This window comes from Mus musculus, chromosome 6 (assembly GCF_000001635.26).
Source record: "Mus musculus strain C57BL/6J chromosome 6, GRCm38.p6 C57BL/6J".
NCBI classification, from domain to species: domain Eukaryota; kingdom Metazoa; phylum Chordata; class Mammalia; order Rodentia; family Muridae; genus Mus; species Mus musculus.
The window spans coordinates 4,662,184-4,781,909 of record NC_000072.6 but is presented as its reverse complement, the minus strand read 5'-3'; the positions used below and the strand labels follow the sequence as shown (position 1 = coordinate 4,781,909).

The 119,726-nt window shown below is 40.8% G+C and overlaps 2 protein-coding genes across 17 annotated transcripts; one reads left to right on the top strand and one right to left on the bottom strand.

Annotated features, from left to right (window-relative positions):
- Positions 1-21,392: 21,392 nt before the first annotated feature.
- Peg10 (paternally expressed 10) lies at positions 21,393-34,604 on the bottom strand. 2 transcript variants are annotated; one of them, NM_001040611.1, is made up of 2 exons: positions 34,332-34,604; positions 21,393-27,786 (listed from the first exon to the last, which is right to left on the bottom strand). In NM_001040611.1, exon 2 carries the CDS (start codon positions 27,687-27,689, stop codon positions 26,559-26,561), a length of 1,131 nt encoding a protein of 376 aa, NP_001035701.1. In that variant the 5' UTR covers positions 27,690-27,786; positions 34,332-34,604; the 3' UTR covers positions 21,393-26,558.
- Positions 34,605-34,705: 101 nt separating this feature from the next.
- On the top strand, positions 34,706-107,560 carry Sgce (sarcoglycan, epsilon). Of its 15 annotated transcripts, none has more exons than XM_006505019.4 (13): positions 34,728-34,930; positions 51,797-51,904; positions 62,414-62,536; positions 63,832-63,989; positions 70,530-70,602; positions 74,638-74,836; positions 87,726-87,888; positions 90,270-90,481; positions 91,415-91,441; positions 92,143-92,331; positions 103,800-103,843; positions 104,713-104,747; positions 107,278-107,560. In XM_006505019.4, exons 1-13 carry the CDS (start codon positions 34,822-34,824, stop codon positions 107,326-107,328), a joined length of 1,491 nt encoding a protein of 496 aa, XP_006505082.1. In that variant the 5' UTR covers positions 34,728-34,821; the 3' UTR covers positions 107,329-107,560. The 15 variants fall into 15 exon arrangements, with proteins under 15 accessions (NP_001123662.1, NP_001123660.1, NP_001123661.1 ...); XM_030255277.1 differs by having other exon boundaries at positions 104,677-104,747; XM_006505024.4 differs by lacking the exon at positions 51,797-51,904 and adding an exon at positions 44,518-44,612 and having other exon boundaries at positions 34,818-34,930.
- The last annotated feature ends 12,166 nt before the right edge of the window (positions 107,561-119,726 follow it).

The window sequence follows — 119,726 nt, the reverse complement described above, 5'->3', positions numbered from 1 at the left end:
ACCAGTACAATGAAACAATGAAACAAAGAGTTGGTTCTTTGAGAAAAATCAATAAGATGGAAAAATCCTCATCCAAATTAACTAAAAGACAGAAAGAGAAATCCAAATTAACTAAAAGACAGAAAGAGAAATCTAAATTAGAGGTAAAGAAGGGAACATAAAACCAGACAGCAAGAAAATCCATAGAATCCTAAGGGTTAAGCTACATACATATCACTTACCAAGAGGTATGTATCTTTATCTGACCTTGTATGTAATCAAGATCAGATAAGAGTTTAAATAGACCTATAGCCTCAAGTGAAGCTTGAGTAAGTAATTAAAAATCATTAATTAAAATTCTTCCAAGCATAAAATGTCCAAGGCCAGATTTTTTTTAATCTCAGAATTCTATCAAATTTTCAAGGAAGAATTGATCCCAATATTCCTCAAATTATTTCACAAAATAGAAATAGGAGGAGCATTGTCCAATTTGTTTCAAGAAAGAGAACTACAGATCACTAAAACCAGAAAGAAGACAAGAATCTTCACTTTCTCCATACCTACTCAATATATAGTTTTAAAAGTCTTAGCTAGAGCAATAAGGCAATTGAATGTGATAAAGGGGATACAAGTTGGAAAGAAAAAAGTCAAAGTATATTTGTATATGATAGTATATATGAGTGATCTGAAAAATTTTACCAGAAAAACTCCTACCTAGTAAACAATTTCTGTATATAGCTGGATATAAAATTAACTCATAAAATTAGTACTCATCTTATATGTAAATCCTAAGTGTTAAAATAAGAAATAGGAGAAATAACGTCTTTCATGATAGCTTCAAATGGTATAAAATATCTTGGGATACTCTAACCAAGCAAATGAAAGACATGTATGATAAAAATTTGAAGACATAGAGGAAGATGGAAAGATCTTGTATTCTCATGGATCAGTAGGCATATTATAGTAGTATTAGTCATCCCACTTGTGGTGATTTCAGTGAGAATGACTGCCATGGACCCATAGATTTGAATACTTGGTCACTTGGCATTATTTGAAAAGATTAGAAGGCGTGGCTTTGTTGGTGGAAGTGAGCTTTGAGATTAAAAACACACCCATGCCAAGCCCAGAGTTTTCTTCTCCTTCTCTTGCATGCAGACTTGGATCTTGTACTCTTTTGTACAACTAAGAATAGTTTGTGAATAATTTTTTTCATAAAGTAAGTTTATTTCAGAGAACAAATAACTGAAGCGTGATTGCTTAAGTATTGGCTAAAACAGTGTGTATTAATGTATGTTTCTGAATGACATGTGTATGTATTATGTCTCTTGAAAATTCTAGCTGAAAAAGAGAAAAATAGAGATTTTCTTCCCTCAAGAATAACCTTAATAAAATGAAATCAGGAACCATAGATGCAAGCATCAGCAACAGAATACAAGAGATGGAAGAGAGAATCTCAGGTACAGAAGATTCCATAGAGAAAGTGGACACAACAATCAAAGAAAATGCAAAATGCAAAAAGATCCTAACTCAAAACATCCAGGAAATAATAATAGGAGTAGATGAGAATGAAGATTTTCAACTTAAAGTGCCAGCAAATATCTTCAACAAAATTATAGAAGAAAACTTCTAAAACCTAAAGAAAGAGATGCCCATGAGCATACAAGAAGCCTACAGAACTCCAAATAGACTGGACCAGAAAAGAAATTCCTCCTGACACAAAATAATGAGAACAACAAATGCACTAAATAAAGATAGAATATTAAAAGCAGTAAGGAAAAAGATTCAAGTAACATATAAAGGCAGGCCTATTAAAATTACACCAGACTTCTCACCAAAGACTATGAAAGCCAGAGATCCTGGACAGATGTTATGCAGACCCTAAGAGAACACAAGTGCCAGCCCAGGTTACTATACCCAGCAAAACTCTCAATTACCATAGATGGAGAAACCAAAGTATTCTATGATAAAACCAAATTCACACAATATCTTTCCAGGAATCCAGGCCTTCAAAGGATAATAAAGGGAAAACACCAACACAAGGACAGAAACTACACCCTAGAAAAAGCAAGTAATCCTTCAACAAACCTAAGGGAAGACAGCCTCAAGAACAGAATCCCAACTTTAACAACAAAAATAACAGGAAGCAACAATTACTTTTCTTTCATTTCTCTTAACATCAATGGACTCAATTCCCCAATAAAAAGACATAGACTAATAGACTGGCTACACAAACAGGTCCCATCATTTTGCTGCTTACAGGAAACCCACCTCAGGGAAAAGGAAAAACACTACCTCAAAGTGAAAGGCTAAAAAATAAAGTTCCAAGCATCGATATTCATAAGGGAAATTGGTCTGAAGTTCTCTTTCTTTGTTGGATCTTTGTGTGGTTTAGGTATCAGAGTAATTGTGGCTTCATAGAATGAATTGGGTAGAGTACCTTCTTTTTCTATTTTGTGGAATAGTTTGAGGAGATTTGGAATTAGGTCTTCTTTGAAGGTCTGATAGAACTCAGCACTAAATTCATCTGGTCCTGGACCAATTTCCCTTATGAATATCGATGCAAAAATACTCAATAAAAAATCTTTGCAAGCCGAATCCAAGAACACATGAAAATGATCATCCATCATGACCAAGTAGGCTTCATCCCAGGGATGCAGGGATGGTTTAATATACAGAAATCCATCAAGGTAATACACTATATAAACCAACTCAAAGACAAAAAACACATGATCATCTCCTTAGATGCTGAGAAAGTATTTGACAAAATCCAACACCCCTTCATGATAAAAGTCTTGGAAAGATCAGGAATTCAAGGCCCATAACTAAACATAATAAAACAATATACAGCAAACCAGTAGCCAACATCAAACTAAATGGAGAGAAACTCAAAGCAATCCCACTAAAATCAGGGACTAGACAAGGCTGCCTACTCTCTCCCTACCTATTCAACATTGTACTTGAAGTCCTAGCCAGAGCAATTCAACATCAAAAGGGGATCCAAATCAAGGGGATACAAATTGGAAAGGAAGAAGTCAAAATATCACTATTTGCAGACGATATGATAGTACATATAAGTGACCATAAAAATTCCACCAGAGAACTCCTAAACCTGATAAACAGCTTCAGTGCAGTAGCTGAATATAAAATTAACTCAAACAAATCAATGGCCTTTCTCTACACAAAGGATAAACGGACTGAGAAAGAAATTAGGGAAACAACACCCTTCACAATAGTCACAAATAATATAAAATACCTTGGTATGACTCTAACTAAGGAAGTGAAAGATCTGTATGATAAGAACTTCAAGTCTCTGAAGAAAGAAATTGAAGAAGATCTCAGAATATGGAAAGATCTCCCATGCTCATGGATTGGCAGGATTAATATGGTAAAAATGGCTATCCTGCCGAAAGCAATCTACAGATTCAATGCAATCCCCATCAAAATTCCAACTCAATTCTTCACTGAGTTAGAAAGGGCAATTTGCAAATTCATCTGGAATAACAAAAAAACTAGGATCCAGTGGATAAAAGACAGGATTTTCAACAAATGGTGCTGGCACAACTGGCAGTTATCATGTAGAAGAATTCGAGTTGATCCATTCTTATCTTCTTGTACAATGCTCAAGTCTAAGTGGATCAAGGACCTCCACATAAAACTAGATACACTGAAATTTATAGAGGAGAAAGTAGGGAAAAGCCTCAAAGATATGGGCACAGGGAAAAAATTCCTAAACAAAACAGCAGTGGCTTGTGCTGTAAGATCAAGAGTCGACAAATGGGACCTCATAAAATTGCAAAGCTTCTATAAGGCAAAGGACACTGTCAATAAGACAAAAAGGCCACCAACAGATTGGAAAAGGATTTTTACCAATCCTAAATCTGATAGGGGACTAATATCCAATATATACAAAGAGCTCAAGAAGCTGGACTCCAGAAATTCAAATAACCCCATTAAAAATGGGGTACAGAGGTAAACAAAGAATTCTTAACCGAGGAATACCGAATGGCTGAGAAGCACCTGAAAAAATGTTCAATGTCCTTAATCATCAGGGAAATGAAAATCAAAACAACCTTGAGATTCCACCTCACACCAGTCAGAATCACTAAGATCAAAAATTCAGGTGACAGCAGATGCTGGCAAGGATGTAGAGAAAGAGGAACACTCCTTCATTGTTGATGGGATTGCAAGCCCCTTTGTATTGCAAACTTTATATGCCCCAGTACAGGGGAACGCCAGGGTCAAGAAGTGAAAGTGGGTGGGTAGGGAAGTAGGGAGGGGGGAGGGTATAGGGGACTTTTGGGATAGCACTTGAAATGTAAATGAAGAAAATATCTAATAAAATTAAATAAAATTAAAAACAAATGAATGACCTTAATAACAATGTTGTTGAATCATGCATGTATGTTCATAAAATGGGTCAATATATGTAGAGGTCATCAATGCTAATCCTGTGGCAAATAAAAATACATAGCAGCTATTATTAATAGGAATGACAGAATTTTAAAAAAATACATGTTTCTGTTTGGGTATGTTTTGCTTATGTATGGGTATATGTGTATACATATCTGATAATAACAACTTTTGCCTGTTGGTTTATTCATGCTGTCTAGCGGGAAAAATAACCCTATTATACCATAGTAACAAAAGTTACTTCGTTTCATACATAGTATCACTTCAAAAATGGAAGTTACACAAGGAACGAAGCGATCTGAGATCCCTGGACATAAAACCTCAAATCCGAGCCATCTCTGCAAATATACAGTTGATTCCTATGAAAAGGACTGATGGGAACTTCAGAGGAAGTTGGCAACTAGACCTGCCACTCAGTCAGGTGGTGCAGTAACCCACTGGGGAACCATTTGAGAGGTGCAACCATGCCAGGTTGACCATTCTTTAGCACACTGGTTAAATACCATAAAGAGAACTAAATAAAATGGGAGTTCAAGTGCATGGAAACATGGAGATTCAACATGAGCGCTGACCTTTGCAATGGGCATCAGGAGCAATAACGCTGGTTCCAGGTTGAATCACAGGGACCATTCATGTCACTGTTTCAGAGAAGTCCTCTATAGGCCCTTCAGAAAAGTTACCATTTATCCCCAGGTAGGAGGCATCTCCATAAACTCCACTGGTGAAAGTCTTGGTGAGTTCTCCCTTCTAAGGAGTCATTTCCTCTGAGAATGATCTGAACTCAGCCAATGAACTCCTGATCCTTACAATAATAAATCAACTTCGTTTATTTACAAATATGAATTAAAGCCACAGAAGTACCAGATGTTTGGAGACAAGGAAGGACTGGGGTTGTGAGATAGCTCAGAAAGTTAGGGCACTTGTCAAAAGGTGAGCTGAGCTCCATCCCTGGAACACACATAAAGTTGGGAGAAGAGAGATGATAGCCACAAAGCTGTCCTTTGACTGCCACACGTGTACCTTTGCACACACGCATACCTATGAAAATATCACACATCAAACACACACAAACGTTCAAAACCAGTCAATATTGATAAGAGAAAAAAGAAAGATGGCAGACACTAAAATGATTGTCCAAGTATGGAGAAAAAAATAAAAATTTAAAACTTAAATAGATTTCATGTGTTATTGTATGCAAAATGGAATTGTAAACGGTGGATTTTTTTTTTTTTTAGTCAAAGCCTAGCACTATTATAAGCTTTCAAAAAAAGATCTGAATTGTAGTATGCTATTTTTGTAGACAGACACACTAACAAGAAGTTACATGAATGACTTTCTTGGTTTGGGGGTCAAGGAAAGAGATTGAAAATCTAATCAAACAGAATCTAGGGTTAAAAACAATTATCATGTGCTCTGAGAAGACCCTCAGATTCAGATTCTGGCCAAAAGAACTGGCGTTTTAAATGTTTACAGCATTCATTAGGCTCATGGCTGACTCAAGAACAGGGAGGCACAAGTAGATTTTTACAGCTATTATGATTCTAGCAAAGGCTTTAAGAGGGCTAGACTCTTCTCAGAATATAAAATGATTTGTGATTTCTTTAAACTAAGATTCATAGAAAGAAGTTTTGCCTTCACCCTGTGTTCTTAAATTTTAAAACATGAATATGTGGCCAGTAGATATCTTTCTTAATTAATAAGTAATTGACAAATTTTAAAGTGGAAAAGAAAAGTATGGAGTGATTTTTATGTATATATGTCTATAAATATGTGTGAGTTTATGTGTGAGAGAGAGAGAGAGAGAGACAGAAAGGTGGGGGTGGTTTGATGTGATGTCCTCCATAGACTCATGTGTTTGAATGTTTGGCCCGTAGGGAGTGACACTCACTCTTAGGAGGCCTTGTTGGAGTAGGTATGACCTTACTGAAGGAAATATGTCATTGTGAAAGTGGGCTTTAAGGTCTTATATGCTCAAGCTATGCCCAGTGTGACACTCAGTCTTCTGCTGCTGCCTATGGATCAAGATGTAAAACTCTCAGCTCCGTCTCTGCACCATGCTTCATGCCCTGGTGATAATGGACTAAAATTCTGAAACTGTAAGCCAGCCCTAATTATATGTTTTCATTTATAGGAGTTGTTGTGGTAATGGTGTCTCTTCACAGCAATAAAACCCTAAGAAAGACAGAAGTTGGTACCAAGGACTACGGTATTTCTGTGGTAAGTCTGACCATGGTTTTGTTTGGAGAAATGTGGATTTGGGGGTTTTGGATAAGGAAAGCAGTGGGATTTAAGAGGTGCTTAATAGAGCATCCTACTGGGAATATAAATGACAGTGGTGCTGAGGTTGATTTGAACAGTGGGGACCTGGCCCAATAGGTTTCAGAGGAGGATTTTCGTATGTGGCCTAGAGACCACGCTTGAGCTAGTTTGACTAGAAATGTGGTTACTTTTTGCCCTTGTCCAAAACATCTGCCTGGGGCTAAATTAAGGAGTTTTGGATTAATTCAGTTGGCAGAGGGAATCTCAAAACAGTCTAATATTTACTCTGTCCTATTGTTATTAGTGTTTACCCTTATTCAGATTATAATGAAAAGGAGCAAGCTGAGCATAGAAGAATGCAAAATGTATAATTTGAGGAGAAAGGGGGCACCAGAAAGTAGGATGGAGCTATGTTCAAGGAGATCATTCAACTAAGCTTTGAGCTTGTGAAAAGGCATTAAAGAACAGATTAAGCCTAGGTGCACTTGTACATGTCTTTAAGTTCAGCACTCAGGAGACAGAGGCAGGAGGAAATCACTGAGTTCAAGGCCAGCTTGGTCTACAGATAGTTTTGGGACAGCTAATTTTAGACAGTGAAGGAAACCATAGAAAACAGAAAGCTGATGAAGATGTAATGAATGTGGGGGCCATGCTCCAGTCCCAGAAAGCAGCAGAACTTCGCAGCTTCAGCCATGTGATTCTAGCTTAAAGTCAACGGTAGAAGAAAATGGTTATGGAATTTCCCTCCACAACTAGGGAAAGTGGCTGAAGCCGGGTGTGTGGTACAGGAATCCCTGCATGAAGGCCATTTCATACAGTTGTGAAGGTGAAGCTTTGGTTGCCTTGGAGACCTCAAGATGTTGAAGATACTGAAGCTGTGAAATACCTGTCAAGTAGAGCTTCTAACAAGGAGTAGAACCAGCCCAAGAGAAAGCAGTGTGTTGTAGTCAACAAAGTTGAAAGAAGGTGGACATTGGAAAAACACTTTGATATCAGACATGGAGATGCAGAGATGGGAGCTCCTTGGCTGATTTTCAGTCTCTCCTTGGTTCAGTATTTCCTTGCTGTGTTCCCTTTCTTCCATTTCCAATGGTGATATATATCCTGTGCCATTATAGGTTGGAAGTATGTGATTTTTTTAAAAAAATTTATTTTATAAGGGACTTATTCTTTTAGACAGAGTTTTTCACTGAACCTGGATATTAACCAGTGGGTAGTGAGCCCTGGTGATCCTCCTGTCTCAGACTAGAAGTGCTCTTCACATTGGTATCATGGTTTCTACACTCAGCTTATCACACTTGTGTAGCAAATGCTCCTATCTGCTGATCCATTTCTCTACCCTGTAGTAGATATTTGCCATTCTAACTGTTATTCAGTAATGTTTAGATATTTTCTTCAAATCTTAGAAGCTAGAATTTGCTTACTCCATTCTTATATAGTTAGTGGGCAGATTTATTAGCTAAAAAATAATCTTGCAGAGATTTGGGGTTTGGTTCAGTTGTAGAGTATTTGTCTAGCACGCATGAAGTGCTGGATTTAACTCCAATACAGGGAGAAGGAAGGGGTGGAAAAGGAAGGGGAGAGAGATGAGAAGAAATATGTAACATTGCAAACTCTAAACTTCCTACTAATTCTTCGAAGTCTATTTAATTCATACAGAGTGAATATTCCTACATCACCCAAACACATACCACTGAATGGACTTTAGAATTCAAAAGTTTCTGGAATCAATTAAAAGTGGAAACTAAGCATAAGATAATCTGAATGTAGAGACAGCAGTACTAGAAGGCAGCATTTATCAGTAAGTGCCCACATAAAATATAGGACTCTTAAAAATGCATAGCCTAAGGGCATGTCTCAAGCTTTGGAAAAACAAGAACATGCACATCCCAAAGTTAAAAGAAAGAAAGAAATAGCAGAGCATAAATAAATCTGATAAATAAAGGCTAAAATTTGCAAAGTATCAATAAAATAAATGGTTGATTCTTTGAAAAGGTCAACATAATTGGTAAACTTGTAGCTAAGTTTACCAAAAGAAATAAATATAATAAATAAAATTAGAGACAAACAAGGAGGTATGAAAGAACAAACCAGTGAAAGATTATTAGAAAATATTTGAAAAACCATATTTAAAAAAACTACAGACCTTAAAATCAAAGAAAAAAGAAACTTGGAGACACATACAACTTAACAATTTTAACCAAAAACATATAAGCAACATCAAGAAATCAGTAACAAATAGTAACAGTGAGGTGTTAGGGTTACATTGTGTGAAGAAATGTCTCTGGACATTTGATTGTTAATTCTGTACCAGCAGAGAAAAATGCTGGCAGGAGCTTGGTATTGTTATTTCTGTGGCCCAACACCAGTCTCATAGTTTATAAATATCTGTCTTTCCTCACTAGTCTAGATACAACTAGAATTATATTTAGTTGGCTGTAATAAAGATATGATAGCCAATATCTGGCCAGGAAGTGGAAGGTTCAAAAATGATGAGAGAGAGAGGGGGAGAGAGAGAGAGAGAGAGAGAGAGAGAGAGAGAGAGAGATTACCATGCTTCAAGGGAGAAAAGTCAACCAGTCACATGAGATCTCAGACAGAGCAGCCTTAAGCTGTTTCTCCAGGTGGGAGGTTGGGGTGTTGAGCTGTGACTAAAGGTAACTGAGCAACTGAAGCTAGTGAAGGTTGAGAGGTGATGAGCTAATATTGGGAAGGGAACACTAGCCACAGTAGATTAACAGTGCTCAGCCATTGAGCCAATCAGGCAAGTTGAAATTCACTATGTGTGTGTCTGTGTTTTTCATTGATGAATCCAATATTCTCTGGGAAGGAGCTGGTAGCTCGGCTCCATTCCTGGAGCTTAGGTGGGGTAGTGTAAGGGGAGGTTCTGATGAAAAGGTCTTGTTCCCCATTTGGTTCTTGATTTGTCAGTAAAGAAGGCTGTGGCCAATTGCTGGACGGAAGAGACAGGTGGGACTTCCAGGTCCCATGAGGTAAAAAGGAGACACAAAGGAGGAGAAAGTTTTTTCGGCCATTCTTTGGAGGAAGAAGAACGCAGCAATCATGTGAGGGCTTGCAAAGGGCTTGAGGCTGTGGCCTCTGCTACTGGTGGGTGGCCAGAGATGTTTGTCAGGGGCTAGGTGTGACTAGTCACTAAGTTTGGGGTAGGTGGAGAGACAGAGATAATAAATTAGTAAGGACACACTTTTCCAGGTGGGTTTATCTGTGCCCAGCAATTGTGTCTAGAAGGCAAGGTGTAAAGTAATGAGCTCTCTCTCTCTCTCTCTCTCTCTCTCTCTCTCTCTCTCTCTCTCTCTCTCTCTCTCTCTCTCTGTGTGTGTGTGTGTGTGTGTGTGTGTGTGTGTCTTTTATTGGTGAATTCAAGGAAGCCAGGAGGGAGCTGGTAGTGTGGTCACCTTCTGGAGCTAAAGGCAGTAGAACAAAAAGGAAGCCAGGAAGGGCTGGTAGTACAACTGAACCTAGGCAAAGGTAGTGATTTTAAAAACTACTTGCAACAGTAGCAAAAGCTACTTGCAACACCCAGGTTGATTCTAGGACAGAAGGAAGCTCTCTGAAAACTGAGAGCGGGAGCCTCATTGCTGAGGACATCTTCCACACTGCTCACTGAATGTAGAGAGGCTAAGCCTTTACCCCTATTTTCTGGTCTCTTTGCCATGAAAAAGTACTCTACAGGCTATGAGATGCTAAGCCTGGATACCAACCCAGCCACAAAATTCTCTTCCTGCAATCTCCTGCCTGCAAGATGTGCTGGGGCAATGGTGCAGAATGCCCTACACTGCCTGGATGGGCAGGGACAGGAGAGTGGATAACTCAGAGACCAGGGTAGAGTGAAACAAAATTGGCTGGTGGGGGAAAAATCAATGAAATAATCTTTAATGATATCTTCCTATGCTCATAGATAGGTACAGACTATCCTATATGCTAAGAAAGAGAATGTTTCAGTTATTTTTCTATTGCTGTGATATAACACCATGACAAAGACAGTTTCTAGAAGAAAGGGTTTATTTGAGGTTTACAGTTTGCTAGTCCATGATCATTATGGTGGGGACCATGGGAGCATGGCAGCTGGGAGGCATAGCATGGTGCTGGAGTAGTATCATGAAACACAACTGTACTGGCTAGTTTTGTGTCAACTTGACACAGCTGGAGTTATCACAGAGAAAGGAGCTTCAGTTGAGGAAATACCTCCATGAGATCCAACTGTAAGGCATCTTCAGAATTAGTGATCAAGGGGGAAAGGCCCCTTGTGGGTGGGACCATCTCTGGGCTGGTAGTCTTGGTTCTATAAGAGAGCAGGCTGAGCAAGCCAGGGGAAGCAAGCCAGTAAAGAACATCCCTCCATGGCCTCTGCATCAGCTCCTGCTTCCTGACCTGCTTGAGTTCCAGTCCTGACTTCCTTTGGTGATGAACAGCAATGTGGAAGTGTAAGCTGAATAAACCCTTTCCTCCCCAACTGCTTCTTGGTCATGATGTTTGTGCAGGAATAGAAACCCTGACTAAGACAACAACCATGAGGCAGACAGATCTAACTAGAAGTGAAGTAGCCTTTTGAAACTTCAATACCGATCCCCAGCGACACATTTCCTCTAACAAGGCCATACCTTCTAATTCTTTCCAAGTACTTTCACCAGATGGGGACAGGTATTCAAATATAAGGGCCTACGGGGGCATTCTAATGAAATCCATCACAATATACTCCCTGACTCCCAGAAGCTTGTGAACATATCTTTTAGTCCAATTTCAAATGTTCCTAAAGTACTTCCCAGTCTTAAGACAGTTTAAAATTCCAAGTTTCTTCTGAGACTCAAGACAATCTCTTTATTGTAAGCCCCTATAAAATAAAAAAAAGCAATTTCCATACTTCCAACACACATGGTACAGAATATATGTTACCATTTGGCATAAGGAGAAAATACTAGACCAAGGCAAGACCTAAATCCAAAGTAGGGAAGACTGAATTCTTTAGCTCCCTGTCTGATGTCAGGGATTAGATGGTTCAGCCCTTGAAATGCACCTCTAGCTTTTGGGCTGGTTTAACTTCCCATCTATTTGGCAGGTATCCTATGGCTTTGGTACTTTTAATATCTTGGGGATCTCCAACACAATCCAGGCTTCCCTTTCACAGCTTCATGCAATAGCCTCTTAGAGTCTCCATTCAGTAAGTCCTCTGCCACTTGCTGGGCCTCAGCAGCTTTCCTTAACTATGATGGCTTGTATATGCTTGGCTTAGGGAGTGGCACTATTAGAAGGTGTGGCCCTGTTGGAGTAGGTGTAGCCTTGTTAGCATAGGTGTGTCACTGTGGGTGTTGGCTTTAAGACCCTCATCCTAGCTGCCTGGAAGTTAGTATTCTGCTAGCAGTCTTCAGATAAAGATGTAGAACTCTCAGCATCTCCTGTATCATGCCTGCCTGGATGCTGCCATGTTCCCACGTTGATGATTATGGACTGAACCTCTGAACCTGTAAGCCAGCCCCAGTTAAATGTTGTCCTTATAAGAGTTGCCTTGGTCATGGTGTCTGCTCACAGCAGTAAAACCCTAACTAAGACACTTAACTGGGGAAAAAGATTCCACAACCTCTTTACTTGTGATCCCTTCATGACTCTAAAGCAGTGATTCTCACCCTTCCTAACTCTGAGACCCTTTGAAACAACTTCCTCATGTTGTGGTAATCACCCAACCATAAAATTATTTCATTGCTACTTCATAACTGTAACCTTACTACTGTTATGAATCATATTGTAAATATCTGATACACAGGGTATCTGAGAGGTAACCCCAGAGAGGTTGTGACCCATAGGTTGAGAACCATTGCTCTTAATCCAGACCCACATGGACAATGTACCAAGTTTCTGTGCCTGCTTGAGGTGGGGTCTGCCCTGCTCCTTGAATCACATTTGCATAAACTTTTCTTCCTTGCGGCTCTTTAGTAGCATAAAATCTCTTAGGCATTTCCTTTTTACTAGTTAGAAGCTGTGCTGATTTGGGGTCTTGCCTTGAGGCCACCCTTCTTAGTCCATTTCACAACAGGCATCTCTTTATCTCTTTCAGCTCAAGCCTGAGCTTCAACATTAAATTTCCTGGTATTCTTTTCCATGTCTAACTGTAAATTTTGTGTTTCTTTTTGTCCCACTGGACCCTTTTTCTTTGTAGACCTGCACGATAACTAATATTACTAATAACTGTGGGACAGACTCAGCGTAGGATTATATTAAAATCTCCTTTAACCAATAAAATAAGTCTAAAACTTTCAATTTGCCTTCAGTCAGATTCATATCATGAGGGCAAAAAGCAGCCATACACTAGCCAAAGTATCACCAGAATGCTCTCCAGCCCATTTACTAATATCATTCTCAGTGAAACTTCTGAAGCTGGGTTTGGTAGTTTGAAGGAGAATGGCTCCCATATGCTCAATACAGAAATGCTTGGCCTGCAGATGGTGGAACTGTTTGGGAAGGATTAGAAGGTGTGGTCTTGTGGAGGGAGATGCCACTGAGGATGAGCTTTGAGGTTTCCAAAGGCCATGCCAGACCCAGTCTTGCTCTCTGCCTCCTGCTTATGGATCTGATGTAAGGTCTTCTCAACTACTAGTCCAATGTCATGCCCACCTGCCAGCTGCCATGCTCCCCATCATGAGCAAAAATCATGGTGTGAATGACAGTGAAAAGTTGTTTTAAAAGAAAACTCTTAAAGTTATTGACTGGCATAAAAAGTAGTTTCCTTGTTACTCTGCCATACCTCCACTACATTAGTGTACTAGACCTCACTAATTAACTTTTGTTAATAAATTACAAATTTCCAGGTAAAATTGATACCAAAGACAAAAGTTGTAACAGAGAAGTGACTATTAGTTGGTGGCTACTTTCTGTGTTTAAGTGTTACAGCTGCAACTATGTTCATATCAGTGTTATTCATAATAGCCAGAAATTAGAAACAAACCATATGTCCCTCAATGGAAGAAGGAATAAAGACAATGTAGCTGATTCACACAATGCAATACTATTCAGTTGTTAAAAACAAAAAATATCTTGACCTTTTCAGGCAAATGAATGGAACTAGAAAACATCACCCTGAGTGAGGTAACATAGACTCAAAAGAACAGGCATGGAATATACTTCTTCATAAGTGGATATTAGCCATAAAATATAGGATATGCACATTAAACTCTACAGACCCAAAGAAGCTAAATAACAAGGAGGGCTCAAGGGAAGATGCTTGAATCTTTCTCAGAAGGAAATATAGAGTAAATATTGGAGATGGAGGGAGGGAGGAAACTGGGTGGGGGAGGGGATGGGGAGGGGATCAGGACAGGGGTGTCAGGTGTGGGAAGATCGGGGTAGGCAGGGGAAGCATTAATAGGAAGTGCTAGACACCTGGAACAGGAGGAGGCCCCAGGGTGTCTATGGGGGTGACTCTAGCTGAGACTTCTATCAGTGGGGGATATTGTGCCTGAAGTGGCCATTTCCTGTTCCCAGACAGGACTCCCAGTGGAGGGATAAGGACAGCAACCCACTCACAAAATTTTCCACCTAAAATGTGTCCTACCTACAAGATGTACGAGGACAAAGATGGAGCAGAAACAGGGAATAGCCCAAATTGAGACCCATCCCATGGGCAAGAACCAATCCCTGACACTATTAATGATATTCTCTTATGCTTGCAGATAGGAACCTGGCATAACTATCCTCTAAGAGGTTCCACCCAGGAGCCAATAGAAATGGATGCAGAGACCCACAGCTACACTTTAAGTGGAGTTCAGGGGGTCTTGCGGAAGAGTTGGGGGAAAGATTGAGGGACCCAAGAGGATTAGGACTCCAGAGGAAGACCAGCAGAACCACTTAACCCTGGACCCTTGCGGGCTCCCAGAGACTGAACCACCAACCAAAGAACAAGCATGAACTGGATTTAGGCCCCCTGCACATACATAGCAGATGTGCAGCTTGGTCTTCATATGGGTCTCCCAACAACTGGAGTGGGGATGACCCTGTGCATGTTGCTGGCCTGTGGATTCTATACCCCTAACTGGGCCACCTTGTCTGGCCTCAGTGGTAGAGAATGTGCCTAATTTTGCAGTGCCTTGATGTGAGAAAGAACGTACCCGTTCCTCAATGACCTGATGTGCTAGGATGGGGTGACACCCAGGGAGCAGGGCTGCCTCTTTTCAAAGGAGATGGAAATAGGAAATGGGGGGAAGAGGTGTGTGCATGGGGGACTAGGAGGAGAAAGAGGGCTGATACTGGGCAGTAAAGTGAATAAGTAGGTAAACAAACAAACCAATCACTGCAGATGATTTTGGGGGGATGTTTTGGGGGCACACCTCTGGTTTAGTGATGGGTATTTGTGGTGGTTTGAATGAAAATAGCCCCATAGACCCATAAGGAGTGGAACTATTAGGAGGTGTGGCTTTGTTGAACTAGGTGTGGTCATGTTGGAAGAACTGTGTCACTGTGGACAGGCTTTGAGGTTTCAGGCCTAGTAGCTCAGTGCGTCTTCCTGTTGCCTGCAGATTCAGATGTAGAACTCTCAGCATCCTCTCCATCACCATGTCTGCCTGCATGCCACCAGGCATTCCACCATGATAATGAACTAAACCTCTGAACTATAAGCCAGTGCCAATTAAATGTTTTCTTTTATAAGAGTTGCCATGGTCATGGTGTCTCTTCATGGCAATAGAGAACCTAAGACAGAAGTCCTCATTAAAATACCCCACCTATCTTCTCACCCACTGATTCACCCGACATGGAGGGCTACTATCTCCCTGTCTCTCACTTTCTCTTCATTGCCTCACTGTGTTGATTGTAGTTCACAAATTTGAAGTATTCTAAGTAAAATTCATATTAAAAAACACCCATGGAAGGAGTTACAGAAACAAAGTATGGAGCTGAGATGAAAGGATGGATCAGGTAGAGACTGCCATATCCAGGGATCCACCCCATAATCAGCTTCCAAATGCTGACACCATTGCATACACTAGCAAGATTTTACTGAAAGGACCCAGACGTAGCTGTCTCTTATGAGACTATGCCGGGGCCTAGCAAACACAGAAGTGGATGCTCACAGTCAGCTAATGGATGGATCACAGGGCTCCCAATGGAGGAGCTAGAGAAAGTACCCAAGGAGCTAAAGGGATCTTCAACCCTATAGGTGGAACAACATTATGAACTAACCAGTACCCCTGAGCTCTTGACTCTAGCTGCATATGTATCAAAAGATGGCCTAGTCGGCCATCACTGGAAAGAGAGGCCCATTGGACACGCAGACTTTGTGTGCCCCGGTACAGGGGAACGCCAGGGCCAAAGGGGGGGAGTGGGTGGGTAGGGGAGTGGGGGTGGGTGGGTAAGGGGGACTTTTGGTATAGCATTGGAAATGTAAATGAGCTAAATACCTAATAAAAAATGGAAAAAAAAAAAATAAAAAAATAAAAATAAAGCCCTGTATATGGCTAGAATCACTACTCATGGATGATTTACTTTACATGAGGACATTTTGAAGCTTGGATAAATCAGTTTGGGGATGGTATCTATATCAGGTTGTAACTGACCCAGTCACATCTTCAGGATTCCAAGTTCACCTCAATCCCTGACCCTTCTCGCTCTGCCTGTTTCTGTACATCCTTATTCGCCTATGTTTCCGACAGTCCATGAACTTATTGTACCATCTTCTATTAATTAAATCTTTAAAATTTCATCCAAAATTGGCATTGTGAAACGAATTTTGTTTAATTATGTCATTAGAGTCACATGAGACCTTAACATTTATGTTAAAATTCTGACTGCTAGAATAGGCTGTATGATTGGCATATTTATAAATCAACCCCATTTCAAATTCTCCCCACCCACCCACTATCTTTAACCATTCCTTCTTCCCCAAGTTCTTACCCCTCACCTTCTACACTTTCCACTACCCTTCCTTCTCAACTTGTTACTAAACCTCCAAGAAATAGTTATATATTAAATATTTATATTAAAAATTTTATGTCACATCCTGAAGTCAGTGTTAATAAATTTTACGTTAAATTTATTTTTAAAACTCTAGGGTGTGTCTCTGAGAGAAGTGTTTGTGTGTGAGTTTTGGCACAGACATTCTGGGGATCAGAACTTAGGGACTCACGCTTGCAGCACAAGATCTTTACCCTCTACACCATCTCCCTAGTCGCTGTGTTTCTTAGCTTTGGAATATATGAGCCATCATGTGTTATCCTGAGTGTTTTGCTGTGTATGGCTGATGTGCCCTTTGTACATTACCCTACCCCCAATTTACCCCACTACCACTCTCGTGTTTTGTGTTGCCCTCCACTTCTTGTCTCTGTAGTGAAAAGAAGGTGAATAATTCTATGTAATACTTACATTAATTGTTCCCTTTCCTTACATCACTGATGTTTGTTGCTAGGTTAATTATTCTGTGTTTATGTTTTGCAGTTGGACTATGTTAATTGATTTCTGGTGCATTCTGTGTACATAATTGATACTGCCTTGTGTGTGATATCTTCTTTATATGCAGCCCTTCATCTCAGACTCCTCTCCTACTAGAATTCTCATCCCCATACTGTGTGTCTTGACCCTGCCCACCACATTCTCCAATCTCCTGCTTTCCTTTACTCCTATTGAGAAATCTGAAGGATTCAAAGAAAATGGATATTAAAAGTAATTTAATATTTTATTATTTCCTATTATTAATAGATTTATTCATTTTTATTGGATATTTTATTTATTACATTTCAAATGTTATTCCCTTTCCCAGTTTCCCCTCTGCAATCCCTTATCCCATCCCCTCTCCCCCTGCTTCTATGAGGTTGTTCCCCCCACCCACTCCTGCCTCCCCACCCTGGCACTGGGGCATTAAGCCTTCAGAGAACGAAGGGCCTCCCCTCTCACTGATGCCCTACAAGGCTATCCTCTGCTACTTATGCAGCTGTAGCCATGGGTCCCTCCATGTGTACTCTTTGGTTGATGGTTTAGTCCTTATGATTTCTGGGGATGTCTGGATATTGCTGTTCTTCCTATGGGGTTGCAAACCCCTTCAGCTCCTACAGACCTTTCCCTAACTCCTCCATTGTGGTCCCATGCTCAGTCCAACTGTTGGCTGCGAGCATCTGCAGATAAATAGATTTATTATTGTGTGCTGTTTTTCAGATGTAGTATATTGATCCTAGGGGGTTTCTTTTTATATCACTGGTCCTTGGTTGTATGAATGACATTCTTTTATGCATCTCCATCCTCTTGCCATAGCCCACCTTTCTAATTCTCTTTCTTCCTAGCCTACACTCCCTTCTTTCTTTCACTCTTCCACTTACTAATAATTTAAAAGTGTCTTAGTAATATAAAATATAGTAATGAAGTTATCATTAATGGCTTTACCATTAAATATGTTAATATTTTACTAGTACGAAATACTTATTTTCTTGGAGGTTGTGAATACATAACTGATCCTAGACTGTGATTGATGTGTTCTTTATATTCACTCACATTTGAATGCTATATCCACTCCCATCATTTCCAACCAGTCGCATCCCTTATTTTCTCCATTCTCTTTCTTCCCCTCCCCCTTCTCTCCTCCCTTCTCCCAATTATATTAATTATATTGCCTTCTTCACTCTAATCAATAAGCTTCAGTGATTCCAAAAAATAGTTCTAGTAAAAATAAGCCTTTATTATCTCACAGGAGATACTGAGTCTCTGCTATTCATGGCATTGATTGATGTTGGATGTGTGTAATTCTAATCAATTAATACCTTAGTATGTATATGTGTATGTGTGTGTGTGTGTGTGTGTGTGTGTGTGTGTGTGTGTGGAGAGGGGTGGTATAGAAAGAAAGAGGTGGTGTATAAGGAGAGGGGTGGTGTATAAAGGGGAGGAGTGGTGTATAATAATGTACAGTGTAGGGGAATACCAGGGTGGGGAGGCAGGAGTGGGTGGGGGACACCCTCATAGAAACAGGGGGAGGGGGAATGGGATAGGGGGTTACAGAGGGGAAACTGAGAAAGGGAATACCATTTAAAATTATATATATATATATATATATAATCACTCTTCCCTTTTCTCCTTAGTGTCCCTCCATGTGGAATCTAATTAGTCTTGAGTACTCCATGTAATAGTGTAGTATGACTATTGAAGTCACTATTGATTGCTGTGTTTATTTTATTTGCAAATATTTTGCATCTGGAATACAGTTGATCCCCTTGTGTGTTCTGGGCATATGGCTGATGGTGAGTTATGTGATTGAAATCCCTTATGGACCATCCCATTCAAAGCCACACCTAACTACCACCTCTCTTCTTGCCCTTCAATCTCCCTATTAGCTCTGCTTCCTGCCCCTCAAAATGTTCCCTTACTCCCCCCCCCCCACTTATTTTGTGTGTGGGGAGAGGAACGCACTGTGGTACCATTGTGGGTTTATGGTGGTCAAAGGTCAACTTGTAGGCACCGTCTTCACCTCCCACCAGGTGGGTTCCAGAGACCAACTCACATTGTCAGCAAGCACTTATCTGCTGAGCCATCTTGCTGGCCCCAACTCCACTTAAATTAGTAATCCTAATTATCTCAAGTAGTGTTGGTGTTGGGATTTATGATTTTTGTGGGGTTCCTATTATTTGGTAACCTTATTACTAAGGATAGTAATGTTTTCCATCTGAAATGTATTAGTTGATTTCCTGGGATAGCCTGAGCATATTATTGCTACAAGAGTGTATGATTAATTTGTTCCATATACACCACCCCTCCCCTTATACACCACCCCTCTCCTTATACACCACCCCTCTTCTTATACACCACCCCTCTCCTTATACACCACCCCTCCCCTTATATACCACCCCTCTCTTTCTGTACCACCCCTCTCCTTATTCACCACCCTTTCCTTTATACCTTACCACTCCCCTTATACACCACCCCTCTCCTTATACTCCACCCCTCCTCTTATACCCCGCCCCTCTCCTTGTACACCACTCCTCCCCTTATACCCCACCTCTCCGTTTACACACCACCCCTTTCCTTATACACTACCCTTCTCTTTATACACCACCCTGCCACTTATACCTTACCCCTCCCGTTATACACCACCCCTCTCCTTATACTCCACCTCTCCCTTTCTGCACTACCCCTCTCTTTATACAGCACTCCTCCTCTTATACCCCACCCCTCTCCTTGTACACCACTCCTCCCCTTATACCCCACCTCTCCGTTTATACACCACCCCTTTCCTTATACACTACCCTTCTCTTTATACACCACCCTGCCACTTATACTTTACCCCTCTCGTTATACACCACCCCTCTCCTTATACTCCCCCTCTCCCTTTCTGCACTACCCCTCTCTTTATACAGCACTCCTCCTCTTATACCCCACCCCTCTCCTTGTACACCACTCCTCCCCTTATACCCCACCTCTCCGTTTATACACCACCCCTTTCCTTATACACTACCCTTCTCTTTATACACCACCCTGCCACTTATACCTTACCCCTCCCCTTATATACCACCCCTCCTCTTCTACACCACCCCTCTTCTTATATAGCACCCCTCCCCTTACATTCCACCCCTCCCCTTATACACCACCTCTCCCTTTATACAGCACCCCTCTCCTTAGACACTACCCTTCCCTTTATGCTCCTCCCTTCCCCTTATAACCTACACTTCCCCTTATACACCACCCCTCCTCTTCTACACCACCCCTCCTTTTCTACACCACCCCTCCTGTTCTACACATCCTTCCTTTTCTTTACCACCCTCCCTTCATATACCCTTCCTTCCTTTTTTACCACTCCTCCCTTTATATACCACCCTCCCCTTATACACCATCCCTCCATTTATATACCACCCCTTCCCACTAGATTCCTAACCCCACAACTTTACTCTGTCTTCTTCCCCCATCTCAACTCATATCAAGAATCCCAATTGTATTGAATTATACCCAGTGTGATGTCAATGTTTTTGCCATTAGTTGGTGGATTTGAATGTTTGTATTCTGTGGCCAGGATATACTTATGTTCTGGGGTATTGTGTATTGTTATTTGATTGTATGATATAAAACTCCATTCCAAACTTACTCAACTTATACCTTTCTTGCCACTACTTCCCATCTCCCACTCTGCCCTATTGCTAGCCTTCCCCATCGCCCATTCGTCTCAGCATTTCCAAGGAATCCTGATATTAAGATCATTGTGTTAGTAATCACTATTAATTGGTGGCTTTCTTACACATGGGTTTTATAAATTGGCGTCATGGGGTATTCTAGTCTGGGATGTCATTGATAAGAATCTATGTGAGTGGTATGTTTAATACCACCATGCCGACCACACTCCTGATCTCAGCTCAGCCTCCGGCCCCATCTCCCAGGCTTCTACCATTGCTTTTCATTCTCCTATGTCCCTCTCCAATATATTAATGAATTTCAAGTGTTCCAAATAATAATGGGATTAATAATCAATATGTCATTGGATTTGTTGTGAGGTGATGACTTTGTTAACTTCAAAACTTAAATGAGTTAGTCCATTTCCTGGGGTATCCTGGGTATTATCATTGATGATGTACTGTGTGACTGATGTGTTGTTTATACACCACCCCCAGGCCAAACGTGTTCCCATACCCACCCTTCCCCACCATCTTCTTTTCCATTTAGCCCCTCGCCAACCCCTTATCTTCCTAGCTCCCACCCCTTGTCACTCCACACCCATCCCACCTCTCCTCCCTCCATTCTTGATGCCAGCGGGCGCTGAAATGATCAGGACACAATTTGCCTTAACCACTAAGTCTTTATTTATTGAATTTTTATTGTAACATCAATACAGTTTTATTAATACAAAGAAATATAATAAAGAGAATACAGTAATATAGTTTGAAGGGTGGGGTTGGAGGGGGAAAGGAAGAAGGGGTGTGTTAGGGAGGGGGAAGATGGGGGCGGGTTCTGGAGGGAGGGAGGGAAGAAGGGGTGGGTTAGGGAGTGGAAGGGGAGACGTGGTGAGTTAGGAAATGGAGGGGTGTGTTTGGGAGAAGGGGTAGGTTATGGAGGGGGGGAGGAAAGAAAGAGTGGGGTAGGGAGGGGGAGGGGTATGGAAAGAGCTTTTATTCATTTTCGTACAATTTCCATTAACATTTACCATTCAACATTCTAAACTTTATTCCAGCAACAGTTTTATCAAATGATGACTGTCATCTGGCATTCCTAAAATCCCTTGAGTTAATTCCCAGAGCCTGTATTAGATTACTCTAATCGTCCTAACCTTCACTAGAATGTCATCCATGTCCAATTCACTCCTAACACTGATTTCCCTGTAGTTCCCTCTGAGCTCGGCCTTAAAGGTAAAGTTGGTAGGGGTAAGGGACCAATAAGTACACTCGTCCACTTGTTGAGGTATTTGATCTAACTTATCCTATGTGATCTAACTTATCCTATGTGATCTAACTTATCCTATGCTTATCCTATGTGAACTAACTTATCCTATCTTATGGAACTTATCCTATCTTATGGAATTTATCCTAACTTATCTAACTTATCCTAATTTATCTAACTTATCCTAGCTTATCTTATCTTATCCTATCTTATCCTAACTTAATTTCCTAAATTACCCACCCACCTAAGATTACTTAACAATCCCTCCCAGCCCAAAATACTTATGATTATCTACCCCTTATTCTTAATTGACTATAGGGAAAAAAAAAGAAAAAAGAAAAACAATGCAAAGTTTAACAACATCTCAACAGCAAAATTCTGAAACAAGCAAAAACAATCCATTCCCATCAGATGCGTGTTCCCTCTCCAGCTGAATATGTAGCATGGTCCTGCAGAAGAGTCTGCAGGCGGTCCTTCGTGACTGGTCAGGTCTCTCCAACAGGATGCTCTCTGTCGCCAATCTTGGAACTGTGTGGGATGCGGGATGTCGATGATGTGTGACATCGAGATCAATTCAGGAGTCCAAGAGGTACCTGTAAACTTAAACACAAGTCTGGACTGCATCATAGAGATGCCCAACTCAAATCACTCTCAGCTAAATGCCTCTCGGTACAAACTAAACTGACTCTTCGTGGTGAACTTCATGACCAGCAATAGAAACTCTCACACTTCCTTCACTTTGAATTAATAAGGAATTCAAATTTGGGCCCACAGCCAATTAATTAATTTTGCTAGTTTGTGTTCGCCACTCCAATTTCTTCCTAATAAATGAATAAAGGCATTTTTGTTGGAAGTGCTAAAATAAAAGAAAAAACACAATATAAACAATTAATGTAAATCTAATCAACTTAACAAAATTTCAGTAAATTTAAGATCACTTATCCTTAATGCCTAACATCTATAGAGTATATATAGGAGTAGAGCATAGTACACACTGCCAAAGTCAATGTCAACGTTCACCGTCCCCTGTGAGCTGTGAACTCACACCAGCACCACCTCCTTGACTCAGGTGGCCAACTTCTCCAACTGTTTGCTTTCAGTGGTGGCAAATGTCCGTGTGTACATGCCAGGGCTGCAGGTGATGACCCATTGCTAGGCCCTCTGCAGCTTGAAGATCAAATGAGTTAAAAAAAAAATGCATGAAGGATGGAATTGAGATATGAGGTAAACTGATGTGATGCTTCATAAAAAAAAAAAATCAGAAGCAAATGCACCATTTAAAAGTAATTACTGTAAAACACGAAGTGATCCAAAATCAAAATGACGACCACAAAAAACAACAACAAAAGAACACCACCACCAATAGAAAAAAAAAACCCACTAAACTAATTAAAACATGTCAGGATAACAAAGAGATAAATGCTGACGAAAAAGGAAACTTCACCATTAAGATCATGACAGATAGAAATAAAAACCATGTTATGTCCTACTGCTCCTTTAGGCCTGCCTCTTTCATCTCCTTGCATAGCAGCAAAATGGAGTCTCAGCAGTCAGGCAGAATGGTGACAAATCCTGCAGCAGGGTTAATGGTAGTAGTAGAATCAAACAGAAAGAGAGGATAAACAAATGTTTCAAGGTAGTAGCAAGAGACTCCATTCTTAGAAGTTCATATCTTCAAGACGATTCCCGGTGCTCTAATTCCAAATATCTGACATGAGAGGAGTGTGGATCTGGGTGCAAAATCATTTCCCGTCTCTAAACATCTTCATGGTAGATGCCACTGAGTGGGCGGTTGATGGATGTCCAGATGCACAATGGCAGACAAATGGGTGGATGATTGCAAAACTTTGCTGGTATTTCTCCAGCCAATTAACAACATTCATGAAAATTCTTGCTGAAGTTCCTGACAAGTTGGTTACAATGAACTAACTCACAGGCTCTTGTCAAAGTCTGGGTACCAAATTTAGAAGTCTTTTTGATGTACCCTCTTGCATGACTGAGAGGTGGTTACAACTTTCTACAAAACCCTAACACACCTGAAGCCACCAGACGCTTCTGGTTGCCAAGTGTCACACTTTAAGGAAACCAATTCCTGGCATGATGATGGTAAGATGCTATGTCAGAGTTCTTGGGTACACATGATTTGCACCAGAATGTGAAGGCACACTCACAAGTCAGTCTGAGAGAGCACTTCCTTTTCAAGCTGAGGTGTTTCATGTAGCAGAGAACCAGTCGAGTTGCTGCTCCTTGAAAATTAACGGAACCGTGAAAATGGAGTTTGAAGGTGGTGAAGTTTCGTGGGGTGCAGCAAGAGAATCACGGAAGCCTTTCCATACTGCACCGAAAAGTCTGGCTTCCTTTATAAGGTGCCCAGCATATGGGCAAGTCATGTCCTCTTCCTCCTCTTTCTTCTTCTCTTCCTCTTCTCTCCCTCTGTAAGAAATCAGCATGGCCTGTGTTTGTATCAGCTTCTTTGTAAAGACACTTGGCAGCCTGTGATTGAGATGGTGAGAGGTTTTAACAAGTAAAACCCAGGCCTGTCAACTTATAAAGTGGCAGTCAAGACGAAAACTGACTTGAGCTCTGTGCGCCTCTGAAGGTCCAGTACCACACAGTCATAGATTGAGAAGCTGCACAGGATCAAGTTGAGGGCAGAGACTACAAAGGACATGACAGGTTCTACGCAGCACTGCAGGATGATGCTGGTGGAGGTGGTGGTGGCGGTGGAGGTGGTGGTGGTGGTGGAGGTGGCTGCGGAGGAGGATACTGGGGCACCGGAGGCTGGCGGTTCGTATTTTGAGACCAGGTGATTACAACAGGCACAACGATTATTCGTCCATGTACATCTCGTCCTACTGGGTACCACGCAGTCATCATATGCGGGCTTGTATAGTAAACATAGGCTGGATATGGGTAGCCAGGAACTTGGACAAATTCACCATAGCTTGCCAGGTGTGCAGGGTCTCCCATATTTGGAAGAGACATGCGTAGGTACTGATTTTGGATGGTGCCACTCTGTGGAGCTCGGCAATTGTAAGTGACTTGGAGTTTCCACCCTCTTTTCACTTGCAGGACTTGGGCTCCATTGGGCGCCACAGTGGGAGTCATGAGCCCATCTTTAACATTCCTGTCCACGAAATTTCGCAGAGCATTCATTTCAGACTCAGACATTGAGTACAAATGTCCACTGGGCAGGCTGTGCGCTCCAGGAATCATCTCAATGTTAGGGTCAACCACCCGGTGACCCGGATAGACATGCTCATCAACAGGTGTATACACATTCTGAATATAGTAATACCTTACAGGGTGGTAAATTCTGAATCCAGCCATGTGGTAGAAGAATGGTGGCTGCTGAGGATGGTTAGGATGCTGTTGTGGATGCGGCTGCGGCTGCGGATGCTGGTGCTGATGCAGGTGTGGATCCATATGGGGATCCTGATGTGCATCCTGATGTGGATCCTGATGTGCATCCTGATGGGGATCCTGATGCTGATGTGCATCCTGATGTGGATCCTGATGTGGAGGATCCTGATGGGGATCCGGATGCTGATGTGGATCCTGATGTGGAGGATCCTGATGGGGATCCGGATGCTGATGTGGATCCTGATGTGGAGGATCCTGATGGGGATCCGGATGCTGATGTGGATCCTGATGTGGAGGGTGATGTGGATCCTGAGGGGGATCTGGATGAGGATGGTGATGTGGATCCGGATTCATATGGTTATGCAGATACTGATACAGATACTGATGCAGATCCGGATGCAGATGGTGATGCAGAAACTGATGCAGATACTGATGCAGATACTGATGCAGATACTCATGCAGATGCTCATGCTGATCTGGAGGCAGATGGTGGTGCATAACCGGATACAGATGGTAATACAAATACTGATATAGATACTGCTGCAGTTGGTGCTGCATATCCGCCTGCTGATGATGATGATAATGCGGATCCGGATGCGGATACTGATGCGGATCTGGATGCAGAAACTGATGCAGATGCTGATGCAGATGCTGATGCATATGCGGATGGACATGCGGATGCACATGATGAAGTAGATACGGATGCAAATTCGGTTGTGGCACTGTAAACAGTAAGTTAGAAGGTATCTGTGCAAACATCCGGCAGCGAAGTCGGCAGTAATCAGAGTTGAAGACAATGGAGCGGGTACTCCAGGTAATGTGAGGGTCATGCGTGCTCAGCCAACGAATTCCTAGGACAATAGGAAAGAATGGAGACTGAGTCACATCAAATGACAGTATCTCACGGTGGTCTCCCAGATCAACTATCAGGTGGTGGGTTTCCAAAATGATTGGGCCCGAGGCAATTGGATGCCCATCAATAGCTTCCACCATCACTGGCCAGTCTTTGATTCTGAGAGGAATTGCATTTTGTATGACAAAGTCTTGATCAATGAAGTTGCCAGATGCACCAGAATCAATCATAGCTCGGACAAACAGGGTGGGTCTGCCCGGCATATGAATCTGGAGCATCACTTGCAGGTGCTGAGTCGAAGCCTCGGAGGGTGGGGACCTTATTCGTTCTGGCCCTGTCGCTGAAGGTCCCCCTACAGCGGGGCCGGGGAGTTTCCCGGCGGCGAATTCTTGGAGGCTTTCGCTGGACACGTGTCGGCGAAATGGCCTCCATTGCCACAGTAGAGACACAAATTCATTTTGCGGCGTCTCTCCTTTTCTTCCTTGGACAGGCGCATGCGGGCACCTCCCACAGGCTCGGTGGGATCGGTCTGGCTGTTTGGAGGCATCACCAAGGCTCTGGGTGAAGGATCGGGCTTTGCAGCAGCGTCACGAGCCAGCCTTCTCTCGATGTGAATACAGGCAGTAATCAGAGCAGCCAGGGTCTTGGGGGCCTCCTGGCGAGACAGCTCTGCGCGAATGTCTGGGTTGAGACCTTCCTGGAACTGATCCATCAGGGCAGGCTCAGTCCAATCCAGGTCCTGGGCAATCATCTGGAATGCATTGGAGTAGTCCACAACAGGCCCAGGGCCCTGGCGCAGACGTCTGATCTTGCGTTTGGCAGCTTCACGTCTCTGAGGGTCTTCAAAGACATGCTTCAGCTCCATCATAAAGGCAGTGTAGTTGTGCATCAGGTAAGTACATCTTTGCAGCTTGGCAGTAGCCCAGCGGGCGGCACGGCCGATCAGCATGCTTGTCACGAAGCACACACGGATGCGGTCAACTGAGAAATCTCTGGTGCTCTTTTCCATGAAGAGCTGGCACTGATACATGAAAGGACCCAGCATGTCAGGGTTGCCATCGAACTTCTCAGGAAGGTCTTCAAGGCAGTCATCATCGGAGAAAAAGTTTGGGATAGGGGCTGCTGCAGCACCCTGAAGCTCCAGGTCATCATCGTCACTGTACTCAGGGAGCTCATCCTGGTCAGGTTCTGGATCAAAGTCATCGTCTTCATCATCATCATCAAAGTCATCTAAATGATCCAGCAGACTGTAGCTCTGTGCAAGCAACTCCACCTGATCCAGCAGGTTCATATTCTCAAACTGCCTGTTCATGTCTTCGTCAAAGTTGTTGATGTCTTCAGGGAGCTCATCGTGTCTGCGTTCATCATCATCTTCGGCGTCAGGCACGCCTGGGCTCTTTGGGGTGTTGTTGTTGTTGTTGTTGTTGGGAGGAGGGGGAGGGGGAGGGGGCGGGCAGTTGGAGGAACCACCCGCAGCAGCCATGGCTGCGGTGAGAGGGGCTTCACTCCCCTGGGGAGGGAGCCCTGGATCCTGGGACCCTCGTGGTTGGCGTCTTTTGGTTCTTAAAACCCGCCTGTTCCTGTAAATGACAACAGAAGCATACATTCAACATATTCATTCAGAGCAGTCGCTATTAGCAGGGATTTAGGTGTTCAAATAGCCCCTGATAATTAGTCAACAGAATACACACCCTCAAGAGGATGAGGTGATCATTCACAAAATAGTGGAACACATACTCCTTCACTTGCTCTTTATAATTAATAATATAACCCTTCAGCAGCGCCACACCTTTATGCTGCCTTGAAGACCTTCCTGAGAAGTTCGATGGCAACCCTGGCACGCTGGGTCCTTTCATGTATCAGTGCCAGCTCTTCATGGAAAAGAGCACCAGAGATTTCTCAGATTTCATACACCTTTAAGTAAGTTTGGGTTTTATTTGTTTGTTTGGGTATAGAGGTCACACAGCAAGAAACTTCCAAGGCAGATAAGTAGAAAACAAATTATGCAAAATAACTTCAAAATCATGCAAATTGATTCCAACATCATACCTTTTACTAATAAGAACCTTAGGAGAAAATAACACCCTAATCAATAAGAAACCACACACATGAGAGGTAGGTATTAAAACCACAATGCCTGTACTCATCAGCTCCGAAAAATCAAAGCAGTTGGCCAAATGTCACATCAGAGGCACACCCTCAACAATGAAGCCTGAATATTAAGTCACAACAACCACTATCACAAAAACCACAAGATTATCTAATTGCTTTTATGACCACAAATTAACTTCCTCAGGAGAATTCTCTATGGGATAAAAAAGCATTGAACAGCTCATGGGGATGTCAGTTTACTTTATTAGGAAATTATTAAACAAATATTAATTGATGCCTACTAGGAAGAAATGGGCTATACACTAGGACATCTTTTTTAAAAAAATGCCCGATAATAGCACAATTTAAATTCTTCATGTTTTAATTACATAACATAGGTAAGGGGGTGGGAGGGTAGGGAGTGAGAGAAAAGGGTAGGGGGTGGTGGGTGGGAGGGTGGGGGGGAGCACTTTCTCAGAGGCAAAGGGGAAGGGGGATGGGGTGAAGAACTCTGGGGTGGGGGACCAGGAAGGGGGGAAACATTTGAAATGTAAACAAATAAAATATTTAATAAAGAAAAAAAGAACCCTAAAAAAGATAACATAGGTAGAAATCACTCAATCACAACTGTTAACTAATAAGGTTATTACATACATAACAGAAAGCTACTTTCTGTATAAGTGGGGAGGAGCTATAACTATTGCAACTTGGGCATCCTGAATCTAAAGATACTTTAAATTTTTACTTTATCAGTAAAAGAAATACAGAACGTCATCAGCATTAAAGGTTGACAGTATGTAGCCTTTATGGCCCCACCCAAAGGCTTGTAAAATTAAGGTGGACTGAGCATGAACTCTAAGAAGGTAACTGTGTGTGTGTGTGGGGGGGGGGAAGAGTAGTTTAAATGTTTTCATTATGATTATAGTGCAATCACAGCACAGTGACTACCTATGTACTTCCTGAGAAATAGGGTTAGGTGCAATTAAGAGTGATTAATACTTATGTATTTGTAAGGATCGCAAAATAGCAAAATTTAAATAATTATAGTAAAGAACAAAAAATTTAAAATCTTTATAATTAGACAGCCCAGCAAACTTTTTAAAAAGTTTAACAAAGTTTATTAAATTAAAAAAAAAAGCAAGTTCCCACTTAAAGCTTAAAACTTTAAAGTTTTAAAAACTTTGTAATTGGTCGGTCTAGCAAACTTTTTAAAAAGTTTAACAAAGTTTATTGAAGGCTTTTAAAAACTTTTAAGAAGTTTGAACTTACAACTTTTAAGTTTAAAGCTTAAATCTTTAGAAAGTATAAACTTTGTAATTGGACAGTCTAGAAACTTTTTAAAGAATTTAAAAGTTTATTGAACTTACAACTTTTAAGTTTAAAGCTTAAAGCTTTAGAAACTTTTAAAAGTTGTTTTCCTTCAAAAAGTTTAAAACTTTTTAATAGTTACAAACTTTTAATTTAAAAAGCTCAATAAAAGTTTAAGGACATAAAGCTTTAAACTTTTGAACAAACATAAGTTTTAAAATAATTTTTTTCTTTTACCAATCAAGGCAAAATGGGCACTAGTTAAATTCCATGAAACAAAAAGATAAAAAATTGTTAATTAGCAAAGTTAGATAATATTTTAACCTGTTGAATATTTTAAAAAATAGAGGAAAACTGACATCCCACATGACACCTGTTCATCACCTTTGTCCCATCCCCCTGCTTTCTTAATAAGTACAGGCCCCACCCCCACCCCCGCCCCATCCTTTAGGCCCCTCCCCTGCCATAACCATCTGCAGACATTTTCCTTTTGTCCTAAGTTGTTCCTATGGCCTTTCCAATAAGCAGAACACACAGGTGACTAAAGTGTGACTTCTGTCATCTAGAAAAGAATGACAACTTCAAAATAAAAATTAAAACCTTCCTTAAGATGGTCTCAGCATGGCCTGGTACAGCCTGACTCAGGTCAGGAAGGTGCATGCCCTACTGGGGTGAGATTTATTGAAGCCAGGTCTGGTGGACATTATCACCTATAAAAGACCCCTAACTATAGGTCCGAAACTGCGAGGGAAAGCTGCAAACAATCACTATGCTCAGTAAGATCATTTAAGGTGAGCTTGGAGTTAAGGTGATGGGGGGCGGGGGGACTATACTCGGCCTGTGCCCCTCCCACCAAGCTATTCAAGGGGCTTTGCTTTTGGTTTTTAATAATATAATGCTAGTTAAACAAATTAAGTGCCTTATTTAGCTTGTGAGGTCACCAGTTGAAGATCTGTGACCTTCACCACTTCTAGGCCTCAGGCTTAGGCCTGTGGGGGTGGGCTTGAAATTTTGGGGTAGGACTCTACTACCCCAAAGTAGTTTAACCAGTAAGAAGTTATAAGGTATTGGGCAAACTGGTTAACAGTAACCATAAACAAGTAATGACAATGTTTACTGTAGGGAAGGACAGGTTGATGACAGGCAAGGAGCACTTTGCCTTCATTTTAATTTGATTTAAAAATTGGGGCTCCTCAAAACCCCTCTTAAAGGGCTGGACTGGGTGTGGGGATGAGGCTGCTGAGATCTCATTCCTGAGAACTGAAAGTTCACACTGTATAAGCCAGCTGCTTGAGAGAGGACCATCTTCATATATGATCATTAAGTTTTAATCAGTTAAGAATAAATAAATAAATACATCTGATTAATTATTAACCCTTTACAATGACTTCTTCAAAGTATTTTTAATTCCCCCAACACAAAGAGCAACAACAGTAAATCATATGTAAATGTCTCATTATGAAATGAAACACCATTAAGGAACTTTTAGTTGCTTTGAAATTTTATATATCTCATTTTCTTAATATTATGTGAATTATCTGTGAAATGTAATTTGCATATATTTTCCAATGTTTTGAATCTCTTTAATATGCAGATAAAATTCCCAAAGCAAAGCATGCATTTCAAGCTGTAATTATAAGCATATATTTCCCACAGATAGTTATACACTAGGGAGGGGCACTAGGAAGGCAGGAGATTGGGGGAGCAAAAGCCCCCTATTTCTCTCTTTAACAAAACTCTGGCTCATAGTAAATAATATGGAACCAGATTTTTTTTTTTTAATTTCTTCATTAATTTAGAAACATTTCTATTTGGCTTCTCTGTAAATTACACAGATGTTTAATTAAGCCAGTTGTAACCATTTCTGTCCTGCAATGTAACCACCCTGTTATATCACATGAATTTGAAATGTCAATATGTAGCATTAATAACCCACTTGCCCCAAATTTAAATTAGCTTTTTATGAAAAAAGCTAATTACTTGGGACACCAAATAATTAGCTTTTTATGAAAAAAGCTAATTACTTGGGATAACAAATAATTAGCTTTTTATGAAAAAAGCTAGTTATTTGGAATATAATTTAGTTGGTTCATATTATAATTACAGCTTACAATACTGAAGTTCAAAACCATACTTTTTTAAAAAGAAACTTTTAAATGTGTTTTCAAAAGGGCCAGCAACTCAACTCAGGACAGCAAAGCTCCTTAAGAAAAAGGAACAAAATTTCAAAAAACTTGAAGTCCCGCAGCAAGACAATGAATAATTAATTTATTCTGGCCATTTAACACACATTTAATAAATCCTTACTATGTGCCAAGCACACTTTACTATATGTAGGCAGGTCAGCCAGGGCTAATCACCTAGAATGTTTAAGAAATAACAAAAACAACAACAACAACAATGACAAACCTTTTCTATTCTAACAAACATCTCTCTCAGAAGCCAAGCCATGACACTAAAGCCCCTGAAAACTCCTAAGAAACACAGTGCTAGTCACCTCTGGCTTTGTATTTTCCAAAGCATTTAATTCCAGGAAGTCCAATGGTGTCTTGATCAAATAATTAAATATGAAAATATTTTTAAATTTAATTTTTAATTTAAAATAAGTAATTGCCTTCATTGCTTCAAGGCATCAGTTAGGCCTTTTTAAAAGTTCCCATATCCCCCACTATCAGGAGTTTTAATTGTGGGATCTTTTTATTTAATAATGCAATGCACTTATTAAAAGTGCTTATGCATGTTAGGTATACTTATTATTATTGTTGTTAATTATTCTTATTATTCTTCTATTTACTAGACACCTGTGGACAAAAAATAAAACCGCGCAACAGAGAAACCGCAGGGAGGCGGGGCTGTGCAGCCAGGCTCAGACAGGCAGAGGCGCACATGCGCACTGGAGGCAAACCTGAAGGGAGGGGTTGCAGCCCGCATTGCGCAGGCGCAAGCAGGCTGGGGGAAGGCGGGGCTCTGGGCCACCTTGGAGGAGCTCTGGGAGGAGCTGAACAGTAAGAGAGGCGGGGCCTTGGGGGCGGGGGCTAGGCAGGCCACCTCAGAGGAGGCGGGCCTTGGGGGTGGGGACCAGGTAGGCTGGCTCTAAGGCGTCAGCACTTGGGAGGTTGGGCCTGTGGAAGCATGTTCTGGAAAAGCGCGCGACAGGCGAGGCGCGCGGCCTCTCTGCAGATGAGGCAAGGCTAGATGGGCGGGGCAGGTCTGAGACTGGCTACAACAGGGCTGCAGAATGACTGCATGCCTCCCCCCGCCCCCCTACCTCCCCAGACCCCTCCCACCAGCTCCCAACCACCAGATCCCTTCCGTGCAGCAAGAGTGAATCCCCCACCTCCCACCGTCCCATCATCTCCCACCTCCCATCATCTCCCACCTCCCATCATCTCCCACCTCCCACCTTGGCTTCGTGCCCACCCAGAAAACCGGACAGTTTCCACAAACTGTTGCTGGACACCCATTCGTGTCCCCAAGTCCAGTGCACCGTCACCGTCACCTCAATCAATCACCACTAGACAAGGCAGGCCATTCCGCCATCTCCAAAATCCAGCACCCCTCCACTCCACTGCCATAAGCAGGAGTTACGTGGGCAGAATGTTAAAACCAATTTTGGCCTCCCAGGGCTCCATTTTGTTTACCACCAGCACCACCACCATCATGCAGATAGCCGTCCGACAGGAAAACGGAGCCAGTTTTGACCCGAAAGGTGAACTGTGTTGTCCCCTCACCAAGGAGAGATACGTTCTCTCGTCTTCCCAACGCTACTTTCTGTGTCACTTAAGAGGCTGCAGGTCTTATGCCTGTGCCGCAGTTTGTAGCGCATTTTCTAAATTCACTCTTGTTGCGCTTTTGCGTTTGGTTACTCTCCTGCAGCTTTCCAAATTGAATACGTGAAACACGAATCGGTTTTGGGTATCACCGTAGTTCGGGCTGGTTTGTGGCGCATGAAGCGCCCCGTTCGCCCCGTTCACAGGTTCGCCTGTTCGCCCGTTTCATTTGCTCGTTCGTACGCTGAAGCGCATGAAGCGCCCATTAGTACAGTGAAGCGCATGGCGCGCCCATTAGTACAGCGAAGCGCATTAAGCGCTCATTAGTACATCGTAGCACATGAAGCGCCCATTAGTACAGCGAAGCGCATGAAGCGCCCATCAGTTCGTAGCGTGTGAAGTGCCTATGAGTATTTTGTAGCGCATGAAGCGCCTATGAGTATTTTGTAGCGCATGAAGCGCCTATGAGTATTTTGTAGCGCATGAAGCGCCTATGAGTATTTTGTAGCGCATGAAGCGCCTATTAGGATTTTGTAGCGCATGAAGCGCCCGTTAGTTTATCACAGCGCAAGACGCGGCCGTCTGCAGTGCAATCCGTTCGTAGCGCGGCACTTAAGAGTGCAGAGCCAGTCACTTTGCAGCGTATTTGGGGAGCTCATCACAATTCGGTCAGTAGCTCATGTGCGTCTGCAGCTCATCGCTGTCCGCAGCTCATGTGTCTACCGACCATTTCTGGACGCGAGTCGTGGAAACCGAATTCGCGGACCCGAAGCCGTGAAGACTTGCTTTCCACGCTCTCGTCTCAGGATCTGGCCACTGAAGGCTTGACAAAATTTGCGAGGAGATATTTTGGGGGGCGCTACTTTTATCTCCCGCAGCTCCCGATGTAAAACGGGGATTGCGTGTGACCGTTTTCTTGGAGTTAAAAAAAAAAAAAAAATCCTAACCATACTCACCACACGAGGATTCCTCTGCGATGCCACGAAGGATGAGGGGTCCCGCGACGGCCCGGTCCACTGGGTGACCGCGGTCCGGAGAAGGCTCCGGACCGCAGCCCGCGCAGCAGACCTAGGCGAGGCTCGGTGGACCTTCTCGGTTGGCTGCTCTCCCCAGGTCGTAGTTGGTCAGGATTCTTCGACACACACCAACTCAAGTTGGAAACGCGTGTATCGGGAGTCCGGACTGCTTGCCTTATATAGAGAGATCCTAGGAGGGGGGGCGCCAAATCCCAGCGTGCTTCGCGAGCAGCGGGGGCGGAGGGGGGCGCGTGGGCGGGCGCCTTGGGGGATGGGGTGGGGGCGCGGCATGCACTGCTTTGGCCCGCCGCTAGGGGCAGCATGGGCTCAGGAAGGGGGGGTGCGCGATGCTGAACTGGCCAAGCTGGGAGGAAAAAAAGAAAGGGAGGGGAGGGGAGGATCGAGGACGGTTGGCTTAGGCAGGCCAAGAATGCTATTATTCTGGTGGTGGGAGCTGGGAGACCCTTGTGCTTGGACGGGAAAGGGTCGGGGGACACTCAAGATGAGCCCCGCGACCACTGGCACATTCTTACTGACAGGTTAGTGGCCTGCGCGCGACATGGAGGTTCAGGGGCCCACAGGCCGCCGCCTCACACTCCCCCACTCGGGTTCCGGGGTACCAGGGCGTGCCCAAAGGGTGCTAGTCCCGCTCTATGCCCAATGCCTCCCCCTCACAGCACCCCTCTTTCAGGACACCCTGCAGCCCACCTTTTGGGCCAAGTGGGTCCCTCCCCAGGCTTGACCCCTGGCCTTCTCTTTCTCTCTGCACCCCCACGGCCCCTCCCTGTCCAGCAGGGCAGGAATTCAGCTCCAGTTTCCATTAAGAAGGGCGCCCCTCCTCGCCCCCCCAGCCTAGTGGTGGACATCTTCTGATCCCTGAAACAGACTTGGGGGGTCGTTGCCCCTCGGGGTGGGGATGGGGGTTTTATCCCACAATTGAGACTCCCTGGCCTAGATGTGAACCAAAGGACATGTCTGGCCAGCTGCTTTCTCTCTTACACAAAGATGTACATCTTTTCTCATTTTCTGGGATCTGGTTGAGAGAGAAAAAGACCACCAAAATGTGACATTTAAAAGATCGAAGCCCCCCCCCCCCCGCGCGCTTTTTTTTTTTTTTTTTTTTTAAAGCATATTTCCTGGTGGCGCGAACCTGATTTTTCCTTAGGTTTTACCGAACACGGAAGCAGGATCATGAAATTCTGGGAGCCAAACGGCGGTGTGCAGGTCAGGGTCAACCATGGCTGGGGGCCAGAGATGCTGCAAACAGCACCCATTGCCCTACTAAATACGTTACGAAGGGAAAGCAAGAACAATTGAAAACAGCTGTGGATGCTTCCAATGTTCTTGGCGGGCTTTGGAAGCCTTCAGCTACGGACTTTGTGAGGTTTACACGGAGACCTCAGCTTCCCCCCCCACCCCGCGCCGTTTTATGTTTCTAAATCTTGTGGGTGAATGAATGTTTTGGGGAGCAGTAACTGTAGGTTCAAACCTTTGAAACAGGTCACCGAGACTCAGCTCCAAGCATTTCCTTGGCTTGAAACATAAACCTGTAAATTTTTTTTGTTTGTTTGTTTGTTGTTGTTGTTTTGTTAGAGAAATTTGCAAAGGAACAAGGCATTCAAATACTGACTGGGAAAGGATGTTAAATAAAACCTTAATTCGGATTCCCACCTAAGCTGCTCAAAGTCTTAGGTGCTGAGAAAATTAACAATCTGTTGCTAATCTTTGTCAAAAAAGTTAAGGTTAAAAGGAAAATCAAATTGTCTACAACTGAGTTAGATTTATAAATCACAGATGAAACATATTTGTTTTTTAAAGACTAAAACTGAGCATATTTCAGCAATACTTCTGCAGCATTTTTTTTCCTTAAAGGAAAAACAAGACTTTGACCCATTGTGAACGACAGGACCCTGCGCTGTACAAAGCATTAAGCTTTTTAGCACTAAGCAAAACTCATTCATTTCCTGGGAATCTACTTATTAGAAATTAAATGTTGACCTCCAGAAATAAATAAGTGCAGATTTCCAAGAGCAAAGGACATTTATCTAGGAAATTGGGCGAACATAATCATTACTTTTAATTTAAAAGTGTTTATCCTTTTCTGCAAGACAGACTGATTCCAGGATTTTAAAACAATGTTTATTTAACAGTCCCTGTTCCGGTGACTGCGGGACTCTCATATGCTTACGAGCAATTTCTTTCACCCTCAAAGTTAATTCACCAAGCTGTTCACTGAGAGCTTTTTAAGAGTTCACTTTTAAAAAACTGACACTTACAGAAAACATGGATCTAAAAAGTAAGGAAAATTCAAGTTTTAAAAATCACCCATCTTTCAGAGCTTAAATTTATTTGACTTTTTCATTTCAAAATGTTAGCCAGTATTTTTATTTTTTGATTGATTGACGGCCTAAAAAATAGATATGGCTTTGTTGGTACTTGTGTAATAATAGTAATTCTCTCTCATGGTCCAAGTTCCAGAAGGTACCTTACTAAGGCAACCAAGATCACCTGTGACATCCTTGGCTTGCTCTGGTGTCGGCAAAGTGCGGTTTGCCCTTCCAGACTTCCCTCTATGCTTACAGAGGGATCTAAAGAATATGGGTTTTTATAGGGTTGTATATACTTTTTTTTCTCAAAATTAAATATTGAATCAAATTAATTTCTTCCCCTGTTTTCTTTCCAAGTAGTGGATTTTGAGCATCAAATAATACTAATTTTACAATTTTCTTTAAAAATAAGCAACATTAAATTAATATTTCCTGATTGAGGTATATGAACAGCAACAACACCTAAGTATTTCAAACCAACGAGCTGAGCCGTGGCTCCCCGCCTCAGGATTATCACATGGAGATATAATTCTGATCAATATCCTTGATGCTTTTTAATGCTTGATACACCTTTTTTTTTTTTAACTTTATTCAAATTATAGTTCTCCTAGGGAAAAGGCAATAGCAGCTGTTTAGGTAAAACTTTCTTGCTAGCTGAAAGAACAAACAATATTTAAGTGAATAGACAAAATTAATTGACACTTGAGCATTTAACTAACATTAAATACCAATATGTCCTAATACTGATAGATTGATAGATAAGATCTTAAGCACTTATGGTATTTACTATCCAGGTGACTTTTAAGATTTTTTTCCCCCGTGTGGATTATTTTGTGCCGGCTTTTCACAAGGGTGAGTGAAGCTACGCCGTGTTACTATGCATCGTTCACTTCACTAGGTAACTAGCTGCTCTTTGTATTGGAACATTTTATCCATTTTTGAAGAGTGCTCAGGAGCTATCATCTCTTGCTTTACCACCATTTTTAGTTCAGAGTGGAGTGACAGAACTCTGTATTAACACTAAGCAGGATTTTGACATCGCACATCTTCTGTTTATACATTTTACCTATTTTGTGGCAATTTGCCCCGTATCTATGAAGCTGTTGATTTATCTCTTATATTTAGGATAAGTTCTAGAGGAGTAAGAAGGTTTATAGTTCAAAGCTAAGGTAGAGATTTCACAAGACAAATAATAGACTACCTATTTGGGCATTTTATCCTTTTTTAATGAGAAATTGATATTGATATGGATATGAATGTGCTTATTTTCTGCCTGTAGTTGGCTTAGCTTCTAGGGTACTAGGAGTAAATCATTTCTAAACAAGATAAAGATTTCACTTTTGAAAGAGTAACTAAGGTTTGAATTGGGTTTTTTTTTTTTTAATCTGTTATTATAACAGCTTGCCATAAATCTAGCAGCTATTGGTTTATCTTGTGTATATATAGCATAACTTCATTTGTGGAGTAAATTATGTCTCTCAGCCAGCTGGAATTTTCACTTGTCTCACAGACTTTACAGACGGCAATGAACACACCATAAAAACGGGCTAGAGATAACCTGAGTGTGACAGATAGCCCGAGTTCAGCTTCAAACACTAGTTTCCCATGGATGAAAATCACCCTTAAAGAAAAGGCTAAAGCAGCAAAGACATGCTGGGTTTTTAAAAATGTTTCAAGTTAAATACTCAGATTGTTTGTGGATCTGATAAGCACAGTGCTTACACATGATGCTTCTTTCCCTCCACAATTAGTCCACACTCCGTTTCTTTTCTATTTGTCCTGTTTGTCCACACAGTCTATCCTACCTGATCTTTTTTTTTTTTCATCTTTACATTTTCATAGTCTCTATTCTAAACATCTAAATATACATCCTGTTTATTATTTATTTTATTTCAGAGTCTCAGTGTGAAAAAGGACCCCATCTAATCAGATGACACGGGTTGGGTTTGTCTGTTCTGTACTTGGGCTAGAAGGGAACCTTTGTACTTTGCTCTGTTTTTGGTTCCTATCCCCTGTTTTCCATATGTTCCTAACCTGTCAAACAGAGAAAGGCAGACAGATAGAGAGATGAACTGCACACACACACACACACACACACACACACACACACACACATGGGTGCGCGGGCACATCATCCAGACTTCTTTTTCTAAAATGCCGTATCTTGTTTTCTAGTCTACTCTTAACTATGTTATCAGCTTATTAAGTCTAAATAGCAATTTGGCGTTGAAAAAAAGGAAAGAGTGGGGAAAGAGAAAGAAGACAATGCTAATGGAAAGAAAGCAAGGCTGATTCTCCCAGGGATCAACAAGTCCTATCAGAGACTATTTTTCTGCTTAGCGTTTTCTGGTTGGAAAGAGATTCTCAATGGTCTAAAGCCATTTGACATCAACTGTGTCCAAGCCAAATTCTCTGCACATGATTTTCATTGTTAATTTTTTTTAAAGATGTGTAACTGTAGTAAAGATAGCAATGAATTAAACAACGATAACAGCAAAACCCAAACAGTCTCACAGCCTGCCACAGACATTTGCACTGCTGCTCTTGCCTTCCTGGGCTTTGCTCTGTGTATATGTATATTTCCATAGACTTGTACCTCTAAGCCGTGTGGGTCCTTTACGTCTTATTTTGAAAGATAAGTGAGTCTTGCTTTCAGGGAAGCAGTTGGTGGGCTGTAGGCGGATGATGTTCAGAGGGTCTGCAAATTAATTAGCAGGATTGTTGCATAAGCTGGAGACTGGCTGGGACCTGTGCTGGCCAGGTGTGTATAGGTTACTGGGTTTGAAGAAGGGAGAGATCTGGGTAAGGTCACAGATCTTTACAATGGGTCACTTCTTGTTTAATGTTGGCACACATGATTTTTGACAAAGATCTAGAGGGCTTGCTTTACAATTCATGGGTGACTGTTACAAACAGATAACAGAATTTAGGATTAAATACCATTTGAGTTTAGTGCTTAGCTGCAAGTACAAAATATAGCAATCAGGGAACTATAATTCACTGACATGAAGAGAAGCAGAGTGACTTGTGTGTTGTTCTTGTTCTTTAGGAAGATCAGGGAGAAGTTATGGCAAGATGTGCCTTATAAAAATAAACATGCAGGTTAGACTGTGATGTTAACATAAAAATGATAGACCTTGCTCTGTTCAACCCCATCTGTAGCATCATGCTCATTTCTGGTCGTCAGTTTGGAGAGAGTAGTTGACAAATTAGACAACTTGCAAAACAGTCTGTGGGGTTGGTGAGTGTCTAGCAACTCTATCACAGTGGGTATTCTCAAAGGGTCTGGAAATGTTTAGTTTGAAGTAAACTCTCTTTTGTTTGCTTCAGAGGGCAGAATCAGAGTGAGTGGGCAAACGTGCAGATAGACTCAGCTCGAGGAGACCTCTCTACCAGTTCAGGCCAACAGGAAAATCAACTTCAGCTATTCTTCTAGACGAGCAGAAACATTCACCTCTTTTGCAGTGGAGGATTTGAAGACCATAGGAACATATTAGTGTAACCGATATACAAAACATGTCATGCTTTTTTTTTCTCTCTCTCTCCTTTGATAAACTCTCTAAAACGAATGGTCCTATGAATTGTAAGTTTATATTTCTCTCCTCTGCACTGCAAACTTGAAAATCTGAGAAAAAGGCAAGATCATTTCCTCCCTGACATGCCCCTTAGTCTTAACTGTCTTCCCAGAGCCACCTTCTTGTCAAGGGTGTCTTGCAGGTTTCTCCTGCCTAATGGTGGTGAAGGCTGGGGACTCCAGGGTTACCTGGCAGGCAAGATGCCTGTCCCTGGTCCCCAAGATAGCTTGGTGCTTGCCTTCCTCTTCCTCAGAAGAATGTGAGACAGATCTCACTGCAGTAGCCCCTCTTCCCCACCCCACCCCGAATCTATCACTTTATAATACAGTTGAAGACTTTTGTCTTTTCACTAACCCCTAAAACCTTAACCAACAAAGTAGCTTCCAGCCTGTGCACGTTGGCAGCTTGTTAGGATGAGCCTGGTTTCTGCCTGCCTTGGGAACACATTCTTACGATGGCAAACATGACCTGGAAGAGATTTTTCTTCTTTATCTGTGCACCTGCCCATTGATCGTTTATGTTGATAGCCATATCTAACTTGGGAGACGTGTTTGTTCAAAATGGATCCAGGACCTCTTTTTCTGAGCAGCACTTCTGACTTCATAGAATTTGCATCAAATAATTGGGAACCTTGCAAACTATTGAGGGGCTCTGTCAGAGATGTGAAGAAAAGGGAGGCAAGTCTGCTGTCTTTGCTGACCCACTCTGGCCTACTGCTTTCCCTCCTGCCAAAGACCTGGAACTTTCTTCTCTACTCCAGTGGTTAGAAGTCAGCAGGAGAGCCACAGTCATTCTGACTACAAGAAGTGGATTTTTACTCTTAAATAACTTTCTTCTCTCTCTCTCACTCACTGTTTTTATTCGTTTTGTAACAGTGCCATGCACTTCTGTGAGGTTGTAATAATACACACAGCCGCTTGCCGTGGCTCTCTTCCCAGTTGCTGGGGATGCCACAGACATTCTTTGGCTCGGCTCCTATTTTCAGGAGAGAAACTCTCCAAAGTGAGGTTCTGGCTTGTCAAAGCTCACCTGATCCGCAGGCGGCTACTTGCAATTCCTTGAGTGCAGGGCTTACTCATGTCCCTAAACCACAAAGTAATTATCCCAATGTTTAATCTTTAAAACCTGGTTATCTTGGGAAATGACTGTGCAGCTTCTGAATGGATATTTGTTGCTGGCATGACCACTGCTATGCTCTGAGACATTAATGATGTATTAGGAAAGGCTATACCATTTTCTTCTTTGGTCACTCTGGTCAAATTTTTGTCCTTGTTGTTGATTTGTTTTTGTCTTTTAAATCTTCACTTAGGAATTTTAATATAACATTTATGTCAGTGACTTAAATGTATTTCATTATTTAAGAATCATCTTTAACACGGCTCACTTTCTACCTAATTACCTTAGGCTAATCAGACATTTAGAATAGCTCTTTGGCAGCCTATACCTCGGGAATCACCCAGCATCTGTTGTGACAAGGAAGGACAGACTTTCTTTTCAGATAAATGGAACGGCTGGTTTCAAAACTGTTTGGGAGATAGGCAGCTTTGGCGTGAATTCCTTCCCATTCTTTGCCCTTTTACTCATTCATCTGGCCACCACTTTGATTATTATGGAGATTGGGGTTCACTCTGAATTTGAAAGAGATCACAGTTAATTTTCCTAGGGCAGTTATATCGGGGGTGTTTCCCTTCCCTGTCTTTTTCAGCAGTATGCCAAGAAATAAAGCTTCTCTTTTACCTCTGAATGCAAAAGCAAAGGAAACACGGGCTCTAAGGATTTTTGTTTTCTCTCTTTAACAAATCGGTGTTTCTCACTAGGCGGTAAAATGATACCGGCGGCTTTTTTCTCCCATGCAACAGTTAATCAATGTAGCTCCTCTGACATCTTTTATTTTCAGTCGTTACACAGTTGATTCTAATCAAAGGCCTGTGCCACAGTAGGCTGCTGGATAGCTTATCAGAATTTGAATTATACTTTTTTTTTCTTTCTTTCTTCCTTTTTTTTTTTTTTGTCTAGCGGTTTTTCTTCTGAATGTTTAGCCTACGTGTAAGTTGGTGGGAGTGTTCAAAGATACAGACAAGGGTGTTTACTGTGTTGTTGATAATAATAATAATGAAAAACCAGAAGAAAAAAAACCTGGTAACTTTAAGAATGAAGAATTACTTTATACTTTTAGGGGTGTGTTAGGTGTTTTTGAGACACTAACAGATGCTGGGTAATAGGTGGTCTGAGCTATCCCACTTTTTTTTTTCTTTAACCATATTGAGTTGACAAAGATGAATCAAGTTTTTTCTCTTTTCAGGATTATACAGTGTGAAGATTAATCAAATAATTACACATAAGATTGTACTCTCCCGGAACGAAGCTAAATACCGCAAATACTAGTAAAGAATTTATCTAGACTTGAAGAAAGGTGGAGGTTTCTCCCAAGGAAGCACGGAGGAGGGAAGGGGAATAAAGGGCAGGGAGGTGAATCAGGAAAGGTGCTTGTGACCCTGGAGGTCTGCAGAGATCCCAGGGCAGCCAGAGCTTGCTAAATAAAAAGTGCTGAGAGAAGAAAGAGACAGGGAAGGAAGCTGCCAGCAGGGTCAAGGAGCCAATCTTCCCCAACCTAGTAGACCACCTTAAAGAGGTTCATCTTTGTACTAACACCAATGGGAACTCTCAGAGGGGGGTTAAGCAGGACAAGACCAGATTTGCATTTCAAAAAGAGTACTCTAACTGCTGTGTGAAGAAAAGGTCTGAATGGTTTGCTACTGGAGGGGTTTAAATCCAGGTTGGAGATAGTGACCTTGTAGGCTAATGGAACCGAGGAGGTAGGGGAAAGAGAAGAGAAGGAACTTTTTGAGGGGTGAAATCAGACGGAGGCTATTGGATTGAATTTGAGGCTGTTAGCCAGGAGGTTATGTTTGCTATTTTTCTGTCCTCTGCCTCATGGCCTGTGTAACGCTGGAAGGGGATCACATTGGAAAGGGACGATCTCCAGTCTGAGTGTGGTGCGGTTGAATTCACGGAGATGGTCAATAAACTATGACTGAGTCACAGGACTGAAAGCGCTGCAGTTTTAACATGTAATCATGTGCAAGTGTGCCCTAAATGAGAAGTGGAGAGAATCACGTGTAAGGCAGAGCATGGCGCATGTATGTCTGTGTATGTTCCACGTGAATAAAATATGGAAAGATGCCAAGACAATTAAGAGTCCAAGCTGTAGCCAGTGAGTGGCCTTGATAAGGTGACAATAGGGATGTGAGAAGGTACTTTGTAAAATACAGCTTCCTGATTAAAGTGTTAGGGTGCATTCCAGCTAGAAAGCATGACATCTATAACATAGACAATTAATGGCCGTTTAAGGCAAGCATGTGATGTGAGACTCCTTTAGACACTTCCTAATGGGAACGAGTGTAGTGTTACTGAATTTTCAAATTTGCATAGGAATCTTTCCTGCTGCTTCATGCCCCTACCCCAGTGGCTCACAGGGACCCTCTGTTTTTTAATCCCTTTCCACTAGATCGCACTAGCACTCTGGATTTCATTTAGTGCACGGTGTTTTGTGGTCTGCTTTTCACCCACCGTCTTCATTGGGAAACAATCCTCCCTCTTTCAGATGAGGACATTAGACAGTAATGATGTTTATAGCCGCTGTGGATGCCTTTTGTTGGAGGTCCCCGTGTTTCACTTTTTCACCCACAATTTCACCCACAGAAGACAGAACTGTGTAGCAAAAGAACAATTCTCCTTCTAAGTTATTTGAGCAAACAAGAAACCTTAGCTGGAGAAAAAAGTAATCTCTGGTCTCTCTTACTCCTTCAAAAAAAAAAAAATCGCAATTTAATTTTCACCTAGTCTTGAAACAGTGCTTAGTGCAAAATGGAGCCGTATGCACACGGGCAGACTTTGCCCCCTTTGATTGCATTCTTTCCTAAGGATAAATACCTACGAGTTCATGAGATCCCAGGGAAGATGAATCTAAATGGAATTCACATTGCAGCTGGTCTCTTCAAAGAGGTAAAAGGCGACTCTCAGTCGCCAGCAAGTCGCCAGAAGTCCCTGACCCTGAGTCATGCTGGAGGACCTGCCCAGATACCTTCTTAGCCCCAGGAGGCAATGGGGTGGGATTTGACAGGACTGGAGGCACTGGGTTTTAAGTCTGTTTTCGAGATGTCTCCAGAATGTTCTATAGCTCGCCATAGAAATGTGATTTTATTTTGTCCATCATGGTTGTAGGAAAAAAAGAAGAGGCAGAAGCAGAGGCACAGAAACACTTGGGTTCAAATGACGTCCCTTCAGAGGTTCTCACACCGAGCAGCGCCTTTCTTTAGGTCCGTTTTATTTGATTTTATTCTATTTTGTTTCATTATGTCTTATAATCTGCTTTGCTTAAAAATGATACAATTCTGAGTTCGAGGCCAGCCTGCTCTACAAAGTGAGTTCCAGGAAAGCCAGGGCTATATAGAGAAACCCTGTCTCGAAAACCCAAAAAAAAAAAAAAAAAAAAAAAAAAAAAAATCAACTTAAATTATATTAAATATCTGCTCATATTCTGCTAGGTTTTTGTTTGTTTGTTTGTCTGTCTTTAAAGTTTGAAGTTTGAAAGCCCTGCGCCATCAAGCACTTCTCTGAGGAGCGCACCCTCTGGCACCTGTTAGAGCCTTAGGAGACAGTCTCAGAAAAGCCTTTTCACTCCTAGAGTCTCAGGGACATGTGGATTTTCTTCTGGCGATGCATTGTTTTGTGTCATGTATCGATTCTGATGCAAAAGTGCCAGCACGTCTACCACAGAGCTGAGGCGTTACTTGTTGCGGTTTCTCATGCAGGGATCCAGCAATGCATTTCCCCCCAGAAGAAAAAAAAAAAAAAAGTAGTCGCTATGCTAAAAATAAGGGTGTCCGAGAAGAGGCCGTACTGCTCACACATCACATTCTTTTAAAAACTGTTTGGAGTTAGGGCTGTTGGTTGAGTTGGGAACAGTGACTTTGCACACAGAGCCACAGAGCGGGTTCAAAATCCAATCCTGCGACTTCAGAAGCATGTGACTGGTGGCAAGTGACACTGTTTCCTAAGATGTCTTATCCTTGTTGCGAAATCGAGCTACCTATTTAACATCGTTTGTGTAAGGATCGAGCCAGTTAATATGTGTAAGCACATTAACAGTGCAGGGTCTGGCTGGCATGGCTCTGGAGACTTGGGTGCTAATAAGTTAGTGTTTTGTACCAAGGGAGACCAAAATAAATAAATAAATAATAGTAATAATAATAAAAAAAACAGCTTAATGAGTAGTTTTATAAGTAGTAAAGAAAGTGGCATAAGGAAAGGAGAGGGAAGATGGCCCTGTGGATGGCCCAGCGGGTAAAGTTGATTGTTGCCAGATAATGAAAGCCTATGCTCACTCCCTGGACCCCATGCCCAGGTGAGAAGAGAGAAGTGATTCCACAAGATTTTCTGTTGATCTCCAAACATACACTGTGGCATGGGCACGCACCCACAGACATCAGACACACTCACGCCTGCACGCGCGCGCGCGCACACACACACACACACACACACACACACACAGAGGCAAACACAGACACTCACACAAACACACAGACCTACACTCACACAGACACACACACACACACACACACACACACGGAGACACACACACAGGCAAACACAGACACTCACACAAACACACAGACCTACACTCACACAGACACAAACACACACACACACACACACACACGGAGACACACACACTCACACAGACACACACGCAGAGACACACACACAGAGACTCACACACACACACACAGACCTACACTCACACAGACACACACACACACACACTCACACACAGGCAAACACAGACACTCACACAAACACACAGACCTACACTCACATAGACACACACACACAGGCAAACACAGACACTCACACAAACACACCTACACTCACATACACACACATACACACAGACACATACGCACACACAGAGACTCACACACACACACAGACACACACACAGACACACACACAGACACATACACACACACTCACACAGACACACAGACACACACACAGACACATACACACACACTCACACAGACACACACACACACACACACACGGAGACACACACACTCACACAGACACACACACAGTGACACACACACAGAGACTCACACACACACACAGACACATACACACACTCACACAGACACACACACACACACAGAGACACACATTCACACAGACATGATGCTAAATTTTTTTTGATTTTTTAAAAAGGGAAAAGAAAAAGGTTTTGAAGGCTGTCATAGAAGGGAAGAGCTATGGAAGATGTGAACTCTACAGACAACTTCAGCAAAGCCTTAGAGTAGAATAATATGTAAAGAAATAAGGGAAGCAGAACCCAGAGAGAAGTGTGATAAGGTTTGATAGTTCATTTGTAAGGTGAGTGTGCTAATCAGATTAAATTTCATTTGGCATATCCTGCTGTTTACTTGGACAGTGATGTCTGAGCAAGTTATTATTTATTATTTCTGTTTCTTGTCATTCTGATTAGCCCATCAGCAATCAGTCACTATTCATAGCTCTTCAATTGCTTGTATTAAAGAGCAACTCCCTCCTCCCCTAGTCTGCAAATTACCCAGGTTGGGAAAGAGCAATATTCTCTCTTCAGAGACTGCTTGCCCCCGACTAGATGAAAACTCTTTATGCTGCTACAAGCCTCCAAATGATTGAGAACATCTTAAGACAAACTTTTAAGCCTTGTACGGTTTCTCGGGAACGGGAGGACAAGCCAGCCACCTTCAGATTCATTCAGCTTTGACTCTTGGAGGGGACGCATTGAAGACTTGGCTATGCTGTGGACATGGAGGGTCCAGCAAATTATGCGAACAGTTTCTTACTGTACGCGCATAACTGCAGGACTCATGGCGCTCTCTGCCTTTGTGTTTTCCCGTTAGAGAAAGCAGCATTGTAGGTGTAATTGTGACAAATGATCAGGAACCGCTTCCTTTAATGATTTCTGAAGACAGTGCGTTGCCTCTGGAGTTCATCCAATAACCTGTCTATAGAGGTTGACATTATTTTACACATTAGATCTAGTCTTGAAAAGTGGTGTGCAGGAAAGGTATTTGAATGATAGTTTTTTAAAAGAATTTTTTTTTCTCACATTGGTCTTCTAATGAAAATAAAGCTACCAAACGTTAGCTCCCCACATCCCCAGCAGAGAGTAACCTTTTTTTTTTCTTTTTTTTGGTCAGTGTGTGGTTTACAGTGTCTCGCCTTCTATAACTCTTGCCTGGTGAACTGAGCCACGGTACTTATCCTTTTATTTAGAGTCGTCGGGCTTCAGTTTTCTGAGGTCAGTCAGCTATTATATGAATTAATATGAACTTGATTAAAGTGAGTGTGCATGGATCAGTGAAGTAGCCCCACGGAAAGGCGCTGTTCCATGAAATCCAAAGACCTGAGTCATGTCCCTAGGACCGATATAAAGTGGAAGGGACTGACTGACTTAATAAACTTTCCTCTGACCCCTCTGTATGGATAACATGACATGCTCAGTCCCCATGCACATATCACACACACACACACACACACACACACACACACACGCACACTTTAAAAGAAAAGCTGGGTTTCCTCTTACATCCAAAAAAAAAAAAAAAAAAAAAAAAAAAGGTCTCCAAGCACTGAGGCCCCTAAGGTACAGAAGCTCCTCTGAGATGTATGCAAGGGTTCTATCCTACGGTAATCCTTGACAATTAGGACACTGGTTAGATTTTTTTAAAAAATGCTATGAAAGAAGCCGGGTGTGGTGGCACACGCCTTTAATCCCAACACTCGGAAGGCAGAGACAGGCGGATTTCTGAGTTCAAGGCCAGCCTGGTCTACAGAGTGAGTTCTAGGACAGCCAGGGCTACACAGAGAAACCCTGTCTCGGGAAAAAAAAAAAGAATTGCTATGAAAGACATCCAGGCTGTCTCTGTAGAGCACCCGGGAAGTATAGAGCTGAAGCGTTTACCAGCCAAGATCCCAAAGTGACTGGCAACGCTTATGCCAGGTTGGTCACCTTCTGAAAAAGAGAGTGCGTGGACGACAATCTCAGACTTAAAGGTATGCACATAAATCCGTCAGACCACTGACTCCTAAAGTACAACCGTGTGATTTTGTATGAACTCTCAACTGTGATTCCTACGTGCAGTACAGTCTGAAGACTAGTTCACTAATGGGGGAAGGGGTCAAGCCAGTGCTATCTGGTTTCTCAGCCCAGGCTTCCCTTGTGATGACTCATCTCGCAGGCAGCAGAGAAGCTCCTGGGCGGCTGCTTGCTGGATTTACTACCTTGGGCCTTAAGATTAAGCCTCTGTAATCTTCAAACACATTGATAGATTCACCTGGGTTTGTAAGGATTGGGAGAAACAATATGTGAAAGCTCTTTGCTGGAGTCTGCCAGTAAAATCTAAATGCTGCTGCCCATGCTGGAAAGGAAAGTAGCTTTTGTCATCTGCTTCCCGAGCGATTCTGTTAGGGTGGGCTTCTCTATCCCCCGTCAGCCCAGCGGTGACTCACATGTCCTGATTGTTCCATGAGATTACCTGGAAGTAAGAAGGCAGGGGTTTCCAGTGCTGGGTCCCTCCTGTTTTGCTGCATCCTAAGCAATCGGACTACTCTCTCCTACCCCTTTGGATTTGTCAGTCTTGGGGACTTCATAATTATTTATGAGAACCACATGTTGAAGTAGTGTAGCCCATCTGCCTGGACTTTCTTTTATAGAGTCATGGATATGTGTGGTGTGTCTATTTGTTATAAACCTTTTGGCGCCCATGGGCACTTATTCTGAAGGGGCTGCCTAGGTGCGTAAGCAGCCCTGTTGCCTTTCAAATCAATAATGAAGAGTCTCCTGGAGGGGAGCCGTCTGGGACATAAGGCATTCTTAGTGTTTTGGATTTTGTTTTAAATTTAAGTTATTGGGAACACCTACCATTTGTTTCATCTAGTTTTAGAAATTCATAATTTCATAAGGTCATAACACAACTCAACCACTGATTAGGAAAATCACTCGTAAGACTGGTCATTTAGTAGATAAAGCTGGTTTGCTTAAATCCACAGAGTTTAAAACTGATGCCAGCCGAGTAGTTTGTTAGAGGCCTTCACTTGTACTTCCCATAAGACTTTGCTTGTTTCATTGTTGCTTCTTTTTCTTTTTTTAATGGCCTAGGTTTCTGTGGGTTTTGTTTGTTTGTTTTGAAGCAGGGACGCTTCGTTGATCCCCTTCTCCAGCCTCCTTCACCAGCACACGCAGGGATCAAAGGCATGAGCTACCACACCCAGCTAGAACCTAGATTTTGAATCGCTTTTTTTTTTAATATGGGGAACTTAGTATTTTCATAATTTAGTTTGTTAAATATTTTGCTGAAGAGTTAATGTGAAAAGAAAATCCGTACATAATTCCTGGCATGATGGAGACACAAGCGTTGTTAGACTCCACAGGACGCTTCTCTTTCCCTTACTTTCTCATTCAGGACGTATTTTCTTTATTCATATCCTCTATTTCTGGCCCTATATGTTCTACTTTTCTTGGATTTGTGTCTCGTTTTCTTTATCTTTGCTCTCTTGTTCTCTCCCCGTATCTTTCCTAGAACCTGTGGATAGAACCCCCTGTTGGAGGACCCTCCCTTTCCTCACCCTGCCCCCGGCCCCCGGTCGCTGCCTTTGCTTCCTTGTCCTGGCTGATCTCATCTCCCTGGCAGCTTCTGCATCTTGACCTTTGCCATTTGGCTCTTCCCTTCCCCAGTCTCTTAGAACTCTGTTTTCAAGGAGTCTGCACGTAAATTTTCTGCTTTTGAAAGCTAGGAGTCCTTGATCTCGCTCTCATCCTCTGGTCATTTTATAGCAAGGGATCATACCCTCTTCCTTGACATCTCCCTTCATCGGAGGATGTGGCATTTCTGACTCGGTTGTCCAACCTGTGACTGCCCCTGTCTTTTCTTGGTTGAGATGTTCTCTGATTTTGCAATTTAAGTATGTGTATTAATACATTCTATATTTATTATCCCTGCTGATTTATGCATCCTTTCTTATTCCTTATTTTATGGGTATGCACGAACTCTTGGGTTTATGTATGTGCACCATCTATATTTGGGTGCCTGAGGAGACCAGAAGGGATCAGATTCCCTGACCGTATATGTCACAATCTACATGAGTTGGGTACTAAGAGCCAAACCAGTGTCTTTTTAAAGAGCAACGTGTGCTCTTAAGCATGTGTCATGTCTCCCAGCCTCTTATGTGTTCTTTCTTAAATGTGTTTCAGGCTTAGAAGAAAGGACAGATGTATGGGGTAAGCACTAGGGGATTTGGAGCTGTGCTGAACCCAGAGTGGGACTTCTCTGAGGGAGAGTAGAGAACCAATGTCAGAAAAATGGAGGCAAAATCCATGAGCTCTGAAGGGTAAGGGCGGAGAGAGGAGCAGTTTGGATGAAGAGAAACAGATCAAGCAGATGGGGTCCATGCTCCAGACCACCACATATTTTAGGGTCTCTAATGTGTTCCCTGAGGGCACACTGTTGTCAGCACTGGAACTTTGGCTTCTCTTGTCAGTTCTGTAAGAGAAATGACTTCAAATCTGTCCCTGAAACCCCTTTATATTTGTTTATAACTGGACCTGGAACCCTGTCTTCTTAGGTGGGTTCACCTGCATGTCCATTTGGGACCCTAAATTTCACATATCCCAAACTTGAGTCTCCTCTCTCTTCTGAAGTTGACCTGTCTTCTGGGCTTACTATCTCTGGCCAGTATCATTCTAGATCAAACCCTCAAAGCCATCTTGGGCTCTCCTTTATCTCTGCACTCTGAGGTTTGAGAAATAGTCAGCATTATCTCCTTTGTGTCTTGCACCTGGCGCCTCCGTGTCGCCCCTTTACCTTTGAGCTGGCGGTTGTGATAGACTACGTGCGTCTCAGGACCTTCTTACCTAATCCTCATGTTCGTCACTGCCACTTTCAAGTTTCCAGACCCAACTCTGAGTTGAGGTAATGCGAAATTCCTAGCGAGAGATAATTGTCTCCCCTCCAGTCTTCCTGAATATCTCTGGACCCTATCTAAGCCTGTTCACCGCTGCCACTGTAATATTTCCAAACTCAACCCTGAGTTGATGTAATGGAAAATTCCCCAGCGAGAGATAATTGTCTCCCCTCCAGCCGTGCTGTGGCCCTCGTGATTTTGACCATTCTTTGGACACCATTAGAGTCATTTCATAACCAATATCTCTGTACAGAAGCTTCTATTCAATCCTCACAGACTGTAAGCCCCTTGTGGGGCAGGACCGATGAAGTCTTGCTTGTTTGTTACTCCTATCGAGTCCCCATATTGACCATGTACTAAGCATTTGCTAGTTGGAATTCAGCTCCTAGTCTGAGAAGATGTAGTCTGAGCCAAGTTAACAGTAACTGTGATAGTAATTTTTAATTTGACATTAATTTCATGTCTCTGTGTGCATTTGTTTTATTCTGAAAAGCTTTTTTATTAAGCTGTGCCGATGGCATAAATGGAACAGTTAACTGGAAGACCAAACAAGCCAGCAGTTTTAGTATCAGCAGGAAACTGGCTGCTGGGAAGAAAGATGGTGAGTTAGGCTTTAAATGTAAATCCTCAATTGGCTGTCAGTGTTTGCTTCCAGTGCTCTTTTGTTACGTTTTAGTCCTGTGTCAGTGAGTGTTTAATAAATCAGTCTGAAAAAAAAAATTTTTGTTTTCCTAATCTTCTAAAAAGCTTCTGATCCTCTTGTGTTGTTAGTGCATTATTTCTGTTTTTTATAAACTAAAAAAAAAAAATCCTCTCGTTTTTAACCTTCGCCCCTTATCCAGTCTCTATCATGACACTTATAGAACCATTCACGTGTGCTTACTAGTCCAATTTATTTAAAGCATTGAAAAACACTAAGAAGTACAATTAATGATATCGTTTTAAAGCAGTCTTTGTAATCTTAGAGAAAAATGGCCATAAATATTTTGTCTAATTTTGGGTGATTTGATTGTAAGTCAAATTGATGTTTTGCTATTAAATAATTACTGGATACTTGTTTTCTATTAGAAAGGTGGGTCCTTGAATGATGGGTCTGTCTGTCTGCATTTTTCTATCTATAAATGTATCCATTAGCAACATTATATGACCTCTGAAACAGTGCACTTATTCAGGGGGAAAAGCCTACCTTAGGATTAGCTTCTCTCAGAATATCAGTTACCATTGTAAACTTTCACTTATATAATTTTTATTTATTCATCTTTAACATCTTTCTCCTTCCCTATGTATTAGCTATATGTGGTTATAAAGATTAATCAAGTAGTAGCCTGGCTTCTAGAACTTTGAGGCCACCAACATGGTTGCATAATAATGCCAGTGTTAAAATAATTTTTGAAAAGAAAAATTTTATATAATAAAATGTTCTTACTGTGAGATTAAGAACTTTACAGTAAGGAATTTCTTTCCTTCACGTTGGGTCACTAACTTTTTTTGTCTTTTCCTTCCTTCCTTCCTTCCTTCCTTCCTTCCTTCCTTCCTTCCTTCTTTCTTTCTTTTTTCTTTTTTCCTTCCTTCCTTCTTTCTTTTTTCTTTTTTTCCTTCCTTCCTTCCTTCTTTTTTCTTTTTTTCCTTCCTTCCTTCCTTCCTTCCTTCCTTCCTTCCTTCCTTCCTTCCTTCCTTTCTTTTGTTCGAGACAGGGTTTCTCTGTGTAGCCCTGGCTGTCCTGGAACTCACTCTGTAGACCAGGCTGTCCTCGAACTCAGAAATTCGCCTGCCTCTGCCTCCCAGGTCACTAACATTTTTATACCTGGTACCAAATTATTCAGCAGCTGGAGTCTTCATCGTCCACATCTGTTTTATGGTAGGGCAAGTTTTCCTAGTATCATGTCTGTCTTTGCAGCACACATCTGTGTACCTAGGCATTTCATTGCTCATATCTATGTAAAGATAATAGTTTTATAATAGTAGCTTCCCATGAAAAGATGCCAGGCATGTGTTTTACAGAGCACCAGAGCACTCATTCTAGGGCCGCCCCTCATGCTTCCTCCTCCCACACTCTCCTTAGCTATTTCTAGTGGAGTCTCCCACAGGGCCTTCAAAAGACTCAGTTTGGTAATCCTTGTGGTTTTGTTGGTTTGTTTGACACAGCCACTCTTCCTGTTTCTTTCTAGTTATGGGTCTAGTTATGGGTCTGATGTATGTATCCTTTATTGCTCAGCACTGAACTCTCTACTCTATCCCTTCCAAAGGAACGGAGCCATCTCTGGCTCCTCATGCACCCATGGGATTCCCAAAGATTCTCCCTCTAGGCTTCCCAGCATTTGTGCACCAGATTATACTCATCCTTTACTGATTCATGCTGCCTCTTGTTTTAAACTATGGTCCTCAGTGGTTCTGCCTTTCCTAGCATTCCCCCCTGGTCCCTGTTTGATTTACCAAAAGACTGTTGCCTAACTAGTTCATAGATCTAGCTGAGTTATTAAGCTGGAGCTGTCTGTACTCAAGTGCATCACTGACAGACAGACAGACTGACTGACTGACGGACTGACTCCACCAGGATCTCCAAGTGGTAACCATCTCTTTTTGTTTTGAATGCCATGCTTCTGATTGGACCTAATATTCTGTGTATAACTCGACACGCACTATCTCCTGAACTAGAAGTGAAAAAGCCCTCTCAAATCTGTCAAGCCAGTTTGGGAAGTACTGCTCTTATTTCCATGTGTTTCCAAACCTTCTTTTTTCCTGGCTTCCTCGGCCCGTTTAAGGCTTAGCCTTCTCCTGAGGGAGTGGGATGACTTGTAGAGAAAGGTGTCACTTTCATTAGCCACATGAAGATAACGGACCATCACCTTATAACTCACAACAAGTACGAGCAGCCTCTGTAGCGACGATGTTGAAAGTGCTAGGCTTTGCATTCACTGCTTGGCATTTTCAAGGGAGCAACAAGAGCATTTATATAGTAAGATTTTTTTAAATGGTTATTTTGATGCAACTTTTAAAATATTTTAATTATTAACTAAAACAGCAGAATAGTATTTCTCTAAATAAAATTCAGAGGATTTGCTTTATGCCACCATATTTCACATTATTCTTTGATATATATTAAGTGATTATAAAAGTAATAAAAAGCACTCCAAATATGGATTCTCTCCTTGTATCTTGGGATGAGAGTAGAGAAATAGTAGCTATAATGTGTATCCTTAGGGTAATTTATTTGAAAAGAAGTATATTTTCATATTTATATACTTAAAAGTAACTTTTCTTGTTATCTTATCATGTGTTAATTATAGAAAGTACATTTTCTTTACTTGACACTTCTGAATATTCATATAATGAAGTTTGATTATATTCGTGTATTCACTCCCTCTTGTTATCCCTGTTGCACATGCCCCTCTCCCCCCACTTAGAAAAACCACATTCCAAAATTTGTCAGCCTTAGGTTTACTGATTGACACTATAGGTTTTTTCCTAAGAAATTAAGAAAAAAAAAAAGTCAAAATGAGTGTGCTTAGATTCCCTAATCTTCAACTTAAAGGCTATAGTTTAACTGAATATTCATGGGACTAAAATAATATGTACATTAGATAGCTTGAGCTTCAATCTTCAAGGCAGGTACATTATTGATCATCAGATGAGAGCTGGGAATGGAAGGGTGGTGCAGTGGTTAGGGGCACGTGCTGCTTTTGCGGAGGGCCCAGTCTGGTTCCCAGCAACCCCAGTGAGTGGCTCACACTGTAATTCCAGTTCCAGAGCACATATGCACACTAAGGTATTCACCTACATACAAAATAAAAATAAACCAGAGCGGGGTGCATGTAGGGGAGACTTGAAGATACAGGGATGATTCTTGTTGATCTCGTTGCTTCCATGAATGTAGAGGACCAGGAAGTGCCTTAAGGCTGGTAAAGTCAGGAGAGAAAAATCTCAAAATTTTAAGCCTCTAAAGGACCGTGTACAAGAAAGGCAAGGCTTTCCTCCCAAGTCCTAGCTATGAGGCTGAGATGCCTCCTCTTCTAAGCACTAAGGAGGCGCCTTCCTCCTTGAACTTGTGAGTTTGTGCTTATAACCTTGTCTTCTGTAGTTCTGTAGAAAGATAACCCTCTGAAATCAGAAGCTTAGCTTATCTGATCAAGTTCTGATTTTTTTTATATAAATCAATGGGAAATTATTAAGAAAGTTAAGCAGTCACACGACTGCTTGCTGCAATCTTACTGTAGCAGAATGATTAGCTACCAAATGTGTTAACTTGTGTTTTGTATTGTCAAATTGATAAGCTCCGTGGATACTCTGTTAGTCCTATGCTCAGGAAACCATCATCTAGTCCCTCTGGGGTTAATTTTGTCATCTATACAGTAAAGTGAAAGCTTAACTTCTCCAGGAAAAAAAGTGCACGGCCGTCCTGGCTGGACTGGGAAGCTAAGGGCGTATCTTGGCCAGAACCAGTACTTTGGTCTGTCCTTTAATAAAGATATTTGCATGCCTAGCATGACATCTAAAACCCCTTTCAACTTTTCGGCATTCTGAGTCCCGTGTTTTATTGATCACCCATTAACAATAGTTTGCACCCCTTTCCTATCAACATTTAAGACACATAGGCACACAAACATACAAAGGGGAAAACATATTTGATTAGATAATAACCAAGATAATTCCAATTTAGAAAAATTAATAAGTGACTTAGGAGGGAAATTTTTTATGAAGAAATTCTGCTGCCTTTTTGTAGAAAAAGATCCAAGCTTTGATTTCTGCCTCGCATGAACAGAAGTGCTTGTATTCTTAGCAAGGAGGTAATCTTAATGCTGACCTTAGGATGAATCCTGCAGTTTAGGCATGGGCTATCTGTGACTGTAAGAAAAACAATAGCTGCCTACTTCCAAATGAATGACTGGCCAGCCTTTGATGCCCCGAGGTGAAGGGCTGACAGCGGCGAAACACTTTCAATTGAAAGCCAACATTTATTAGGTTGGATCGATCAAATCTCACATAAATGTGAATGAGAGGAGAAAAAAAGAAAAAAAAATCTGAAAACAGGTTGTGTACCTGGTTGGTATTAAGATTTCTTATACACTAACTGTCTGGTTTAATAATTTCATTTCTATTTGAATGTTGTAATAACTTGTTAAAAATGAATTAGGAAGGAATCCATAAATTTATTAAGCTCTGGAAATCCCGAGATGAGTTATCTTGATTCAGAGAGCCAAAGGGATTCATCTCTCAGTCTGTTCCAATACATTGGGTATCGTTCTATTCACACAGGGACTCCGAGTCTCAGAGAGATGGTTAAGCCTGTTAAAGTTGTAATAGGAAGGAAAAAAAAAAAAAGAGGAAATCTCTCCCCACCCCACCCCCGTTAGCACTTAAAGTGCTTGATTTTCAGAATATTTATACCTATTTGCTTAGGTCAAATTTTGTGTTTTAAAGTTGTATTAAGACAGGTGGCAGATCAGCACTCTCTTTATAGCTTGAACATCTTTGAAAAATCCTATTCATAATCTTTATTTAATTTCTCCCAGGTAGTACTTTCCATTAAGATAATGCTGTGCACAGTTGTAAATATCTATCTAGTTATCTAGTCATATCATAGTCTTGTTTAAATAATTTGTCTCCAAAGTACCTTTGTGATATTCCCCATAAAATCAGACATTGATAAAATTGAGATGCTTTTAAAAACAAACTTTTAGGTTGTCATAGAAAGATATTCATTATAGTATCTTGGTATTTTTAAAATTGGTTAGGTTACTCCTGCTAAGAGTAATACTTAATCCACAAATCTGTGTTTAAATTATGCAGTCTGTTTCCCACATAGCAAACATGAAGTTATTTCACATAACACCGTATGTTCATTTTGATTCAAAAACTCATGTATACATAGCATCTGGATTGAATTAAGATTTTCAAATGTGCACTTATTTATTTCTGACTCTGTTATGTTGCACAGAGTTTATACTGCTTTTGCCTCAAGTAATGACCCTATCCTGGGGATATTAAGCGTCTATTCACGGGTGTGCGGCTTCAGCTGGAAACCAGGAAACGCACCACAAAGGGGTCCTTGGGCAGCTAATGCTTCAAATGCTGTCTTCTGCTTTTTTCACATCTGGCAGAGCACGGTACACACAGAAACAGCACGTATCTCCTCTTAATTTATCACGCAGTCCTACCTTATTTGCTAGTCTGGCTTTTAAACCTGCAGCGGGTTAATAATTGCAAGCGTAAAAGGCGAGAGAAGCCACTATAGAAAACATACTGATAGCAATGAGAAATGACAGCTGACAACTTGTCTACTGGGGGGAGAAAACAAAAAATCTATAAAACACACAACCTTAAAATGCATTAGCCTACTGGGACCCACTCATGTGATTTGTAAATGACAGGCAGCCAAACCGTCCATACGGCCCCCTGTATAATAGAGCCACGTGTGGTAACTGGTGTGCGAAATGATGGTCTTACAGCACCACGAAAGAGGACCAACTGCTGCTTCCTTAGGAACATGAGGCTTCTCCATGCTCCATTCTCTGGGTTTATGGTTAACTGAGGTTTTACCCAATCCTCCTAAACCTCAAAAAGCAGAAAAAGACCACATAAGTGGATCTTTTAAAGTCATCAGTTTGTTGGTGAAGAACCTATAAAAGACACATGCACATAATTGCTACCTTGCAAAGGCTAGTTGGACACGCTTATTGACAATAATTCATGACATTCTTTTCAAAGATTGCGAAAGGAGACAGGTTTAAGATTAAACGTAGCTGGAACTTTCCGGCCTGACACTCAGTGTCTGTTTTATCTTTATGGCTGTGTCCTCGTTCTTAATGACGCAGAAAAAGGTCCGAGAAGTGTTCTCTGGCCCCTTTGTAAAGATGGGGTGGCATGTGTGTCTGTTTACATTTCAGCGACAATCTACACAGCAATCGAGAAGCTCTGTCAGAGGTTCTTCAGCAACGCAGAGCTTTCCAAACGTCAGTGTTTGTGAAGTATCACTGTTTGCTTCTGTTTTCAATGTAAATGTGTGTAAAGTGCACACCGATGCAGAAGCTTATCTCTCCCTTCACGCAGAGAAAACATTTCTAACAGATTCTTAGCAGAGGAAGACAGGCACAATTTAGGGAGTGTGAGGTCCCACTTTATTGCCATTGCTGTCAAGATCTATTATTTGATTCTCTGCTCACTACTGTCACATAATACAGAGTTGTTGAAACACCCTGACCTTTCTATATACCCTGTGACTGCAACATGCAATGAATAGTTCTGTGAATAAGATTATGGCCATATGGCGCAGAGAAACATAGGTGCTTAGGGAGGGGAAACATTAAAGTCATTATTTTCCAATACTATTTTCCTTTTGGCTCTTCTTGATTCAGACAGTAGATTTTTATGTTTGTTCGCTCTTTTTTACAAATAAATTCTATTGTTTATGGTAGTGCATTTTCAGAAGTCTTAATCTGTACCACCATATGTACCTTTCCTATTCGAAGGTGATGGTTTTGATGCGAGATGGTTCGAACTCTTGCTTTAATTGTTTTGCCCACTTATGTTGCTAGATTGGAAGGGATTTAGCTACACACAGGCTCCAAGTTTCATTTGTATCCAGTGGTGTGTTTGCCGAGGTAATGGATTTATAGCTGTATAAGATCATAGAACGATGCAAGACACGGAGAGGCCAGCCCCTGTGACCTCGGCTGGATTAGCACAGTGCTGTACACATGTGCGTTGTAGAGAACTGAGGCCTTAGGGCCGTGGCTTCTCAGGGTGTTTACATGTCATTTTCTAGGCTCGTTATTAAGAAAAATCGTGTGTATCAAGTTTACAGTTTGTGGGTCCCACCTAGGCACCTGTGAATGCAGCGTGTGTCAGCGTCAGGTAGTAGTCTCCGTGGGTAGTTTGTGCAAGCCTTATGAGTATTATTGTCATAGCTCATGTTTAGAAGAACAGCAACCCAGGGCTTCAAATTCTCTATGCCATTTCGCTTCTGAAAAGAAGCACAGGTGTAAATACTGCCCCTCTTGAGGAGCTATTTGTTTTGCAAATAACAAAGGGACAGGAAACGGGCTCTTCTCTAAAATGTTGTGTGGGTGCCCATAATTTAAACCTACCATACCAAAAGGAAGTATTATTTTCACAAACAAAACATAGTGGCTTAGTCATTTTCCATTTCTGGATGATGAGTGTGTCATACATCTGTATCATGTTTTTCTCGAGTGAATGGCATATATACTTAAAGTGAAGCAGGCTTTACTGTGGAGTTGCCAAGGTAACTGACCAGCAAGGATGCAGTTCGGCAGATTGCAGAACGGCAATTGAGTACACATGAATAAAAACAATGTGCATGCCATCTTAAAGCCCGAGAGGGCGATGGTGGATTGTGGATTAACTCTGTACATTGAAGAAATGGTTTTTGTTTGTTTGTTTTGTTCTATAAGAATCTGAGGTGTTCTATACTAGTCACGGTGGTGTGGTGTGGAATGATATGTGCCCTTTAATGGGTCATGTTAGGCTTTATGAGGGCTATGTAGAAAATAGAATTATTTCACAGTATTATTTAGTGTGAGAAACATTTCTTTTTGCTTCGCAAGCTGACATATATCACTTTGCCATAGCAAACACTAAAAGAGGCTATTACTTTATGATGGAAATAGAGGAGAGTAATCTACAGAATACTATACCTTAAATTAAGTGTCATATATATTTAGCTCCCTCGCATGAGACCTGTATCTGTCTCTGCACCGTCTTTGTGCTACAATGTATTCATTCATTCCACAGGCGTCAGTAAACCTATTTAAATATGTTCAACACTCCTCAAGGTATTAAAAAAATGACAAGGAAAATGAAGCTCACTGTTGCACCACACAGAGTTTTTTGTCTCTAGGGAGATTAATAAATCCGATACGTTCAGAGGAGAATCATTTACGTTATTCTAAGTATGCCAGTACTTTGGATAAAGCTGCGATCTGAAATTTTAACATTTTTAATATAGAGAAAAATAACTTCTCAGCAGGAGTTTGAAACTCTCCATGGTTTGATTCTTTCCTTCCCAGCTGTTTTCCTCTGACATGACCCGGGATTGTGCACCACTGTATTCCTTTAAAGGGTCGCAACGTTACCCCAGTATGTTTTCATTGCTGAATGACTGAATCCCTAGTGCCTGTCTCTGGGTTGTAAGCACCTACTATTAAGAAAAACATTAAATCTATTAATTTTTTCCAGATCTTTCTAAAGTCAGCCCATCCTTCAAATTATCGCCAGAACGACTAAAGCTCTGGGGTAATACCTAGTTCAGAAGATGTTGGTCTCTTAAACTGGATGGTAATCTTGTAGGAAGTGGAGATCCGGTCTCTTTAAAGGGTCCTCACATTTCTGAAACTATCTGATATTTTAGACACATTGTGATATTGAACTGGGGCAAAAAAAATCATATTACCATCCTTTTTTCATCTTGATGTTTTTTCTTCAATTTGGTGATCATTATTTACAATGTGATCCTCACTCCCCATCGTGAACAAATCGTCCTCGAGTAGAACCTGGCAATAAGAAACAGCTAGGGAAGTCTTTACACAGTTCAGTGCCAAACACTTCAGTCTCTCTCTGCAAACCTTCTTAACTATCTTGCAGCTTTGATTGATTGATTGATTGATTGATTGATTGATTGGTTGATTTGGATGCATGGCATTTTTGTTATGGTTATTTTGTCTTGAGACAGGATCTTGTTCTGTAATCCAGGCTACACTGAACTTGTTCTGTAACCCAGGCTTGTCTTAAACTCAAAGCTATCTTCCTACCAGTCTCCTCCTGAGTGATAGAATTACAGGCGTGAGCCACCACATCTGCCTGGCTATTCCACAGGCTGTGAAATTGTGTTTTCAGTCCTCAAGTTATGAATACATAAAACTGCAAGCCAAATGTTTTAGCTAATTTTCTTTGGTGTATGTGTTGGGGGGGGGTGTAGCTATGCACAGAACACAGGGACAAGTTTTCTCATGGAGAGAAACATTTTGTGGGAGTTTTTTTGTTTGTTTGTTTGGTTGGTTGGTTGCTTGCTTGCTTGCTTTGGTTATTATTTATTTATTTATTTAATACTAAAAACTTTACTGTAAGTGATTTGGCTACCTGGGGCTTTCAGCGAGTGTTTGAGCTTGGTGTGAGTAGTCTTGGGGTTCCTGAGGTTAATTACCACATTTACAAATCCATCAGTGACTAAAGGAAAGAAGTGGGCTGATATGGTTTATCAGTCTAAAAATTACATCTACTGGCCAATCGTGAAGCTGGAATCCCAGAAGACATTGCAGAGGTGGCAAAGGGTTATGACAGTAATGTGTTGGTGGAAATGATGATATCAGAGGAAAAACAAGAGGTAGAAACTAATCAAACCAATTTGGCTATTTCTGTGCACTCACGTCTTATGTCCGAAGTCACAGGGAATCATGAAATGGGTCCCATTTCACCTAAAGAAGTGATCCGTGCAGAACTGTGTTGTGTAGATGTCGCTGCTCATTTAGGGGGTAGCAGAGTGGGATAGATTACACCATTTTAATTATTGGATGCCAAAATTGGGAGACAGGAAATAAAGTTAAAGTGTCTAGGAAAGGTTTTGCTAGTGCACGGAGAAAGAAGCACATTTCCCTAAGTATAACGTGAGTTACTGCATAATCCTGGATGAGAGCTGTATCGGCCGACTCACTGCTGTTTGGAAAGCTGTAGTACTTATTATTTTTAAAGTACTCTATGTATTTGCTTTTTAAAAAGGGAAAAGAGAAAACTGCAGTAATTATGAAAAATTTCAGTTCTTATTCAATGTATATTGTTGGTGATATTTTTGAACAAAAAAAAACATCATCAAAGTGTTATTTATGTCTTTATGCTTAATGGCAATTAAAAATACTAAATGTAATATATGTCATTTTATTTGTGTAGTATCTTAACAGTTTCTAAAACAACAAGTCAGTGAGTTTTCTCATGCTTTGTCCTAAAACTGTGTCCATTTCCAGCAAATATGCACTAACGGTTCTCTGGTGTGTTAGTTTGGTTTTCTCGGCAATTTCTGCACGGCGAGGTGCATCTCTGTAGTCTGTTCTCAGGACAGTTCTCATTATCATCTGTCTCTTTTCTTCCCCCTTGCTTTCAGTGTACACTCTTTTCTCCAAGGTGCACTCTGACCGGAACGTGTACCCATCTGCAGGTGTCCTCTTTGTTCATGTGTTGGAGAGAGAGTATTTTAAGGGTGAATTTCCACCTTATCCAAAGCCTGGTAGGTTCTCTGCCGGAAGGGAGAAGGGTTCAATGTATCTTTTTGTGTGATGTGCAGACCTGGATGATAGGAAATCAAATATGATTAACACTGTTTAAAATGATGTGGATACATGAAAAATTGGCTGTGGAAATCTTTCTCATTTTAAGATTAGAAATTTACTTATAGAAGATTTTTTTTTTTGCATTTTAGAGTGCATATTTTTTTTGGAGTTTAGTGTTGACAGTTAACATTGCTGCCTGGCAAATGATGTAGCTCCTAATCACACAAAAATAATTATAGCTTCACCCAATTCTATACTATTTCTTAAATAGCACACTGATTTATTGTTCTAGAAAAGTATACATTTGTTGTGTAAGAGAATGAAGTAAGGGATTAATTAACAGTGTTTTTAAAAGCTTTTATTATATGAAACAATTTGGTAAAACTTCATAATATAATGATTAATTTTCATTCAAAGTAATAGCAGTTTTTAAAACATTTAATTCACTATTGATTTAAATGTGTTAATTTTGAATCATCACCAGCATTGTCACATTAGTAAAGATATAGAAAGAATAGTAAGGGAAAACAGTAAGCCATAATTCTGAAGTAACAAAAATGACTTCTGAAAATTAAATCTTGGAAGAATAGGTGTTTAATATTAGAATTCATATAAATTTTTTTTGGTTACATGAGGAATAACAGCTTATCCGACAACATTAATAAAATGAAGGGAGACCTGTTTTTAATAGTAAAAAGGGTCTTTTCATCAATTACTTTAAAATTATTTTTAAAAGAGATTTGCAATTTTTATAAAACTATATGGCTAAGCTTTTTAAACAGCAATTGTTATGTGTAATAAAGGTATGTGCTTATGACAAATTATTATACCTTTATAATTATTTGACCACTCCTTACTATTCGAGTGATGTCCTTGGAGATCTCTGAAGGGAATGTCTCTCATTAGCAGGTGAATGAGCTTCGGGAAAGATTTGCCAATGATAGTTGTTGTCTCACTGGTGAAACGATCCTGTTGTGTTCTTCTCAAAATATTTCCAAGAAACTCATTTGAATCTATAATATTTATTAGACCTCTAGACAATTTCAGCAACCAAAAGGATTTCTTTTTTGTTTTGTGGATTCCTAAGTCAAGTTTTCAGATGATTTTGTTTGAATTTGTGTATTTAGTCTGTTACAAATATGGAAAAGGGAAAACCTTTTTTTTTCCCCAATAGACTGTTTTGATTGAAACCACCAAAGCAACATGTTTAGAAATAACTGTTTTATGTCTTAATTCTGTGTTTCTTATCTAGGGGAGGTTAGTAATGATCCCATAACATTTAACACAAATTTAATGGGCTACCCAGATAGACCTGGATGGCTTCGATATATCCAAAGGACCCCGTACAGTGATGGAGTCCTGTATGGGTCTCCAACAGCTGAAAATGTGGGGAAACCAACTATTATTGAGGTAAGTTATTTTGAACAAGTGACATTATGGTTTTGTAGCATTTGTTTTAAATGTTGACATTAGAGTTACATGGCAGTGATTTTTAAGGTTATTTTTAAATATAGAAATGTACTTATTAATGTTTAGACATGATATTCCTTTCTGTAAAGTTTGCTACTTTAACTTTTATATTAATAATGATAAACTAAATTAGTGAAAAATTGAATGACACTTAAAAGAAATAGGTTAATATAAATTGTATTTAATAAAATTTATTTGTTCTATATATAAAAAATTATTCCAGTTCTTTATGTCTGTGTGCATGGGTGTGGGTGCACATGTTCATGGTGCATTTGTGGCAGCCAGAGGTCAACTTTCAGGAGTCTGTCCTTCCACTGCATATGTCCCGAGGATCGTGTCTTCAGACTTGGCAGTAAGTGCAATTTACTCACTGAGCCAAATTGCCAAGTCAGCTCTACATTTTTTTTTTAAATTCAAAGTTCATGCTTATTGAAATAAAGTCACTCACTAGAAATCCTAATTACTGAACATTGTGGAAGGAGATAAAGGTAGGAAAGATGAAAGACAAGTACAGTCAGCCATGTTTTATGGTCTTGGCCCTGAAGATCTGAGAGAGGCACACTTTCCCAATGCTGTAGTAACTGCTGGAATCAGAAGATGCTGAGGAGACCAGTTCACACAATCAGGGAAGCCTACCTGGGGGAGGAAGCAGCCCTTCCCGATTTTGGAAATATGGTTTGAGGCTCTAGCTTAGTGGGAGAGAAGATGAGAAGCACGCGCAAATTCATCCCCAGCACTGAAAACCAAAACAGCAATCACTCAGACAGAAAACTAACATGCACAGACGTACATATATACACACATACACTAACATACATATAGACACAACACACACACACAGACACACACACCCAATATACACACCAACTCACCCCATATACACACACACAGACACCACACACACAACACATACATGATCACACACATACATAGACACCACACACACACAGAGACACATACACAGACACACCCAACATACACACTGACTCACCCCATATACACACACACAGACACCACACACACAACACATACATGATCACACACATACATAGACACCCCCCCACACACACAGACACATACACAGACACATACACATACACAGACACACCCAACATACACATTGACTCACCCCATATACATACACACAGACAGCACACACATACACGAACACACACATACACATAGACACACACACACACACATACTATACACACACACAGATACATGCACACATATATACACACATACACATCTGCCCACACACAGATAGACCCTATATATACACATACACACACAGACACCACACACATACAACACATACACAAATGCACACATACAGACAGACACATGAACACATAACACACACATACACAAAGATACACACCGAATACATGCACACCAAATACACACACACCCCACATACACATACAACACACACATACACATACCACACATAGACACATACACAGAGATACACAGATATACATACACACACATACACAGACACACGCACCCCCCCCCACAGACATACCCCATACACACACACACCCCATATACACAGACACACTTACACCATGCACACACAGCACATACAGGATTGCACACATACAGACAGACACATACCACACACACACACACACACAGATACACACCAAATACACCCCCCCACACACACACACATACAACACACACATACATAGACACATACACAGAGATACACAGAGATACATACACACACACACACACACACACACACACACACACACACACACATTCAAACAAATCAGGGTGTTGGGAAAAAGATATGCTCTCAAAAAGTTAATGATGTGGCTAGAAGTTAGGGTGTATTCCAGCTGACAAGTGAGAAGCATTATTAGAGCTGCTAGGTAAATCCCCAAGAGCCATGGAAGCAGGAATGGTTGAGTTAGCTTGTAGTCTAAAGCCATTGTGATGTTCTAATACACCAGTGTTTTCTAGTATCAAAACCATGACGGTAGCAATAGTGGTAATTTAAATTAAATTAATACTTTTTTTTAAAAAAAAGTTATACTTAAAAGATAACAGTGTCTCACTGTTGATCTGGGATAGGGAAACGGAGCTCATTTCCTCTGCTAGAGCAGAAAGTTCTCTTACCTGCTGAGTCATTCCTCCAGGCCCTCTGCTGAGCGCTTTTAAAACAAGGAATTGAAGAGACCTCCCTTAACCTGACAGGCTTTCCCTCAAAGCATCCAAATATCATTTTCAGTGGAACATTAGAGAAATGTCACTTAAATTCAGGGATAAAACAAGAATGGCAGCCTCTATGTTTTGCTATAGGATTTTATTATAGGACTAAAAGTCATAGCTGGTGAAGGGAAGTACGTGGAACCGAATTCCTTATGATCTGAAAGAATGAAATTGAGCAGTCAGTAGTAGAAAGCCTATGGAGTATTAAAATATTATGAAAGGCTAGCAATCAACTGTAGGATAAATACAAATGTGGTTATATTTCTGTACATGGATAAAAAGTACTGAGAAAATAGATGTTTCAGAGGAGCATGTATTTTCAAAAGAGACAAACATTATAAGGTACTAGGAATAAATATAACACAGAGTATGCAAATTTGCATAAATAGATGGTAATCTCAATAATAAGAAGATAGTATCATAACGGCATAATTTCCCCCTAATCTATGGATTCTGTGCAATGCCGATAAGTTTCCAATGGATTTTTAAAAAGAGAACGTGACTGTTTCTAACATGTATGGGGAAGGTTATAAGCTAGACATAGCTAAGCCTTAATGAAGAGGAACAAATGAGAAGTCTCTTCTCACGTGGATGTCAGATGGCCATAAACCCATGCTCACTATCATAGAATGTCAGTGGGGTAGGAATGGACCAATGGGCTGAAGAATTGATAGCAAGGCCAGAAACAAAGACCACACAACGAGTAATGATAGATAATTGAAGAGTTAGTGCCAGGGGTCATTGGGAAAGGAATGACTATTTCTTAACTAATGCTCAGAAAAATTGTTAGCTATTTGAACACGATCCTTCATACTAGCCGTAGGTCCTTCATACCAAATTCCAAGCACAAGTCTAGGTAGGTGAGGGATGAAATGTGAAAAACAAAATGTTGAACTATTCTATAAAAATATGGAAGACTCTCCTGTTGACTTGGGGGTTGGATTGGTTTCTTAAGTATCACCTGAATATTTTTATTTGAGAGAAAAATATCTAATTTTTTTGAAGAGACAGGCTGTAAAATTGGAGAAAATATTTTTGTTGCATGTGCCTGACAATAAGGTATCTGAAATAGAAAAAGAACCCCTCAGTTCAATAAGAAAAAAGATGTTTTACTGAAAAAAAAAATTCACAAAGACCCATAAATCTAAGTAAGATCTCTGTTCTTATCAGTGATGAGGAACAGTCTTAATCAGGCCATAATGTGAATTTTACCATCAGCGAAATGCACTGTAGGTGACTATGGGGGTTAACATAGCCACTGTGGGGATCAACATCACATATGAGTCCCGTGTGAGTTTTGGCATACCTTGTCACTAAGCAGTCCCACTTCTAAGGAGATACACAAACTAGCAGCTTGCTAAAACTCACCTGAAGACATGACATGGATGGACACACTCTATATACACCGTTCACAAAGCAGAACACTGGAAGTCCACAAAACAACAGACTTGAAAGGTTATCAGCAAGAACCAGGTGAATAGATTGTGTGCTGTGTTTATGTGGTTAATATTGAGAGCAAATATAACTGAGGCTTTCCCAGCAACATGGCTAAATGCTTTCAACAAAATGGGGGAATTGGGAGATAGGGGATGGGCCAGGAGACTCAATGTGGATGGCATGTAGATTGCCAGCTTTATAGTGTTTCAAAGCAACCAAACTAAGCAATGTATTTTAAGTCTACATGTATATGACATAAAAGTCAATGAGATTTTAAACACCAATTTCACAATTTCAATGCCTGGAAGCAGCCTAACGTTAAGTCTGGCAAGCAGGCAAGTATGTCCAGGTGAATTCAACAATGATCAAGATGTTCATGTAAGTCACCTCAGACAGGAAGTGTTAGCATCTGCAGCAAATAGTATGCTTAAAAAAAACACTGAAAGAAATTTAACACAACCTTTTGTAGACTACCAATATATCTACATAGTGTATTAAGCATACTGATTTAATTTATTCTTCTATTGATTTGGCCAAGTTTTATATGTTTTAAGTTATATTTAATTTTAGAAATTTATGAATTAACCCACTCAGTACCTCTATAGCTGAAATATTTAGAGTTTAAACATCTGAAACTGACTCGGCATTAGTTTAGAAACAAGGATAAAAAAGAAAGCCTCCTCCCCATGTTCTGAAGCCCTTCACATTTTTGCAGTAGGTAAAATTTGATTGAGGTCATTACAGTACTTAAATATCATATTAGAAGTAAGAAAAGGCACACTACATTCTGATATAGCAGTAAAAATTAAGCATTAGATATACATTCAGATATTAAAATTCTTCCTCGCTTAGCAGTGGTGGTGCATGCCTTTAATCCCAGTACTTGGGAGGCACAGGCAGGTGGATTTCTGAGTTCAAGGCCAGCCTGGTCTACAGTTTCCAGGATAGCCTAGGCTATACAGAGAAACCCTGTCTCGAAAACAAACAAACAAACAAACAAACAAACAAATTCTTCCTCTTAATATGAAAATATTTTTCACTTCTCCCAGTATGCTGTGATTAAAAAAAAAAAGCAAAATAACTAAAAAATAAAATAAAATAAACAGAGAAAGATAGACAGACAGACACATACAAAAGCCAACTTACTAGAGTTTACAAAACTTACAATAATGAAATTTGTGACAACTAGGGAAGATTAACCAAAAATATTGTTATTAATTTAAAATGTCTATTATCGCCGGCCAGTGGTGGCACAGGCCTTTAATTCCAGCACTTGGGAAGCAGAGGCAGGTGGATTTCTGAGTTCGAGGCCAGCCTGGTCTACAGAGTGAGTTCCAGGACAGCCAGGGCTATACAGAGAAACCCTGTCTTGAATCCCCCTCCCCCCAAAAAAAACCACCACCAACAACAAAAACCTATTATCTTGTCTGAGTCAAAATCTCACTGTAACAACACACTGGAGTAGACTAGTCATCTTTTCTTCCACTGAAAATATGATTATGATTATTTGGAGGAGTAATTCAAATTAACTAATTAGCATGTAATAAATTATGTATGTTAATAGGAGCAGGCTAAACTTTAATCATAAAAATTCCCAAGAACAACTTATTATTTTTTTCTATTTGTTTTCTTAGAAAAATAACTCCTACTTATGTTTGGTAGCTAATCTTAAGGTTACTGTTTGATATGAGCCTCACTGATCATGTGTCTATAAGGAAGGAGGAGGCAAATCTCATGGAATTTTGACAAGTTGGAGAGAGAGAAACTCCCTTAACTGTGGGTTGGTGTGCTGTTCAGAATAAATATTGCCAAAGGTTTGACATTATTCATCCCCCTCATTCTGATTCTTCCTGTTGGAACTCAGTTAGTTATCTCTTATGATTGTAAACCGCTTCTCTAGATGGTCCGATTGCTATGTCAACATCTTTGGTGCTTGTTCAGTGCACAGGGGGCTCGTAGTAGGTGGAGCCAGTTTTCCTCTACTCTTCTGTTTGATGTCACCTACAGCTGTGGTCACGCCAGCAACCTAACACTGGGACTCTTAAGCCTCTGACACAGCCGCTGGGTTTTGTTGAGGTACAATGGATGGGTGTGTACCATTTAATGCCAGTTCCAAAGTTAATCATGCCTTCCTTGAGTTCTGAGGCTGTGGCTTTTGCTTGGTCTGTCTAGTAGCTCTTTCTCAGTTGACTTAGATATAAGCCCCTGACCCTGCAAATGTTTACTAACATTTGACTGTATGAAAATACCGAATGGCGGTTTTGAGCATGTGCCCGAGTTTTATAGGCTATGGTCCTTGCTGTTTTACTCACTCTGAGGTCTGTTTTTATGTGATGAAGGGGCTACTTACCTCTTTTGACTGGTTGTTGTGCAGTTTAGCACTAAATGCAACATAGGTCTGCTTGGTTTAAAGTATATGTTTGCGATGATTCTTAAATCAAATTTACCAGTACAACCATAGCATGTATAGTTTTTTATTTTTATTTTTTTCGATCTTAGTACATCACCAATAAGTCACTTCATCCATTTTCTGGTGACATGTGTACATTGTCCCCTGTGCCTAATGGCTTTCTGCTAAAGAGTATTTTTTTATTTAACTTTTTGTTTTGGCATGTTGAATAGACCTAGTTAACTAATTATTTTCCTATAATATTACTAAAAGTCTTAGGTTCCTATTGCTCAGGAAAGGAAATTTTCTAGGCATATCAACAAATAAGAAAAACTAGAAAAGACAATAATTTATTTTTATTTTGTCTTTAATGAGTTGCATTTTACAAAACACTTCACACTTTAAACATGCCTTTTCTTTTCTAATAGATAACTGCCTACAATAGACGTACCTTTGAGACTGCAAGGCATAACTTGATAATTAATATAATGTCAGCAGAAGGTAAGTATGGAAAGTATGTTGGTAATCATGTCTTACTTATAAGAAGGGTTTCGTTGTGCTTATAAACATACAGTATAATTATGGATTGCAGAGTTGGTATTCCAGTTGTAATTGATGACGTAGTAAAATGTAGGAAAGACATATGAGCCATTGGAGCTTTCTATAAAAATGGTGTGCTGTGGTGAAAACCAGGAAAGTCCTTCAGCAGATGCCCTGCTGAGTTCTTTACGCCTTGCGGCATCAGCGGGTGACATAATATTCAGAGCTTCCCTGGATAAGGTCTCAAGCCTGAGAGTTAGGTCTAAGAACACATGGTAGTTATTAGGTAGCTTCATATTTAACATTAGAGTTGTTCTAAGTAGTGGCTTCGCTTCAGGTAAAGACAAACTGAGATTCGGGGACTTGAGGTAGACAATTTGCTAATTAGCTAAATTTGCTTATTATGTCAGTAACTGTCAGAGTCTATCAACTACTTAGAGGAACATGCTCACTCTAGATGATTTCTTGAGGACGTTGAAGGCCAGGGACACAGGAAATATTCTTAAAAGTTATGCTCTCAAATATTTTAACCTCATTTTGACATAGAATAGGAAACATTAGTGAGGGGAGAAGTTCATGGGAGGTACTAGAGGAGGCAAGGGGAAAATAGTACCACCCCATATCCAAAACTTGAGGCTTAAATTGTTTTCTCAAGACAGGATTTCTCTGGAGGTTCTGGAACTTGCGCTTGCCAACCAGGCTGGCCTCGAACTCATAGAGATCCACTTGTTGAGGCTTAAATATTAAGAAAGAGAAAATTAGAAAATTAGAAAATCATGGGCTAATAATGTCTTCGATACTTCTGCCAGGTAAGGCGTTGGCAGGAAGGGAATGGTTGCAGATCTGTCTTTTCCCCTGAAATAAAGCAAAGAAGTGTATATTCTCTATCGGGACTTGCTTCTTCTGTTTATTGGTAGAAAACAAACAGGCAAACAAAAGGATTTTGCCAGAACCTAATACTTTGAAATTCATGATAACTCAGTAAATCTGGGTTAAAACTTGCCCTTTGACTGTATAAAAGAAAGCACTATCTAGGAATTTGACAGTATGTACCTGGAGAAGACTGCTTGAAGACTCGAACCACCTTCTGTGGGTCTTTCCCTAGATGATTTAACAGTTCCAACTGGAGACAGCTATGACAGGTTAAAATGCAAAGTGCCCTTTACAGGGGACTGGCTTTATGGGCTACCCCACATGCTTTATTAGGTGGCCATAGCTTAGGGAGACTGGTTCTGGGCTCCATTGGGATTGAATAGTTCTATCTCGTTTAACATATTCCTTTAGAGGTGGGAACTCTAAGTGAGCAGAGTCATTGGTCTTTTCCTTCCCATTTGTGGGTTCACGGTTAAAGTCACATATTGAAAATATGGTGACTTTGGTCCCTTGAACCTTATAATTACAGGCTCAAGAGACCAAGTCTTTGTCAGATAGGGCAGACTGGAAGAGATCTTAGTCTACAGTTGGACCTTCTTCTCTCTCTAGCAGAGACTGTAGAAAGTAAGTGTTTAGAACCTATTCTAGGTGTTATTGTCACATGGAGACCCATATTCATGCAGTTCCTGATGTAAGAATGAGTACTACACAGCTGGAGGGTCGCACACACTAGTAATTGTTTCCCTGCACAAAGTAGTTCAAAGCTGTGTTAGTAAGGGAGCAAGAGAAGAGTTATTTGAACTTCAGGCAGATCTGTTCGACTTCTTTCTACTTAAGGTTAAGTGACCCCAAACAGTATGAAAACCACAAAACTAAAAAGGTCACGAATCTGTCCTTGTCAGTCTAGACAAGATTCATATGCATTTGAGAATGAACATCTTTGAACATGGCCTTCACTCATGCTACTTGTCCTGGATAAGGTTTAGAAAAAGGAACAACAAAGTTGTAAATCAGAATCATCATACTCAGCAGCCCAGCTCTTCAGGCCAGGCCAGCTCTCTTCTACTCTGAGTGACCTAATGGGAAATTAGTCATCTAGCCTCACACAGCATGGTGCTCAAGGAGAGTACAGAAAGTGAATCCCTAAATTGGGTTTAGCACCTCAGAGGCCTGCCACCAATCCACTGGCCTACTGTTCTCTTGGCCTCTTTGATTTCCAAATATAGCAAGTATGGGATTTCCCCAGAGTTAGAAAGCTCCTGTGACTCACTCTGGAGAGACCTGGCAGTAGTTCTTGGCCCAGTAGATAGCAGGCGAGCCCCACAGCCTAGAGCCCCAGAGGGGTTGCAACCACAGGCCTTGTAGTAGATTGCAGAAAGGGATCACTAAGGGTGGTTGACTGGACAACCACAGAGTGTCTATGTTCAGTGGTAGCATTGAATAAGATGGGTTGGGTGGGGTGGAGGCTTTCTGTGTTCTTCTGGAACCTTGATCGTAAAAACATTTAGGAAAAAAAATTACAGAACATGTCATATATCCCAAACTATATATTCTATGATTAAAAATATTATTTCATTTGCCACTGAGAAACTCTTGTTCCTCATGATTCATTTCTGTGACTATTTCTAGGCATGGGAAAGGTGTCACATCATTAAGGTACCATAGTATGTAAAAAGGAAACGTGTTTGTATAAACTGTAAATTTACCTGCAAGAATGAGGATGAAGAGTCCATATTTTAGAAGCCTACAGATGGGCTGTGTGTTGAATAAATTTATAAAACCTTGAGCCAAATCAGTGCCTGCTGGAGAAGAGGAAGAGGTTTGTGAGTAGGACCTCACAGAGCTGTGTCTTTAGCAGTGGTCACCACCTGCTACTGGGCTCTGGAGAAAACCCTACAGCCAGAGTTGGCTCCCTCACCAAATCTCTGGTATCTAGTGTCCATTAATATCAAAGACGCTTCCAAGAAGGGAGGTCATGAAGATGTGAGGTGCTTATGTATTTTTATCTTCCATGTATGAAGCAAGAGTAGATTAATTTAGAGATTCATGAGTTTTGTTGAAATCAATTAGAGGATGTACACGAGGTAATTGTACTAGAGGCATGAAGTCTGCTTAGAGCTCACAAGTATTCACATAACCAACCTTTTCATGTTAGAATCCGGGCTAACAGTTTAAAATTTCACAAGTTTTTGCCATATGTTTGTAGTATGATAACCATGTTATAGACATGGTTTTCTAAAGAAAAATTAGATGAAATAAATTCAAATTACTGTGTGTTTCTGAATGTCTCCAAAGGTAATTTTCCACTGAAAGTATAAGGGAAAATACAAGCCCCCAGTGACTTTCCTGCTGTTATAATCCACATGAATCTCTTCATTGGTTCTATTTCATAGATAGCTATTAACGTAACTCATAATTGCAGAAATAGTATTATATAAGAAGAAAACATTTTTAATTTTAAAAAAATCATAAGAAAAATTGTTAGTAACCCAAGATTAACACCTGAGAAAACTGAATTTTATATTAGGTTTATTTAAAATATACATTTAAAAAAAATTAAGGAGATTTTTAGTGTAAATTTTTGGGAAGGAAACCCACCAGGAATTGGCTTCTAGATCCCTTTGGCTACTCAAATCTGAAAAACCTCAAATCCCCTAGATGAAATGGCATCATATTTACATATGACCTGCATACATCCTCCTATATGTGCACCACCTAGGTATAGGTGATGATGACATACTTATTGCGTATACACACACACACACATATATATATATATACTGAGAGAGAGAGAGAGAGAGAGAGAGAGAGAGAGAGAGAGAGAGGTGTCACACTATGTACCTCTAGCTGACCTGGAACTCATTGTGTAGACTAGGCTGGCTTCCAAGATCTCACGGAGATCTTCCTGCCTCTGCCTCCTGAGTACCAGGATTAGGGGTGTGCACCAATGCAGCCCCACTCAGACAAAAATTTTTAAAGATGATTTGGGGGTCACAGTGATCTGGTTGTTCTGTATTGCTGTGTCCTGCTAGGACCATGAAAGCATTCAACACATCTCAAAGTGTTCTCTTTAAGAGAGACTGCTTCATTAAAGATCTGCATATCTCTTTTCATCAACACTAGAATTCCCGTTGCCATATCAAGCAGAATTCTTCATCAAAAATATGAATGTGGAAGAAATGTTGGCCAGCGAGGTTCTTGGAGACTTTCTCGGGGCTGTAAAAAATGTGTGGCAGCCAGAGCGCCTCAACGCCATAAACATCACGTCAGCCCTGGATAGGGGTGGCAGAGTGCCGCTTCCTATTAATGACATGAAGGAGGGGTAAGACAGCCTTCATCTTGCGCCTTAAATGGGGGTTCTTAAGTATGGTGATTTTATCAAACTTATTATAGATGGAAGATAGCCTATTGCATTTTTCTTTTTAATAAGAAATAGATATTGTGGAGATAGGAACTTATAAGCAATTTTCCATATTGACAAAGAGATAGTATCAACAGTTCCTTCAATCACTGTACTAGGGTCCTGTGAATCTAATTGTAGATCAGAACCGACACCATAAATTATAGCACTAAGCCTTTTGTACCTTTGGAGACAAGCTGATTATTTAGGGCCATGCATTTCAAAGGAAATTGATGCCCAGTTATCAGCTGGAGGACTCTGCCTGCCCGAGCTTTATTCTAGGAAACTATTTCTTCGCCTTTCACATTCTTTCCACCATGTGTCCGTGGCTGATGGCCGAAGTGCATTTGAAACTCATGCCTGAGACACGGGAGCCAAAAGCTTGGCCTTGTCACTCACAGGCTGGGTGACATTGCACAAATGTGGAACCCCTCTAGGCCTCAACTTCCTTCTCTGAACCACTGGAGCTGACATTCTCTCTCAGGCTCCTGAAAGTGGTTAAATGAGAGAGAGATGGATATGTCAACTCTCAAGCCAGAGTGTGACCTGTGTAAGTAAAAACACTCCTGTTGGGAGAATTGAAAGCACCGGTGTCAGTATCATACCAAACTTCCATCTCTAATTTCTTATCTGTAGGCTGATGGAGAATTGCTTCTCACTCAATCCTGCAAAAGTGCAGTCTGTGGAATAAATCACTGTTTGCTGCACATACCCCCTCCTAACTCTCCCTTCTCCCATAATCCTGGTAACACTTCTTTGCAGGTGATATCTAGAATTAACCAGGATAACTGGATTCGTGAGAATCAGATTTCAGGGCAGCTTAATGGAGAACTTGTTTGGAAATAACGGAAAAGATCCCAAATACACATAAATGAAAGTCTGAGAGGGTAGGCAGAAGAGGGGCGGAGGAAGGCAGTGGACTGTGAAGTTCAACTTAACATTGCAGAATTAAGTTTTATCTTGAATGGTATAGCGATGGATTTCGAAGTCAACCAAGCACACGTACGAGAGCTTTGAGGAAAGTGGTGGGCTTATCTCTTGTCTAAGTGCTGTTTGGCTCTCTGTATGAAACTTAACTCTAGAGCTTAAATTTTCACTGTGAAGTTACACCCGTGGAGCTCTTCCTCACCAAGTAAATTAAAAAGCATAACCGTGGAAAAGATGAGCGGGAGGGTCCCCTGAAAACACTCTCCCAGTATGCACCCCCTTTTCAACAGTTTCCTTAACACGTTCCAAGATGATTGTTAAAACAACGGCCAGCGAGCATTTAGAAGCAACAGTGTGAGCACCAGCCCCTTCTCCAGTCAGTAGAGCACACTCTTATGTTAAGATGTGAGCTCAACTTAATTCTATTAAGCATCTCCGTCACCCAAACACTAACCCGACGCAGAACTTTTCAACTATGCCCACTCTGAGAATGACTGCTAAAGTATCATTTAAAATGTACACGATAGATAGGCTTCTGGCCTTGGATAGCCTCTAGAGATTTTGAGTATTTGAGCTGGGCCTGAGCATGTGACTCTAAATTAAGAAGAGAATCTTGGCCCTCTAAGTCCTTGATGAGAGTTCAGTCATTAGCTAGCTGTCTGCAGCACCTGTCAGCTCTTTGAGAGAGCCCTCCCTCCCCATGGCATTTATTTAGACTCTTGTCTCAGATCCCTGCCCAGCTTGAAATGCTTTCCATGAGCTTCAATTTAACGTTAAGCCTTAACCTTTGCAAAGTATGCATAGGAGAAGTCTTTTTAAAATAGTGTTCTATAAATTGTACCTGATGCCAGCTCTGTTCCTCCAGTATCTCCATGCACGCCCCAGGGAAATCAGGTCCCATTTGAGTTAAAATTGCAGGAGAAAAGTGTGTCCCTAGGAATGGTTTCGTATATTTTCCTTAGTTGTCATATAAAGTTGTGATAACCAAGTCTCTTTACCCACGTTGCCTTATTACAAGTAAATCCCACAGTTTTCTCAGTGCTATGACTTTCTCTTTAATGATATATAGTGAATCTTTGTAATGCATTTAATACTCTTTTAAATGATGTCTATTGTGCATGCGTAATGCACTTACTACATTTTTAAATGATATATAGTGTATATATGTAATTCACTTAATATAATTTTTGCTTTCACCTTAAAAAATTATGAGCTCTAAATATACTAAATGAAATATAGAAAATATAAACAGAGAAAGACTGATTTAGCCAAGGAATTTCAGATATTACTTTTCTATAATCTTATTTTAAAAAAATAATGTGTTCGCTTCGGTAATAGTTATTAAGAAACTAATGAATGTTTTCTCCTAATATGTAACATAAATCGTGCTTAGATTTAAAGGAAAAAAATAAAGATCTTTGTGAATACACACACACACACACACACACACACACACACACACACATATTTGCTCATGGCAGCCACAATCTACTGATGACATATTACTTTTCTGTGCTTGGTATGTGTAGTGACATAGCCAACAGGTGGCTTAGAGTCGTTCATAGGAGAAGACTCTTTTATGCCAATCTACAGCCCAAAGTGCCATTAAATGCCAGGCAGTAGAGCCCACTGGGCAGCTCCTTCTTCATGATGAGCATTTTCGCATCTCTACAGCACTCGCTGACAGCTTTCAAGCTTCTTCTAAATCGAACAGAAAACAATGATAAAGATTTACTTCAAAGTGAATAAGCTTCTGCAAAGGAAGGCTGAACCCTCCAAAAAGATTAATTTTCACTTGCCAGACTCGCGACCCCAAGGCAACTGTGCATGGACTCGGTGCTGCTTTTGCTCCTGACATAGAGCCAAGAGCTAAGAACTCATAGATGTATTTAGCGTGAGATAAAGCTGGTGGAAAGAAGAGCAGGGTCATATTTCATGCTAGTTTCATATTGTAACTGCCAACCACAGCTGAGTGATGTGGTGTAAATGGCGACTATGAAGGGAATGATGGGGTGTGAGGATTAAAGACAATGCTCGCTTTTCATAGGAGATTATCAAACCTATTTCCTCTGGTGACCAAGGCGTGCAGATCTAGCCTCAGTCAGTGGCAGAAAAGCTGTTCTCATTTATTCTCTGAGCCATTTCATACAATTCTAACTGGCTGAGGTTTGCCTGTGTCAAAAGGCTCAGTGAGCAGTTGAGGAAGAGAATGTAAGTTGGTGCTGGCACACACTGTGGTGATGGACAGTCATGATGCTGGGCCAAGGTGCTCAGCTCTGAAATTGTCCTCATCTTTCCCCTTCTCCGTGAGAGCATGCCTGCGTGCATGCGTGAGTGTGTGCGCCCGGACATAGAGCCCTAGGATTCATGAGTCTCTGCTTCCCTAACATTGAGATAAGTTATGTTAGAAGCAGCCAACAGCTGAACCATATTCTCTGAAAGTTGGGTGGGTATTGTCCTGAAACAAAGGGATCACTGGAGGAAAGGGTTGACAGGAAAGTTTCTGTGTTAGGCTTATCACGTGTAGTGTGCAGGGAATCGAGGTGGAGTTTAGTAGAGAGAGCTGTGCAGAGTTTAGGTGGCTCAGGAGCATCAGATGTGGAAGTTGGGCCATCTGAAATCCACCCAGCGTGGCTGCTCCTTCCCCCCTTCCCTCGATCTTCTTTTACTCCGTACCGATTCTCAGAGAATTCAGAGCTAGCGCATTGTCAGGGTCTAAGAGCTAACCGCTCCTCTCCTTTCAGTAGTGAGAAAGTTATATATTTTGACTGTTGTTGTTTTTGTTGTTTTCTATGTTTAATTGATATGAAGAAATTCACTGCAAACTCAGAGCTCAAGGTTAAATGGAATTTTTAATCCCATTGTTTTTTTGTTTTTAAATTCTGGGCTTTTCTTAGTTATTTGGTTTATATCTTATAAGTTGTTTATAAATCTTTAATTTTACATGTTATCCTAAAATTAATTACAGTTGTTTACAGAGGGGAGAAGTGGGATAAGGGACAAGACCGGAGTGGCTACTACATCTCCCAGAATCCCATAGTCCTCAGTGACATGTAGCGTGCATGGATATATGCTCAAGTTGGTTGGCATCTCTTCTGGGCATAAGCTCAAGAGTCAGACGTATCCCATGAGTAGGACAACTGGAGAAAACATATGTTCATTGTAATCGCTGTCTTGCTGTTGCTGGGGAAAACCGTGTTGACTACAGTTATTTTCTTGTTTGATGATTCCTTACATTAAATGTTTAGGTGCCTCAACAAACCTATCCTATCTCAAAGGAAAAACAAAATAAAAGTGTACCTGAAGAGTTCTCTGCAGTGTACAGGAGCTCCTGGCATGGCGAGGCACTATACTTTCTAGGCCTGCAGAGCAGTGGTTCTCAACCTATAGGTCGAGACCTCCTTGGAGGTCACACATCAGATATACTGCATCTCAGATATTTACATTACAATTCATAGCGATAGCAAAATCACCGTTATGAGGAAGCAACGAAACAATCTTATGGTTGGGGGTCAGCACAGCACCGGGAATATGATTAAAGGGTCACAGCATTAGGAAGGTTGGGAGCCATGATCCAGAGCTTTCTCGTGGATAATATGTGCCCATCTCAACTTTTTAGGACCATTTGGGTTCAAGATAACAACTCTCTTCATTTTACTTGATAAGAGTTTTGTTTTAATTGTATGTTCTAAAGATATCTAGAAGGAAACCATGGTAAGAGACGTAGACTTTTCATATGCAGCGTCCAGTTGCTATTGTTAGCTATGCTCTCATACAGCATTATATATTAGGAAGAGCCAGTGGGGCCAGAGGTGCTTCTGCTACAAAAGAATCAACAAGTCCACCTGTTGACCTTTGAGACAGGCCCACTGTCTTCCATCGTCTTCGCATGGCATTTGCGGCCTGTGTTTTTAACTGGTAAATGCTGTTCATGGGCCCATCTGCTCCCTTACTCACTCAGCACCTGAGGTGCCAGGGGGCAATGGCAGAGACTAGGTTTGAGAACAATTGCAAGACTGTTTGCTGCCTTGTACCCTACATGGGGTCGACTGTTGGTGACTCAAACTCAAGTGGTGGCAGTGAGATGGGACCGAGTGACACATATGTTTGCAAGTTATTTCAGGGCAACTGTCAGCAACTGATGACGGATTGAGCTGTGAGAGAAGAAGGAGAGTCAAAGATATGGCGCCGGAGTTCAAGGCTTGAGCACCTGGGGTTGCCAATCACCAGGAGAAGGAGGTGGAAGGCACAACAGGTGGAGGTGGGGAGGGGTGAAGATGAGCTCAGCTCGGAACATATCAAGTTTGAGGAGTTTATGGCTCGTCCTTGTAGGGATGAAAGTAACTTGGCATGGTGGTAACGGCCATAAAAATGTTTTCACTTCTAGGCAGCTCTTTTTAGACAGCAACAGTAAGGAATATACACAGAGATAGACTTTACAGTCTTATTTATAACATCAAAAAATTAGAAGCAACTGCATGTCCAACTCTGAAATAATTGCAGAATAAATCATATGCACTTAAAAAATTATATTGCCATAAAACCATAATTGCAAAGAGTACAATGTGGAAAGCGCTTATGACGCATTAAGTGGAGAAGCAGGATGCAAAATTAAATTTTAGAGATGATTGCAATTACGTTAAAACATATGCATTTGAAAAATATTCTGCAAGGTACATTGGAAAATGAAAATGGTTATCTTGGTAATATAAATGAATTCAGTTTTTATATTCCAAGTTTCCTATATTGCTTTTATAATTTAAGAGAAAAACACATTTCAAAGTACCAAAACTTCTTATGCTTATTTATATTAACTTTAGCTGAATTAATCTAAAAACTTACTAATTATAAATGCAAATCACTATCATGTTTGAGCAAAAGGGCTCTTAGCAGTGGTGAGGAACACATTCATTCGTCTCTGTTTATGAAAATACTTTGCAGCTATCAAGAAAAAAAATGTATGGTGTTGGGCAGGCAGTTAATAAGGAGATGGAAATTGGTTTTGTGAAGCTGAAGTGACTTTTAAAAACAGAATATATGTGGAACACTTGCCTTTCCCAGAGATTTCTTACAGCTCCTGTCCTGAATCTTTTACTTTGATCTTTAATTTACTGCATTGCTCCCTCCTTACTTTCCCTAAGGTATAGAGTTGTTGCTGTTTAAATTGTTCCGGACATGAAACTTAAGACCTAATGTAATAAACAAAGTTCTGGAACAGTTGTCATCTCAAATGTGGCCGGGACATCATGCTTACATTGACAGTTTTGAATTTTTACATTACATTTTTCATTTATTTCACTTTAAAATACAGTAGCACTGAGTGGTGGCTCACATCTTTGATCTTGGCACTTGGGTGGTTGAGACTAGAGGATTGCCATGAGTTTGAGCCACACAGTGAGTTTATCACCAATCCAGACTGTAAGAATACGATCCTGTCTCAAAAAACTAAGCAAATAGCATCTTTATTAAGGTAGAATTCATATAAGACCCATTTCACCCATTCAGAACAGATGATCATTATACTACAGGTCAGGCCATCATCTCAGGTCAGGCCAGTATTTCAGAGCTCTGCACCCGCACCCCATACACATCAGTAGCCACTTACTACCAACGACCTAACTTCTTGGCAAACTCTAGCTTATTTAGCTGCTTCCTCACCTTAATCTTTCTTTCAGGAGTTCCACAAAAAAAAAAAAAAGTTATTTCAACTGGCTTTTTCATCATTTAACATAATGGTTTCAAGTTGCATCCATATTGTAGAAAAAATACTTCATTTTGTCTTATTAGGTTAGTGAATGATACAATGTTATATGGCCTTTTGGGTTACCTTTTTTACTATGAGAAAGGCTACTGCTTTAAACATCAGCTATACATTTTGTGTAGAGATCTATTTTCACTTCTCCTAGACGTCTCTATGGGAATAGAATTTCCAGATCATCTGGTGACCCTGTATGTAACCTCTTGAGGAACTGTTAAGCTGCCTCCCCAAAGCCATGGGCTATTTCACATTCCCAGCAGCAGATTCTTCTACATTCTCTCCAGCACCAGCTTTTGGCTTCCTTTCTGATTCCTAGCAGGAATTAAGTGGTATCTCCTTGTGGATTTGACATCTCTCTCACCAGTGATCAAGGGTGCTGAGAATCTTTTCATACACTTTCTGTGTGCAATGTAAAAGAAAAGTTCTTTTGCAGCTCTTCTTTGGAGATATGTCTGTTCAGATCCTTGGTCATTCTTTAAACTGGGCTGTTTGTGTTTTTATGATGTGAGAGTCCTTTACATATTCTAGATGCAAGTCACTTAACAGATACGTGATTTGTAAATAACCCCTTTGTAACTTATCTTTACTTTCTTGCTGTTGCTCTTTGAAGCCTGAAATGTTTTAATTTTGAGAAAGCTCAGCTTATCTAGTTTTTTCCTGTCCCTGCTGGAGCTTTTGATGTCAAAGCTAGAAGAACCATTGGCTAACCCAAGGCCACAAGGATTTATGCCTGTTTTTCTTCTTAGACTTAACAGTTTGAACTCTTGCATTTAAGTCACAGTATGCATTTCTAAATAAACTGATTGTAGAGGAATTTTAACTCCATAACAACATTAACGAGAAAGATGCTGAGTATGCCACTATTCCCACATTTGCAGCTCCCCCAATTCCCATTACCTTTTGCCAGAGTGGACAGGACAGGACATCCTCAGCCACAGTCCATAGCTTACATAGGGTCATAGGTTTGGACAAATGAGCATGGCATATGCACATTCTAGTGTATCAGACAGAGTGGTTTCTCTGCCCTGAGAACCATCTGTGTTGCATCTCTTCATCTTTCCTTTCCTCTGCCCCTAGCAGCCGTCTCTTTACCCTCTCCCCAGTGAGCTTTCTCTGGGATGTCATGTGGCTCAGACAGTTGGTATTACACTGCATGTGGCCTTTCTGGATTCTTTCACTTAGTAACTTGCAGTTGAATGTCTTTTTCTTGGTAGCTCCTTCCATTTCATGTGTGTGCTGAATAATATTTCCTTTTCTGGATATACCACAGTTACCTGTTCACCCACTGAAAGATGTACACATTGCACTTAGAAATTATAGAGAGACTGCGTTCTTTCTTCACATATGTACAAGTTTTATGTAGATCTAAGTGCTGGCTTCTTTTGCTAAGAGCTGGGCCATAGGGTAAAATGTGTTTAACTCTGGAAGAAAAACTCAAGCTGTCTTTGAATTGGCTGTGCCATAGTTTGTTACTCCAGCTAGTTACAAAAGTTCTGGCTGCTGCTTGTTTTTCAGTGTTTATTCATTATGATCCCCCAGTGATGCTTCAGTCAATTTTCCCCCTAATAATATGTGATGTGGGACACCTTTTCATCTTCATTTGCTCACTGTATCTTGGTCAGTTCTCCATTAAGGTTTTTCTCTTTTAAAAAAGTATGTCTTTAAAAAATATCCATTGTTTCTTTCTTCCTTTCTTTTTTTGTTCTCCTCCTTCTATCTTTCCTTCCTCGCTTTCTTCCTTATTTTGAGACAGTCTCAAACTGGTCTTGAACTCACTAGCTGGGAATGTGGAATCCTATCCTCTTGTTCCCACTTCCCAGATACTGGGCTTACAGATGTCTCTTGCCAAGCCAGGTTTATGAGGTGCTAGAGATGGAACCCAGCCTTGGGAATGCCAGGCACACACTCTACCAAGTGAGCTATCTCCCCCAGCCCTGAGAAACCTTTAAGTCAGTTGTGTTTTATTATTGTTTTATGTTTGATAACAGCTTTTTATGATATAGGGGATTTGCAAATATTTTCTCCCAGGCTCTGGAAAGTTTGCTTGACAGTCTGTTTAGTATGGGAGAAAATCTAAGCTCCTCCTTTCTACCCCCTCTTTTTAAATCAATTCCTTTATTTCATGAATTACACCGTTAATGCCTTGTTTTAGAAAATAATTTTGTACTTCTCTGCATTACCTTCTTGTGATTTGTACTTTGCTCTGTCATTCCTTCTGAGGTCACCCTTGTACATACGGCTCAGTTGTAGAACTTTTTAAAAAAATGTATACATTCATTTGTTCCATCACCATCTGTTGAAAAGATTAATTTACATTAGTCTATTTGTCCCATGTTACATCAGTTAATGGTGCTTCTGTAGGGCCGTCCCTACACACTCGGAAGCTGCTTTAACTACTACAGCTTTGTTGCAAGTGCGATAGTTTCAGGTCCCTGACTTTGCGCGCTTCTGTTTCAGCATGGTGTCTGATATTCAGAGTCTTTTGTCTCTCCCTGAGCTTAAGAACCATTTGTCCAGATCCACAGAACACATCACCAGGCTTTGGCTTGGCATTTCATTGACATTATGGATGAATTTGGAAAAAGCTATCACTTTATATACTGAGTCTTCTTCTTGATAAAGAAAACATTCCTCCCCGTTAGTTTTGTTTTCTTGATTCTTTCATGGGTTTTTTTTCTCATCTATAGTTTGAATGCACTTTTAAAAACTTTATATTTAGCTTATTTTTGTTATATCTGATCTCAATGGGATACCACTTTTGTTTCAAGATTTGTCTACATTGCTATATAGAAAATTGGTTTTCAGTGTATTAACCTTTGTATTCTGTAAACTTACTATAAGGGACCATTGGCTCAGAGAGACATTTTGTCCACTATTTTGGATCTTACCATTCTTGAACAAAGATATTTTTATTTCTTTCATCTCAGCATGCACTGAAATTCTTTTTACTCTCTGACTTCCTTGAGCAGAACTTTCCACTATTGTGTTGAAATGGGGACTGTCTGAGGTTGTTTCTGTTGTGTTTTGTTTTTACTGTTTACAGTAGTTATTGTGATTCTAACAGAAGTTCACATTGAGAGATTAGGGAGCTCCCTCCACTGTTAATTTATAAGTGATTTTATTACTTCTGAATGTTTGATCTTGTCAAATGATATTTCTTAATCTATTAATAACATCATTCCTTGGGTAATTCACTAATGTGATAATTTTAGTTTTATTTTCATAAATGGGAAAGATTGTACATGGCCACCTTTTATAATTTTCTTTAAACATTTTTGGGTTCAGTTTGCTGGCTGTTAGTCAGTTTGTTTGTTTTTCATTTTGTTTGGATTTCAAATACACTCAAAACTTACAACCTAGTGAGTACAGTTGTGGTTCACCTGCCTCAGCCTGGCAAGTTTAGATTATAGGCAGCATCTAGAAAATGCTCCCCTGGCTGCCTTATTCTGAATTGCAGCAAACTGGCTTTAGTTTATGAATTGTGGAGGGAAGCCCAGTGTGTGACTGTGCTCTTTGCCACTGAGGGCTGATTGCCGGTTAGCTTTCTTTCTTTCTGGATTGTAAGTCTATACAGGTTCATTCGCTCGCTTGTTCGTTCTCTCTCTCTCTCTCTCTCTCTCTCTCTCTCTCTCTCTCTCTCTCTCTCTCTCTTTCTCTCTCTCTCTCTCTCTTTCTTTCTTTCTTGCTTCCTTCCTTCCTTCCTTTTCTAGTATGGGAGATGGATCTCTTTTGTAATTATTCAGTTTCATCTGTGCAATCAAATTTTGGGTATGGAGTTGATTTTAGTATTCTCTGATTATCTGTTTGTCTCCATGAACTCTCCTAAAGTGAGAGTTTATGTGATTGATTCTGTATCTTTCTCTTTTCTAATATACACATTCAGCACTATAAATTGTCCTCGAAGAACTGCCTTGGCCGTTGTCCTAAACTTTTGAAAATTTGCAGAATTCTTTTTATTTATCTCAAAATATTTTAAGTATTCTTGAAGATTTGTTTTGGAACTTGGGTTGCGTTGGCAAGTGCAGCTGTCTCGTTCGTTCAGAGAGTGCTCTGTGTTTCTCACGCTGTGATGTCTGCCTCCATTTATTTATTTTTTATTTTTCATTGGACTGACAATGAGTAAAAGGAACTGCAGAAGAGTTCAAATGTGAGACTGGGGGAGTTTCTCCAGCTCTGGGTGTAGATCTCAGGTTTAAGTGAGCCTGTGCCTTGGGCCTGAGAGTCCCATCTTCTAGGTAATTGACAGCTGGCAATAATTAACAGTTGACCATTAAGTCGGGAATTTAATTGTCTCTCTCCCAGGTCTGCTGGACTTTTACACTAATCCCAGCATTGAACCCCTGCTTAGTGTCTCCTGTAGGCAGGCCTTTTTAAGACCAGAATTGTTTGTGTCCCTCTTCTCCTGCCAACAACAGGAAATCCTCCTGTTTCCCAAAGAAGCCTAGCCAGGTCTGCCCATGAGAACACGTAAGTTCAGGATCCTCAGTGACCAGGCTGCCCTGGAGTGTGTGACTCTCAGGCTTGTCTACGTGGACCTTCCAGCAATATCATAACTGTAGCTAAGCTTTCCTGTACCAGAATCTCAAGGGTCCCCTCCGAGACTCTGGCTTGCAAACTCCTCCTCCAGGAGGTTGTGATTCTCCATTTCCCTCTGCTGCTCTGCCCAGTTCCTGGGGCATTCGTTTGTTCTAAGGCTTATTTGTCTTGAGTGCCTAAATTGTTCTTTTTACAGTTTACTCTGTTTGTTTGTGTGTTTGTTTGGTTTGTTTCATTAGGCTATGGTGATGACTGCCAATCTTCTACTGTGTTCGCTAGGTACAAAAGTAGATTCTGTCTTTGATCAGTTTTGATGTTGATTTTGTATTTATGGCATGAGATGTTGGTAGTGGGGTTTAATTTTTTTTAGTGGGGTTTAATTTTTTTTATTTTTACATTTTCATGTGGATACCTCACTGTTCTAAGACCACCAATTATAAATACTATTTATCTTCCATCAGACTCCCTTGTGACAATAATCCACTTAGAAAATATTAGAGTTGAGTTCTAGATTTTTGGCTCTATTTCACTGATTTCTATGTCTAACTCCTTGCAGTACTCGCTAGCTTTATGTTGTAGCTTTGAGTCCATTTGCAACCTTTCATCGTGCTTCTTCCAAAGTTGTTTCATTTACTGGAATTTTTTCTTTTTCGGCCTTTTGTTTTTCTTAACCGTTTATGAGTGCTTGGATTGGCATCTGAAGTATGTCTCAAAGACAGCTGGATCCTTAGTAGGCTGGCCACACGTGATAAGTAGCTAATTCTTATCGTTTAAGGGCAGAAATTATAATAATTTAGAAAATTTTTTTGTTTTCTCCTTTTCTCTGGAAGGCTCCCTATCTTACCGAGATTCCCTGAGACCTCCCCTGTCAGCTGCTACTGTGGTCTGTCCAATTGTGAAATCCTGTTTCTCAACTCAGGAGAATTCTTTCCCTGCAATGCTCAGGGTACTCTTCAAGAAAACATGTTTTGCTTCATTCTTGGTGAACAAATAATACTTTTTTCTTGTGTTAACGTCTGAGCTGAAGAGAAGAGATCTGAAAGAAAACCAAACACAGAGGGGTCTGTGTGCTTGGGACCCTGACAGAAATGCTCAGTGAAATAGTGAAATTGGCAGAGAGCTCGGCTCCTCAGGGTGTAATGTCATAATTGCATTATGTGAAAATCAAATGAAGAGCCATTACTTACAGCTATTATTTTAGGGTTAGGCTTATTTTCTTAACAAATTTATCTGAAGGAGAATCTTATTGTAAGTAGTCTAATATAATGATCAGGACATATAGCACTTAGCTGGTTTGAATTCAAGGAATGCATGAAATATAAGTTCCAGACCTTCATATAGAATGGAAAGAGTGCTTGGTACACCTAAGCACTCAGTAAATACTGGTAGAATAAAAGAATGGACAACAGAAGCCCTACATGAATCACTGCTTTGAGAGCCCAGGCTCCTATCTCAGAGATGACTCTAGTTAAGCCCTCAATTCAAAAGGATAAATCCTGCTTTCAGGGGTAAATTGTTTTTTGTATTTTTTTTCCCTCCAGTGTTTTCAATTTTCCTAAAGGATAACTTGAGAGTTTCATATTTTTGCAGTGTTTATGTCATGGTTGGTGCCGATGTTGCATTTTCTTCTTGTTTACGAGAAGTTGAAAATCCACAGAATCAGTTAAGATGCAGTCAAGAAATGGAGCCTGTGATAACATGCGACAAAAAGTTCCGAACTCACTTTCATATCGACTGGTGCAAGATTTCACTGGTGAGTTTTTTGTTTGGTTGTTTTTTTTAACTTTGCTTTTGCAAATTTAATTAGCAGTGATGTGTCTGGACATACCATTTGACTGGAACCCGAATTGCTGTTGGAAATAAATCCTAGGTTTTCTTTGTCAACTGTGTGGACTTCCTTGATTTGATGGATTTGACGAATTAGATGATGGTCCGTCCATGTAAGGGAGCGTCTCGCCACCTTTGTACCCTGCACTTGATTAGCTGTCGAGGCTGGATTAGCTTGGCGGGTGGTCCAAGGAAGCTTTCGGATGTCCAGGATGTTGTTAATACAGCAGACATTAGGGAGCCAGGGTGGTGTGTGCAGGAGGTCTCCTTAAATGTGCAGCCATCAGCTCACTTTTGGAGGGAAAGAACAGAGCACAGTGATAGTACGGATAAAGCTGTGTTCTGCTGTGACCCCAGTACTCTACAAACCCAAATGACAGAGCTCAGCAGACACGGGACAACTCTATGGGAGAATATTTTGCCTACAACCTTAAAAGTAAATGTATCAACTCTATAAGTTTCTTCTAAGCAAACTTAAAATTGTTTTATTGATTAAATTTATTCTTTTACAAACATGCAAACACATCTTGAATTTGAATACTAAAAAAATGCAAGTGGTTTCACACACACATACCTCTAGGAGACTTATAATATTTCAGTTTTTCTATAGTGTATGCCTTCTTTGTCTTTCTGTACAGTATTTTGATCTTATTTGGATTCTTTAATGCTTTTATGACCTTTAATGGTTTAATGACCTTTAGATACACACACACACACACACACACACATGCACACACATACATGCACACACATACACTCACACACACACACACACTGTGGTTTATGTACAATCTCGAGTAAGTAGTAATGTTACAAAGCTCAATATTTCAGTCACAGTGTTAGTCGCTAAGGCTTCGAGGGAGCAATTAGGATCATGACTTTCACACATTCCTCTCAGCAACCAGGAGACATCAGGCTTGCCAGCAGCACTCTGCTCATGGCTGTGCCATTACGTGAATTTATGTTTAGCAACACTATGTAACTTCTAAAAGTAAAAAATTGTTTGGTGTTTGAAAGTTTCGATGGCAAGGCTTTTAGAACTGAAAAGCTTGAAAATTTTCATTTTAATTTTATATGTTACATATTTATTTAGATGCCACATCATTCCACAAGGATATTTCTTAAATAGTGTTTGTTGTTTGTTTGTTTGTTTGTTTTTAATATTTAAGGAGGCTTAAATGAAAGAGTCATTGGGTTGGGGCTGAACACGGTGGTACATGCCCGTAACCCCTTCACTCTATCAGCTAGAGGCCTGCCTATTCTACCAAGGGACTTCCAGGCCCTCCAAGGCTACATTTTATCTAAAAAAGAAAATAAAGATAAATAACAGTGGTATAACAAGCATAATAAAATATTTTTAAATGAAAACAATCAGGACTAAAATTGTAAAAAACATAAGCATGTTGGACAACCAGTTTCCTAATTCTACAAAAGAAAGAAAGAAAGAAAAAAACCCTGTAGGAATTGCAGTTACTTAGCTGTTCGGAAGGAGGCAGAGGGCTGAGTTTTCTCTAGGTTTGGCGAGCAGGGCAGAGTGGCCACGGGGACTTTTCCAGCAGAGAACGTTGAATAAAGCCAAAACTAATCCTCTCAACATTTTTTTTTAAATCATCAAATGAAACAAACTTCCCATGACTACATTTTTGGTACCCTTCAGTAAAACCTGTAGAATTGAAAGTAGCACAGTGAAGGCAGAGGGGATACACATGGGGTAAGGGAGGGATGCACATAACATACAGTAAAATGTGGAACAGCCACACTGTCCGGTGGGAGCTGTGCTCTGCTCTTCTTCCTAAAGTTAATGTCGGCCACTTTGAAGAAAGCTGGACACCAGAAGTTGTCTTTCTGTATTTCCTTTTTTCTTGTTTACTAACCTGACAAACCATCCCTGTACACAGGCTTCCCACCCAGTTTGTTAAACATTTGAACTACCTGCTCACAAGAAATGCACATACCGATATCAACAACCTCTATTTTGCAACCAGAAAGCACACACAAACACACACACACACACACACACACACACACACACACACACACACACACACACATCTTGACTACATGCAGGTATGTTTGTGCTTTTTTAAGCAAGAAGGATAGGGAAGATAGGCCAAGAGAAAGTATTTACTACTTTCATTTGTGCTTGGCCCAGCTCTAATAAAGAATAACAAGTCAGAATGATAAAGTAATTGGAAAATGAATCTGCTTTTGAAGGTAATTTGTCAAAGACTATTTTGGTGTATCTAGGTGTTCAAATCTAATGTTGGTAGTGATTAATTTGATGTGCAATTTTCTTTTTTATATCAGGTTGACAAAACAAAGCAAGTGTCCACCTATCAGGAAGTAGTTCGTGGCGAGGGCATTTTGCCCGACGGCGGGGAGTACAAGCCCCCTTCGGATTCTTTGAAAAGCCGAGACTATTACACGGATTTCCTCGTTACCCTGGCTGTGCCCTCGGCGGTAGCACTGGTGCTTTTCCTAATACTCGCTTATATCATGTGCTGCCGACGGGAAGGAGTGTGAGTACTTTCAAACACTAATAAAGAATTGGCAAGCCCGCTAAGACGATGATGTAGACACGCCCATTAAAAGCAAAGTTGCATCCAGTTCATAAAACACACTGTAAATGAATTGAAATTTTGTTCAGATCAAACAGCAGTACTTTATTCCCTTAAAAATGAATTAAAGTAGTTGTGAGTCTAGCAAACAAATTAGGGGCCAAAATTACTTTATTCAGAAATGATTAAGGCTAGATATAAATTCATGATGGAAAAACAGTCCCAAGAATAATTGAGGCTAGACACCGTGGTTATGCAAGCCATCTTGTGTGAGCAGAGACAGGAGTCTATTGACATGGTAATTGCATTTAAATAAATAAATTGTCTTAGTCAGTGTGATGAAAACTGAGGGTCAGAATTCTTCCTGAAGTCATTCTGCTGTCAAACAGGGTGACACAATCTAAATGTTTAAAATATATTAAAAAAAATAACCCAGGAGTAAATGAATGAAAATCAGGTATCATTTGAGTAATGAGTCTTCCCTTCATGAATAGTTAGCACTTTCAGGACATCTATGTCAATTAAGATAATCTCCCGAGATTACTTGAAAGTCAGGGTAACAAAGCAAAGGCTCAAAACCTCATAAAGCAGCAAGGAACACATTCTCCATTCTCCATGTAGCCCGATTTCATTATGTCATAGAGTTTATTTCAATCAGGAGCTTCATTCTTAATCTCCATTTTTTTCCATTTTTCTGTGTGTTTCTCATCAGTATTCCATTACTGTATGTGTACTCATCCAAGTCATCTATAACCCTGGTGGCAAATGCTGCCTGGTTGCGTTTTGAGTCCGACATCAGCATTGCCACATCCCACAGGGTCCCATGAGCATAGAGTCTTAATGTTCCGAATATCAATGCTATTATTTAATTCATAAATTTTGTTTTGTTTCTAGGGAAAAGAGAGACATGCAAACCCCAGAGTAAGTGTCTTCTTTGCTGTTATTTTCTTTCTCATTGTGTGTCGCTTCTCGGTTACCCATCATGCTCCGCACATGTGTCTCATGCTCTCGTTTCCTTTGCCATCCCTCACAGTTGACTTAACAAACTCGAAAAGCTGCTTTCTAAATAGAGATGTTTAGGCTGGGTAGACGCTAAAAAATAAAAAGGGCTCAAAAGCTAAGGCTACCTAGATAAACATTAAACCTAAACCATTTCAGATTCAGAATATTAACATGTCACTTATAGTATGCGATCTCCCAACCTGCATTTCTATAAACCAGAGGACAAATGACAGGGCCCTTTCATACATGTTTGCCCTGACTCTGCAGTAATAACCTGCCATAGAATGAAACTTCCGTGAGTATTTATAAATGCCCCCAACAGAAGCAATAATATAAAAAGCTATCCTAGTTTTCACTTAATCATAGAAAATAAATAGGTAACTAGTTTATGACTTGGGCTTTAATATTAAAATAGTGTTTCCTAGCTGAGTTTTAACTTGAGATTTACATAAAGGTATATGAGATGTATGTTTTCTGAGCTAGTTTATAGAACAGCCCCCCCCCCCCAAGCAATAATGTCTTATCTTTAAAGAAAAAAAAATGACCTTTTCAAATAGGCAACTCATTACGGCTAGTGCGTCATTTTAAATATATGTTGTTTTATTTCTTATTTTATGTAGTATCCAGCTTGTCCATCACAGCTCGATTCAGAAATCTACCAAGGAGCTTCGAGACATGTCCAAAAACAGAGAGATTGCATGGCCCCTGTCTACCCTGCCCGTGTTCCACCCTGTAACTGGAGAGGTTATACCTCCCACGCACACAGACAACTACGACAGCACCAACATGCCGTTGATGCAGGCACAGCAGTGAGTACCCATGTGGGAACACAGGCGCCAGCGTGCATGGGGCTTTTACCAATATCCCTCCAAACCGTAGCATTTAGCTGTTACTGGTTTTGTTTGTTCATTATTGGAGAACATTGTGTCAAAATATCATCACTTGGCTTGACAGAAATGTAATCGAATCAGTTCAAGGTTTTGTTTTTTTTTTCTTACTTTAGTCATAAAAGCACATCAACATCAATATGTGAGGAATTGACACTGATAAGGATCCAAATGTTTGTCCCAAGATGAGTCCTTTTGAAAAGACAGGCAGAGGCTAGAGTATGACAATCCTGTTGTTTTTAAGAGATGATGGGTTTTGTTTAGTTAGTTTTTGTTTTTTTTGTTTTTTTTTAACCACCACAGACCTATATAATCTAAACGATTTTTGTTTCTTTGGTATAAATGATTTTTAAATTCCTTTTTTCTTTCTCTATGATCTGTTTGTATATAAAATAAGCAACTCTGCTTGGGCTCTGGACATATACTTATTTTTTGCTTGGTTTTGTCCTTTTAAGGCAGGGTTTCCTGTAGCCCAGGCTAGCTTTTAAGGCAGGGTTTCCTGTAGCCCAGGCTAGCTTTGAGCTTCTGGTTGTACTCCAGCTTCCAAGTGCTAGAAACACAGGCGAGTGCCACCATGTCCAGATGAACACACATATAATTATAGCCAATCTTTCCTGCTTTAGAGACGGTGGTAAGGAAGGCAGGAAGGGGACTTTCTTGAACAGCTATGGGGAAGGATGATGAGGGATTGTGTGTGCTTAGAAACTAGATTTTTCAATATATAAAGTGGTAGGAGAAACTGACTTGTATTCCCTTAGAATGTAGCTCTTTCTTTTTTATTTTTTACCTTATATTGGAGTGGGATAAATTGTGTTACCCCCAAGAACAAGAAGTCACAATCATATTTTTCGGTCACTTCCTGTTATTAAAGTAAATAGAGTGGATATGCAGAAAAATCTCTGTTCTTCTGTCTCTTACTCCTTCAAGTACACACACACACACACACACACACACACACACACACACCATGTCGGACATATATTTTTCTATTGAGAGTGCTTATTTATCATTATGTAAAATGTATATGCTAAATCAGATTAAACAATAATTATGTATGACAGTGTAAACAGTCAGCTTTCGTGCATTTACCTAAAACACTTTTGAAAACATCACATGATTGTGAATGCTTTCTTAGGTTTCTACCATCATCTACTTAGGGTTTCGTGGGCCAAGGCTGTATATGTGTCCTTCCATGGTGGGGAAACTTTGCATGCATTTGAATTCAGGATTTTGGAAATAAGTATTACACTAGTGATATGTAAATGCAGGTTTCACAATATTTAATTTTAATACAGAGAAAGTATGTTCATGTATATTCTCTGTATAAAGGTTAGTGGTCCATTGTTACAGGCTAATCTAAGACCCCATTTACTAGAATTAGGGACTGACAAGAAACTTCAGTAGTTTTAAGAATATTATAATAATATCCAGCTTATCCATCTGTCCAATTTTTAGAGCATATACATTTCAGAATCATACTTGATACTTAAGTACTGTTTCCTACATTGTGTGTGTTCCAAAGAAGTGTTCATAGTCTACAAAACTCGAAGTTAGTAAGTGTACCTGGAAATCAGATTTCGTTCGTTTTAATTTTTGTGCATTTATTATTCTGGGAGGGCTACATGCTATAGTGCTTACGCAGTGGTCAGAGACAAAGTATAGAAGTTGTTTCTCTCATTCTGTTATGTGGGCCCTAGGAATCTAACTTAGGACATTAGCCTCTGAGGCAAGTGTCTTTATCCTCTGAGCTATGTCACGGGATTCGTCTGGAATCTATGGGTAAGGGTGAGAAGGGCTAATTTTCCAGAGACCACAGGTCTGGAAATGTTTCTGTTGTTGACATCATTCTGCTTTAAAACTTTAGAATACAGCAGTAGTTGCTATGGTGAGTTGAGGAACTTGGATGTGTGTAGGTTATTAAAGTCTAAATGAAAATTGAAAGGCTGCGACCACTTTTAAAGACACCCTTTCTGGTCATGTATGTTGAGAATATCTCCTTAAAATTTTTGATTTTTCTTGGGTCCAGGATTTTATGCTGCTGTTATTGATATATAAACAAAACAAAATTTTTTGTCTAGTTTATGTGTCTGCCTTTCTCAGGCCTTTCCAGAGCCCATCAAGACCACCATTATGCAGATCAGTTCTTTGCAAATACAATAGCTTATTACACTGAACTTGCAACAATTTTAACATATATGTGTTTTGAAGTCTGGAAAACCTTTCTATTATTCCTTTTTCTGCTAATGGAAAAGCTCCATTAACTAACACTTCTGAATAAATAGGGTCCATAGATAATTGATGATGTTCACAATGATTGTTCTGAGGCACCGTGGGAGCATCAAGTGTGCCTGCCTCATCCGAGGAAAATTAAATTACATTCGGTGTCGTTTCAGTGTTGAGTGTATATTATCTTTCTTTTATTCTTAGAAATGGATAATATGTGCATGGTCTCTATGGTAACTCCCTATAAGCCAGAATATGTGATTAACCTCATTTTCTAACTATGCCAGATAATAGGTAATTTATTGTGTCAGATTCATCAACACATTTTTTTATTATAAAATTTCAACTTTTACACTTTAACTGAAAATAATTGGGTTTTTTAAAAGTTTTATTTTAGTATCAAGCAGATACATAAATATTTTGGTCATTTGGATGGAACAGAATTTTCAAGGTGAAAATGAGATATTTATTTGAGCAAGCTTGTGGTCCTTGTGGCCAGGTGTATGCTTGGATAATATTGCTTTGTGTTTTCTCATTAGGCCTTTGTGAAAGGGCTAGCTCGCGTTTCAGCCTCACACATAGGTTTGTGCTAAACCTATCTTTCATAAGGAGTTTGATCAGCAACAGCATTTCCTGTTTCTTCCTCAGATTTTAAAGCAGAAATATTCAACCAAAGCAATATGTCCAAACACTTACATGAACTGATAAGTAAGACTTAGGACCATTCAAAGCTTTCCTTCAAATCTGCATAAAAAATTATTTGATCCTTTAACAAAGTCAATCCACTTGAGAGGTATAGAAAGCTTACAACTTCGATATAACTAAGGGCCACTACAGTTCTCTCATACATTTTTCTTTTTTGGCATAATACTTCACTGGGCTCCAGACTAAAACCATTTGTGATAAATTTAAGACACTAACAATAGACAAAGATAAATGAGGTCAGTGTGAGATCACAGTATTTACCATTTCTGATAGTTACTTTGGATAGTGTATGGCCATTGACCTCAACGGTATCTCTGAGCCAGCTTTCAGGCACAGAGACATTGAAAGAGGAAGGGAAGCAGGATAGGACAGAGAGACATGTCACATGCTCAGAAAAAGGGGGATGTAGAACATGGCTCCTTTCACTTTTCTTTCTTTCTTTTCTTCTTCTTTTTTTTTTTTTTTTTTTTTTTTTTGGTTTTCTGAGACAGGGTTTCTCTGTGTAGCCCTGGCTGTCCTGGAACTCATTCTGTAGACCAGGCTGGCCTCGAACTCAGAAACCTACCTGCCTCTGCCTCCCGAGTGCTGGGATTAAAGGAGTGTGCCACCACGCACGACTCCTTTTACTTTTCAAAAGGCAGAGACAATACAGACACGTGGCGATATTTCTACCTGGTGAAGGGAGAGAAGATCAATTTAATTTGATCTTTGCTTAGAATGACCTTGGAGATGCTGCAAATATAATGGAGTATCTGAAGTTCTTTCAGTTTCTCTTCTTAAGACCTCATGGCACTGTTTTCACTTGTGGCCATGGTGCTTTGCTGTTACCTACACTGTGGACATTTTTTAGATTTTACTAGTTTTCCAGTCAAGTCCTTTCTCTCCTCCAACATTTCATTAAGGGCACTGTACTAAGGTCACCATGTTTCCTTGGCCTCTTCTGCTCTGGGCTGTTTCTTAGGCTTCCCAGAGTCTGATTGATTGCCTTGATAGTGTGGAGAAGTCATAGCCAAGTGTCCAAGGGAGTGGTTCCTATCCTAGTCAGGCTCACAGTTTCCTTCCTTCCTTCCTTCCTTCTTTCCTTCCTTCATTGTCTGTGTCTCTCAATGAATACTCCTCCCACTCCCATCAGCAGCCCCTTTAATATATTTAGTTTTGGCAATCACATTTGCAGTAATCCTTAAATGTAAATTACCTTGACCCAAAGAATCATGGCAATTGGGGTGATGCTTTTAACTAGAGGCTTCGCCCAAACCCTAGAAGGTATACTCTTTATACAAAGTTGAGGTCTGAGTCACAGAATTTTATGTCCTTGAATTGAAAGACAACCGATTGCTGACAGGGAGTCCGGACTCTCTCGGTAGGGGTTTTACAATGCAGAGCTCAGCCCTAAATCAGGGCTTTGAAGGCAGGTGAAAGTGCAGGTCCCATGACTGGGAATTGCAAAGCCCCCAGGCCTCTCTGACTGGGTGCAGCCAGTTCAGAGGGCCCCTGCATTCTCCCACCTGGTGTTTTAAAGGCAGCTGTTTTTCCTTGTCCCCCAAGGGGCTTGGGTGGGATCGTAAAATGGGAGGCCTGGTGGATTTTATCTGTAAAGTATGGGCTGTTTGTGACTCTCTGCAGCCAGCCATTTGGACTTCTTCAGCTGCTTGAAAGAACTGCCGTGGGGGAAGTGAGTCATTGCTGCTGACTTGAAAATAGTGGCCAAGTAAGAGAGAAAAACGTTGAACCTTGAAAAACTAAAAAAAATAAAGGGATAAAAATTCCTTAGGAAATGTAATCGAAATATAAGTTTTATGCCTTGAGAAGCAAGTATTGACTGGAGGATCCCAAGTATTGAATTTTCTAGAAACATACCGACCCGATGTCTTTTGAGCTGTGTCACCTTCCAGGGGATGATGTACTTCCTCATTCATTTGGTGACGACCTCCAGAGCCACTGAGTTTTTCTAGGTGGGAGCAACTTCCTGGAGGACCTTATGTGATGTAGAACATGGGCAGATGCCCCAGACATTTTCCTGTAACATTTTTAATTGGCTATGCAGAAACTTGTTCGTATTCATCGTACTAAACCTAACATCTAATCCAGGATAATTGAGTGTCCCTCAAACAGGAGGTAGGCCGTTCCTAAATCTTTTTGCAAATCAACTGTAAAAGTGCAATTAAGTCTTATAATTACAGCTAGTAAACTAATTTTAGGGTTTTTTGTGACTATTTTCCATTTGTCGTCTCTTCAGTAATTATGAAAACCACGTTCAAGGTAAAATTCTACATATATAAAAAGTGAGTTTTAATGAAAGTGACTGTCAGTTGAAAATGACTGTTTCAGTAGACCAAGACGATCGTGTTCCTGTTGACAAGGACACTGCAGAGACATTGACTTTATCTTATTTCATTTTACTTTTGAAAGTATAGACTCAGAGTGGTGGGTTTGTTCCTTGGTGGGTATGGGTTCTGTAGGTCTCTACTGCATCAAGTACCCCCAGTACCCCTAGTACCCCCAGAGCTCCCAGGGACTAAACCACCAACCAAAGAGTACACATGGAGCGACCCATGGCTCCAGCCGCATATGTAGCAAAGGATGGCCTTGTTGGTCATCAATGGGAGGAGAGGCCCATTGAATGAAGGCTCTATGCCCCAGTGTAGGGGAACGCCAAGGCTGGAAGGAGGGAGTGGGTGGGTGGGTGAGCAGGGTGAGGGTATGGGGGTTTTTGGAGCAGAAACCAGGAAAGGGGATAACATTTGAAATGTAAATAAAGAAAATATCTAATAATAAAAAAGAAATTTAATCTGGGTATAGAAGAGACATCTGTTCTCATATGCTTACTCAAAAGTGTTCACAATCAATCGGTAGCAGTTTAGAGGACTTCTGATGGTTGAATGAATAAAGAAAATATGGTTTTCATTAAAAAAAAAAAAAGCTGTGATGGTTCGCCCTGACCTTTCACAAGCAAAGGGGTAAAACTAAAGAAAAGAAAAAAAAATCCAGATGGAGAAGTCTTCTTCTTCCTCCTTTATGTATCCTATAGAATATAGTGCTGATTTTAATTAAAATTATGGTTTTCATCTTTAAATCCTCACCAGTGTTTCTAGGCTCTGTGTGACCCTCCCTTACTCTCCTCTTCCAATTTCCTGATTTCTCAGCAAAAAGAGTTGTAGGTCCAAGCCCTCATTTTAAAAGGAAAAAAAAAAATGAAGGTTTTGGCAATATCAACTTTGCTAAAATAATTGGCAAATTTCCCAAATAATGGAACTACTGCTTGCTAATAAATGTCACCATATTTTAAAAGGCATTTCACATACTGAAGGCCTTCTCCACCCCCACAGCTCTGGCGTAGATTCTGTGTCTGTATGCAAATCATTTTGTTTTCTAAGTCTTTAAGCGAGCAGCAAAATACTCAGTTGATACTCATCCACCCTACCCATAGACTTCCTCTAAGGGGGAGCCAGCGATGTGACAGTTGTACAAATAATGAATAACTGTGTAGTCCTCCAAACACTTATTTACTAATGTACCTTTGCTTTCTTAAAGAATGAAGCTTGTGAAATGACTAATTTGCACAATTTTCTATTTAGATGCAGGTAATGGCGAGAAAATTGGGAAATAATTAATGCTAATAATTCAGAGAATTACAGTTTCTCTTGGCTTTCTATATAATGCAGCAGTTTACATATTGTAACCTTTCCATAAGTCCAAAAATAACTTAATTACTTTAAATAGTCTTATGCTTTTCTAAAGGGTCTTTCTTTGAAGGAGTGTAGGTGCTCTGTTTGAAGTTAGCCCCACTCTCCTATCCAGTTGCATTCAGTGGCCTGTTTTCCTCACACATGGACATGTTCCCACATCCCCCATTGTTCTCTCCTCGCCACAGCCCCAGTATTGTAGATTGGAGGCATGTGATTCGGTATTCCAGCAACAGGATGCTCATGAGCACCTTTCTTCTGTAGGCAGCACACGTGACCTTATATAGACCAGGTGGACTGGAAATTGCTGAACATTCCAGGCTGGCCTCTAACCCACGATCCCCCCCCACTTCAGCTTCCTACCTGTTCACACAGATATGCACCCCCACAAAGTAGCTCAACATTTTGTTGTTTTTCAACCTCTTTGAACATGTGAGCTCTTTCTATATAACTCATCTAACGTATCATTTGCAGGCTTATCATTTGCACCACCACCAGGGTTCGTTGTTTTAAACCCTCAGACTAACTCAAGTGCACAAATGGCTTTCTCATGTACCTTTTCCAGATGTCTTGGAAGTGTATCTATTCATGAACCAACAATTGTTCATCACCCATCCAAGACCACTGTGACTGTCAACATTTGACAGTGTAGCCAAAGAAAAGTTCTAGGAAATGGCAGGCGTGGATTGACTTTGAGCATTGATTTTTTTTTTCTTTTTTTCGAGACAGGGTTTCTCTGTATAGCTCTGGCTGTCCTGGAACTCACTCTGTAGAGCAGGCTGGCCTTGAACTCAGAAATCTGCTTGCCTCTGCCTCCCAAGTGCTGGGATTAAAGGCGTGCGCCACCACTGCCCAGCCTGACCACTGATTTTTAAAGAATATTTTATTAAAGAATGTGCTGTGGGGCCCAAACAAGGATGTGGGGTTCCAGAGGCCTTATCCAAACGCTGATTTTGAGTTTAGGATACCCTTTGTGTACAGCTTTTGAAAATTTGGTGGTTTTGACTAAGCCCTGCCTGGGCCACAGCCCTTCAATTCTGGCTTTTCCCCTCTTTTCCTTGCAAATTTTGCTGACGTGTGTTGGGTTAAGTACTTGTTTTTTAGGTGTCTGTGTGCCTGGAGCTAATGGAGAAGGAGGAAGTGGGCTTCAGAATGTAGGGAAAGTGTTAGAGCAGCCTCCTCTCTGGTCTGGAACCACCACTGTCAGTTATGCCCCAGGAGCTGAAAGGAGGCTCCTCCCCGCCCTCCTCCCCTGGGCGCGTATAATTGCATTTTGGCTTGTGTAATAAAGGTCTTGGGCTTTTGCATTGTTAAATGCACAGCTGGTCTCTTTATGGTTTTTGAATCAATTCTTTTACCTTCTAGTAGAAAACCAACATAAATACAGTCTGTAAACTTCAGAACAAACAAAACAGCCAAAAGAAACATTCCCTAGAACACATAAGTATCGCTAAAACCTAAGAGCAGAAGAGGGTGTAACCATTGTGGTAAATTATTAAATAACTGTCTTAACTTGGGTGAGAATGAATTTTGTTATTCCTTAACAATATTTTAAATGGGTTTTAAGTGGAACTTATTTTCTTTTTTTAATCATCCAGAGGCATTTAGCAGGATTATGAGTTCAGGCTAGGCCTACTTCTTTAATCCTAGAAGACAGCTGAGCCAGGTGGCTCTCTATGATTTGGGGGCTAGCCTGATCTACATAGTTAGAAAGAACCTGTTCAAACAAACAAACAAACCAAACCCCTGGAGACTTAAACACTATTTAGGTAGCAAGTGCTATTTTCCACTTCTTTCATTATGTAATTTTTTTCTTTTCTTTCTTTATTGTGTATGGTGTGTGCATGTAGGTGGACCTGTGTGTGTGTTTGTGTGTGTGGAGGGTGCATATGCACATGTGTGTTCGGGCCCATGGCTGACATGGGACATCTTTTTAAATTGTTCTCTATCTTAGGTTGAGGCAGGGTGTTTCTTGGAATCTGGCACTCAGTGTGGGGTAGGCCAATCTCCTTCACACATTCCTAGTCTCCATCCCCCTGCCTCCACGCCTTGAGTCTTAGGAAGACTGACATACCCAGCCAGCATATTACGTAAATTCAGAGGATCTGAACTCTGGTCTGCATACTCCCATGACAAGCACTTGACTCACTAAGCCATCTCCCCAGCCGCTGTATTTGGAACATAAGAATTTTGCCTTGTGGGAGTGATTTAAATGAGGGGTTTTAAAACTCTGTGTCTTGGAGGGGTCCTTGACACATTTTAGGACTCCATGTGAGGCGAAGAATTCAGAGGAGACAAGATTCCTAGCTCCTTTGTTCCTTTTTGGTATATCAGAGTTCTCTGTATGATTTCAGCTAAGGAATCGCAGTACTTAAGAGAAACAAAACACGTGGATGGACACTCCTTACTGCATTGAAAAGGGTGACTCTGGGCTTTATGCCACCTACAATCTAAATTGTTTATTTTAATAAGCTAATAACAATATAAAAATTTGATGTAGAATTTATGCATCTACATGTTAATCAATGTGTGCCTGTTACCTGAGTCTTTGCAAGTATCTCATTTCTGCATATATTCATTAAAAATGATTCCATGTTTCTTTTTCTCTTAGAGTTATTAACAAACTAAGATGGTTCTTACTAATAAGGCAATTTGGAGCAACAAAATACCATATGCAGAAAAATATACTGGCAGTCAGCACAACTGAATGCATAATAAGTGGCCTAATTATCACCTCATTTGGAAATGCTTAGAGACTGAAAACATGTAGAAGAGGTCCTTTATATTTTTATTTTCTGCACCGTATTTGTGTGTGGAACCTGTACATGCATGTTCCCATATGTGGGCACATGAAGAATGCATGTGTGTATGTGGAAGACTCAAAGGTAATACAAAGACTTCCTTGGGAACACTCTACCTTGTTCAGGGAGGCAGAGTCTCTCAGTCAAAACCAGAAGGGGCTGATCCCTAAACTAACTGCATTCTCCTCTCCAGGGGGACCCCTTGTCTCTGCCTCCCTAGAACTGGAATTATGGGCAGGCTGACACCCAGCAGGCACTGATGTGAGAGCTGGAAATCTGAATTCTGATGCTGTGCTTGTCCAGCAAGTGACTGATCCACTGAGCCATCTCCCCAGACCCCAAAGACCTGGTTCCTAAGGTGTCATTTTTTTTAAATTAAAATATTTCAGTACTGAATACATTCATATGGAATCTTTTACTCCTAAGAGTAGTAAGGATCCGCTCTATACAATTTTTAAAAAGGGCCAGCAAGATGATTTAGTGGGTAAAAGTATCTGCTGCCAAGCATAAATAACCTTTGTTCAATCCTTAGGATCCACATGATGGTAGGAGAACTGGCACCTGCAGGCTGACTTCTGAGTACACCCATGCGATGGCACACGTGTAGGCCCACAAATACACACAGACACACTTTTTGTAAATAATGTATATCTGCTGTAGCGAAGACAACTGCAGGTTCATCGAGTTGTCTCCCCCACCACCACAACAGGTTTTTTTGTTTTTTGTTTTTTGTTTTTTGTTTTTTGTTTTCTTTTGTTTTGTTTTGTTTTTGAGACAGGGTTTCTCTGTGTAGCCCTGGCTGTCCTGGAACTCACTCTGTAGACCAGGTTGGCCTTGAACTCAGAAATCTGCCTGCCTCTGCCTCCCAAGTGCTGGGATTAAAGGCTTGCGCCACCACCACCACCACCCGGCCAGGTTTTGTTTGGGGTTCTCATATAAGGGGAAGATCTCTCTCTCTGTCTCTCTTTCTCTGTCTGTCTGTCTGTCTCTGTCTCTCTGTCTCTGTCTCTCTCTCTCTCTCTCTCTTTCTCTCCCTCTCTCTCTCTCTCTCTCTCTCTCTCTCTCTCTCTCTCTCTGTGTGTGTGTGTGTGTGTGTGTGTGTGTGTGTGTGTGTGTGAGGCTACAGATAGTTTTCCGTCTGCTTAAGACATACTAAGAAGCCAGAAATTGAATTTGCTGATAGAGAGAAAGAAATAAGAAATATTGAGGTGTGTGTTACAGATCTGTGTCTTGGGAGGTCACTGGTCAGCAGTGGGTTGTAAGGGACGAAGAACTACATCAGAGCTGTCAGAGGCTCCAAGGGAGACATGAAGGTGTAAACGAAGGGGACAGATTTAACGAAAGCTGAGAAACATCCCAGTGATTGCCTTTGGGAACGGAAAGAAACGTCAAGGGGGACTCGAAACTCTTCCTAGTCCAGGCAGGGAAATGGCCTTTTTTGGCATGAAGATAGCATGTTTAGTGAATAAAGGTAGTGATATGCCTTCAAAGCTGTTATAACGTACCAGTGATGATTGTACGATATGATGATGTATATAGACATATGTGTATGCACAGATCCATACCGGTTTTATGATCTAGACCTAGTTTGAGATTGTACACATCAGTAATTTAATTGCTGGCATCACTGTGTTTATATCTTTATCCACTGTTATTAGCCGTGTGATTTTCAAACTTTAAGGCTATTTTCACGTATAAGAAAATAGAAAAACTAATAAGACCTATGTTTTAGAATCATGAGGGAGTTTTGTTATGGCATATGGTAAGAATTTCATGGACATTATCAGAGATTGCTATTTGTCTTCCTTGGTCTTCAGTTCTCTCATGTATGTGCATAGCTCAATGCCCCACAGGGTGCAAAACCTGAGCCCGTTATCTGAGTGATACCTCTCCGAGCAGATTTCTATCTTAATGTGTCTTGGTCTCTGATTACCAGTGTGCAAACACATTTTTACTCAATAATGTTAATCATTTCTAGGAACTTGCCACACCAGACTCAGATCCCTCAACCGCAGACTACAGGTGAGTACTAAGATGCTAATTCAGTGTTTATGGATGAGCTAATATAGTAAAAGATTGTCATAGCACTCTATAATTGATGACACTTTTGTCTTCATCACGGGAGGCAAAACAGTTGTATCATTCCTTAATTAGACTGAGGAGCTCAGAAGAGTGGCTTAGACTTTTGCATCAATGGGCCTCAGAACGACAAACAAATGGTAAATGATCTTAAAGCAGCAGTGTCCTTCCGTGGAGGTCTTGTCTAATTAAGAAAGATGCATTCCACTCCCTTTCTACATGGGAACTCCTTATTCTTCCCCTTGGTATAAAAGATTTTTAGCTTGGGTGGGTCCAGGATTTGTCTCAGTAAGTGATCAGGTTGAAACTGACTCTCACAAAGGGCAACCATTGTGACTAATTGCTGAGCCTTCAGGGCGATCAATGAGAAATGGTTGGCCTGTTTTAAAGCTGCTTTAAAAAGCCATTAGAATATGACCAGTGAGGACAAGATGATGGGCAAGTCTCCCTGGCTGTTCTCTTTCCCCAAGCCATGCTTTCTTTAAGTTCATTTCTTTCAAGTGTCCCTAAAAAATCTCCACAGCCAATTATTTCATTCATTCTTAACTTATTCACAATTGTCTACTAATTAGTGGTTGGTTCCTAGTTCTAATTGCCAGGCAACCAGTAATGCCTTTGTTCCTCTTTTGGAAAGCAAGAGAAGTTCTAAAAATGTAAGTTGAGTGTGGAATTCTAAGTATGAATAGTGGCTTTGTGGTGGGAAAAGCCATTAAGTGAGTCTCAAAAAAAAAAAAAATGCCAGCCACATTAGAAATGTATTGGATGTTTTCATTCAGAGTTATCTCCTCTATTACTGCTCTCGGGAATTTAAGGAGATTTTCGTTTGACAACTTTTCAAAGATTTGAGGCAAGTATAATAAAGTTTTTCATCAGATTTTAATTATAAGATGATGTTTATCAGAATTGTTCCTAGGGTTTTGATTGCTTCATTTAATTAAATGCTAATATGATTCAAGTAGACCATTCAATATATTGATGGGTGGTGTGCGTCTGTAAACATCCAGGGGATTGATGACGAAACAAACTTAGTTATAAATATTCGTCACTGAAAGAGGAAAACATTCAAGTTCTTACTTCTAATTTCATGGCTATCTTTTTAAAGAGAAAAAAAAATTAAAGGAACACGACTGTAACCAAACTGATAGAGCACCTTTCTCTCTAACCAAGGAAGTCTGTCTCTCCTGAGATGTCAGCTTTCTGACTCTTGTTCACTTGTGGCGTGCAATGAGTAGAAATCACAAAATTTCTAGGAAAGTTATAAACATTTTTTCGAGACTTGTGAAAAGCTAGATTTTTTTCACTCTCTGCCTCCTAGGAGAATAGAGATCTTGAATAGGTGCTGTTGGAGATAGTATCAGTAGATAATGGGACTTGTTTGATATGTTGGGGTGCTGTGCTCAGCACTGGGCAGCTTTCCTTGTCGGGAGCAGCACATGGGCAGAGCTGGGTACACTGATGAAGAAGGGCTTCCTTCCCCTTGGAGGTCTTTTGGCTGCTCAACCTCATTTTTTCCAATATTTTTCTAAAAAGATTTTTGGGAAAGTAGCATTTCGATGGAAAGAGTTCCTCCTTCTGGTTAGGGCGGACCTCGTACTCTCTTGTTTTCTGCACGTTGATGCGTGTTACAGACCAGACGGTAGGATCTTCTCGTGGGTGCTTTGCTGTTACTGTTTTCTCAGTGAGCCTCTCAAGGATCTGTGTGCAGAAGGGAGCGAGACCACCCTAGCACTGGGTGCTAACTAGGAGAGATGGTTCTTTCTGCCTCCCAAACATTTAAAGCATTAAAGGTGTTAGGCCTCCTGGGGAGGGAGCTGAGGGCCAGTTGCAGCCTTTATTCCTCCTCTAGTCATTTACATTAAGATATTGTTTTTTTTAATTAATTTATTTTATTAGATATTTTCTTTATATACATTTCCAATGCTATCCCAAAAGTTCCCTAGACCACCCCCCCGCCCGCTCCTCTACCCACCTACTCCCACTTCTTGGCCCTGGCGTTCCCCTGTACTGAGGCATATAAAGTTTGCAAAACCAAGGGGCCTCTCTTCCCAGTGATGGCCGACTAGGCCATCTTCTGCTACATATACAGGTAGAGATACAAGCTCTGGGGGTACTGGTTAGTTCATATTGTTGTTCCACCTATCAGGTTGCAGACCCCTTCAGCGCCTTGGGTACTTACTAGAGAGCTTCTCCAATGGGAGCCCTGTGTTCCATCTTATAGATGACTGTGAGCATCCACTTCTGTATTTGCCAGGCACTGGCATAGCCTCATATGAGACAGCTATACCAGGGTCCCTTCAGCAAAATCTTCTGAGCTTCCAGTTTATTCTGTTGCATCTGCAAGGCCCATTGTGTGTTTTTAAGAGTACCTTTGAGCTGCCCTGCTTGTCCCCCTCTTCATCTCAGCTCGGGGTGGAGGGGATGATCTGTGCATGATTGTTGTGAAACAGCAATGGGCTTTTTATTTAGAAGGGGCATGGGGACCCACAGGTCAACTCTTGGAGAGCAAGTCATTCTATTCTTAGCTGCCTATATGGACTTTATCAGCTGAAAGTTGATTTGCAGCCTGTTTGGCGCAGTTAGCTATTTTCTTTTAAATTTCCATCGAAAGTTTACAAGTGAACTAGCTGGTGATGCTGTATTGCTGGGCCTGAGCACTGGCTGGGATAATAGAGCAGTTAAGGGCAGATAATAGCACTAACGTCTGTACTAAGTCCAAGGCTTGATGCTCTTTCATGGTCTCCATCCTCTCTGCCCTTCCAACGCATGTGGTAGTTTTGAAGCCACCATTAAAAGGTACAGTCATACATCCCGCAGTCAACCTCATTCTGCTTGTTTATTGTGAGAGAAGTTTGCAGGCTTTATGAGAATATAAAATAGGTTCAGGAAAAGGAGTACTAATTTAATATTAATCCCTTCCTTTCTTTCTCCTTTTAAAACCAAGCACAGAAAAATAATGCAGAATAATTATTTTAAACTAAGATGGTAGAAAAGTTCTCCTTGCAATCTAAATTTCATATATGAGTATATGACATACATATATATGTATGTGTCCTATATGATACATATGATATGATACATACATGTACATGTCTTATGTACAGCATAAAACAGAAGTGAGTCTGTTTAGACCAAACCAAAGGAAAGGAGAATTAAAATAAATAAGGTGATAAATACAAATATGAGCAAAATCCAAGATATACATGTGTTGAGACATACCACCTCCTTTTTGTATGGTAACTACAAAATTTAGTAATAATACTATATAAACATTGTATACATTTTTAAAAGAGAGTCTGTCTTGTAACAAGTCTTATGTTCAAGAGCTAAACGTGCCATAGCCTGCCTAACTCACGTTCATGTTGTCATCCCGGTTACAGGTAAATGGTATCCCTGAAGAAAGAAAGCTGACAGAAGCAATGAGTTTATAATCAGCACTGCTGCAGCCGTGTCTCACCCCTTTCCCTTCCAATAATGCATGAGCTTTCCTGACATCGGTTACGCATGCCCACTGTGTTGAGAACCAAATACCGTGACACATCTCTCACTTACTAATGCATTTTTTTTGTACTTAAAGCATTTTTGAAAATTTATAAGACATCAACGACTTTATATTTGTTACAATAAAAAGTAAACTTTAAAATAAATATTAATGGAGCCTAATGTGTGGTAAAATTTCTTTCAGAAATGTATTTGATTGCTTCCTGTGTGGTAGAAATTTGTTAGTCGCTAGGAGTGGGGTCAGTCAACAGGATTTTTTATTAAGTGCTTCTTATGAATTGTGTTCCATCGAAAGTTTACAAGTGAACTAGCTGGTGATGCTGTATTGCTGGGCCTGAGCACTGGCTGGGATAATAGAGCAGTTAAGGGCAGATAATAGCACTAACGTCTGTACTAGGTCCAAGGCTTGATGCTCTTTCATGGTCTCCCATTTAAATAATGCTTTAACTCCTGCAGACTGTAGAGCCTCTTGTTTCATTGTATTTTATAGAGTGCTTTAGAGTGAGCATAGTGGTTTTGTTTGTTTGTTTGTTTGTTTGTTTGTTTGGACAGAGAATAGAACACGCCCAGTTTATGTAGGGCAGCCCAGGGTGTATACTTGGCTTTATAATTGGATGTTTGCAAGCCAGGGTCTGTTCCACAGAGAGAGAACAGTTACCAATAGGGCTGTAAACCAGCCCTGCAGTGTCTTACCATGGGAAAGTTCAAGGTCCAGGCTTGGTGTCTTCTTCATCCAATGTTCTTCTGTTTTATGACTCCAACACTGTTGGGTCATTGTGGATACCAGCTCCTGGCCCTTCTTACAGAAGACCATTAGAAAATTAACATTAGTAAGTGAGCTAAGTCATATAAAGATGAGGTAAGCTCATGTAATATTTTTCAAATAATTCCTTATTACTTTGAACCATTAATTTCCAGATCCTGCATCTTTAGGCATTAAGACAGTTGCTATAGTTGTTAATGTTAGCTGTTTAGTTGGCATGTAGTGTTCAGTCTGACAACCAGATTTAGCTGCCTTCAAAGAAATATACCTGGTCATTTGGGGAAACATTTCTCCCAAGTGGCAGATATCCCACATTGACTCTTACTTGTTTCCAGGGACTAGCCAGGAATGAAAGGCTGATCTGACCAAATCATAGTATTTTGTTCTTCTGAAGCCATGTGTCATGAGACACAACTCAATCTGAGCCCTCTGAGATTTTTGAGGTGTATCTTTTTAAGGTGATGAGCCGAGAAGCTATGGGTCAAGAGCCAGTATGGTTGTGGTCACAGACGCTTACAGCTTTACCTGAGGATTGACCAGCTGTAAACCATTTTCTTTCTCTATTCTGGGCAAATTTCTGGCTGATCTGGTAGTTAGTCAGATGTCACACAAAATATTTACATTTAAATGGCATTTCAAAATCCAAAGTATTCTTCTGTTTATTGCATACAGCACATTGCCTCCCAGTAGAGGGAATGCCCCATCATGTCATTGGGGCACCTCCCTGAGCTTGTCAGGATTTCCTAGGACTTACTGTATAGGTGTGTGCTGGTTTCTATTTCTTTAATTTCATTTTTTAAAATTGGATACAACATTTTCCTGTGTGGATCTCACAATCCTCCTGCCTCAGCCTGTGAAGGACCAGGATTACATTAATATGTCATATACAGTAATATGCCATATACAGTAATATGCCAAGGTGCTCTAGATCTCCTCTCCCCCTCCTCCTTCTTCTTCAAGATTTTATTTATTTTATGTTAGTATACTGTCATTGTCTTCAGACACACCAGAAGAGGGCATCTGATCACATTACAGCCACCGTGTGGTTGCTGGGACCTCTGGAAGAGCAGTCAGTGCTCTTAGCATCCGAGCCATCTTTCCAGCTCCTCTTTTTCTTCTAAGACAACCAGTGCATTGCCACTCGCTCTTCCTTGGCAGTGACCAGCTGGCAATTGTAAGCATATTACATTAGGCCCATGTCCTAAGGAAAGAATGCCTGTTCAGACTCTAAAGGTTGAGGCTGTGGCCCAGAGAAAGGCTTAAACTACTAGTCCTGTTCGTAAAATCCAAGTGTTCTGCTCACTAAATGAGCACAAGTAGGCTAATTGACAAAGAATTGTGGATCAGGAGTCAGTAAAATGACTCATTTGTAAAGAATTATGGAGAGATTTGGAAAATGCAGCTGGAGATAACATTGATCTTCACCCTGACCATTGTCCAGAGCCTTACACATTGTCAACTACCTTCATCTCTAAAGATCCATCTGCAGAAGCAATCATCCCTCTGATGTAAAACTCTGAGAGGTAAAGCCCAGAAGTTTCCCTTTGATTGCTAATACCTTAATGACCCTTGATTTGAGTGTTTTGTTTTTTTAAATGGATATGCTTCCATAAATTGAAGATCTCTATGTATCCTTGTAGTGAGGAAATAAAATAAATACCTTTTCAGTTGGCTACAATAAAGCCTTGTCCTAAAACTGGTGTCCTATATGTGGAGATTTAAACTTGGATTTAGAGCCCAGATATCCCAAGACAATTTATATCCTCTATCCTCCCAGGTATAGTCATATAAGAGATTAATTCTTTTTAAGGAATTGGTTCAATGATGTACCTGTGGTTATGAGATTTCCCATCAATCCTCCGATCCCATGTCCATGGTTCTCTAAGACTGGCCAAAGTAACATGGTCCTTGAACACACTGACTGTCTTAACACGGGTTCCCACCAAACCTCGGATATTGTTTCTGAAACTATCGCCTCTTTATGCACACTGGTCATGGGACTTGACAGTGAACAACAAAGGAATTATTAACAGTGGTTAGAGGGACCACATGTACTAAGACAACTAGAAGCTACAAAACAGCTAGGTTAGAATGTTCATTAAAAATGTCACATCTTGCCAGGTGTGGTGGCACACGCCTTTAAACCCAGCACTTGGGAGGCAGAGGCAGGCAGATTTCTGAGTTCGAGGCCAGCCTGGTCTACAGAGTAAGTTCCAGGACAGCCAGGGCTACACAGAGAAACCCTGTCTTGAAAAACAAAAACAAACAACAAAAAAATCACATCTTGCCAGGGTGGGAAATACCCAGGGGACCCCCCCCACCCACTCAGAGGAGAAAGGAAGGGAGGATGAGGGAGGGACTGAGAGAGGGAATGACTGTGAGGGGGACAGTGATCTGGATGTAAAATGAATAAATAAAAAAATTTTTAAAAAGAATTTGAAACACACACACACATACACACACACACACACACACACACAGGCAAATTTCACATCTGCAAGTCTGCCTTGATGATAAATGAAGGATTAAGGCTGGGTTTAGAGCTAAGAGAATACTTAGAAAATTAGAAACTATTTAAGCCAATACCTTCAAGTATAGCTAAAGCACGTGAAGCCATGTGACCCTGACCCACCCCATGACTTAAACTAACATTTGCATGTTTGACCATCCCAATGGAGAGGATGGATGACATTAACAAAAAAATCCCACAATGGATGTGAGTGTATGCTTCTCTAGAACAAGCTTACCATTTGCTTATTATTGGTTTTTAATGGCCAATAAATTAATCGGAGTCAGTGTTCTAGAGATCCGGTGGTGACCCTGACTGGACACCAACACTCCTCGTGTTGCTGTACATTCTTGTAGGAAAGGCTAATTGAGTAGCCATACGCATAAAGGCCAAAGTGCAGCCACGATGACCCCATATGTGGGAAAGTAATTGGTTCTATGGAACATGGTTGTCTCAGGAGCTCCCCATCTGCTGTGCAAGGAAGGAGAGGCTTCTGTGAAGGAGTTCCTGGTGCCGTGAATAGGCCTTCAGAGCCTCTTGATGAAGAGAGGCATTGGGTTCTGTCAGAGAATCCAGTGTTGCTAGTGTGAAGAACAAGCAAGGGGTGCTGGCGAGGTGTGGTGCAGACCCATGAGGTCTCTGGGACTGAGTTTTGTGTGAACTTAGGGGCAGAAACATAAAGCCTGAAGAGTTTTAAAGGTGTTGATATCACATTTTGCATCCCTGTCCAAGCAATCTAAGAATAGTAAGGAGAGCAGTGGGGTGGGTGGGAGTGAATAGAACATTATTATTCTACATGGAGAAATAATAGCATCATCTATGTCCAAGAGTGTTGGGGGACTCAAGAGCTACTTAGGAAGTACAGGGCAGCAACACTGGTACACATGTAGTTTGGAAAATGTGGTATGGAACAGGAAAGGTCCAGTTCTGACAGATGACACAGGGCAGTAAACAGGGCTGAGGGAATAAATGTGAGTTCTATCTTCTGCATTGTGAACCTGAGGTTCTTCTCAGAAAACCAAGAACAGCAGGCAAGTGGGGATTCGAATGTTAAGTTCAGAGCAGAGAGGAGGTGCCTTGCTGTGGATAGGGCCTGATGGCCGAGGAGGTCATTGACTCAGGGGGAGCCTATCGACGCCCTGTTCTCCGTGTGCCCATTTCAGGGTGTTGTTCAGCCAAATAGTGCTATTCTAGTTCTCCAAGAAAATAGGATGCACGTGCCTGGTGAATGTTTTCCAAAAGGTAACAACACAGCCTGCCAGGAAAGGCCAGTTAAAGGAAAACTAACTGTTTCTTAAGAGGATGAAATCTCTGTCTGGGGTGGGAGAGATTTAACATTCCAAGCTATCCAAATACTAAAAAGCTGACACAGTAGGTAGGGCCCATCTGACAGTCACCTGAGCACCACCCCGTAGAAAAGCTGACTGTCCTTAAGTCACGTTGAGGAGATAAGGTGGAAAAAATGATCCTTCTAGTCATTACAGGGATCATTATTAAGTGATTTTAAATTGGAATAGTTCTAAAAATTAAAATACTTTCAATTAAAATACTTAAAGTTTGATGAGATCGCATTCCTTTTCTTCCCCAAATGTCCACCCGTAGCACAGCCCTGAGCTAATTCCATGTGCTTTGCTTGGGTCTGTCCACCTCTCAGAGCCCTGGCTTAGCCTCCTTCTTCTCCTTTCTGATGATGGCCAGAACCTACGTATTTTGGGGGTGTGTGTGGGGGGGGTTACGGGGGGACGGGTGTGTAACCTTCCTCTAAAGCCACTATGTGGCTTTTCGTCCTGTAAGTGGCTGACCTCTATGCTGCCTTAACCCAAACAGCAACACCTTTTCCCTATTCTTCTCTGCTCTCCTCCTCCTCCTCCTCCTCCTCCGGGCAGCCTCAGAGACTTACAGCTTCCCTGCCCTGGGGCCTGGCTTTTAAACTTGATTTTTGTTTCCTCTCAGAATATACTTAAGCTTTGCTTGACTTTCAAAATTTTTTTCTGCCTTTTAATTCTTTAATCAATGGAGAAAATTAACCCATTTCTGAGCCCCCAGATAATACGAATAATACCGCTTTACATTCTAAATCACATAGAGATGGACTGATAAAAATTATGTTCATTGTTGGTACTTGTTCTAATGAGTCAGTCTTTCTTCCTTTACCTTTCTTTCTCTTCCTTCTCCTAATTGTAAATATGCGGCTTGCTTCCCTCTTTTGGGTATTATGAATGTGAACCACCATTTTCAACATGCCCCATCAAGGGGCGAATGTATCATGTCCACTATTATTCATGCTAACTTTAAACAGTTGGTTAAAAATCAGTGTCCCACAGACTGCTGTACAGTGAAGGTACTGTGGTTTGTATGGCAAAATGCCTGCCTGAGACTAAACTAGAGGAAATATGATACTATTAAACTTAAAGACATATAATACGACGACCAGTCCTGTCCTTCCCAACTTCTGAGCTCATCGCTGCCAAGACAGGAATTCCAGATTAATGAAGACAGTGGAGACATGGTCCTTGTGATTGTAATCTCTAACTGAATTCTGAATCAGAACAAGTACCTAACTGGGACAATTTATAAATTAAAAATAAGGCCTACCTGTCAGATAATAGAATTCAGTCCATCATAAATCCCTGGTTTTGATGACTAAACAGATAATGTGTTAACTTCTTAAAAACAACACTGTTAGAGGCTGGCAACATGACTCAGCAAGTGAAGGATCCTGCTCTTGGGCCTGGAGGGCTGTTTGGTTTCTGGCATCACGAAGAGCAGGAGGAGAGAGCCATTTACTGAGAGGCTTCCTCTGGCTCCCCTCGGGTACACTGTGGCACACATGAATATACCAAGTTAGTTTTAAAAAAAGAGCAAAAATAACATTGTGACCAAAATGTCACAGCGGGGTGAAAGGACAAGAAGCTGATGTCAGGGCAGAGGAGCAGCTCGTTTTTGTGCTGAGGATGTTGAAGGAATAGACATGTTTGTCATTGAAAAAAATAGTTTGAACATAGAACTGCTGGAATTTTCTGATGAATTATACATCATGTGAATTAGGGAATGGAGGACTCAAGAGAACTTCCAAAATCATGGTCTTAGTGTATTTTTTGGTTCTTTTTCTGTGTTGGTGAAGACATCAAGGATACATGCAAGACTTTTTTTTAATTTTGAGCATTTTTATTTCTTATCAGAAATATGAAATCTTTCTAGGGACAAGAAAAGTAAATGTGCCATCTTGGGAGTTTTCAATGCCACCTGTAAAAATAATTTTTTTTGTCAGTCTTCTGAAACTAACCTCATTGCGCTATAGCAGATGGCTAAATATTAGCTAGCCATCATGTTGCCTAGGTCAAAGGTTCTAGCATGGATATAGATAGGAAGTCCAGGGGTCTTCTTCAGGTGAATGTATAACACAGTCTGTCTCAAGCAGACCTCCGGAGCAATAAACACATGGAAAAATAAACACGAGTTATAACCCCGCTGACCTCTGGTAATCTCTCGTTGTGATGTTCGCTGACAATTATGCCTTTTTTTTTTTTTTTGGTGTGTGTTCAGATGTCTGAATGTTGAGACCGTTATGGCCATTAAGAGAGAGAAGTCTCCACTTATTGTGCATGCAGCTCCTACTGAGACATAACAACGCCTACTGGTGCTTCATCTTGATAGATGAGAGCCATGGATTAGACTCTTAAGAGCTTTCCGAGTGAGAAAGAAAATCAATCATGTCCACTCTTTATATCAGAATGACTCACAAGCTTGTCAAGTCTACTCCGTGAGAAGTTCCGAATACTTAAAATTTAAAATGAAGCAGAGGACATACTGCGTAGCTTCTTTCTTCACAGATACACAGTTATCTGCTGCCATCATTGAGATGTGAAAAAAGCCATTCTGAATCTTAGCTGATTTAAAGAACTTTGTGAAGGTCTTTGTGAGTCATCCATTTTAATGGGAGATGCTTCTAATATCAGCTGGATTTCCTCTTCTGCTTTGTGTTGGATGACAACTCCGTACATTGACACATGTAGGACAGCCTCATCTTAGATGGGGGCAATGCCGAATTTCTTCCCTGTCTGGATTAGGCTGGCAGGATGTGTTCTCATGGTATGGCAGAGATGAGAGTAACTAAAATATTCAACGTGTAAATCTCTCAAGTCACTACTTGTGACACATTTGCTAGTATCTGACTTAGTAGCAAGTCAATTAGCAGAGCCCTAAATCAGAGTGGGCAAAGCATATAAAACTATGGGACAGAGTATAAATATAGGGATGATATTTAATGACACTACTAATACAGTCACTTTACTGGTCAGTGCATTGATCCTAAATATTTAGTTCTTGCAAATACACAAAGGTGCTCTTAAGGCCCCCAAATTCTTTCACAAACATGGTGTACAATCTCCATCTACCAAAGTACTCTCATACTTTATACTAGGTTCAGATGTCTCCTTTTACGTCTCCTTGGTTGTCTCCTTTTAAAGAGATATCTAAATCTTTGAATACTTTGCCCTCTGTCACACCCCAGCATGAAAGGCACAGAAAGAAAGGCTTGTAGTGAAGACATAAGCAAGCACGAAGAACATTCAGAAGGACCAACGTAAAGGTGGCCAAGCCATCTGTTCATTTTTGAGTTCTCGATAGGTGAGATTGTCACTAAAAATCAGATCCAAACAATGGAAGTCCTCTCTGTCATTTTCTTCTTAACTGTCCCAACTTGAAAACAAAAAGCTGTCAATTCAAAGTCTGTATCTAACAAAACTATCCACTAGACAACACAGAGCAATTAAGACAGTCTCAGAAAAATAAAAGCTGAGGGAGTTTACATATCATTAGGCCTGACTGCCAAGGGATGCTGAAGAGTAGTCCTGGTCAAGACAGACAACAGGAGTCTGAATCCCCTTGACACATTGTCTTCAATGAGGGTGAGAATCGAGGTTAATAGAAAAGCCACTTCTGTCGTGATGGGTGACTATGAAAGCCAGTGCTTTGTAGTTTTGATTTGTAGTCAAAGATTTAAAGGTAAATGAGTTAAAAGATAAATAACTAATCCATACTGTTGAGAACTGTCTCAGTGACTTTACTCATTGCTCAGAAAAGCCCTTTCAGAAGCTCTTTTGAGAAGGCAGGTTCAGTCTGGCTCAGGGTTTGAGGATAAGGTTCATCAGGGTGGGGTGGGGGAGAGGGTGTTGGTAGCAGGGGTACAAGGTGGCTGGTCATGTGGCAGCCAAGTCAGGAAAAGAGGTGACTGCTGGTTCCCCAATGAGTTTGTCTTCATTATGCAGTCCAGGACCTCCAATAGCATAAAGTGAACCACATTCAAGATGGGTGTTCCCTCCTCTGTTAAACCTCTCTTGTGTGTGATCTCACAGACACACCTTAGAGTGTGTCCTTTGGGTTATTCCAAATGCCACCAAGTTGACAACGAAAAATTTCATCACGTGTTCGTAGCAATGACGTCAGTAAGTCAAAAGAAGACAGAAACATTTGTCAGTTGGTATCAGTGTGAATTTAGAAGCAGGGTGCTATCGGGAGATGCTCAGAAGCACCTGGGAAGACATGGGTTCAACCCCCAGTACAGAGAAATGCACATAGAAAGGAGAGAGGAGTGTCTGCATGTGTGTGGGTTTTGTGAGTTTGTGTGTGTGTTTTGTATGTGTTTGTGTGTCTATGTTCCCTGTGTTGTGTGTGTGTTTGTGTCTTTGTGCAGTCTGTGTATGTGTGTATGTGTGTGTACATGTGTGTGTTGTCTCTGAGTGTGAGGGGTATGAGTACAGGTATGTGTGATGTCTCTGTGTGTGTATTGTGTATGTGTAGAATGTACAGAAAAGGAAGTAACTTAAATTATTCACTGAAAGAAAAAAAAAAAACGCGAAAGGCAAGAATGAGGAAACAGGGGACCGAAAAACTTTGACATGTATAACAGTTAGCAAATGGTCAAAGTGACGTCTGTCTTACCAGAAATGACGCTCAAGGTAAATGGGTTAAAGAATGACAGTCACAACTGAACTTTGCAGATTGATTTCCTTCTTAAGAGCAATCTTATGTACTACAGGCTGGTCTTAAGCTAGCGATGTAGCCAAGTATGACCTTCATCTGATGCCCAGCCGCCAGTTTCCTAGTTCTAGGATCACAGGTGTGTACCACCACGCCTGGTCTATGTGGCACTTGGAATTGAACCCGGAGCTTTGTGTGTGCTAGGCAAGCAATATGTCAACTGAGCTTCCCTAGTTCTGGAAGGTTGATGGGTTTTTGTTTGTTTTTTGTTTGTTTTGTTGTTGTTTTTTTCAAGACAGGGTTTCTCTGTGTAGCCCTGGCTGTCCTGGAACTCACTCTGTAGAGCAGGCTGGCCTCAAACTCAGAAATTCGCCTGCCTCTGCCTCCCAAGTGCTGGAACTAAAGGCGTGCGCCACCACGCCCGGCCAGGAAGGTTGATGTTTTAAAATGATCCAGATATACCTAAAGATATAAATTCATATTTAAATACACTGTAGGCGATCAACTGATTTTCTTAGTAGTGTGTATTTGTTATATAAAATAATGGGCTTCATTATGATTCTTGCTAAGTTTGTATAGTGTACCTTGACCAGACCCCTCCACACACAAACATTATCTTTCCTTACCCTCTGCACAGGCCCTTACCCTCTAAACAACTGACTGTTTTTGAAAGATCCCAGAAGCCATTTGGTGGTGAAAGAAAGCCCCCATCAAGTGATGCTGAGAAGATAAGATAGCCACATGCAAACAATGTGGTTAGAGGCTACTGTGGTGCAATCATAGATGCAGTTCTAGGCACCTGGAAGTCTGAGGCAAGGAGAGGGCAGCTGGCGAATTAAGCAAGACTTAATGAGAAAGAAAAAAAAAAGTAAAAGAGGTAGGGGTTTAGTTCAGTGGTGAGAACTTGTCTATCATCTGTGAGGGTACGGTAGTAATCTGAATTGAAAAAAGAGAGATGAGAAGAAAGAATGGGGTTACCCTTTGTGCCACATTTGAAAAAAATCACAGATGAGTGAATAGAGAAACTGTGATACTCACACATGAAGGGATTTTTCTTCTCAGCCATAAGGAATAAAATTATGACACTGACAAGAATGTGGAGGTAAACGGAGACCATCATATTAAGCAGAATAAGAAGAGAAATACTGCATGTTCTCACTTGTAGGCTCTAGATTTTATACATATACTTTAAGTCATGAGGCTAGGACATAAGGCTGGATATGAGTCTAGGGGGAATAATGGGAGTGGAGGGGCAAGCAAGGAAAGAGTGGGGGATGAATCCAGCCGACGGACGTGGTACAGCTGAGGGAAAATGACTTCCTGATACAGGCCCCATATATGCCAATAAAATTATATAAAAATAATAATTCAAGAGGTCTCAAAGCATCAACTTAAAAACCATAAGCTCAGGAATATGGAAGAAGTTGACTCTGTTAAGGTTCACATATCAAACACCACCATCAAGGAAGTGAACAGAAATTCTGAAGAACGGGGAAAATGTCTGCTGCTCCTTCATCTGATAAGGGATGTGCACTTTGTACAAAGAACTGCTCCAAGCCAGCAGCAGGAGGGCCAGTCACGTCAGCAGCAGGATGAGTCAGCTGAACAGATACAAAACCAGCCAGAAATCTGGACAAAAGGTGCATGTCTAATTCAATGCTGTGTAAATCCTATATATTTTTTAACTTACAACTTTTCATTTTTATTGGTTATTTTATTTATTTGCATTTCAAATGTTATCCACCTTTCCCAGTTTCCCCTCCCCAAGCACCTGATCCGCTCCTCCCTCACCCCTGCCTCTATGAGGGTGCTCTCCCACCCACCCACCTACTCCTGCCTCAGTGGCCTAGTGTTCCCCTATCATGGGTAATCAAGCCACAGGACCAAAGGGCTCCCTTCCCAGTGATGCCAGAACAAAGCAATCCTCCTCTACATATCCAGATGGAGCCACGGGTACTCCCTGACTAGTCTTTGGTTGGTGGTTTAGTCTGAGGAAGCTCTGGGGGGTGGGGGTGGCGGTGTCTGGTTGGTTGATATTGTTGTTCTTCCTATGGGGTTGCAAACCCCTTCAGCCCCTAAAATCCTTGCCCTAACTTCCCCATTGGGGTCCCCTCGCTCAATCTTATGGTTGGCTGTGAGCATCTACATCTGTATTGGTCCGGTCCCGACAGAGCCTCTCAGGGGACAGCTATACCAGCCTCCTGTCAGCAAGCACTTCTTGGCATCAGTAATAGTGTCTGGGTTTGGTGTCAGCAAATGGGATGGATCCCTAGGTGGGGCAGTCTCTGGATGGCCTTTCCTTCAGTCTCTGCTCCACTCTTTGTCCCTGTATTTCCTTTTGACAGGAGGAATTCTGGATTAATATTTTTGAGGTGCATGAGTGGCCCCATCCTTCAACTGGGGGCCATGCCTAGCCACTGGATATGGTCTCTACAGGTTCTATCTCCCCGTTGTTCAATATATTAATTAACCAATAGTTTAAAATGAAAAGGTCATCTCTATTGTCTCCAAAAAGTAGCAGCAATCTTTACTCTCCTTTCAACAAATGGAACCCAGTAGTTTGAAACAGAGCCCAGACCGGTGTTTGCTTGTCAGGGTCCATCCTGTGAGAGGGAAGTACAGAGGTGTTAGGACCCAAGCAGCTTACACATGAGTCACCAAGACAAGACCACAAAAGTGACATGACAATCTGATAATGCAGAGTCATCAGAAGCAGAAAACTAAAGCACGAGTAGGCTGAACTATCAATATAAGGACGAAGAAAAATATAAGCATTAAGAAGAGCCAGATAAACAATCACAAACAAGTAAGAAAAATCACCTTTAAAACTGGCTAATATAGTGGGATAGAGATTTAATATAAAGACAACTATATATATATATATATATATATATATATATATATATATATATACTAGTTACAAGGTACTAGGGAGATGTTCCTCACTTAAAATGACAGCCAAACAATAACCAAACATCAGCAACTAAAACATCTAGGAATGAATTGTCCTGGGGGAATTTTATGTAACTGGAAATTTCAAAATGCCACCATGATGATCACAAAAAGACTTGCAT

Coding starts and splice junctions, on each gene's coding strand:
- Sgce (XM_006505019.4), top strand. CDS start 34,822: ATGCTATTATTCTGGTGGTGGGAGCTGGGAGACCCTTGTGCTTGGACG. Junction 90,482..91,414: donor TGCTGCCGACGGGAAGGAGT/GTGAGTACTTTC, acceptor TTTTGTTTCTAG/GGAAAAGAGAGACATGCAAA. Junction 103,844..104,712: donor CCCTCAACCGCAGACTACAG/GTGAGTACTAAG, acceptor CGGGAATTTAAG/GAGATTTTCGTTTGACAACT.
- Peg10 (NM_001040611.1), bottom strand. CDS start 27,689: ATGGCTGCTGCGGGTGGTTCCTCCAACTGCCCGCCCCCTCCCCCTCCC.